This window comes from Scyliorhinus canicula, chromosome 7, assembly GCF_902713615.1.
Source record: "Scyliorhinus canicula chromosome 7, sScyCan1.1, whole genome shotgun sequence".
Taxonomy (NCBI): Eukaryota; Metazoa; Chordata; class Chondrichthyes; order Carcharhiniformes; family Scyliorhinidae; genus Scyliorhinus; species Scyliorhinus canicula.
The window spans coordinates 198,555,633-198,687,462 of NC_052152.1; the positions used below are offsets into that span (position 1 = coordinate 198,555,633).

Below are 131,830 nucleotides of genomic sequence, written 5' to 3' on the forward strand. Positions count from 1 at the left end.
CCTCGGCGTCGTGAGGCAGCAGTACTAACCACTGGGCCACCTGAACACAATTCAGAATCTGTAATTTAAAATGGGATTTTCAAATTTGCACACACACCTTATTAGCCGATCAAATCACAGCCTCCTGTGGTGCCACTTTTCAGTCCCAACCCCCCCCCCCAAAGTCGGAATACCCTGAATCAGTGAAACCACTTACCTTCCCAGGCTGCTCTTCGAAAATCTCCTGCTCAGCTCCCGATGTTTCAGTTTCACTTAACTCCCTGTTTTTACCCAACTCCAAAGCACTCTCATCCAGCCAAGTAGCGCACACAGTGCAGACAAGCAGCACTGATTGGCTTCCCTGTTTATATGCCTCAAATTCCAATGCTCTGGAAACTGGATTAAACCAGTTGCACAATTTACCAGCTAAAGGTGCTACATAAATGCAAGTATTTGTTAATTTGTCATCAAGAACAAGTGGTTTTATGTTTCCTGCTTTGATCTATGCTAGGTATGCAAGGCAATAGGGCTAAATAACTGGGACTACACAAAAAAATGTAAAATATTTTGATAGAAAAGTTCCTACTTAGTTGCATATGAAGAGCCAGCCAGATCTCAACAAGGAGCTTTGTGAGCAAGTACTGACTGATGACCCAGGATAATCTACCACCAAGGGCGGCACGGTGGCACAGTGGTTAGCACTGCCGCATCACAGCTCCAGGCACCCAAGCCTTGGGTGACTATGCAAAGTCTGCACATTCTCCCCGCGTCTGTCTGGGTTTCCTCTGGGTGCTCTGGTTTCCTCCCACAGTCCAAAGATGTGCAGGTTAGGTGGATTGGCCATTCTAAATTGCCCTTAAGTGTCCAAAACGGTTAGGAAGGGTTATTGGGTTATAGGTAGGGGGTGGGGGCCTAGGAAGGGTGCTGTTTTGGAGGGTTAATGCAGACTCGATGGGCCGAATGGCCTCCTTCTGCACTGGAGGGAATCTATGATTCTAACTTTAAAACTGGGGCAAAATAGTATAGGTCAATTCAATCAGGTTTTATGGAACTGGAATGAAAATTTGCACCTCACTAGAATGGGGCCAAAACATTGGCCCTCATAGAACCAGAGAAAGATTAACCAGACCCCAAAACTCTCACAGCATGTTATTTGTTTTAAAGAGAAGCTTTTTATTTTTTTTACAATGTTAACTATTTTTACATAGATAAACAGGATAAGAAGCTTGTGCCAAGAGGCCAGAATTACCTTAGTAGCCTCAACCCATTTCTGGAACAATCAAATTCAGCTTTACAAAAGGATTAAACACGGAAATATTAACATGATTTACAATCCTTAGATATCATACAGTGGAAATTAGACACGATATAGAAAGCCCAAAGTTCTGAGGAGAAATTACCTGGATTTCTTTAAATTATGTTGCAGCTTCAGAAATGACATTCATCAAACTTCCTAAGGAATTTACTTGGAAATATTTCTAATGTTACTTACTTGAAATACCAAACACATTTTATTTTAATTCAAATTAATATCAGTGCTTTTTATATAACATTGGGTTATATGCTTGCAGGGCTCGAGTGAAAATGCTACACAGCTATTATCCAATGGATTTCTGGATACTTAATGCGACATTACAACAGACTACGAAGGTATAATTTTGCAATGGAATTTATTTCCCTGTAACAAGGGTGGACACAAAAGGAAGATTTCAACAATATGCCTAGAGACTAGCAGAATAGCACTCAAACCAAGGGGGCTGGGTTGCTGATTTGTATGGTCTTGGTTTGATTTCGGCTGATATGCCGCCTAACTTTAAGCTGTCTCTCTGAAGATGCAGAGCAGTGGGTAAGTAATTGCGAGGGATGATTGGCAAAGACAAACAAGATTATTTGCCTGCTTCAAAGGGGGGGACGGGACCCAAAGAGTCGGGGCTTGGAGGAAGCTGTGCATGTCTTCCAAACCACAAAGAATTCAAGACTGGAATAAGGAATAGTTTTATTTTTATAAAAAAAAACAGTAGTCTAATTTATCCTGTTATTTTGTATTGATACAAAATGTTTGGTCACAACATACCATGGGTTAATATCAGTAAACATTAGTGCATTCACTGATACCTCTGACAGATGTTGTATTTTACCAAAAGAGATGGAGGAAGAAAGAAAACAGTGCCAGCAACTCGCGCATATGTAAATGCACTGTATCAAGACAGGATCAGAATCTTTCATTAATGCTTGCTGGCTGAAACAAGGACTACACAAATTGGTGCAAAGTTGTGTGCGAGAGAGAAACAGATTTCCAAATTCTTTTGGATTGCTGGCTGAAACAAGGACTACACAAATTGGTGCAAAGTTGTGTGCTAGAGAGAAACAGATTTCCAAATTCTTTTGGATGAGGCTCTAGCCTAACATTTCTGTTTTTTAGTACAGCGGTAATTATACTGAGGGAGCTGAGGAAACTACATTATTCTATTCACACACACTCTGTAAAATGAAAAATTACTGAGTTTCAAAAGTGATAAATTAATATTTTTTAAAAAATGCAAGTCATTACCATTGGATAATTAGCTCGGTTTCATCTTTCTGCTGCCCACAAATCACTTCAAATCGTCAGATATCAAACTATCGCGCAGATAGGATGAAATCTGGTTTCCTCTTAATATCACAGTGGATAAGTTAATTCATAACAAAGTGCAGCTCCCATGGCTTCAGATTCCAGTTATTTCCTGAACAAAGTAGTAGACATTCAGTAGTTTCCCTTCATCTCTCCCCTCGTGAATTGACACAAACACTTACTGTAAACTCCAGATCCAATACATTGCTGTGGTTTCACCCTTCCTCCTCATGAGGATTTTGAGGCCCAGCAAGGTGCAGTTCCAACACACCACCCAACAGGGCATTCTTAGGGACCCAGTCCCCATCGATTTCTACACAAATGCGCTTTCAGCAGGGCTCATTGGGTACACATTCAAGTTTTAGCATCTTGGGGCAATTTTCCTTTTCCCTTGGCCAGGATATGGAGGTCAATTATAGCAACACCTATTACCACCCAGTTAACATCAACAAACTCAGTATATAACCAGGGGTCAAACAGACAACAGTCTGGTGTCTAATAATTTAGTTACGTGCAGCCTTTACCAACTGAGTCATTAAGAGCTGTATCATCGCTTCTCTTTAGACTGCCAGTCAGTTTTATGGGGAAAAAACTGCAATCATATGCATTGATAAGTCATTACCCTGTTAGTGAGATGGTCAAAAGCATGAACAGACACCTTAAATACAATATCATATGCCCATGTAGACCAACTAGTTAAAAAATGGGAAAAAAATATTATGCTTCAGGTGTGCTAGTTGAAAACTGACTACAATTTAATTAGTTCTGATCAACGCTCAAAATGTTTGCCGTGTTTTACTATGCAAGTCCATAAAGTTGAGAGAAACCTGCATCCCCCACTGTAACAAAACTGAAGAACGGCTCCACTTATACCTCCCATGTTCTGAATGAGTCAGATACAGATTAATCAACAAGGAGTGGTAATATTGTAGGGAAGCGATTTTACAGGAGAAAAGCAATTAGCTTCCTGTATTATATCAGTCTTAGCTCCATTCATAAAACATTTGTGGAGTCTGATTAGAAGAATTAAAATGATGCAAATGGATCTGAATCCCCAGTGACAATATAGATCAATTAAAGTACTGCCTCTCACTAATCTGGCATTAAGTTTAAACCAATACATAGCCTAATTCATGATCAGCATTTCAAAAGCAACATGAGCTCACCCTTTTCCGCAATTCAGAAGTATGCAGACAAGCATCAAAGTTTTGAAGCAAATTGGTTGTCGAGTCCAACAGGGTTAACACACATCAACAAACTATCATATGGAAATTAAGGCTTTTTTTTTGTAGTTTCCTGGTTAGGCTAAAAGAGAAAACACCTAGCTATGATCACAGAAAGCAGAGTGTTAAATCTCTTAAAATCTGAATGAAAGCTAGGGGTGCAAGTCCCTGGGGTGTGAGCTATTTGATTGTACCTACTCTCAATTACATTGCTGATAGTTCACATTCAGTTTGTGGCTGAACATTAGAAAGAAAGCATCATAGAAAAGCATGGATGATGCATCATTTTTTCCCAAAGAAAAAGAATGGTGAGGGAGGGTGACAAACATGGGCTGGAACAAAGCCCTTTGTGCCATCTTATTGCTCAGAGGGTTTCAGAGAAACCTGCAGCCAAGACTGTCTACTGTTAAGTGGAGGAAAATGTTTTTGTAACAAGCAGGCGGCAAGGCATAGATAAAAGATAAGGTGGCAAGTGTTGCGTCATACAGCCCTTGCATTCCTGTGATTGTTTATTCACATTTAATGGGATATTGGTTTTTAGTATTAAACTGAATGTTCAGTTGTGTTATCAGTACCCTAGCCTTTGTGATGCGTATTACACAGAATTATAGAGATTAAACATTAGTTAGGACTAAATGGTAACAAAACTGGTCTTTCAAAGGCTGTAACATTTTTTAGTTAATCCAAAGCATTCCACCTTCTAACCTTCGCAATATTCTCTCTACAGGGCTCACATTGAATCAAGTTGGCCAGCATCTCAAAAACAGGTACACCAAAGGTGGAGTGCAAAACAGAATATTTAACACTGTCACTAGACGCCGGTTTCTTTCTGGTCAGTCAGATAGGTGACAGTCATGTACTGAAATCTATGCTCAACAGTCTACAAACCGTGTTGAAAAAATTAATGAGGGACGGTCCTCTTTGCTTGACACAAGAGTTCCCCAAGGGTGAGACAAACCCGAATCAAGATAACTTAGAGATGCAGGTTCGCAAGAGCCAAGACTTGGGGACACCTATTGCAAGACAGTCGCCCTATTCAGTCTAGCCACAGAAGTGAGAGGCCTTTAATTTTTTAGTTTGTTTAAGCGGGCCCCACACAATTTGTATAAGTTTAAAAATAAAAATGGTAACCCAAGGTGCTAACTCACACTGGGGTATAGTTGCACAGGCCTCTTGACAAAGTGGTTATCTTTATATACAAATGAAAACTGTAAATATCTGCAGGTGGAGGCGATTCAGATCTTGTTACCTTCTGAAGGCCACATGTGCATTATCAAGTACAGGATTTTAATGGATTAACAATCCGGAATCCGTATTGAAGTTTCCCTCCTCAGCACAGGGTCAGAGGCCAACCACTTAACTCCACATGGATTAACTAATTGGGACTTTCCAATTCTTGCAGTTCAGACAGGAACATGCACTAATCAACAGACCAACTAAGCTTAAAACTGGAAACTCAGTGATTACTTACAAATGCAAACTGATGTTAAAACTTACAATTGGCAGGTTTTAACAAAAAAAGGTCTGGCCTTGATACCCTATATACATAATTTATAACTATTGATAAAATGAGAAAATATATTACAAATATATTCTGGCTTAAGAACAGGTTTTGTTAAAATAAGACAACTAAGTTTCTTCACTGTCCTCATTCCAATGTCCTCTCACCCTGTCCTGAAAGTAACCACTTTGCTGGAGTAGCTCCACTTGCGCCAGTCTTCACATAAGCAGTTGCATTTCACCATCAGCTTAGACAGTGCAAGTTCAGGGACAATTAAAGCATGGAGTGCTTGAAAATGGGACTCTGGTCCTCAATAGATCTCAACACACACACCTTCCAGCATGATTCACAGAATACTGATCAAGAGCAGGATCCTGGGTGAATTGCCCCTTCCTACCTGAGAGCACTTGGATAATTGCTAAATATAACCATTACCCCTCACTGAGATTAAGAAAATCAGGAGAAACCAATTATTGCAGTCAGCAACTTCCGGTTTGTATGATTCAGTATTAAAACTTTCCATACACCTTTTAAAAAGGTGCGGGAGGGAAGAGAACATTGATCCCACTGAATTGTAGAAAGGGTATACACTATTCTATAGAGTAGATGCTGATGGGAGTAATTTAAATTCTGCATTGAAAGCAGATGCTGGCCCTACATCTAATTAAAAAATGTTTTTTTTAAAGAGTACCCAATTATTTTTTTTCCAATTAAGGGACAATTTAGCGTGGCCAATCCACCTAACTTGCGCATCTTTGGGTTGTGGGGTGAAACCCACACAGACATGGGGAGAACATGCAAACTCCACACGGACAGTGACCCAAGGCCAGGATCGAACCCAGGTCCTCAGCACTGTAGGCAGCAGTGCTCCCCACTGTGCCACCAGCCCTAAATCTCATGTCAGAGAAGTTACAAATAGTTTGAAGTAAACTGCATTCATGTACCTTTCTTATTTTTGTTTTAAATTGGAAAAGGCCAGATCTTCCCAAACTATGAGAGTAGACAAATAAAAATAAAAAATCATTGGGAGTCGTAGCTTTTTAAAATACAAATTGAGAATACCCAATTCCTTTTTTTTCCAATTAAGGGGCAATTTAGCGTGGCCAATCCACCTACCCTGCACCTCTGGGTTGTAGGCGGAGAGACCCAGGCAGAAATGGGAGAATGCGCAAACTCCACATGGACAGTGACCCGGGGCCGGGATCGAACCAGAGTCCTCGGCGCCGTGAGGCAGCAGTGCTAACCGCCTGGGAGTCGCAGTTAACTTCTCAAACCAAAGCCTTCAATAATCTGGGGGGTACGAAACGGATCATCGCCTGCTGCATTCCCTCACACCACTGCCACCTGCAATTCTTATTTCTTCCTCAAACCATCAACATATTCTGGATTACAGTCCCATAGCTGTCAACTGTCCTAACTGACAACCATGGGCCCACAGAGTGTGCATTTGCAGAAATTTCTCCAAGCTAAATTCTCTCCTCACCAAAATGTACATACACACACTTAACAGCAGAATCACCCTAGAGGCCTTTGCTCATACCCTGGCTAGTCTCAACTGAAATGATCTAAAGTTAGATTATAAACAGAATCTCAGAATACAAAAATAATCATCTGCTGGAGGTGATTTTGGGGACATGCTTCCCAGCTGAGAAAAGTTATAACTTGTCCTCTTATACAGAAACTTAAAATCCCTCGAAATGAAATTCACTTAAATCTTTTCGCTTGGGTGTCAACGTGGATTCTAATGGATGAACACTAGATGTTCATAGTTAGGAACAGGGATGAGGGGCTAAAAAGTGACAGGGGAATGCCAAGTGACTCTCCCAAATTATATGGGGCCATTTTCAAACTCATCGTCCATGGATTGTTAGCAAGGCTCTGAGAAAGTAGAAACTCTTTCATAAATGGACACAAAGTGAACATTTATGGGCAAGAGAGAATTATATAAAGATGCTCAAGAGTTACTCCTGGTCATACAGGATTGCTTAGTCACTGAAAAGTTCCTTCTGAATGTGACAATTGCCCTTTCCCATTTCGGAAACTTATGCGCATCTCACTTGCAAAGTGTTCTACACGGTTGACATTTTTCAAATCCATAAACTAAAGATACGAAGTAGAAACAGGAAATTCAATTGCAGAATAATTGCCTCGAGTGCAACTTGCCCAAACTGAATGTGGGAGCCGCATATGGGGAAGTGTCACTTTAAAACATCCTCAGAAGTTATTTGCAAAGTTGCACTGGCAAAAAAGATAGCAAATGGAAAAACACAACCTCTAGCTAAAGATGACATTATTATACAGCAGCCCTTCCTGAATCAGAGGTGTCAGCACACATACCATAAAAATATTTCCCAATCAAGCTCTATAAAACTAGAGCCATGATTGATCTACACATCTCATTCCTTTAAAAATATAGGGCAAAAGCCTCTGTTTACTAGCTACCCTTTATACAGAGGAGGAAGAATATATCTGGATTTTTAAAAATAAATTTAAAGTACCCAATTATTTTTTTCCCAATTAAGGGGCAATTTAGCGTGGCCAATCCACCTAACCTGCACACCTTTGGGTTGTGGGGGTGAAACCCACGCAGACACGGGGAGAATGTGCAAACTCCACACGGACAGTGACCTAGGGCCGGGATTCAAACCCGGGTCCTCAGCGCCGCAGTCCCAGTGCTATCCACTGTGCCACATGCCGCTCTTTATATCTGGGATTATGAGCACTACTGGTACAATGTGTTTTTTAAGAGACTGTTTAAAATAAAAATTAATAAAAGGTGCAATGTTAGAGTAGACATCTGTTCACCAAACAGTAGCCTGCACCTATCTTTCAAGTATCAACAGTGCTGGAGAAAAAAAAACATTTCACTCGGAATTTGTCACATGGTAAGGACTCCCTGAATTCCACTCCACTTACTTAAATTAAATTAAAATTGAAAACATTGACGTGAACTTAAATTAATTTCAAAATGAAATATGAATACATCTTTTGGCAAAGACGGAATGGAGGCGGGTAGCGGGGAAAGAGGAGATTGTTGTAATGGGCCATGAGGACGCAAAGAATGTGATACAAGCGGAAAGCAAGAAAAGGGGAGATAAAGACAGGGGGAGGATATACACAATCTGGGTTGTTTCTTAGTTCATCGGTGGAACATGCATCTGGTTAGTTAACAGGTTTTCCAGCTCTGCTTCAGCGCCAATTATAAGATGCTATTAATTCCAGGAAGCCCTCTCCTGACCATCTCTAAATCATCAACTGTATTCCTATGTGTAAGTGGGGGATCAGCTTGTACAGCTTGTATCCTTCACATACAACACAAATGAACACACTACAGTTTTAAACTATTTATCACAGCACATTAATTCTATTTAAGCATGTACAATTTCCTCATTATATTAGATTCTTCAGCTTGTAAATACAGAGTGACAAAGCCAAGACAAAAGCTTTTCAGCCATTCCCCACAGGGTTTCTAACACAACAGACAGTCTTGACATGTCTGGATAAACAGATGTCTACTGGAAAGTAAAGCATAAGAAATGAAATACATTCCTCCTTTACAGAATCGCTTAAACGACAGCACAATACTCTTTCCTAACAAGATTATACAGTAGTTATTCTTGTCCAAAACCTTCAGTTTCTTCGATTGCAAATAACAGTTTTTCCTTCAGTTGCTCAAAACTCTTGTACGGCGGCAGATCCAGACGATTAAAACTAGAGGGAAAGATGTTTGAAAAAAAATAATCAGAACCACGGTAGTATTACTTGAGATTTAAGTTCAATTACGCATTACTCAATCACAACTCAGATTATTACAAAAGAGCTGGCTTTGTTTTCTACAGAAGAAACCTCTTCTTTTCTCCCCCAAACGTTAGTTTATTCTTGGATCCAACTGCTCTCTGCCATAAGCACCACTCCCTGACTTGTATTCAGCTTTTTCTCAGAGAGAGAAGTATCTCGCTGCTGTCCCATTCAGTCTGACTTACAGAAGAGAGTACACGCGAGAGATCACGGAGGTTTTTCAAGCTCACTCACTATAGGTGGGCTCCCACAGCAGTGTGAGATTGTGTTTTGGGATAGCAAGTGACAGACACAGCTCTTGATGTCAGATGTTGCTCTTTGTGGTCACGATGAACTCTGTTCACCATTAGAAAGCAAAATTCTAAATGGTTTACTTAAGCTGCTGGCAGTTACCAGGCATTCACAGACTGACATTTCTCAGGTGATTTACAATATAGATCGCAGCAACTGCATGAAGAACTGTGCATCTACCATCAACTGCTCTCCTATAGTCTAAAAGCACCTGATCATTGAAGGACACTTGATACTCCTGATATTTGATTGACTGAAAAAAACCAACCTAAAAAGCCATTGGAGGCAAACTGCAGGGAAAAAAACTAAATAGATATATTTCTTCATCCAATATATGAACCACACACCCGCACCAAGTAGCGATAGTCAAAGTAAGTGTGACATAAATGAGATGGAAGGCCAAAATCGATGGGCCGAATGGCCTCCTTCTGCACTGTAAATTCTATAAATTCTATGAAAAAAAAAATTCTATAAAAGAGGTGAAAAGGGCGCAAAACTAAAATTCCAATGGCTGTCTTGTATTTAAGACCCTCATCCCAGGAATGAGACAAGTGAGCCTTCTCTGACTGCTAACACAATTATATCTCTTCAAACAAGGAAAATGGAACCGCATGCAGTATTCCAGATGTAGTCTCACCAAGCCCCTGCAGCAAAACCTCTCTACTTTTATATTCCATTCCCCTTGCAACAGCATCAACATTCCACTTGCCTTGCTAAGATGGTGAAGTGATCACCTAGAGTTCTACAAGATATTAAACAGTATAGAAAGAGTAAATCCAGACAAATGCTTCTGTGATGGTAAGACAAGAGTGTAGATGCTTGGGGGCAAAAACGTCTACGCATACAGAGTGGTGAGCACGTGGAATGGAGTTCCAGCAAGAGAAATGGAGGCAATAAAGTCTGGAATAATGTAAGAAACAATAATAATCTTTATTATTAGTGTTACAAGTAGGCTTACATTAACTGCAATGAAGTTACTGTGAAAATCCCCTAGTTGCCACACTCTGGCGTGTGTTCGGGTATGCAGAGGGAGAATTCAGAATGTTCAATTCACTTAACAGCACGTCTTTCGGGATGTGGGAGGAAACCGGAACACACGGAGGAAACCCACGCAGCCACGGAGAGAATGTGCAGACTCCGCACAGACAGCAATCTAAGTGGGAATCGCACCCAGGGACCTGGAACAGTTCTAACCACTGTGCTACCGTGGGTGCAGTGATTGTGTCCAAGGTCTCTAATCAGTTTGTGAGGCTGTTTTGGGCTGGAATGATTTGGCACTGTTACTCAGGGGTTGTAAAGCTACTGGTGTAGGAGGAAGTGAAACCTTTACTGCCTCCTACGGAGACCATGATTTTAAATGGGTCAGAGTGAAGAGAGAGTTATATTTCGCATTCATGAAAGATTTTTTAAAACCTGAGAAACATATGAAAAAACTTATTTTCCAACACTGAACACAAGTATTTAAAGTTAAGGAGTTGAGGAATGTAAAGAACAGAAATTGTATTTGGACCATCAAAAAATATGGTATTTTCTTAAAATGCTTAACTCACCAGGTGTGGCTCCTTGGCAGCCAGTTTTCCTTCCCTACTTTTTCAACACAGAATTTCTGAGGACCATTGCTCCCTACATCAAAACATAACAGAATTATCAGTTAGCATTTTTCAGTTCAGTGAGACTGTCAAGAACAACTTTCATTTACATAACAAAATGCCCCAAGACGCTTTACAGGCATAATAAAATAAAATCTCGACACAGAATCACATAAGGATACATTAGGCAAGATGACCAAAGGTTTAGTGAGGGGTAGGCTTTAAGAAGTGTCTTAAAGGAACAAAGAGGTAGAGAAATTTAGGGAGAGAATTTACGGTCTTGGAAGTTGAAGGCTGCCAATGGTGGAGCAATTAAAATTAGGAAAGCTCCAGAGAACAGAATAGGCAAAGGGCAGAGATCTGACGAGGCTATAAGGCTGGAGGAGATGGGAAGGCATGGGGAAATACATGGATATAAAACCAGATAAGAATTTTAAAATTGAGACATTGCTTAACTGGAAGCCAATTAAGGTCAGTTGACAGAGGGGAGATGGGTGAGCTGGACAGCATAATTAAGGACAAGGGTATCAGAATTTTGAATATCCTTTAGTTTGCACAGGGTAAACTAGGGTAGCCAGCTCGGAGTGCATTAAAATAGTTAAGTGCAGAGATTGTAGAGAATACTTTGATAGCAGGATGCTAGATTTTAGAGAAAGAAAGCATTAAAAAAAAGTGTGCTCCCAAGACGGTGGTTGTAACGACCATCCTCACTTGAAGGAAGAATGTCTGCCCCTCCAAGTGTCTCAGCTGGTTAAGACTGTACAAAAGACAAATCTTTGATCTCAATATGTCCAAAGGTAACCAGTTTAAGCTAGAGTAGCAATTCAATGCTACAACTGCTTCCAGTATACATACAGTGCGAGCATACATTAAAAAGTGTTTACGATCACTATCCAGCAACCCCGATTTAAAATGGTATCAGGTAAGGTGCCGGTTGTGATCCTGCTGCGGCTCAGAGAAACAAACACTTGGCTTACCGACTGGAGGATATTTGGCACCGGAGGAACTGGCCAATGACAACTGAAATCAACGCCTTGAGAAGGACAGCACCGGAAAACGATAAAATTAGTAGGAAAAGGATGAAAAAAGGAGAACTGTAGGTGGTCCACTTTTCCACCAGTTACAAATCCATGCTCCATTTGTCTGAAACTGCTAACGTAAGCAAAGCTGCCAAAGCTTCTCATCCTGTATTTTCCCCGTGAAAGAAATTGATCGACAAGCTTGTGGAAATTAATCCAGAGGTAGTTACAATGTAATAAACACAGACATGCAAATAAGGAAGGGCATGAAGCCAAAAGTTTAATGGTTGTGTCTGCTTTGGCACAACTTAAGAATAATGTGTGCTATTTAAGAACTAGCACACTGTGAACGCACATTTTACACCACTGCTAGGGCACTTGACTGCCTTTCACATCTGACAAATGTAATGCTCGTTTTTGAATAAGGGATTCAACACTGATCACTCTTCCAAGAAAGTTCATTTTTAAAAGCAAAATATGTTCACACAGTGGTTACGATCTGAGTAAGTCTTGGAAATTAGCTTTATAGTCAGTATTTTTGTGCACAAACGCGTCAAAAAATTATACGTGGGACATGGCTGTCAGTGGCAAGATCAGCAGCTATTACCCATTCCTAATTGCTCACAAGGTGGTGGTGGTGAGTCACATTTGTGAACCCTTGCAGTCCGTGTGGCCAAAGTATTCCCAACAGTGCTGTTTGGGAGGGAGATCCAGGATTTTGACCCAGCAAATTCATCTTTCAGATATCTTTGCCAATTTGCTAGTCTATATGAAGATTGGAGGCCCCCACAGCTATTATGTAACCTTTTTGTCACGAGTTCTAGTAATTTATATTTAGCAAGAAATTGTTGGAGCTTGTAATAATGACATTAAATACTGGGAAGACTGGAGCCATTCTTTTTGGACCCTGCTCCAAAATTCACTCCCTGGATACCAATTCCATCCCTCTCCTTGGCAATAATCTGAGATTATGTCAGTCTGTTTGCAAACCTTGGCGTCACATTTGATTCTGAGATGAACGCCTGACCTCTTATTTGTGGCACCACAAACACCACCTATTTCCAACTCCATATCACCTGATTTCATCCTGGACTTGGCTCATCTGCTGCAGAAACCCTTATTCATACCTTTGTTACCTGTAGACTCAATTATTCCAATGCACACCTAGCTAATCTCCCACATTTTACCCTCTGTACTCTTGAGGTTGTCCAAAGCGTTCCTGCCAATGTCTTATCCTGCATTTTGGAAAAAAGCATGATCCCAGCTCTGGGTGCAGGTGAGGAGGATTTCTGCGCATACGCGCGAGCATCCTGTGCAGCCACTCAATGGCCAGCAGCTGGGCAGCACCCTGATTCACAGGGGGCAGTGGAGAGTTTTTTTGGGTTTGCTGACAGTAAATGGAGTGTGAGGCAGAGGGGGAGAGGTGGAAGCGAAGAGTCACTAATGCTGTGCAAAATGAAACACTCTGGGTATGGTATGGTTCATGTAGAGGGAAAGACAGTGGAGTTATTTTGTGCAAAATGTAGGTTCACTGGGCCGTTTCATGAAAAACCATCCTATTAATACCAGGACACCTGGTCACCATATCCCTGACCACGTGAAAGTGCATTGAAATAAACAGGGTGCATACAAACTTCCACCTAGCTCCAAGTCATACACCACTCTGACTTTGAAGTAAATCACTAGTCCTTCATTGCTGGCTCAAAATCCTGGAACTTTTCACCAAACTGAACTTAGGGAGTACCTTCAACACACAGACTGTAGCGGTTCAGGAAGGTGGATCACCAGCACAGCTAATGAATGGAATTAGAATTCAGTCTTGCATATCACAAGTTTGCTTAGCTTCCATGTTCCATTTGAACTGACCTCTAACTCAGTTTCATTGCAAGTTCATTGCTCGAGTTAACAACTGAAACAGAAAGCCTACTGCAATGCGGCTTGAGTTTCACCTCGACACAATGCCAAATATATATTAAAGTTAGATTCTCCCCAGTAAAGCAAATTGTACTTTTGAATTTGGCACAGCCCGTGTTTCTGAGTTAAGGGCGGCATGGTGGCGTAGTGGTTAGCACTGCCTCGCGGCACCAGGGACCCAGGTTCGATCCCGTGTCGGTCGGGGTCTTACCCTCAGTCCATCTTTGGATAGGTGGATTGGCCACGCTAAATTGTCCCTTTATTGGAAAAAAAAATTAATTGGGTACTTTAAATTTAAAAAAAAAGAAAAAAATGTTTCAGAGTTAAAGACATTAAAAATGTCTTGTTATCAAAAAAAAGAAAGGGCTTGGATCACTCAGAAGTGCAATCAGAAGCAGTAAATCTGGTAGGTTGTCCAACTCTCCAATAGAACTTTAGTTAGGCCACAGTTGGAGTATCGTGTTCAATTCTGGTCGCCACACTACTAGAAGGATCTGGATGCTTTGGAGAGGGTGCAAAGAGATTTACCAGGTTGTTGCCTGGTATGGAGGGCATTAGCTATGAGGAGAGGTTGAATAAACTTGGTTTATTCTCACTGGAACGTCGGAGGTTGAGGAGCGACTTGATATGGGTTTACAAAATTATGAGGGGCATAGACAGAATGGATAGTCGGACGGTTTACCAGAGTAGAGGGGTCAATTACCAGGGGGCAAGGTTTAAGGGAGATGAACGAGGCAAGCTTTTTACACAGTGGGTGCCTGGAAATCGCTGCTGGAGGGGGTGGTGGTGGGGGGTGGGATGATAATGACGTTTAAAAGGCGTCTTGACAAATACATGAATAGGATGGGAATAGAGGGATACGGACCCTGGGAGTGCAGAAGATTTTAGTTTCGACGGGCAGCATGGTCGGCACAGGCTTGGAGGGCTGAAGGGCCTGTTCCTGTGCTGTAATTTTCTTTGTTCTGGGTATTGAAGTTAACTGTAGGGCCTAGCTGGTGCTCCATCTGAAGTCAGCTAAACCATCAAACATATCAATGTGGTGTATTCACTCACTAAACTAGTGGGAGGAACTCTCATCTCCCCATTACACATTTTAAAACCTGATTCTAGGAACATGCCCTAAAATGGACAATGAATGGCTGCAGATTAAACAAGCAATTTGAATGAACAGCTTCCTCATTATGACCTACACCTATTCGATTTTGAACACTACTTACCCATGAGATCAGCAAAACCACCAACCGGTAAACGGCACGTTCCTGTGACAAACTGCAGCAGACGCATTCGCTTCTCGTTGTCCATTTCTTTCACAACCTAAAGGAGTAGTGTCATTGAGTTGAGATAGATAATCACACGACAGAATTTGTGCAGTGCACATATTTCTTTACCAGTTCACTTGCTGCTGCTGTAAAAATACAAGGCCATTGGAAATTTATACAACCACAATAATCTAGCTGGTACTATTTTGAGGGATGTGTAAGAATAGTGTAACCTGGGGCTGCACATTCACAAATTCTCGAATGCGGTGGGCAAACGGAAATAGCAGTTAAGGAAGCGCATGGGATGTTTGGCATCCTAAAGTGTATTGGATACAATTACAAGGAAGCCATGATAAATTTTTACAAGTCACTGGTTAGGCCCAATTGGCATATTGGGCACAATTCTGGCACCATATTTTAGGAAAGGGCTGGCTTAGCAGTGGGCTAAACAGCTGGCTTGTAATGCAGACCAATGCCAGCAGCGCGGGTTCAATTCCCGTACCAGCCTCCCCGAACAGGCGCCGGAATGTGGCGACTAGGGGCGTTTCACAGTAACTTCATTGAAGCCTACTAGTGACAATAAACAATTATTATTAAGATGTTAAGGCCTTAAAGAGGGTACTTCAGAGGTTTATTGATATGATACCAGAAAAGAGGAACTTGAGTTGTGGAGAGATTAGAGAAGCTGGAATTGATCTCCTCAAAAACAGGGAAGGTTAAGGGGAGATTTAATAAAATAAATTCAAAATTGAGGGATTTGATAGAGCAAATAGGGAGAAACTACTTCCTCTCTTAAGCAGGTGGGTAACCAGGGGTCCTGGATTTAAACTAATTGGCAAAAGAATTAGAAGAGAAACTAGGAACACAGAGCTACAATGATCGAGAGAAGGCACTAGCTGACAGGGTGGTGGAATCAGATTACATCCAAAATGCAATTGGACATGCACATGAAGAGGACCAATTTGTAGAGCTAGAGGAAGAAAATTGGCGTGTGCCACCAAATTGAACAGCTCTTTCAAGTTTCCAAGGCACGCAACAGAATGGCCTCTATGTTCTGTCCGGTTGTATAAACATGGAGTATTCATTTCCTACGCTTAGTCACCCAGGTGATATTAAGTCATCTAATGTGGGCTAACGTCACATGTAGGATGCGCCAGACAGAGGCTGGCAGGGTCCCTTTCTTGAAGCACGAGTGAACCAGTGAAGGCACCTCATGGGAGAAACAAGCAAACGAGAGGGGCCATATTGTTGGAGAGGACAGTGTGAAACAGACTGATAAGCTCGAGGAGATACTTGTCAGGAAGGAAGATGCGTTGCGCGTTTTGAAAAACTTGAGGATAGACAAGTCCCCCGGGCCCGACGGGATATATCCAAGGATTCTATGGGAAGCAAGAAATGAAATTGCAGAGCCGTTGGCAATGATTTTTCGTCCTCGCTGTCAACAGGGGTGGTACCAGAGGATTGGAGAGTGGCGAATGTCGTGCCCCTGTTCAAAAAAGGGAATAGGGATAACCCTGGGAATTACAGGCCAGTTAGTCTTACTTCGGTGGTAGGCAAAGTAATGGAAAGGGTACTGAGGGATAGGATTTCTGAGCATCTGGAAAGGCATTGCTTGATTAGGGATAGTCAGCACGGATTTGTAAGGGGTAGGTCTTGCCTTACAAGTCTTATTGAATTCTTTGAGGAGGTGACCAAGCATGTGGATGAAGGTAAAGCAGTGGATGTAGTGTACATGGATTTTAGTAAGGCATTTGATAAGGTTCCCCATTGTAGGCTTGTGCAGAAAGTAAGGAGGCATGGGATAGTGGGAAATTTGGCCAGTTGGATAACAAACTGGCTAATCGATAGAAGACAGAGAGTGGTGGTGGATGGCAAATATTCAGCCTGGAGCCCAGTTATCAGTGGCGTACCGCAGGGATCAGTTCTGGGTCCTCTGCTGTTTGTGATTTTCATTAACGACTTGGATGAGAGAGTTGAAGGGTGGGTGAGTAAATTTGCAGACGATACGAAGATTGGTGGAGCTGTGGATAGTGAGGAGGGCTGTTGTCGGCTTCAAAGAGACATAGATAGGATGCAGAGCTGGGCTGAGAAGTGGCAGATGGAGTTTAACCCTGACAAGTGTGAGGTTGTCCATTTTGGAAGGACAAATATGAATGCGGAATACAGGGTTAACGGTAGGGTTCATGGCAATGTGGAGGAGCAGAGAGATCTTGGGGTCTATGTTCATGGATCTTTGAAAGTTGCCACTCAAGTGGATAGAGCTGTGAAGAAGGCCTATGGTGTGCTAGCGTTCATTAGCAGAGGGATTGAATTTAAGAGCCGTGAGGTGATGATGCAGCTGTATAAAACCTTGGTCAGGCCATATTTGGAGTACTGTGTGCAGTTCTGGTCGCCTCATTTTAGGAAGGATGTGGAAGCTTTGGAAAAGGTGCAAAGGAGATTTACCAGGATGTTGCCTGGAATGGAGAGTAGGTCTGATGATGAAAGGTTGAGGGAGCTAGGCCTTTTCTCATTAGGACGGAGAAGGATGAGGGGCGACTTGATGGAGGTTTATAAGGTGATCAGGGGAATAGATAGAGTAGACAGTCGGAGACTTTTTCCTCAGGTGGAACAAACCATTACAAGGGGACATAAATTTAAGGTGAATGTTGGCAGATATTGGGGGGGGATGTCAGAGGTAGGTTCTTTTCCCAGAGAGTAGTGGGGGCATGGAATGCACTGCCTGTGGAAGTAGTTGAGTCGGAAACGTTAGGGACCTTCAAGCGGCTATTGGATAGGTACATGGATTAGGGTAGAATAATGGAGTGTAGATTAACTTCTTCTTAAGGGCAGCACGGTAGCATTGTGGATAGCACAATTGCTTCACAGCTCCAGGGTCCCAAGTTCGATTTCGACTTGGGTCACTGTCTGAGTGGAGTCTGCACATCCTCCCCATGTGTGCGTGGGTTTCCTCCGGGTACTCCGGTTTCCTCCCACAGTCCAAAGATGTGCAGGTTGGGTGGATTGGCCATGAAAAATTGCTCTTCCAAAATCCTATGATTAACCTAGGACAAAAGTTCGGCACAACATCGTGGGCCGAAGGGCCTGTTCTGTGCTGTATTTCTCTATCTATCATATGTTGGTTAACACAGTAGCAATGATCAAATTTAATAATTTATAACCAAACAGCTAAAGAGCTAGTGCAACATCTCTGTAGCAAGAACACTTGAGTGCAGCATGTGAAGAATACATAGCCCTTTGCATACCTGCCAAAACCAGATCACTTGTTTGCTGTTCCGGGTATAGTTACGATAGATTGCATTTCTCTGCCAATCATTCAAGTCGATCTCTTGCATTCCACAAAGAAGTACCTGTAAACATTTGAGCAAAATCAAGATTTCCTTAACCCAAGTCAAGGAGTGGAATAATACTGGCACTTGACAAAGAATTGACATCATGGTCTGTAAAAAGACCATCTCATTAGAGCAGTCTGCAGAGCTGCTTCAAGCCACTTTCCAACCGTGGGCAAAGGGCTCCCTCCCCAAAGACTGATACGAAACACAACTAGTTCTCCCAAGAATCTTCTTAGCACTGCCAGAAATTACATAGCAGTGATTTGAAAGGCCATGTCTAAAACTGATCGCATGGTGAAGACGTTTAAATGCTGGCATTCGGACTAAATGTCCAGAAATGAAGTTCAGGTGAAGCTGGTTCAGATGTCGGTGTAAAGATAGGGAATGGGTTTTTAAAGAAATAAATATGAAGGAAGAGGAAAGGATACTAACATTCTGAAAAGCAACAAAAATAACACGACACTCTTCTAAAATGCACTAACCATTTGAGAAATAAATACAACTCAGGTAAACAAATAAATAACAACTCTCAAAGAATTCAACTGATCAGAGTTCAATATAGATCGTTAGGCAAAATAGATATTCCAGATCAGATGATTGCCATTAGTGCCAAAGATGGAAAATGACAGCACAGGTTAGAGATGGCGGATGCTGGTTATACATAGCTCATTTACAGTCAATGGCCTTCACTTGACCCATGCTTCAACAGAACATTCCTCTCAAAATCAGGATAGAAAAAAGGTGGATAACCACAGGTAACTGTGTCATTATAGTAAGTTGTCATAGTCCCAGATGACCATAGGCTGCTTGCTCCTTTTGAGAGGGAGAGCTGACTGATTGTGATTTAATCAGAGGATCACCACACCTCAGGCAAGGGGCAAGGTTGAGAAGGCGGGATTTTCCATGAATGGCCTCAGCCGGCACAGGAATTGAACTCGTTCTGTTGCCCTCACTCTGCAGCACAAACCAGCTGTCCAGCCAACATGAGCTAGTCACTATCATCAAGTTAAACACATAAATGAAACTAAAAGCACTCCAACAAATTACAATACCTCCAATTCTTTGGCATCGAATGACTGAAGATAGTGTAGAGGAAGCACTTCATTAAATCCCTCCAAGAACGCCTGCGTCTGTTCTTCAACACCTCGTGATAGTCTCCACTCAGCAACAAGCCTGCACAGTTCAAACCATTTAACTTAATTTTTAAATTATTTCCAGCAAGTTTACAATACATTGTCTTCGTTATGAGTCACCCCAGTCACCGCATTTGAAGTTGTTTCGATTTAATGGGGCAGGTGCATTTAACAATGAGAGTTTTGTTTTGACATTGTGCCGGGTGTGACCGAGATACATCACCACCATTTTGGAGATATATCTCCCACCCCTACATTGCTTTCACAGCCGACCCTCCTGGTCGCCTGCCAACCTGCCCTCTCATGGCTTCTCCAGCTTGCGGCTTACCTCCCTGATTCTCGCTCTGAAGCTGCTTTGCATGCCTTGCACTGATCGTCTCCTGAGGGCTCACCCACAGTGAGAGAGGCGAGGAGAGAAAAGAGGGATTGGGAAGGTTGGCCAATGACTGGGAGTGTTGGGGAGCACCATGTGCAGTGAGTGGCCTGCACACCCGGCAGCAACTGGGAGGGGTGAGAAGTGGGAGAGGCAGAGTGGAAGGATTGGCAAATGTGAGCGGAAACTCGCCAGAGGTCAAGTAAGAAGAGCATGTGTTTTATTTTATTTGTTTATAAATGTAGGAATTTTGCAACATATTGTATTCCAACTTACAAGATATAGACCCGCAACTTCCTCAGACTGGCAATCTCCGTCGGACTACCACTCTCGACGGACCTATCCACGCTGGGATTCCAGTCTCGCCCAACCTTCTACATTTAGGCTGGGTGTGAGGGGAGCAGCGAAGCGCTTCCTCCGGCTGCATCGGCATGGAGCAACTGGGGAGAGGCAAGAAACACTCCCTTTTAAGGAGGTGTTTAAAGGGACAATTAAAAGGTTAAATGGTTCAGACAACGGTGGTGGGGGGGGGGGGGGGGGGGGGGTTGCTTCTGGTTGGGAGGGGGTCGGGTTGGGATTGGTTGGGCTCCTGGGGGTGGTCATGTGTGAGGGAAGGGGTGGGGTGCGTGTCTTTGTGCATGTCCCGTGCAAGGCCGGGTCTGGGTTTTCTAAATAGTTACTCTGGAGTTAGAAGTGATTTCTTTCCTCCAGCTCTTCCAGATCAACGATCAGGGTAAAACTGGCAAAACTAGCTAGTTAGCGATTAAAATTGCTTCTGACAGATGATTCCCAGCACAATTTGTCCAGAGGAAGTTAGCATTTCTGGGCAATTGTCGGGTAAACCCTTATATGTGAACGTCCTGGACGGAGTCCATAGCATATTATTGGGGTACATCCTAAATGTGACACTGGGGGAAACAAAGAAGTTATGAACCAAAAGTTTTTAATCTATTTTTCTGAGAAAGGTCTTCCAGAACCCAACTATAATTTTTACATTGGTTGTATGGGAAAATCTGATTTGCTTATCATCAGTTTGATTTAATAGTTGCACTTCGGAGGACAACTACAACAAGGAATCTCTGTGCAATAATTACAAGAAATCAGTATCTTTTTCTCACAATCTACACTTCACCTGTAGCATTAGTAAATATCATTTAGATGTTTTGTAACGGTAGCATAGCCGACTGGAGTCACTTGGAACGTGACAAAATGAATTGAGGTATGAAATGCTCAACTATAGCTAGCAGTTGAAGACATTCTCATCACCGTACCCGATATATTCCTCTTTGTTTTCCTCAGTCACCAGCAGATTGTTGCCATCAGGTTTCAGTTCATGGGTTTGTATTTCACCTAAAATTTCCTTGTCAACACAGAAATACATTTCCAGACCACATTCTTCGAGGTTGTTCTCCCTAGAAAGACATTTAAAAAAAAAATAACAATTACAAATAAAAACAAATGAGAGTCTGGTCCATTTTCATTGCAAACTGCTTAAAGTGAAACCATTAAACACAAGAGGCTGATTTGAATATTGAGAATGTTCACTGTGAAGGAGGTGGAGAGTACTGGTGGTTTAAAGTTTCTGATCTTGGCTAGAAGAGGGGTACATTACTGTAGGATAACTATGACATTGTAGTAAAATTAATAGATTAATTTATAAAATAAACTCTTCTTTGTTTGTCTTGAGCAGGCCACGCCCAATGCAAGCCTAGAAATCAATACAGCTCTGTGGTCAACAGATGACTGACACACACTTGCAGTGCAAGGACAGAAGGGAGAGAAAACAAGGCTGGTACTGTATTCAGATCCTGCTTCTTTCCTCCCACAAGTATTAAACATTTTAACAAGCACTACCAGCCTTTAATTGGCTGAACATGTTGAGCTGGGCAGTCAGGCTCAAAGAACCATCCAAGCTAATATCCAAGTTTGAAAGGTGCCATATGAATCCATGTATTTTCCAAATGAGGAATGCAAGAGCTGAAAAGAGTATTCTTGTGCTTATAGCAGCCAGAGGTAGCATCTGGTACAACCACGTTACAACTGTTAAGATGCTGCTCTCCTGGTTGATGAACTTACAACTCAGAAAAGCACCACATACTGGACCATTATATCTTTGCTTTGCCTGTTTCTGTACCAACAATTGTACCTCAACATTTCTCTATTCCAACACCATAAAATAGCCCAGCTCTTATTTGTGGCCGATTCCAGGGAACCATAATTGGATTTCTCAACATGAAAGGATACGCCTGGTCCGTTTTTCCTCATCATCCATTAGAATATAGAAGAAAATTTACTAAAGGTAATAATCTGTGCCTAAGTAAACGCTGCCACTGACATGAGACACCATGTATTATGTTGAAATGCCACTCTAAGCACTGTTGCCTCACGACACCGAGGTCCCGGGTTCGATCCCAGCCTCGGGCTCACTGTCCTTGTGGAGTTTGCATATTCTACCTGTGTCTACCTGGGTCTCACCTTCACAACCCAAAGATGTGCAGGGCAGGTGAGCTGGCCACGCAAAATTTCCCCTTAATTAGAAAAAAAAAAGAATTGGGCACTCAATTTATTTTTTAAAAATGGCATTGTACATATAGAAGCATTTTAAGAGCTGCCACTATTTACTTATAAAATTCTAATCAACATACAGGCCAATTTAGAAAACCAACCAAGTTATCCAACAGTTTTGATAATTGGACACCTATTTAAAAAATAAATTTAGAGTACCTAATTATTTTTCCCCAATTAAAGGGCAATTTAGCGTGCCAATCCACCTACCCTGCACATCTTTGGGTTGTGGGGATGAAACCCACGCAGACACGGGGAGAATGTGCAAACTCCACATGGACAGTGAGCCAGGGCCAGGATTGAACCCTGGTGCTCAACACCGTGAGGCATCAGTGCTAACCACTGTGCCACCTGATGATTGGACATCTTAATGAGTGGTCCAAAACTTTCAACCTATAACGGTTGAAATCAGTGAACCATAAATGATCTATGTAACTTAGGCTGCGAGTATGCCCAACATTCCTTTACTTGCATTGGAGAAAAAAATAAATCCAAATTTTGTGCAGAATGTCGGTGTTACCCATAAGCTGCGCACAACCACACAGCAACTCGAAAAGTACCACTCAAGTTCACTCCTTTCAGATAGTACGTACGACCACACAAGAATTGAAAGTACAGCATGCTCAAATCACCAGATGCATGCAGCAAAGAGAATCTAGAGGGGACGAAGGTTCGGGGTATAGGCCCCTGGAAATGTTTGAATTTTTACATTAGAATCATGCACTCTGGTTTATTTTAAGCGCTTAATACTTCACAATTAGAAAGTTTTAAAATCTGAAATAGTAAAAAAATTACATTTGGATTTTCAACAGGCTAATCAAACAATTTCCCCAAAAGCTACTTGAACAATTACTCCCCCACATCACACCCTGCCCCATCTTAGAGGTATTCTATCAGCCCATTGCGCCCTACCCCACTCTTCTCAGTCAAGTTGAAGGAAACACAACACTTCAAGGAAAGGTCAGAATCATCATCAACAGCATAATGAATGCATTAAAACGAGCACCAGTTAGACAAGACCGAGTAGAGTCCAATATGATTGATGATAAACCATCCCCCAAAAGTCCCATGTATTTAAAGACATGTCAACTATATGGCAGTTCAGGTATTGGATTGTAAACTTTTATTGGAAGTGATTCAAAAAGGAATTACACATTTTCCACACGCTGTAGGAATTAAGGTTTAGAAAGGGTGTAACAGCAGCTGACCAAAAGGGGTGGGTATATTTTGTTGGTCAGGTTGAATGGACCAATTGCTGTTTTCCCCTTGAAGCATGTTACTATGCTACATTACTGATTATTTTTATTTATTTGTGGAGTCAGTAATAGTTAAAGGTTGCAATCAATGCTGAAAATATTAAAAAACAAACCTTATCCAAATGAGGGAGTTGTAAAATTCTGGATCAATAGATTCCAAGTCTTTGGTTATGATGGGCTTGCTCAGCATACGTTTGTAAAATGGGAGCGAAAATCCAGTGTCGATGAATTTCCCATGAAACAGAGCCTGTCATGGAAATAAAATTGTACAGTAAAAAGTAGAACTGATTTTTACAAATACACACACATGTTCACTGCTGACAGTTCTCATTACATTGAAAGGTACAGACCACATTTCACATGTCAGTATTCACTGCAGTGAGGTGACAATAAAACAGAAACATAAAATAAGAGCTTGCAAATACAAGTTGGTCTGTAGCTGCAGTGTCACATATTTTAGCTACCACTGGAAAGACCAGGAAAGTCCTGATGCTCATCTCAAGAGTCAGATCATGGTTTTCACAGCATGTATATATCTATAGCACTGAAAATATAAAAAAATGGATCATAGTATAATTTTGTACAATTTAATTTTTAGAGATAAAGCTATCCAATCTCATAAGAGTACACGGTTATAGCCAAGATGCTTGGAGGCACCTGACCAACATGGACATTTGGGGTAGTAGAAAAAGCAAGGGATGTTAGACTTAATGCAGCTGTGCAATGCAAATGCAAGATAAAACATAGTATGTAATTACTTTTCAAAATGGCAGTCTACATCACTTAATGGAAAATTAATGCCCAAAATATGAAATTATAATCAATGTCATTTACAACTCTGAGACTTGAGACAGACCGCAGATAACTGGCTAAAGAGGATGGTTAACCATATCTACATAAAACATAACAGCACAGAAATAAGCTTTTTGCCTCACCAGTTCATAAAACTTAGGTTCTCCTCAAGCCTCCCATCTTTCCTCATCCAACTTACCAGCATAGCCCTCTTCTGTTTCTCCCTTACCTGCTTCTCAAGGCTCCCTTAAGTGCATAAATATTATTCACCTGAATCATTCCTGCAATAATAGCAAGTTGCACAATTTTTCAGTTCTCCAGATCAAGAACTTTCTTCCAAATTCACTATTGATTTTATGGTGATGATCATGTATTTGTGGCCTCTTATGTTTTCTCTTCCCCACAATAGGAAACTATTCTGTTTGTATTACTGTATTAAAACCTTTCACAATTTTAAGGACCAGCCTCCCTGGACAGGCACCGGAATGTGGCGACTAGGGGCTTTTCACAGTAACTTCATTGAAGCCTACTCGTGACAATAAGCGATTTTCATTTCATTTTATTTTCATGGCACCAGAATCATAAACCGTATTCAAAACAGTCTACCAAGCTTCAATAAAGACTTGGCATGCCTATTTTTAATTCCATCCATTTAGAAATCTAAAATTTTGCTTTTTAAAAAAAAAAGGCATTAATCTCCATCGCTACTTTAATGATGTATGCATTTGTACTCGTATCTTTGCTCCTCTACTTCACTTAGATCCCGATTTTCCAAACAATGTGAACTCCCTTAAATTTCTTAGCAAAATGAAATGCCTCATGTTAAGGGTTGAAATTAGTCAATTTTCATTCTGCAAGCATATTGATGTCTTCTTGCAATTTGTTGTATTCCTTCTCAGTAATTTGTTGCAGTCCTTCGCAGTATTGGCTACCTCCAACTTGGTGCCAACAACAAATTTAGAAATTGTGTTGATTCTAAATCGCTAACATCAACCGTGAACAGTGATCCCCGTATTGGTCTTTGTGGTGTCTACCTTCTGCTACTCTGAATTGCCACAGTTCTTGTGCCCTGCTTTGAAGCCAGCTCATGATCCATTCTGCTACTGGTCTTCTGATTCCTGTGATCTGATCGTACTCACTTATTGAAAGCCCTTTGGAATTCTAGGTAGTTACATTTACTGAATTATCCTTGTTTACTCCCTCGGTTACCTCTTCAAAAATTCAATGAGGGTAGTTAAATGAGGACATGTTGGAAAGGCTAGGCTTGTTTCCACTAGAGTTTTAGAAGAGTATGGGGTGACTTGATTGAAATCTAGAAGATCAATGGTATTGACAAAGTGGATGTTGAAAAGATGTTTCCTCTTGTGTTGAGTACAGAACTAGGGGACACTTTTAAAATTAGCGGTTGCCCTTATAGGACAAGATGAGGAGAATCTTTTCTCTCTCGGAAAGCAGTGGAAGCAGGATTACTGAATATTTTAAGGCAGAGGTGGATAGATTCTTGTTGGGGCAAGGGAATTAAAGGTTATTGGGGTAGATGGGGAATGTGGAACTCAACACAAACAGATTTTATTGAATGGCGGAGCAGGCTCAAGGGGCCGAATGGTTTGCTTCTGCTCCTACTTTGTACGCAAGGCATTCACTTGTGAAAGCCTTGCAGATGATTTATTATGCTTCAGATTTCAATATGCTTTCTATTTTTGTCTTTAACAGGGATTCCATTATTTTTCCTACCACAAATGTTAACCTGACTGGTATACAGTTCCCTGGACATTCTAGCACCCTTCTTAAAGATGGGTATCACATCAGCTATCTCCCAGTACATGGCACTACACCATATCTACAAATTATTAAATGTGTTATCATGCCGTTGTTGTCCCTTCCCTGGAATGTTTTAAAATGTGCATATGTGATTCATCCGGATGCAATTTATCCTCCCATTTTGATTAATTTAAAAAATATTTTGAATGCAGTCTAACCTTTCTAATCTCAACTTCTGATATGTCTCCCTGATAAATACAGAAGCAAAGTAATTATTTAATATTTCTGCTTTTTCACCATCACCACCTACAGCAATCTACATACTTGCAACTGCTGTAAAACTTATTACGTAGGCTGTTTTTGGTTACAATTCAAATTCTCAAGTGCCATACACTATACTACACAAAACTAAACTAATGACAGGGTCTAGTTAAATGTAAGGTTTACTTATCATGTAACCAGTTTAAAAACAAACTATACACAGAACTTAAAAAGAGCAGTAATGTTAAGGCTCAAGTAACCCCTGGAACGTACCATAGCTATGAACCGACCTATGAACCGGAAGTACTTCAGATGGTCTGGGTTGATGTAAGATGCTGGATTTATTTGCAAGCAATAATTTTCCTTCCCAGCATACTCAAAGAGGCAATACATGGGGTTCAAAACTTCATGGGAAAGTAGAAAGAACCATTCTCTATTAAAAAAATATGGATATTAGATACACTGGTAGCAGACTTCAGTCATTGGCAACATAACAATCTGACTCATTTTTAAAGCCACACTACTTCCAAGTTCTGTGCTGGACCAAATAGAATTGGCTGACCAAGAGAAGGTAGCAGTCTAGCTTCAATAAATATTCCACAACAGCTGTGAAACATTCACTGCGAGGTTTCCAAACATTGACCAAACATGTCAACTAGAACTGGGATCAGTTTTTTGCAGTCAGAACATTTTCTAGTCATGGTTCATTAGCATCAAGAACTTACAGCTTGGCCAGGATTGGTCTTTCTCTCTCTCTCTCTCCCTCATCCTCCACCACCCCCCCCCCCCCCCCCCAAATCACCAATTTTCTAATATTGTCTACCTGAAAGTGTTGACTCCTTACTGAGGTGGAGGTCCAGGGCCTGCTCTGGTAACCTGTTCAAGTGGCTATTATTCCTCTGTGATACTGGATGATGAAGGCTGACATGCCATTTGGGAGATGTAGATTATCACTGCGGTACCAATTTATGTCCAAAAGTACATTACATGCACTTCTGGCAGGGATTGCAGAACAGCAATGGTATGTGATCTACCCTTTCTGAATTTAGGATCAACTAATCCAGCACAGACCAGCGATTGAACTAGGAGTTTTTCTGGTCTATATGGCTCAGTTACTGATATAGATTGCTGAGCAGGGAGAATTAATCAATTTCATTTTTATGTTTATTTGTGTGTCATAGCTAATGTCCCTCCTGCCAGTATGCCAGCTACTAGATAATCTTGGGTAGCAAAAAAGGTAAACTCAACCATAAGACCCTAGCTGAGATTAGCAACACGACTCTGCAGGTTGGGTAGATCAGGGACCAAAAAAGAATGAGTGGAGACAGAGGGCACGGCTCAGGTACTAAAGGATTACTTTGTGCCTGCATTCACTAAAGAAGAGGATGCTGCCAGACACAATAAAGGAGGAGATAGAAGAGGAATTGCATTGGATAAAAACAGATCAAGGTTGGCAGCACATAAAACAGGAAAGTCATCTTGTTTAAATATGATGCAGCCTAGGTTCCTATGGTTGAAAATTGTTCGGTTCTGGTCACAACCTCCACCCTCCTTAGATATAGGAGTGGTGCCAGAGAATTGTCGAGTGATGCGTTGGGAGGGGGAAAACCCAGCAGCTGTAGGTTAGTTAACTTATTGTTGTGTTGGGAAACTATAATCAAGGCAACTGCATACTCCAATTGTCGACTTGATACCATTGCACTGATATATTAATGGCCAGGACTTGGGTCAAGAGAACGGATGTTCTGCTTCAAACAGAAAAGATGAAGGGAAGATTAGACAGATGTTCAAAATTATGAAGGGTTTCAGGTGGTAGAAGAATCGGTAACTAAAGTTACACAAATTTAAGCTGATTGTAAAAAGAATCAGAGTGGGAAGCCATGAAGAACAAAACCTTTACTCAGCGAATTCTGATAATCTGGAATTCACTGGAGGTGGAAGCACGGTCAATAACAACTTCCAAAAAGGAACAGGATAAACACTTGAAGCTGGAACAGCTGTAGGGATGAGGGGAAAGAGGCGAGGGGGTCTAATTGTGTAACTCGCTCAAAGATCCAGCGCAGGAAACGCATGCTGAATGGCCTCCTTCTATGCTGCACCATTCTAGGATTCTGTATCGAGTTAATGCTTTGCTGTCACTGAGCACCATGATTGCTACTTTGAACCAGCTTGATTGTGTAACGGAGACACTTGCCTTGCCACACCTCCATAATCTAAACCTTCCTCTCCTGGAAAAATAATCCACAATCGTCTTCGCAAATCCTGAGGGTTGAAGCTCATAATCTGTAACAAAGTGGAAGTCAATGTGTGAACGTTTTTAGTTAGCCCGATTTGGAATCACGTATAACTCAGCTAAGGGGTTAACCAGCATGCCACCACATGGCACAGTAGTTAGCACTGCTGCCTCACAACTCATGGGACCCGGGTTCAATTCTGGCCTTGGAAGAGATGCACGTTCCCCTGTGGGGTTTCCTCTGGGTGCTCGGGTTTCCTCCCACAATCCAAAGGTGTACAGGTTAGATGGATTGGCCATGCTAAATTGCCCTCATGTGTCCAAAGATGTGATTAATTGGGGTTACAGGGTGGGCGAGTGGGCCTGGGTAAGGCAGACTCGATGGGCCAAATGATCTCCTTCTGCTCTATAAGGATTCTTTTTTTAAAATGTCATTTAGAGTGCCCAATTATTTTTTTTCCAATTAAGGGGCAATTTTGCGTGGCCAATCCACCTACTTTGCACATCTTTGGGTTGTGGGGGTGAGGCCCATGCAGACACAGGGAGAACGTGCAAACTCCACACGGGCAGTGACCCGGGGCCGGGATCGAAGCTGGGTCCTCGGCGTCATGAGGCAGCAGTGCTAACCACTGCGCCACTGTGCCACCCTTAGGATTCTAATATTTTAACTGCACTTAGCCGCAACCAGGACAGAGTTCTTGCATCCATCATTATTCTTTTGAAACATATTTTTATTGGCATTTTGCACTAAATACCCAAACTTTGCAGAATAAAGAAACAATAATAGTCAACAGAATAACATAAACACAGGTAACACAGGCTGTCCCCGCGTCTGTGTTAATGGTCCCAGCTCTATCTTTTCTCTATTTTATTTACATCAGCGTGTGTCTTGTAGTTTTTTTTTTAAAAAAGAAGTGTTCTTATAGATACTCTTTACATTTAGTGATACGAGACACATACAACTTTACATATAACTTTTGCCAGGACTCTACATCGCTCAAGAGTTTATAATTATAATTCCATTTGTTTTGCTAGGGAGGGAAATCCTGTTACTCTCTCATGTTCTCGGGGGAAGTTATGCAGGTCCGTTCTCCCGGTTTGGTCCTTGTGGGAGGGATCTAGGTCTCCTCCTGCGAATGGGCTCCGTCCCCATTCCTTCTCTGCTATATGCGGCACATCCAGGCGACACATTCATCCGCTAGCGAGAGAGGGAGAGAGCCCCAGCTTTGCAGGTCTCTCTTAACCTCCTCCACCAGGCTGGAGATGTTTCATTTGTGGAGCCTCGTCCAGGTTTGGGCCACTTGGATCCCCAGGTACCCGAACTTGGTTTGGGTCACTCGAAAGGGAATTTCTTCTAGCTCCGCTCCTCCTTCTTGGGGCTTCACCGGGAAGATTTTGCTCTTTCCCAGGTTGAGTTTGTAACCCAAGAAGGCACCGAACTCCCTGAGGAGTCGTGTTATCTTTCCCATGCTGGCCTGGGGGTTCGACACATAGAGCAGGTCATCCTCATAGAGAGACACTATGCGCTCTGCACACTCTCCGAATGCCCACCCACCACTCTGTCGAGTTAAGGGCTGCCAGAGGTTCGATTGCCAGCGGGATAATGGGCACTCCTGCCTCGTTCCCCTGTGCAGCCGAAAGCATTCGAAGCTGGTGTGTTTGTACGCTCGTCATAGGAGAGCTGTACAGGAAGGTCAACCACACTGACCTCTGGTACAAGCCCAAACTGTTCAAGCACCTCCATCCTACTCGATCGAAGGCTTTCTGAGCGTCCAGGGAGACGATCACCTCTGGTGTCCTCTTCCCAAATGGGGTCATTATGACATTCAGCAGGTGTCTGACATTCGCTGTTAAGTGTCTTCCCTTGAAAAACTTGGTCTGATCTTCCGCGATCACTTCTGGCAGGCAGCTTTCCAGGCGCCTAGCCAGTTCTTTTGCTTGGACTTTTGCATCAGTGTTTAAGAAAGAGAGATGGGTCTGAATGCTCCACACTCTATCGGGTCTTTGTCCTTTTTGGGTATCAGTGTGATCGAGGCCTGGGCCAGTGCGGGCCACGGGGCTCCCTTCGACAGTGAGTCATTGAACATCTCCTGCAAGTGCGGGGCCAGTGCTGCTGCAAATTTTGTATAATCCGGTATCGACGTTTTGCCCATCATTATTAACAGGTCAAGAAATGACAAAAACAAACTTTTGCAATCTCTTGGCAAGAAGTTATTCGCAAGCTCAAGTCATGTTTTCCGAATTTAAATTTCAGCAAAATGTATTTGGAAATTTGGGGACACCATAATGAGTTTTGATCTCCATTCCCTCTGCGTCATTTAATGCCCTTCCTGCTATCTAAAACACAAAGATCTCCCTTCTTCAGGTCTCTACTATATGACTGTCCTGTTGAAAGAGGAGATCCCCAAAAATATATGCCAACAATTTTAAGATGTGGAGATGCCGGCTTTGGACTGGGGTGAACACAGTAAGAAGTCTTACAACACCAGGTTAAAGTCCAACAGGTTTGTTTGGAATCACTAGCGTTCAGAGTGCAGCTCCTTCACTCACTTGAGGAAGGAGCAGTGCTCCAAAAGCTAGTGATTCCAAACAAACCTGTTGGACTTTAACCTGGTGTTGTAAGACTTCTTACTGTGAATAGTGCATATCTTGGGGGCTAGATGGAGGGGGGGGGGGGCTTTGGCAGACATCTGGAATTAGATCCTCTGCTTACCTCTCTACTCGCTAACAGTAAATTATTTAATTAAAATTTTCACCCCAACAAAATTACCTGCTGAAATGAGTCCTCAAATAAGGTTTTCCTGGTCACAGTTATTTTGATGTGCTGAGGTGCAGCCAATTGCTAGAAAATAAAATAATTTCATTTTATATAAATCAGTCAAATACTCAATTCTTCCCAAAATACTCTCCTGGCATGTTTGTCGCGGTTTTCCAGACCTAACTCCCGGACAAACCATCCTGTTTATCCAAACTGTCTGCCATTCCTTTGCTGAACATTTTGCAATGGGTTGGGCAAACCTCCCCACCTTCCCCCTATGCTGAATGAAATGTTGCTTACCTGACACCAGAACCTGAAATAAGAAACTTTGGATCTGAAATCACGCACGTAAGCTATGTTTGGACCATTCGATCTGAAAAACATGAGGGCGGGGCGGGTATGGTGGAGAAAGGAGAAAAATAAATTGACCGTAAGGTTCACAGTACAAGATGTTTACTTGGATTTCACAAGAACATTCAAAACCGACTGATGCTTCACCTCCATCTGCCAGTCACCTCTAGCTATCATACAGCAGATTAAGCCACAGAACATCTCCCTTCACCCCCATTCCATGAGATTTTCTCACTCTAAAATTATGGATAATGACTCAGTAGGGAATAGGTTAAACAAATTAAACCAGGGCTCCAAAGTATAAGTTTTGAACAACTAAAATTATACTTAAAATTTGCTCTGCACAAGAAAACTCCATGTCCACTCTGGTCAGATAGATTGAGGAGGAGTGTGTGATGTTAAGAGCAATTAGTCATAAATTGCAATATACAGAAACTGGATCTATTGCTAAATTAGTTCTCCTGCAATACAGCACAAGGCAGAAGTCAGGAATGTGATGGAATGTTCTTCACTTGCCTGGTTGAGTGCAGCTTCAACAACACAAGCAACTCAACAGCATCCAGGACAAAGCAGCCCATTTGTTTGGCACCCTATCCACATATGGGTGTACCTCCAACATATGGACTGCAATGGTACAAGGAGGCAGGTCACCAACATCTGCTCAAGGGCAATTAGAGATGGACAATAAATGCTGGCCTAACCAGCAATAACCACATCCCATGACTTAATTTTTAAAAGCACTAAAAGGGCAGAACGGTGGCTATTGTGGCACACTGGTTTAGCACTGCTACCTCAATGCCAGGGACCTGGGTTCGATTCGGGATTTGAGTGACTGCGTGGAGTTTGTATGCTCTCCCCGTGGGCTTCCTCAGGGTGCTCTGGTTTCCTCCCAGAGTCCAAATACGTGCAGGTTAGGTGGATTGGCCGCAATCGATTCACAGGGTTGTGGGGATAGGGCGTGGGAGTGGACCTCGGTAAAGGGCTCTTTCGGAGGGTTGGTGCAGATACGATGGGCTGAATGGTTTCTTTCCTCATTATAGGGACTCTATGGATTCTCAAGTGTAGGGCCTACAACTCCAAATTCTAGTAGGAAGAAAAGAAGCTGCACTCATTGCCCCCGAGAAAGGAATACATAGCTTTCAATATTAAAATATAAATCGCTCTTATGTAGGAGGCTCAGAGGAGGGAGCAGGAAGGCTGGGTAACTAGGAATCTACAAAAACAGCACACAGAAACCTGGCCAAAATGAATGTCCATCACTTTCCCCATTAGCTCAACCATGCATATAACTGCAGGGAAACTAAAGGATTCAAATAAGCTACTTTTAAAATTATACAGAAATCTTCTTTACACTTTCTGCTCATTACAAAAATGACATTAACAATGTCAGCATTGACAACTCCCAGATGATACACAGATAATCAAGTTCACACTGCAGGATAAAATTCCCTCATCCAAGCCTCTGCACCTGCTATAATCAGGGTCATAGTTTCACTTATCAGTTTATATTTTCTTTTACCCCGAAAGAGCCCAATTAGGAGCACTTCTGCAGTATGGTCTTCCACAAACGAGGAATTATTGCATTTATGCACACCTTATCCCATCAAATTATCTTGCTTCAAGCAAAGTCCTTTATCTTGCAACGAGCTAGGTAAGCTAACTTGGCAGCAATTGTGCACCAAGTGTCCCATAAACAACAATAAGATTAATAACCAACTAATATGACTTTGGGAACATTTATTGTGGGAAAAGTGTTGCCCAGAATAATTATTTGTACTCGCTTTCAAATACAACCTCAAGGCCTTTTAAGCAGTGGAGAGTTGGCTGATAATATTGTTATTTAAAGCCTCATTTGGAAGAGAATTCAGTCGCAATCTGTGCTGAGTTGATAGTATTTTTATTCTATCTGGTCCACCATCACTCATTGCTGCTAATTAGTGTTCAACAGTTGACATTTCTTTCCCATTAAAAAAAACTGCGGCGCCAGGTCCAATTTTCAAACTTGAGAAACTTACAGTGCTGACTTTCCGGTGCGTGGGTCAATGTAAGTAGTTGTCCTCCTGTTGTGATCCACAAAGTATGGAACATCATCAACTGTAAAGCGCATCTCCCATCCATCTGGCAAGGGCTTCTCATTGAGTGCGCTAAATGAATGAGCAAACAAACATGATCTGCTGAAGTCTGCATGGTGGACAATCACACAAAATAACACCGCAGAAGAGGCTTCTTTTTCCCTCCTGTGACACTACATCAAACTTGCACCACAGTGTATCACAAATAGTAAGCTTCCATCTCATCAGACAATGTAGCCACCGGAAAGGATTGTATAGATTAAAAACAAATCAGAAGGTTTTGGCTTGAAACCACAAATGCTGGAATCAAAATTTAAGTTTTGAAAAATGTCACAGTTCACATATTACAGACTGGTATTAATAATATCCTTTTGGTTTTCATTTATTATTTACGACATCTCTCATTGCAGGTTCCAGTTAGTTCTCAACTCATCCTCCCTCTTCTAATTATTGGAATGACTGGTCTATTCAGTTTAACTTCAATGTAAAAGGCACAAGTCCAATTTAATTGCAGCCTACTTGTGACAATAAGCGATTATTATTTAGTTTCTCTTTTCATTTTAAACATTAATTAAGCATTAGTCAAAGTGAGTGGTTTAAGCGAATCAATCATGTAAATAAGTGAAGCATAGTTGTCCCCAACTCCAATTATTGCCTCATGTTATGATACTTCAATGGTTTCAGTCCACAAATTTGACCTATGTGGTTTCTTTTTTCACAAATCAGAAGGAAAGTGAGCAGGCATTAAGGAGACATTACATAACCCTGAAATGTAAAGAAGGCGAAGATACAACCGTAGATTTGCCATTGAAACCCGAACGTTCACAGATAGCAGACCTCTGTGAAAAGTACCTGGCTATGGATTTTATATACTGTATTACCAGCATAGCATCTCAAGACACATCCAACGAATTAAAGGCAACTCATGATCTAACTAATGAGAGCATTTTATTTATGGGCCATTTCTCTCACAGCACAGATGATAAGGGCCACTTCCAACCCATCACCCCACTCATCACCAAGCAGAGATTTGGATTCAAGAATTTATTTGCAGGGTCAAACCTTATGGCACCAGACACCTTTCCTTTTCAAAAAAAGGTGTGGGTATTAAGGGGCCAGTTCCAAGCTGGTCCATTTCAATGTGAACTTGGGAAACTCTCATGTTTTAGCTTTGTCGTTACTTTGCAATTTCCCTGTGGGTCTGCTTAAAATGTCAAGATGCATATATCCAGGATTTCTTAGAAGTTTGTGTATAGAGTTCAGCAGCACTTCTCAGACTTGAGAAATGTCTCCTGCACTGTTAGTGGTGCAATTGGGTGTCATGTTGCACTATCCCCTCTTTTTACATCAAAACAGATTATACACGGCCTCCTTTGAGGTTAGGCAAGTGATTGCTTCTAAGAAGGGTGGATAGACTGCTGATTCTGAAGGGTACACCGGGGATTACTTTCAAAGAAAGTGTCTGCCAGAACTGCAAAAAATCACTGAAATCAAAACAGAAAATATTAGACATATACAGATCAGTCAGTGTCTGTGGTTGAGCCATGCTTTGGAGTTGAAGAGACTGTCCCACTAGTTGATTTGTTTCTTTTGGATGGATGCGGACTGCATTGACTTACATTTTCTGCATGCTTTTGTTGCCACCATATGAGGTGGCCAAGTACACCACACATATGTAGTCTAATTTTTGGCACGATTTCCTATTAGATATTCATTGCTGACTGGCATTGACATGCTCAAGTACAACATCATGCTGTTTTGAACTTTGTTACTCTGCACCCCAACTAAAACTGCTCTTTCAAAATAACAAATGGCACTATGTGACTGCGACAAAGGTAACTTTTCCCTCATTCTTCCCAACCTGCCTACAGACCTCAACATAGTTGGCCACACCATTTTCTTCCAGCATCACTCCATAGTCGTCTGGTTGGATGTGACTGCACTCATCTTGTTCTATTCTTAGCTATAGAATCAGAGCAGAGAATCACTAGCAAAGGCTTCTCTTGCCGATCCCGAGACCATTACCGTTTGTGTCCCCAAGGATCCATTCTTGGCCCCCCTCCCATTTCCTGCCCTTTGGCGCCATCACCCAAAAACATGGCCTTAGTTTTCACATGTACATTAATGACTCCCAGTTCTCGTTCACCACCTCTCTCGACTCCTCCACTGTTGCTAAATCACACTGCATATCTTGCATTCAGTACTGGATGAGCTGAAATTTCCTCTAATCAAATACTGGGAAGACTGAAGCCAGCAGTCCCCATTTCAAACTCAGTTCCCTGGCTACGGACTCCATTCCTCTCCCTGGCAGCAGTCTAGAGATTAAACCTGTCCGTTCTTCACCTTGGTGTCACATTTGATCTCAAGGAGAGCTTCTGACCGTATGTTTGTGCCTCACTAAGGCTGGTCAAATCCATCTCCATATCACCTGGCATCATCCTTCACATCTAATTTGCCACTGAAACCCCCATTCATGCCTTTTGTTACGATTTGTCTATTCTAATGCATTGCCAGTTCACCTTGCACATTCTATCCTCCACATACTTGAGAACATCCAAAACTGTGCTGCCCCCATCTTAACTCGCAACACGGCCGATTCACCCATCACTCCTGGACTTGGCGATTTACACTGGTTCTTAAGTCAAGCAACATCTTGCTTTCAAATGTCTAATCCTGGCTTTCAAATCCCTCCATTACTTTACCCTTCCACATCTCTGCAATCTCCTATAGCCCCACAACACTATATCTGTGCTCCTCCGATTCTGGCCTCTTGTGCATCCCCAATTTTAATCACTCCATCACAGGTGACCACTCCTTTAATTGCCTGGGCCCGAAGCTCAGAATACCCTCCCTCCATCTCTCCGACTCTCTACCACACTTTCCTCCTTAATATGCTCAAAATCTACCTTTTTGATAAAGCTTTTGGTGACTTAATATCTTCCTATGTGGCTTAGTGTCATGTTTTATTTTAAAATGCCCCTGTGAAGTGCTTTAGGATATTTTAATATTTATTTTTATTTTCTTTTTTAATTTAGTGTACCCAATTAATTTTTTTCCAATTAAGGGGCAATTTAGTGTGTTCAATCCACCTAGCCTGCACATCTTTGGGTTGTGGGGGCGAAACCCACGCAAACACGGGGAGAATGTGCAAGGGATATTTTAATATGTTAACGATTCTACATAAACACAAGTTGTTGCCACCATTTGTTACCCTTCCACCCTAAAACTTGAACAAATGTTTTTTTCACATCAGGGCAGACATTTTAAGATAAAATCCAATTTCAGAATTCAGATGATTGCGAATCAACAGCATTCTACACTTGCAAATTGTGAACCACATGGTACTTCGAATTCCAATGTGGCATCCATCATTCTATATTAATTTAATTGCACACTTTAGTTTGTATATATTATATATAATTTAAATGTTTTACTCACCCTTCTGTCCTTGGATCCTCCCACTGAGTGGTACGTGTTAAGTGGTTTACAAAATACATTCTACCATTGCTGTCTGTTCTCTTTTCTACAAGAACATTAAGTTTTTTAATTAGTAAAGGTTGGTAACATAATGTGCTTCATATGAACAGAAATAATCCCCTACAAGCAATAAACCTAACTGAGTCACATGTATCATTATAAATTAATGTTTAAAAGCAATGTGTTTCATTTTGTTTAGGTATGCTTCAACTTTACTTACCCCATCCGGTTGGCATGGGGCCAAGTGGGTCAAATTCAGCTGGCACCACCTGCTCAGGATACTGAAAATGAAAACATTGGCAATCAGGACATTTTGCTTTTAAATGTGGTTCGTGCCACATGCGCCACAAAGTAAAAATGACATATGCAAGCACTATCAAGCGTGTCTTAACAGATCATCAAAAACTAAACATCATCTTGGAGGTTAAGGGGAGACATAGGCAGATTGACAGTCATGCAGGGGGAGAATTCGGAGGATGTCTTTTTGCCTTTCAAAATGCTAAACCAATCTGGCTAGGTTTTAATGAAAATAAGAGTGAAAAAATACATTAGATATGCTGGAAGGAAAAATAACTGGTTATTGGATTGAAGTGGAGACAACGCTTCAGTAGGTGCTAACATCACAATGTTGATTTTCAATTATCTCCTTTAAAGGTCCCAAAGGTAGCTTAGTAAATTAGTTACCGAATAAATAAATCTCTGGTTGAACTGCTGCATGGCTCCCTGAAGCTGATTTCTCTGCGACTGCCACTGCTCAAAATTCCTGACCGACTCTACCGTGGGCCGCTGCCATGTAGTCGTCCTGGTAATGTGGTCAACATAGTAAATCCTGTGCCTCTCGTCAACTCTCCGCTCCCAGCTATCAGGAAAGAATTGGGAAGAGGGATTAATGATTGCAGTTCTGCTGGAATGAGTTTCTAAAATGTTATGAAGAGCAAACCCCACATTTTAAGTTGTGAAATAGGTTTTAATGGAACGAACATTATCATGACCACTGTAATGCTTGACATAGGCATTAGGTACTATGGGAAATGAAATTAGAGCTGGTATATCTGGAGATCCACGCATTTGCAGGGATGAGACATGACTGATTACTTCAGCTAGAGAAGGAGAGATAAGATGAAGAGTTGTTATCTAGGCAGCTGATACAATTTATAGGGAAGGGTTAAAGTCACTCAAGTCACATTGCCCTGGAAGGACAAGCTTCATCTGTGGCCTAATGAAAGGATAATAAGCAAACAGATCACAAAGACGTAAGGGAATGATGTGCAATCTGTGTACTGGCTTTGTTATGAGATTCAATGCAGCAATCTTCACAAAACAGCTTATGGGTTCACGTTTAATGGTTTAGAATTAAAGACTGGAAACTGCGGTTGACAGTGCTACTATGGTTACTTCACTACGCGCCAGCAGTTCAACTTTAAAACACAATCCACAATGCATATCACAAGTAATCAGTGTATGGTATAAACTCGTGCAGCACAGGCACGAAGGTCTGAATGGTCTCCTTCTGCAAAGAATCATTCTGTGAAGGAGCTGGAGAAATCAAAATCATTTGAATAAAGCTACAAAAGAGACAGCCGGACCTTGATCAGCAATCAGGAGAAGTTGCTATTTACATGATTATGACTCAATATTATTGAGTTCAACAATTTCAGATTGTGAACTCTGCCCCCAATTTGATTTTTTTTTGCTGTGCCTGTCTGAATTTTGTTTTTCATGTTTTTGCTTTTGGACAGTTCGCTTTTCTGGCATATGCACTCAATCTGGACAAATACTTGGTTTCTTTACTACAACCATTACTGCCCCCTTTGTTTTTTTGTTCCAAGACATCCTTGTCATTTAATCTTTCCCGTCTACCCAATACCAGACATTCCTTTGGTCTTGTTCCCTCGCTTCCCTTTCAATGACATGAAAGTCATCACATTTCTACCCTCCTTTAGTTCTGAAGAGTCATGCATGGTTGGATTAGTTAGCTTGGTTTCTTTCTCCACAAATGCTGCTAGACCCAGCTGAGTATTTCATGCACTTTCTTGTTTTTAGTACATGATTATGCGGCATTGAATTAGTGAATGACATGAGGGCAGCACGGTAGTAGTGGTTAACAGTTGCTTCACAGCTCCAGGGTCCCAGGTTCAATTCCCGGCTTGGGTCACTGTCTGTGCCGAGTCTGCACGTCTCCCAGTGTCTTTGTGGGTTTCCTCCGGATGCTCCGGTTTCCTCCCACAGTCCAGGTGGGAGGAGGTAGGTGGATTGGCCATGATAAAATTGCCCTAAGTGTCCATAAAAAAGGGTAGGTGGGGTTACTGGGTTATGGGGATAGGGTGGAGGTGTAGGCTTAGGTAGGGTGCTCTTTCCAAAGGCCGGTGCAGGCTCGATGGGTCAAATGGCCTCCTTCTGTACTGTAAATTCTATGATTCTATGATGAGGATTGTTGAGGCTAACTGGGCCAAATATGTAGTAATCATGTAGAGTTAAATATCATCAAGAGAAATAATAGACCTGGCTGTCCTATGGCTCAGAGGTTAAGTACTTTGCCCCTGGACCATACAGCTAAGCAAGAAGCCACATTTAATCCTGGGAATATGTTGAGTTGTCAAGTATCCGCTGGGCTGGCGGAGGCTAGTGCCTAGGGCAAGGTTTCCCAAACTGTAGGTCAGGACTCCCACTGGGGTTGAAGGTGAGATTTTAGGGTAATGAACTCCGAGGCAACAACGGCCGACACAGAACTATGGCTGTTTTTTGACATCTGAGGCCCTTTACCCAGGACTCAGCAAATAAAGTTTCCCCTTGGTCCATGTTCAACAACTGAAGCCTCATTCATTTCTCTCTTCCCCCCCCCCCCCACCCCCCGCCAAACTTTTCTGGGGTCTGAGGCATTAAAATGTGGTCACATTGGGAGAAAGGTTGGGAAGCACAGGCCTAGAGTTTAGGTTGGGAAGCACAGGCCTAGAGTTTAAGTGAGATATAATTTATACTTTCTTTATCATTATATTGGAGGAGAGTTGCAGCTGACAGAAACATTCAGAAAAATAAATGTAATCATTTATCTTAGAAAAATTCATTTTCCATTAAATGTTCTGCAATGAAAATACTACCTAAAAGCGAAACAGGTTGCATTTGAAGCACCCATAATTAGTGGTTCCCAACCTTTTATCTGTCATGGCACACCTTTATAGTATAAAAGATTTTGAGGCACATCTCCTATCTTCTCCGACTAAGCTGCCCTCGAGCAAAATCCTTTTACCTCTAAAACTTCCCGAAAACACATGAAGTCAAAATTTAATACAATTTTCATTAGTTTAAGTTTAGAATGAAAGCCTCATCACCATTTGTATGTTGAATACAATATTTTTTTATTGAAAATGTACACAATTCTAAAAGTGTTTCTCATTAAAGATTTCAATTTTCAAATTTCAGTTTTTTGAAAGTTAGCATTGCTCAATGCGAAAGTTCATAAATGAAGGGAATATTGTGAGCAGCATTTTACCACCATTGTTAATGTGACACCTGGGCCTGTTAACAGAGTCTCTTGATCCAGGGAGGAACTGATGACCGGGAACTCTCAGGTCTTGCTCCACTGACAGGCTTCGTTTATTTTACATAAGCCAGAGTCGAGATCGCCAAATTACACAGGTCCATTGCGGGAAATGGTACGAGTATTGCTATAACGCAATCTGAAATAGATGGATATTCTTTTCCTGCAAGCAACCAAACTGTATCCAGAGGTGTCTCTGCAAACTTTAGTTTCAGTGTATGATCCACCCCGAGCTCTGAAAATTCCTCTTGTACTCCAGTACTCGACTCCCATCTCTTCACACAAAATAGGAAACAGGCGTGATTTCAAAGAACGTGACTTCACAATTCCCGATTTTCACAATTTGGTCTAGCACTGCAGCTAACTCAGATGGCATTATTTTGGCAACAACGGCTTCACATTGCAGGATTGTGGTTGGAATGGATCTCAGGATTCTGTTCCTTCACCTTACTCAGGAATCCTTTTACCTTTTCCATCATGCAAGCTGCGCCATTACTGCAGATGCTATTGCACTTGGTCCAGCAAAGATAATTTCCCTCCAGGTAAGCAGTTGTGACACAAAAAGTTTCCTCTCAGGTTGCATGACTGGCAATTCTTTACAAAAGAAGAAATTCTCTTCGACTGAATCCCCAGCAGCATACCTGACATTGTCTAAGAGCTAGCAGTGATCATTAATATCTGTGGAGAAATCTTCAGGGAAATTTTCCACTCATATTTCTAATTTCTGTTGAAACAGGTGTTCAATATCAACTGACATTTCATCAACATGCTGTTAGATTGTACTATCAGAAAGAGGAACGTTGCCTATGTCTTTGGCAGCATCAGCTCCCAATTTTAATCTCAATACCTTTGCATGCTGATTGAATTAGGGCTTCAGCAAAGGTGTACAGCTTTGTGATTTTGCTCTGGGTTCAGCCACCAGGTAATTTTTCTTCTGCGCATAATTTTAAACACGCTCCATCATACATTGATTTTGTTTTACATTTTGTTCTCTCAGGCATTTGAAGGACTGCTTGCTGGAGAGTGAATGGTGTATTGTATTGAAATTATACTTCAACTTACTTGGTACCATTGCCACGTTCAAGAGCATCTCCCTACAAATTAAGCATTTTGGGGCAGGGCAAGAGGTATCACCAGCCCACAAAAATCCAAAGGTCAAGTAGTTGTCCGTTTTTCTCCTGAGGTGCTGCTCTTTCAGTCACATGTGAATCAGAGTGGGATTTTTCATTTTTCTTCAAGAACTTATTCATGGCAAGCTATGGTCAAACACATCGCACTGCAAATAAATACCCTCAAGCATCAATTTATAAGCACAATTTTGGACCTTCGGCCGTGCAAAGCCGAAAACTACTCATCCAAAAGGTGTATCCTTGCTCCAATGCCACGGAGCATGAAGTTACCAATCTTCAGTTGCGTTCTCGGATCTTCGAGGCTTCTTTTGAGGACTCTTCACCTACTAGAGCTTCTCCTTAGCAGCCCACCTCACCCAAGGTCTTCTCCTTATGGGCTTTTCACTAACTGGAGCTGGTTTATCCGTTTAAATTTATTCCTTCCTGTTTCTTACGCTGGTCTTCCTCCCAACTGGAAAAGTGTCACTTTGCTTCACTCGGTCTTCTCTCTTGTTATTTTTTTCAACCTTCCTCCGTCACCCTTTCTTCTCCCAGGTTTTTTGCGTCCTTTTTCTACTTTCGCTTTTTGTCGAGATGCACAAGGCCTTCGTCGTCTGTTCCATAGTCAGCACCTCCAATTTCCAAAGAACTTGGTATCTCCGTACATGCAGTAGCCGGAAAAGGGCCACACATGCGCAGTTGGGATATTTTTAAAAAAAAACATTGGTGAGGCCCACCTGACCAATGTAGAAAATAAGAAAAATCCGAACTGCATACGTGTGGACCTTTCCCAGCCGGCACATGCACAGTCTGGATTACCAATATAAAAAATACGAACCGCACATGTGCCGCCCCTCGGCCAGCCCATATGTGGAATTCCCGACATTCTTCAGAACGCGGAGGTGTTGACCAACGGAGCTGAAAACGAAGCCGCGGCACACTGGTTGGGAACTTCTGCTGAAGATGTGAACTCATTATTTTTCATCATTGCTCCCGCATTTTATTTTTTATCACCAGATGGAAGGAAAATGGATAGATTTATGAGCTAGTTACTCAAGAATAACCACTTATTGATGAACATTCCAAGTCCACATATTATCCGACTTACCCTGGAGGCAATGGCTGTGGTCTTTCCCACGTTGTTCGTTTTTCAATGTGATCCACAAAATACAATCTGCCGTGCTGATCCACCCTCTGCTCCCAGCTGTGGAAAGTAAATAAGCAAAATATCTGATGTAGAGAGCAGAAGCACATGAACAATTACATATCTCTCCCTGCCCATCCATTCCCCAATATTATGAAAGGGAATTGCTGCCTCCATAATCTCCCTAACAACATTTAGACAGAGTGAAGCAGTGGGAATACATGGGCATGGGGGAGGGAAGTGATTTAAAAAAAAAAAACTGAAAATGCATTCCCTGCATTTTTTTAAGAAGCAATTCTGAAGCGTCAACTCCAGGAATAAGACCGGTTATATCTAGATTTCCGCTTTGGTCACATCCATAGTTGCGTGTAGGAATGAAGAAGTTCATTCCTCAAGAAAAATCAACTGCTACAAGACCCATAAATTTGCATGAGTTACTGACCTGCATTCACATCTTTGAAGCAGAAAGAAATGTATCAATCAGATGACTCTGATCATCACCAGGGTGGCACGGTGGTGCAGTGGTTAGCACTGCTGCCTCACGGCGCCGAGGTCCCAGGTTCCATCCCAGCCCTGGGTCATTTTCTGTGTGGAGTTTGCACATTCTCCCCGTGTCTGTGTGGGTCTCATCCCCACAAACCCAGAAAATGCGCAGGGTAGGTGGATTGGCCATGTTAAATTGCCCCTCAATTGGAAAAAAAATAATTGGGTACTTTAAATTTTTTTTAAATCATCACCGGTAAATTTACATGATCAATCGTTTCTGACTTTTAAAATATTGCATATCCTTTTGTTCAAGCATTCAAAAGAGTGTGGAGAGGAGTGGGCTTGTGCAGTATGGTTCGATTGAAGTATTGATTTTATGTTGATGTTTGCACATTTTTGCCTTTTGTTTTTTTTTGTTGTTATCTGTAATGGTTTACAGTGCCGAAAAATACCTCAATAAAATTGTTTGATAAAAAAAAAGCATTCAGAAGAGTGTGAAGTGATACATTTTGGCAGAAAAGATGAGGGAGGAACAATTTGTAAAGGAGTTGCAAGATCAGTGACACCTGTGGATGTGCATGTACACAAATCTTTGAAGTTGACAGGACAAGTTGAGAAGACAGATTGTAAAGCATATGGGATCCTTGGCTTTATTAATAGAGGCATGAAATACAAAGCAATAATTTATACTAAATCGTTAAAGATCATTGGTTCGGCACCAACTGGAGTATTGTGTCCAAGTCTGGAAGACTGGAGAAATACAATCACAGAAGTGTTACAGTGCAGGAGGCTGCCATTTGGCCCATCATGTCTGCACCGGCTCTCCAAATCTCAATCATGGATTAGTGTCTTACAATATTACTCTTCTGCCACTAGCATCACCAAATTTTTTAATGGGCCAGACTCATCTATGCAATTTTGGCTGAATATAAACCTCCACAACTCAGACCCTTTGCAGAACCTTCAACATGAAATCCAAAATTTCAATTTGCACGGAACTCTTGTGACATGCAAGTGATTTCTGCTTTGCTACTCAGCCAACAATATTTCAGATCCTTGGAAGTGTACAGATATCAGATGTTCAGGATCAGAAAACACTTCCAGATTAAATTTCTCTGCTGTGAGGAGGGATGAATCGATTAATCCATAGACCTTCGAGTCTGTACCAACCCTCTGAAAGAGCACCCTACTTCGGCCCACTCTCCCGCCCTAACCCCGTAGCCCCACCTAATGTGCATAGCTTTGGACACGAAGAGGCAATCTCTTCAGCAAATTAAAATACAAGCATCAATCTGGGTGAGCCTAGAAGAGTAGAACTTGCCCTATTAAATATTGGTACACACTTCTAGATCACTAAATTTAGTTTGTATTAAATATATTTATATCACTAATCAAAAGATTAAGAACCCATTATAATGGTTATCTTGGCTTGTGACAAATATGTATTCAGTACCATCTTAAGAAACACATGTAACAGGAAATTTATTTGTAGCTCAGACGTTTGGACGACATTAGGTTACTGTGAAACTGACCTGGGCTGCCCTGACAAAAGAGAAAGAGCTTCAAATTAAAATATTTTCCACAATTGTACTGAGAGGTTGCCTATTCTTTACATAGAACATCCTTAATAAAGTATTCTTACCCAGGTGGAAGTGGACCTTTGCTAACTGTATTTAACGCCCGGTCACCAGGAGAAATGGATATAGCAGGAGGTGGTGCTGCACCGTTACTGGGTGGTGCGTCCGGTTCACTTTTTGTTACAGCTGCAGGCGCAACGCTGTTTGTAGGTGGAATAGTAGAAGAAGGGCCATTCTCCAAGGGAACTGGACATCCATTTTCACAGGCTGATGGCAAAAAGAAGCGGAGAGACTTAGTAAGATTTGTGTAAGTGACAAAAATATATCACCCAATGCTATACTTAATAGCTAGTCATTTCCCAATGATTAAATTATTTGACAACCCTGAACCTCTTTTCATGATTGAAATTCCAATTTACTCCCGCATTGATTTTTTTTGTTCTAAGCAGGGCGCTAATTCCAAAGGTTGTGGGGACAGAATATTCGGCGATTGCAGTCTCTGATCATGCCCCGCTTTGGGTGGATTTGCGGTTGAGTGAGGAGAGAGGGCAGCGCCCGCTGTGGAGGCTGGATGTGGGGTTGTTAGCGGACAAAGCAGTCTGCAGGCAGGTGAGTAAGTCCATTCAGAATTACTTGGATACAAACAATACGGGTGAGGTATCAGCAGCGGTGGTTTGGGAGGTTCTGAAGGCAGTTGTAAGAGGGAAACTAATTTTGATTTGGTTCCATAGAGATAAGGTGGAACGAGATAGTGGGGAAGATACTTCGAGTGGATAGGAGATATGCAGAGGCCCCGGAGCTCCTGAGGGAGCGTCGGAAACGACACACAGAGTTTGAGTTGTTGACCATGGGGAGGGGTGGGGGGGGGGATGAACAACGTTTTTAAAGAATTTTATAGCAAATTATATGAGTCGGAACCCCCACCTGGTGTAGAAGGGATGAGGCTGTTCCTTGATCAGTTGAGGTTTCCGAGGGTGGAGGAGGACCTGGTCGAGGGGCTGAGGGCCCCGATTGAAGAAGAGGAAATTGTTAAAGGACTGGAGGGCATGCAGCTGGGCAAGGCTCCGGGGCTGGACGGCTACCCGGTAGAATTCTATAAGACGTTCTCAGAGGTGTTGTGCCCACTGCTGACGAGGACCTTTAATGAGGCTAAAGAGGGGGGAATCGAACTATGTCGCAGGCCTCGATTTCACTCATCCTTAAACGAGAGAAGGACCTAGAGCAATGTGGGTCATATAGGCCGATCTCCCTTTTGAACGTAGATGCCAAGCTGCTGGCTAGGATTTTGGCCACTAGGATAGAAGACTGTGTCCCGGGGTGATAGGGAGGACCAAACCGGATTTGTTAAGGGTAGACAGCTCAATGCTAACGTTCGGAGGCTTCTGAATGTAATTATGATGCCCTCAGAAGGAGAGGAGGTGGTTGCGATGGACGCAGAGAAGTCTTTTGATCGGGTGGATTGAGAGTATTTTTGGGAGACGCTGGGAAGGTTTGGGGAGGGCTTCATCAACTGGGTGCGATTGCTCTACCAGGCGCCGGTAGCGAGTGTGCGCACGAACCGGCTGAGGTCGGGGTACTTTAGGCTACACTGAAGGACGAGGCAGGGGTGCCCCCTCTCCCCGTTGCTGTTTGCTCTGGCTATAGAGCCACTGGCCATGGTGCTGAGAGCATTAAGGAGGTGGCGGGGGGGGGGGGTTTGGAGCACCGGGGTTCGCTGTACGCGGACGATCTGCTCTTGTACGTCTCGGACCCGGTGGAGGGGATGGGGGAGGTTATGCAGATATTGGGGGAATTTGACAGGTTCTCAGGGTACAAATTGAACATGGGAAAAATGGAATTGTTTGTGCTCCAGGCAAGGGGGCAGGGGAGGAAACTGAAGAAGCTGCCATTCAGGACGGTAGAGAGGAGCGTTTCGCTACCTGGAAATATGGAAGGCATTACATAGGCTCAACCTCACCCGGCTGGTGGAGCAAATGGAGGGCGACTTTTAAAAGATGGGCTATGCTCCCGTTATCGTTGGCGTGGAGGGTACAGACTGATGAAAATGACGGTCCTCCCCAGATTTTTATTTGTCTTCCAGTGCCTCCCCGCCTTCATCCCCAAGGCCTTTTTTAAGTGGGTAAACAAGATTATTTTGGGCTTTGTGTGGGCGAATAAAACCCCGCGGGTGAAGAAAATGTTGTTGGAGCGCAGTCGGGGTGGGTTGGCGCTGCCGAACTTCTGCAACTACTACTGGGCGGCGAATATAGCGATGATTAGGAAGTTGGTAATGGTGGAGGGGTCGGCATGGGAGCGGATGGAGGCGGCGTCATGCAAAGGCACCAGTTTGGGAGCACTGGTAACAGCACCTCTGCTGTTCTCGCCGGCCCGTTACTCCACTAGCCCGGTGGTGTTGGCGGCGTTGAGGATCTGGGGGCAATGGAGGAGGTATAAGAAGGTGGAGGGTATGTCAGTCTAGACCCTAATTTGCAATAACCACAGGTTCGCACCGAGCAGGATAGATGGCGGGTTCCGAAGTTGGCAGAGAGCAGGAATTAGACGGATGGGAGATCTATTCCTAGACGGGGGTTTTCCCAGTCTGAAGGCGCTGGAGGACAAGTTCAAGCTGACGCAGGGGAATGGTTTTAGAAATTTACAAGTCCGGGATTTGAGGAAACAGGTGTTGGCTTTCCCGCTGATCCCGCCACGGGGGATATAGGACAGAGTAGTGTCCGGTACCTGGGTGGGGGAGGGGAGAAAGTGTTGGATATCAAGTGTTGGATAGTTGTTGCAGGCGGAGGAGACCCCAGTGGAGGAACTGAAGGGCAAGTGGGAGGAGGAGCTCGGTGGGGAGTTAGAGGCGGGTCTGTGGGCGGACGCCCTAAGCAGGGTTAATTCCTCCTCATCATGTGCTTGGCTCAGTCTAACACAGTTTAAGGTGGTCCACCAGGCACACATGACAGCAGTGAGGATGAGCAAGTTTTTCGGGGTAGAAAATAGATGTGCGAGGTGTGCGGGAAGCCCAGCAAACCATGTCCACATGTTTTGGGCATGTCCGAAGCTTGGAGGATTCTGGCAGGGGTTTTCCAAGGCAACGTCCAAGGTGCTAGGTACGCGGGTGGTGCCGAGTCCAGAGATGGCGATCTTCGGAGTGTCGGAAGACCCGGGAGTTCAGGGAGTACAAGAGGCCGATGTCCTGGCCTTTGCCTCCCTGGTAGCCCGGAGATGGATCCTTTTAATGTGGAGGGACTCGAAGCCCCCGAGCGAGAGGTTTGGGTCAGTGACATGGCTGGGTTTATCAAGCTGGAGAAAATAAAGTTTGCCTTGAGGGGGTCAATGCTCAGGTTCTCTCGGAGGTGGCAGCCATTCGTCGACTTTCTCGGCGAAAATTAAAATGTCAGCAGAAGCAGCATTCTGAAGGGTAGGTGCAATATGGTTAAGGGATGTACAGAAGGGGTTGGGTGGGAAATGTCTAGTTTACCATGTTGTTGTTTATGTTATTATTGTTTTGCTTGTTATTGTTATAAAATTTTTGCAAATGCTTTAATAAAAATATTTTAAAAGAAATTCCAAACAGAAGGAATGGTTCTACAATCTATTCTGGTTTTACATTACAGCAGACATCCATTGGCCCTTTGCTTCTTGCTTTCTGCATGTCCTCCCTCTGCTCCAACACCAGTGATACAGCTTTCAGTTGGCTCAAACACTGCATAGCTCCCTTCCTAATCACCTGCCCTGTTACCGCTCCCTCTAATTTCAAAAGGTTTCCTCAAATCCTATATTTTAAATCTATTCAACTCTTCAACGAGAGCTCGGTATTTATTTCTCCTTTGTGAAGAACTCTTTATGACTCGATATAAAAGCAAGCCTGCTCAAACTTAACACAACGACAAATGTTTTAAAAACGGGATTGAACTTTCACGGCAGTTCTCTTAACATGGTTCAAAAAATAAAGGAAGGGCCTTCAATTGCTTTTTTAAATAGTGCCAGAGCAGTAAGTTTTGAAGTGTTTGAAGGGTAGCTGAGACAAAGGAACGATGCAGCCATGTTAATTGAACATTAAAATCCATAATTGCTGGTATGAAACTCCACACAAGAAATCTGAAATACATGAACTACATCAAAAATATTGACTTTGTTTCTTCCATGTGTTGTAAATCAGACATGTTTGAAATGACAATCAGGAACTGAAACACTAATCCTCAGCATTATAAACATTTTTCTTGAAGTCCCTTCATAATATTCAGCTCTTCAGTTAGGTTTTTGATCACTCTCCCCAATATCCCCTCCCACCTCTCCACTATTGCCAGAAGAATGCTTGGGCAAGTGCCTTGGGGGTTTCCACGGTTTCAAAAGCACTATATAAATTCATGTTGCTGCCGCAGATAATTTTCAGCGTGCCCATTCATGAAACTGTCTTGTGGATAAATGAGCTTAACAAAAGCTTAGGGTGAAAATTTAATCGGAATTCAGGAATGCTCATGGTTTTATAAAAAGTGATAAAGGGACAGTTTGATAGACTGCTCAAAATCCTGAACCTAAGTTAGGATTAATCGCAGTGTCAGGAAGATATCAAGTCTGAATTATGCTCTAATGTACTTTCCCCCTTTTTTGGTAAGCAGTACAAAATAAATGAGTATTTAAAATAAGAGTTAGCAATTTAAAAAAATAAAGTTACAAAAAAAAAGTCAACTTGTATGAAGCAATGAAAACTTCAGAATTTTCGTATCAAATGAAGCACCTAGAGGTGATAACCTCTTGTATGTAAAAATGCAGCAAGACTAAAAATTAGCAATGATGTTTACATTCCTTAAGTTGACAGGAAAACGTAGGGAGAGTGGAGGGCTGGCATTACCCAACCTTTCGGGGTATTACTGGGCGGCTAATGTATCGATGGTGCGCAAGTGGATGATGGAAGGGGAGGGGGCAGCTTGGAAACGAATGGAGAGGGCGTCCTGTGGCAACATAAACCTGGGGGCCCTAGTAACGGCGCCATGGCCGCTCCCTCCCACGAGGTATACCACGAGTCCGGTGGTGGCGGCCACCCTCAAGATCTGGGGGCAGTGGAGGCGACGCAGGGGGGAAGTGGGAGGTCTGATGGAGGCACCGTTAAGAGGGAACCATAGATTCATCCCGGGGAACATGGACGGGGATTCCAGAGCTGGTACAGGGTGGGCATCAGGCAGCTGAAGGATCTGTTTGTAGATGGGAGGTTTGCGAGCCTGAGAGAGCTGGAGGAGAAATTCGGGCTCCCCCCGGGAAACGTGTTTCGACATCTGCAGGTGAAGGCATTTGCTAGACGCCAGGTGGAAGGGTTCCCCTTGCTCCCCAGCAGGGGGGCGAGCGATAGGGTGCTCTCGGGGGTCTGGGTCGGAGGGGGGAGGATATCGGACATATACAAAGTAATGCAGGAGGCTGAGGAGGCATCAGTAGAGGAGCTGAAAGCCAAGTGGGAGGGGAGCTGGGAGAGCAGATAGAGGATGGGACATGGGCTGATGCCCTGGAGAGGGTTAATTCTTCCTCCTCGTGTGCGAGGCTTAGCCTCATTCAATTTAAGGTGCTACATAGAGCCCATATGACGGGGACAAGGATGAGTCGGTTCTTTGGGGGCGAGGACAGATGTGTCAGGTGTTCGGGAAGTCCAGCGAACCATGTCCATATGTTTTGGGCATGTCCGGCACTGGAGGAGTTCTGGAAGGGGGTGGCAAGGACGGTGTCGAGGGTGGTGGGATCCAGGGTCAAACCAGGATGGGGACTAGCGATTTTTGGGGTTGGGGTGGAGCCGGGGGTACAGGAGGCGAGAGAGGCCGGAGTACTGGCCTTTGCGTCCCTAGTTGCGCGAAGAAGGATACTGATACAGTGGAAGGACGCGAGGCCTCCAAGCGTGGAAACTTGGATTAATGACATGGCAAGCTTTATCCAGTTGGAAAGGGTCAAATTCGCCCTGAGAGGGTCGGTACAAGGGTTCTTCAGGCGGTGGCAGCCTTTCCTCGACTTTTTGGCTCAAAGATAGGGTGCAGAGGTCGCAGCAGCAGCTGTTTAAGGTTGTAATGCGGACAAATTTGTTCGCAGTTCATGTTTGATGTTAATTGTTGCTTTGTTTGTTTTTTGGGGGGGGGAAGGGGGGGAGGGACAGCGCGCGCGGGGGGGAGGGACAGCGCGCGCGGGGGGACGGGCGGGGGGGGATATTTGTTAAGAGGGAATATTTTGTAATAGTCTATGGGTAGGGGGGGTAAATATTTTCATGTAAAAAATCTCTTCAATAAAAATTATTTAAAAAAAAAGTTGACAGGAAAACAAAGGTTGCGACTCAGTACAACACTATTAATTTTAGAAATAGATCAATTGATCAGCTGGAACACTTCAAAGTGAACGCTGACGTTTACTTGCTGTATTGAAGACTGGTATAATGTAAGCAGTTCACCCCGATACTACTGCAGCAGCACATATAACATAACCAAACGTTGAAATGACAGGAATCAAAATTGGAAAGATTTAAGTAATGACTGATGAAGAACGAAGAATTGAACAGATTGGGTTCAGAATAGTTTCTAGTTGCTTGTGGCTTGATAGCCAAAGTCAGATTCTTAAGAATTAATGGCGTCTTCCAGAGACCAAAGGGCAAAAAACAATGGTATCTATATTACAACAAAACAGTGCAACCCAACAGAACAAAGGCCAAGAAGAAGGACTGCGGGGATATCAGAATGTGACAGCCAAGATTCCCAAATAAAATTTTAAATATAGCTACCCCAGAGGGTCAAAACTGGTGCTGCACCTTTAAATGCTGTAAAATATCCCAAGACCCTTCACAACAGTGGAAGCAAATAAAAATTGAAATAGTCAAAGGAGATAGGTGACCAAAAGCTTGGTTAAAGAAGTAGGGTTTATGCTGCATCTTAAATGTAGGAGTGGTGAAGAGGCAAATAGGTTTGAGTGACTTGAATTCAAAAGTTCCTCAAGTGCTATGGGGCACCCCAAAGTCATGAAATTTATTACATCTTATAAAATGTGTTTTGTCCCAGGAATGGCCCCATGTCTGCAATGGGTTAGTTCATCTGTGACTTACCTGCTGTACTGACAGGTATGGATGGGATGGCAGGTGGAGGTCGCGAAGGTCTTGGAGGTCTCACTGGCTTTGACAATTTTGGAGAAGCTGATGGTGTGCTTCTGCCATTCATACTACACTCGTCAGCAGACCTCGTTTCCATTGAGCCTTCTTGAGAGCTGGCATCACCATTTGTACTAGAAGAGATTATACAGCTCTGATCAGAATTTCTAGCACATCACTGCAATGAAATTGTACCCAACTGACATTTCCAGTTCCAAACCTTCAAGAGTGATTAGATGTAGCAATTAAAGGAAATAAAGGAGGCTTTCCAAACTATCTTCAGAATTAAAAGACATATCAACTGAGGGCCTCATGAGAAGTTCTTCAAAAATGAGCAGGGAATGAGACAAGGATGCTCATTTGTTTTTCAATGCATTAGTTCACATCCTTTGTGAACTATGCAAGATATGATTCCAATAGGGGAACCACTTGCATTCACAATAACGGTTAATCTGATATTTCTCAGCAATTAAAATGGTGGATGCATTTTCCATGTTTGAGAAACAACTTTCACATTAGGTTAAAATTTGGAGGAAATACAGCTTAAACAATTGACAATATGCTGCTCAACAGGAGGAGAAACTATTCTAATGGCAGATCCATTGATGGTTTTAAAGTCCAATATTTATGACCAACCTCCTTTTAATCTATTAAGTTTCCTGTAAATTTTTTCGAGCGCAGAGCGATAATTTGGGTAAATCAAAATGTGCCTACACTTTAATTTATACAACACCACGATTTAACAGAGTGAAGGATTAGAAAAACGGCTGGTTATATGTTGCATAACTGTCCACTAGCAATAAAATGTCCAATTGAAGAGTGCCTTAAGACATTGTTTAGAACTTGCTTTAATATAACCAACCCATTTATACCACTAGGCATCATTAATGCCTTTGATGAAAAATAATGGGCAACACGCGTGTCATGCTCCACACCTGCTGCTAACAACTAAAGGAGCCTTTAAAGCACATGATTGATTTGTATATTCACCAAACATTCTATTTTTGAGCATGGCCTAAGTTATATTAAAAACAGAGCAGCCAGAAACTTAACATTTTATTGGCCAGGATTGGGGGGGGTGGGGATTTATTTTCTTTGAATTGTGAAATACAAATGAGGAACTCCACAGTAAAGGATATTAAAAATAGGTGTAGCTGAATGGCTAACAGCATAACATCCTCATAGTATGATGGGAAAAGTAGCCAATGTTGCACAGGTACGACCTGTGGAACAGCTGTGGGTGCAGTTTAACAAACCAGCCTGTTTAATAAGCAGTGTGTGATAAGACGTAATAGACATGAAACTGCTTCGATTTCAGACACTGCTTGAGGAAGACAGATAAGAACAAGGTAGCAGATGTAACTAGTTTTAACTAGTAATGGGCAAACTGACGACCCCAGGTCTTGGGTGTATATGGCCAAGAATTTTCTCAATGCGGAAAGACTCCGGGGAGACTCAAAAAAAGACAATCCATTGAAAGACAACCTCACCCTGTAACGGCTAGTATTTGATTAATTGTAACAAGTAATCAGTACTTTAGCAAGTAAAATAAAGAGTTCAGTGTTTATCTAGTGTCTTAAACATTAATAAAGATTCAGTTCTTCTGCTTTATCAGTGTCACCCTAATCTGAGAGCAGCATTTTGGTGCCCCTATGTGGGCACAGTTAAGTGATCGCCTGAATGTCACATGTCTGAATCACAGCAAAATGAAAAATGAAATGAAATGAAAATCACTTATTGTCACGAGTTGGCTTCAAATGAAGTTACTGAGAAAAGCCCCTAGTTGCCACATTCCAGCGCTTGTTCGGGGAGGCTGTTACGGGAATTGAACCGTGCTGCTGGCTGCCTTGGTCTGCTTTCAAAGCCAGCGAGCTAAACAGCCCCTAATGGTGAACGCTTGTCCAGATGGGAGAAGGTACGCAGGGAGTAACTAACGTGTAAATGGATCAAGTGGGTCAAATATGCAGAGAAGGTTTTTAAGGGCCCGGAACACATTGGATAGCAGCACAGGGAAGAGGCTAGGAAGGAACAGGCAAAACACCCCTCCAAGCTCAGTAAGTCTCCAGAAATAGCCAATTGTATGAGGGAATTGTGTGAAAGGGAACTAGAAATAGGAATAGGCAGATTAAAAAGTCAACCTGCTGTCAACGGTGCTTTTTTAAAATATATAAATTTTATTCCAAACAGAGCAAAAAGTTTCAAACAAAAAAAACACTCAAATCTTAGTTTGTCATTTTTTTGTTTTTACAAACTAACTACACCCCAGAGCCCCAAGACCCACTAACCGCTTGGACCAAAATTGCTGGCCACAAACAGATCTTTGAAGAAAGCGATGAATGGCTTCCACCTGGAGTAAAACCCTTTCTCCAACCCCCTAATGGCATATTTAAATTTCTTCCAGCCTGAAACATTCTGCCAAATCCAACCATGCCGAGGCGCAAGGTGGCTCCGCTGACCTCCATCCAAACAGGACTCACCGGCGGGCAATCAGAGAGGCAAAGATATCGGCCCCCTTCCCCACAAGCAACAAGTCCAGCACCCTAAAGATGGTCACCAGTGGACACAACTCCAACCTAACGCCCACCATCTCCAACATGGTCTCAAAGAATGAGACCCAGAACTCGGCCAATTTACCGCAGGACCAGAACATGAATGGTTTTGCCGGTCCCCGCAAACACCTATCCTCTACATTGGGAAAGAACTCACTGATGTGTGCTCTAGTCAGGTGTGCCCTGTGGACTGCTTTATATTGTATCAAACTCAGCCTGGCACAAGAGGAAGTAGAATTTACCCTATACAAAATCTCACTCCAAACCCCTCCCTCCAGCCCCAAGCCCAATCCCCTATTCCCACTTCCCCGTTATCTCTTCTAACACAGCCCTCTCCATCTCCAGCAGCCACCCATGTATATGTCGTAGATCTTCCCTTCTCCCAACTAATCACAGGATTACATCCTGTCTTAGTGTAGGTCTTGGTAACTGGGGGAACAAAGAGCTTTTTGCAAAGTCCCACACCATTAGATAGCTGAATTCGCTCCCCCTCAGGAGTTGCTATTTTTCCGTCAACTCCTCCATACTGTCTGCACCCATCTTGAAATACATCTGACAAACAGCACAAGGGCAAGAAGATGGTACAATCAAACTAAGGGTGTATAGGAAGATTTCCCCTGCTGTGAACGAGAGCAGAAAAATTGACCAAGCAAGGTGCCCGAGAGACGGAACCATCACAACCCGCAACAAATGAACACGGAGTAGAAAACAAGACAGAGAGAGAGAGAGAGAGAGAGAGAGAGAGAGAGAGAAAAAAAAAGTTAGGTGACACCTAGTTTTGGTCTCAATAGACAGGCCATAAGGACAGATGCCCAGGCACTAGACAAAGTCATGGTTTTTGGTCACCAGGTAGGTTTTTAAACAAGTAAAATATCCAGTAGTTATATGGTCACCGATACTCGCACAAGCTTTTTATTCCAGAATTATCTTAATTAATTAAATTTAAATTCCCCAGCTCTCAGTGGGGTTGGAACTCATGGCTTCCACTCTTACATTTTAGCAAAGGAAAAGTGAAAGCCGCTGCTGACCTTTGGAATCACAGAATAATTTAAGGTGGGTTTGTGAAGCTGCACCATTCACCATTCCCATATGGAGCCGATTTGAAGATTGGTTTGGATATTTACCACGAAAAAACTGGGCATAATTGCACACGAGCTTCATTGGGATAGATTTCTTACCAGAAGACAAAACTATGATGATGCTCCCTATTAAGGAATGATTCGGATCTCTACAACTTAGTGTTCTACTACACATATCATCATGGTCTCTAAATCAGAATGTGATATTTTCCAACATCGAGAAGGGGATGCATGTTTTGAAGAGAATAAAGAACTCTGATAGCCAGGTTTTACCTTGATGGGTTTAATACGCATGGTTCACTCCCACTCCTGGAACTCTTACTTGGTGAGCTATCTGAAAGAAATCAAAGCATACATTAACGATCTGAAAACTTAATTTGGCAGTGATGTGCGTGGGTTTCCTCCGGGTGCCCCGGTTTCCTCCCACAGTCCAAAGATGTGCGGGTTAGGTGGATTGACCATGATAAAGTGCCCTTAGTGTCCAAAATTGCCCTTAGTGTTGGGTGGGGTTACTGAGTTATGGGGATAGGGTGGAGGTGTTGACCTTGGGTAGGGTGCTCTTTCAAAGAGCCGGTGCAGACTCGATGGGCCGAATGGCCTCCTTCTGCACTGTAAATTCTATGTAAGTCTATGTAATGGTGGGATGGGCATGGGCTCTATTCCACTGTCCATGCCAGCAAACACACAGACACAAGTTATATATCCATTAGGACAGCACCACCACAAAAATAATCTTTGTAAACCTCATACTTAGTTGTCAGTTCACAAAATTACCTGACTTCCTTAATAGACTCAATGCATGTACTGAGGAGATGAGGAAAAAAGGAGGCCTACAACTTAATTTTTTTTTAAAGTACACAGGTAAATGAAATGTGGGGTGGCAGTAGCATAGTGGTATTGTCACTGGACAAATAATCCAGAGATCCTGGGTAACGCTATGGGGACCAGGATTCAAATCCCACCACGGCAGGTGAAATTTGAATTTGATTAAAATGTATAATTAACAAGTCTAACGATGACCATGAAACCATTGTCAGTTGTCGTAAAAACCCATCTGGTTCACTAATGTCCTTCAGGGAAGGAAATAAGAACATAAGAACTAGGAGCAGGAGTTGGCCATCTGGCCCCTCGAGCCTGCTCTGCCATTCAATGAGATCATGGCTGATCTTTTGTGGACTCCGCTCCACTTTCCGGCCCGAACACCATAACCCTTAATCCCTTTATTCTTCAAAAAACTATCTTTACCTTAAAAACATTTAATGAAGGAGCCTCAACTGCTTCACTGGGCAAGGAATTCCATGGATTCACAATCCTTTGGGTGAAGAAGTTCCTCCTAAACTCAGTCCTAAATCTACTTCCCCTTATTTGTCCCCTAGTTCTGCTTTCACCCGCCAGTGGAAACAACCTGCCCGCATCTATCCTATCTATTCCCTTCATAATTTTAAATGTTTCTATAAGATCCCCCCTCATCCTTCTAAATTCCAGCGAGTACAGTCCCAGTCTACTCAACCTCTCCTCATAATCCAACCCCTTCAGCTCTGGGATTTAATCTGCCGCCCTTACCTGGTCTGGTCTGCATGGGACTCCAAACCCGCAGTGGGATTGACTCTCAAAATGTCCTTCAAAATTCGGCCCAGTGCTCAGTTCAAGAGCAATTAGGGATGGGCAATAAATACTGGCCCAGCATGCAACGCCCACATTCTCTGACAAATACATTTTGAAAAAGGAAAGCATTTTCAGCCAGCCAGAATTTTTATTTTTTCATTTGGGAATATCGTGATGAATCGGCCAATTGCAATACATCTGGTCGTTTGTGCCTAGAAGTAGCTCTTATTCTCCAAATTTATTTGGCCAGATATGTGTCCAACTCTCAACAATTTGCCTCCCTCAGCACATTCCATTTTCACCACATTGTATAAAGTTGTTACATTTACGTCTTTCCATCCTTTCATCTACTTAATTTTGCAGAAATAAATCTCAGCAGGATAGCTCCTACATACATCCACATGGTGCTAAACACTCTGACATGGGAAATATCAAAGCAAAAAGGTGCATCAACTCCTATATCTATGTTTTATTTTCAAACTAAAAACTTGCAACACAATGTTGGCAATATTTCCTCCAAGATGCGCGCACATGTGGTCAGGCTGTAGAGCATTGGGCCATGCAGTCAGTTGGTTGGGGAAAATCTTCAGTAGAATACAAGCCCTGACTTTTAAAATGTCAAGTGCTCATTGCTAAAAAATAGCTACCCAGTACCAAGAAAAATTCAGAGGAAACATTGATTTGGGTCTGTGTCACCTTCAGAGTCACTGACTTTAAACGTTTTTCCAGATTTTAAAACGTGTGCATGGGATATTGGCATCGCTGGAAAGACCCAGCATTTATTATCCATTTCTAAGTGCCCTTGAGAAGGAGGTGGTGAGTCACTTACTTGAACATAACGGAGTGGATTGGCAGGACATTTCAGAGGGCTGTTAAAAGTCAACCCTATTACTGTGGGTTAGGATTGGCATGAAGGCCAGGCAGGTTGGAAGAACATTAAAATGTTTGGCAAGGTACACAGTGGTTAGCATCAAATACCTATAATACAATATATAGAACCAAATGTTCCCCACACTTGCGGATTGTACAAAACAGATAACAGTTTGGACATAGCCCTTTTGTTTGCAGAGAACAATAATAAGGCTGAGAGGGGATCTGATTGAGATGTACTAAATTATGAGGGACATAGGGTAGATAGGAAGAAACCTTTCCCCTTAGTAGAGGGGTCAATAATCGGGGGCCTAGATTTAAGCTAAGGGGCAGGAGATTTATAGGGAATTTTTTTTTGTTGAATTTAGTGTGCTCAATTAATTTTTTCCAATTAAGGGGCAATTTAGCGTGGCCAATCCACCTACCCTGCACATCTTTGGGTCGTGGGGGCAAAACCCATGCAAACATGGGAAGAATGTGCAAACTCCACATGGACAGTGACCCAGAGCCAGGATCGAACCTGGGACCTCGGTGCCGTGAGGCAGCAATGCTAACCACTGCGCCACTTTGCTGCCCCAATTTATAGGCGATTTGAGGGGGAAACCTTTTCACCCAGATGGTGGTGGGAATCTGGAACTCACTGCCTTAGGGTGGTAGAGCCAGAAACCCTCAATATTTAAGAAGCATTTAGATGAGCACTTGAAACACCAGAACATAAAAGGCTATGGACTAAGTGCTAGAAAATGGGATTTGGATAGATGCCTGACAGCCAAAATGGGCGAAAAGGCTTCTTTCTATGTTGTAAAATTTTATGACTACGACTCCAGAATAGGCCCGTGTGTGTGAATTTATGTCACCTCTAGCAGCGTAAATGTGACATTTTGTTACAAGTTGTGCAAGCTCAGGCTGGTTGTGTACAGTCTGCACTCTACCCATTACGAACAGCCAGAGGAACATGTTTGATTCAATCAGCCAATTCTTGGGACATATGGTCAATGTACCTGGCATAGCAATGGCGATGAAATTCATACACAATGTTGCTCAATTGTGTGGTAGGCAGAATATTTTTGGACCAACAGCAGTCAATAGATTTACAGCACAGAAAGAGATCCTATGGCCCATCGTGTCTGCGCCAGCCATCAAGCACCTATCAATTCTAATCCCATTTTCCAGCACCTGCTCCGTTGCCCTGTGCTCATCTAAATGCTTCTTAAATGCTGAGCAAAATTCAAGTTTAACGACTTTACTACTAGTTCCCCTCTTCCCGGATATTTTCAATTATTGCTATCGCCTATGCTGCATTGACTTGCCAAATAAAGGAATGGATCTTTTCCAGCACATACTTTGAGCTTTGACAACTTTCAATGATACAAAATGCTTTGCATTTGAATTACTTTTTTCAAATTCAGGAACAATCTATGTATCGTCAGAGAATCACACAATTCCTGGCAACATTTAAAAGAAGTTAATGGAAGTAACAGTTTGGTTGGTCCTAGAGACAAATACTTCATCCAATGAAATGTCTTGATCTTTATTATGGATTTATAGCTGATCTTTTCAGATAGACTGCTTGGAAGCTATCATTTCACCATTCCACAACCACAGGGACTAAATAGTCAAATCCTAGAATGGTTTTAACAGACCAATTGCAATCAAAAGATAATGATTTAATACTTGCATTTATATAGCACCATATCAAAACTCACATACAGAAGTATAGACAACAAGGGAGTTTTAAAGGTTCAATCTTTGATAGTCAATAGTTTCATTTGAACATTATCCACAGCATATTAGGTGGATTTCAATTTTCTTACATACTTGTTGCAGCTGTGCTGTCACCATTAGTTAACACTTCAGGATCCACTGTTAATCCATCCAAGGACACAATAAGTTCACTTGCCCCATCCACAATATCCTTCTCATTTGTGAGTGGCAATTTTATAACCACATCATCAACTAGAAAAAAAGTGAAAAACAAAACTTGTCAGCAATACCATACGATGATTCATTATTTTTTCCCTGCACAAAGCCAACTGCACCAATGCAAGTTATGCAGGCCTGCAGTACCAGTAAAACAGAAATGTATCAAACTGCTTCAATACTATCATGCACAAACACCGTTGATCACGAGATCCTCGAAAAGGTATTACACAAAAAAATAAAAGTTGCAACAAAAAAAATGTGAATTTAAGACCACAGTGAGGCACTGTATTTTAGTTAGTTTCTAAAAGACGTTTCAAGCTTTACTCACATTTAGAAACAGAACTGGAATATTAAACTGTGCTCTTTAAACTTGCTCCACCGTTCAACAAGGTCTTCTATCTCAACTATACCTTCCCGTACTATCCCTATATCCATTAATTCCCTTGGTACTCAAAATCAATCGATCTGTCTTGAATATACTCAATGATGGAGAATCCACAACCCTCTGGGGTAGAGAATTATAGAAATTAACAATGAGTTAAGAAATTATTCATCTCGGTCCCAAACGGGCCATTATTCTGAGACTGGGACCAGATTCTAGATTCTCCAGCCAGGAGAAACATTTTGACTGCTTTCCCAGACAGCTATAATTACTTTATTACAGTAATGTAATTGCAACTTTGGAAGAGGAAGGAGAGGCTCAGAGCCTCTTTATTTTCCAAGTATCTCCCTATTGTATAAAGAACATTTAAATGGACCCCAACATATCACTTGCTTGGCTAGGAATGCAGCAGCAATTAAGTCACTCTGCATCTGGTGATAGAAGAGCAGCCTCACTTACATCCCGGCGCTGCAGTGTACAATGAACTCACATTTCATATTATTAGACTTTAATGTCTCGCAGATATCCAGAGTGGCACAGCCCAGGAGGACATCTGATTTCAGCGTTTGATGGCTCCATACTCTGAAAGTGATCATGCTGAATGGTGTTACAATCCTGTGTGAACAAAAGAAAAAATAATGTGCAAAACAAATATTTTTTTAAAAATTAAGCTTTTAGCTCGCATCTATTTTCTTTTGGGTAGCTCAATTGAATGTGGGAATATAACTCATTTGCAGGTTTCTCCCAGGAGCAGTGTTCAAGGACTGAAAGGGGAAACCACATAATAATAATAATCTTTATTGTCACAAGTAGGCTTACATTAACACTGCAATGAAGTTACTGTGAAAATCCCCGAGTTGCCACATTCCAGCGCCTGTTCGGGTACACAGAGGGAGAGTTCAGAATATCCAATTCACCTAACAAGCACATCTTTCTGGACTTGTGGGAGGAAACCGGAGCTCCCAGAGGAAACCCACGCAGACACGGGGAGAACGTGCAGACTTCACACAGACAGTGACCCAAGCCGGGAATCGAACCTGGGACCCTGGAGCTGTGAAGCAAGCGTGCTAACCACTGTGCTACCGCGCCGCCCAGTTTCCTTGCAGCTCAAAGCGGAAATGTCACAGGCTTTGCTCAGTCCTTCCACAGTTGGGAACTAAACAAAGAACCATGCAGAGCTAGAAGCTCTCTCCACTTTATAGCACCTGGCCATTGTCCATTGTTTTTAATATGGTCAAATGTACCCCAAGGTTTACACAAAACTCTAGGCAAGCAGGAATGGCTCAGTATCACCGCCACACCTCTGAACCAAAGCTCTGGGTTCAAGTGTAACACAGTATTTGTTGGCCATGGAGAGGGCGTTCATAATGCAGTTCAACGGGCTGATAATCAGCTTGGGAATACTTCCACCATTTCCCCAGTATTCCCCAAAGAAAAAAAGTGGGGTGAGTGACGAGCGAGAGTGGGGTGAGTGACGAGCGAGAGTGGGGTGAGTGACGAGCGAGAGTGGGGTGAGTGACGAGCGAGAGTGGGGTGAGTGACGAGCGAGAGTGGGGTGAGTGACGAGCGAGAGTGGGGTGAGTGACGAGCGAGAGTGGGGTGAGTGACGAGCGAGAGTGGGGTGAGTGACGAGCGAGAGTGGGGTGAGTGACGAGCGAGAGTGGGTGAGTGACGAGCGAGAGTGGGTGAGTGACGAGCGAGAGTGGGGTGAGTGACGAGCGAGAGTGGGGTGAGTGACGAGCGAGAGTGGGGGTGAGGGTGACGAGCGAGAGTGGGGTGAGTGACGAGCGAGAGTGGGGTGAGTGACGAGCGAGAGTGGGGTGAGTGACGAGCGAGAGTGGGGTGAGTGACGAGCGAGAGTGGGGTGAGTGACGAGCGAGAGTGGGGTGAGTGACGAGCGAGAGTGGGGTGAGTGACGAGCGAGAGTGGGGTGAGTGACGAGCGAGAGTGGGGTGAGTGACGAGCGAGAGTGGGGTGAGTGACGAGCGAGAGTGGGGTGAGTGACGAGCGAGAGTGGGGTGAGTGACGAGCGAGAGTGGGGTGAGTGACGAGCGAGAGTGGGGTGAGTGACGAGCGAGAGTGGGGTGAGTGACGAGCGAGAGTGGGGTGAGTGACGAGCGAGAGTGGGGTGAGTGACGAGCGAGAGTGGGGTGAGTGACGAGCGAGAGTGGGGTGAGTGACGAGCGAGAGTGGGGTGAGTGACGAGCGAGAGTGGGGTGAGTGACGAGCGAGAGTGGGGTGAGTGACGAGCGAGAGTGGGGTGAGTGACGAGCGAGAGTGGGGTGAGTGACGAGCGAGAGTGGGGTGAGTGACGAGCGAGAGTGGGGTGAGTGACGAGCGAGAGTGGGGTGAGTGACGAGCGAGAGTGGGGTGAGTGACGAGCGAGAGTGGGGTGAGTGACGAGCGAGAGTGGGGTGAGTGACGAGCGAGAGTGGGGTGAGTGACGAGCGAGAGTGGGGTGAGTGACGAGCGAGAGTGGGGTGAGTGACGAGCGAGAGTGGGGTGAGTGACGAGCGAGAGTGGGGTGAGTGACGAGCGAGAGTGGGGTGAGTGACGAGCGAGAGTGGGGTGAGTGACGAGCGAGAGTGGGGTGAGTGACGAGCGAGAGTGGGGTGAGTGACGAGCGAGAGTGGGGTGAGTGACGAGCGAGAGTGGGGTGAGTGACGAGCGAGAGTGGGGTGAGTGACGAGCGAGAGTGGGGTGAGTGACGAGCGAGAGTGGGGTGAGTGACGAGCGAGAGTGGGGTGAGTGACGAGCGAGAGTGGGGTGAGTGACGAGCGAGAGTGGGGTGAGTGACGAGCGAGAGTGGGGTGAGTGACGAGCGAGAGTGGGGTGAGTGACGAGCGAGAGTGGGGTGAGTGACGAGCGAGAGTGGGGTGAGTGACGAGCGAGAGTGGGGTGAGTGACGAGCGAGAGTGGGGTGAGTGACGAGCGAGAGTGGGGTGAGTGACGAGCGAGAGTGGGGTGAGTGACGAGCGAGAGTGGGGTGAGTGAAGAGAGAGAGTGGGGAGGGAAGAGCGAGTGGAGGAGTGAAGAGCGAGTGGAGGAGTGAAGAGCGAGTGGAGGAGTGAAGAGCAAGTGGGGGAGTGAAGAGCGAGTGGAGGAGTGAAGAGCGAGTGGAGGAGTGAAGAGCGAGTGGAGGAGTGAAGAGCGAGTGGAGGAGTGAAGAGCAAGTGGAGGAGTGAAGAGCGAGTGGAGGAGTGAAGAGCGAGTGGAGGAGTGAAGAGCGAGTGGAGGAGTGAAGAGCGAGTGGAGGAGTGAAGAGTGAGTCAAGGAGTGAAGTGTGATTGAGAGGGAGTAAGTGAGAGTGAGTGAGTGAGAAGAGTGAGTAAGTAAGAGTGAGTGAATGAAGAGTGAGTGTTTCCCTAGTCTCCACACTCTGGCGCCTGTTCGAGTACAGAGAGAGAATTCAGAATGTCCAATTCAACTAACAAGCACATTCTGCGGGACTTGTGGGAGGAAACCTACGCAGACACAGGGCGAACATGCAGACTCCGCACAGACAGTGACCCATGCCGGGGATCGAACCCGGGTCCCTGGCGCTAAGGCAACAGTGCTAACTACTGTGCTGCCCATTAAGTCACACTGACTAGAAAGATGCTTGCTTTGAACCCTATACTGACTTTTTTCTTCTTTTAAAAAAAAAAATAGATTTAGAGTACCCAATTTATTTTTTCCAATTAAGGGGCAAGTTAGCATAGCTAATCCACCTACCCTGCACGTTTTTGAGTTTGTGGGCGAAACCCACTCAAAGACGGGGAGAATGTGCAAACTCCACACAGACAGTGACCCAGAGCCAGGATCGAACCTGGGACCTCGGCGCCGTGATGCAGCAGTGCTGACCACTGCACCACCATGCTGAGTTGATCACCATGTGTGGTAATAGAAGCACCACTCAGCTTAGGGCCAAAGCCGAGGTAGGAGAAGCTTTCAACAAAAGGCTACCACTCATTGTCTTGGGTATAGTTGTGTAGTTATAGTTATGGCACCAAAAGTAGCTGCAAGATGGCGATTTAAAATCCCACCATGAAAAGTTGTGAAAGTTAATTATTAAATCTGGCAATCTGCAGACTACCATTCAAAAAATATGCAAATCTGTTGAGTTGTATTAGACATTAAACAAATTCACTGATGCCTCCCAGGGAAGAAAACCATTACTCATACTTTGCCTGTCCTACACACAACCTCAATCCATACAATGTGATTGACTCTATGCCCCTTTAAGTCAGTACCGAAAGCAGTTTTATTCAGGGTATCTAAAAGCAGGCAATAAATAACAGCTCTGCCCATTCGCCAAAGAACAAGATTCTAAAACTTTCAGTATCCTTGCCAAAAAGTGATTAAATGTCATTGATTGAGGCAGTGGTGCAAGCTCAGGTTCAATATTTTCCACATTCAAACAATCTGTCTAAATGCTCAAAAATTAGCCAGCAGCCCCAATAAATCACTGTTTCCAGGTGAGGAAAAGCACAAGCGAATAATGGAAATAGATAGGCATTAAAGAAAATATATCTGGAAGCTCCACGATATTGAGAAGTTTCAAGTAAACACGTCACAGTATTTCTGGTGGTGGCTATGAAGGAGTAAGTCGCACATTTGGTAGCTCCCGCTCGGTTCGGACTTTTGGACTTTGTCCCCTGATTTTCTACCGGACTTGAATTGTAAAACTGATGACAGAGGCAATTGCATACTGAATTCCCACATCGGTGCATGGAGAGAAGGACCAAAAGTGCTCGTAAAGGTAGAAACAGAAAGACAGAGAAAGCTTGGGCTGAAGCATGAGACAGCATGGCGGAGGACCGGACCTCTGGTTTGTCAACCCAGCGGTCTACAGAGCAGCTGATGCAAGTGATTCAGGAAGGCTTTGCTAAGCAGAAATGGGACTGCTTGGACCCTATAAAAGAGTCGATTGAGCGCCTCGAGCTCAGATTGGACACCCAAGATCGGGCGATCCAGAAGGTAGAGAACGTGCTGGCTGAGCAAGAGGAACATCAAACTGCAGTGGAGTTGGAGGTGGGGATGCTGAGACCAGCAGAAGCAGCTCCTGGAAAAGGTGGAGGTCCTAGAGAATAGGTCCCGCCGACAGAACTTGAGAATTGTTGGGCTCCCGGAGGGGCCCAAAGGAGCGGACGCTGGGGCACACATTGCAGATATGTTTGAGAAGCTGCTCGGGGATGGGGCATTCTCCCGGCCCTTGGGAGGTGGAAGGGCTCACAGAGCACTCGCGAGGAAGCCGCAAATGGGAGAGCCCACCCGCGCACCCCCCCCCCCCCCCCCCCGGCCCCCTTGGGCAATGGCGGCGAGATTCCACAGGTACTCTGATAAGGAACACATTCTACAGTGGGCCAAGCAGGCATGGAACTGTAAGTGGGCCAACAGTATCCTGGGGGTTTACCAAGGCCTGAGTGTGGAGGTCGCCAGGAGAAGAACAGGCTTCAACCAGATTAAGTCGATCCTTTTTAAGAAAAAGGTGAAGTTCGGACTGTTGTATGTTGTACCCGGCCAGTCTCTGGGTCACGTACGAGGAACAGCACTTTTATTTTGAGTCGCCTGAGGACGCGCTGGACTTCGCGAAAAGTAAAGGACTGGTGGTGGACTAAGAACTTTTGAACTTTGCTGCAAAGTTCATGGTTTTTTTTGTTCTTTTAAAAAAAAGTTTCTCGTTTTTCATTTTGTGGAAGCTGTTTGTAATGCCTTTTGCATTGATTTGGGACCAGCGGTAGAGCTGAATGAGTTAAGGTTTTCATTTGCACTGTTGGGGGATGGAGGTGTGCTTGTTTAGATCTTGGTGTTTTTCAGTCAGGCAATTGCGTGGGGATTGTTTGATGTTGGAGTATGTTTGTATGAGCGGGTGGTAATAGGTGGGAGACTATCCGGCGACAGGGATGGGGCCACCAAGCTACATGGGCGGGCTAGCTCACGGATGCGCAGTGTGGGAGTGCATATGTTTGGTTTATTAAAGGGGTTGGGTTACAGAGTGTTGTTACTAAGGCGGGGGGTAAATGTTCTGCTGATGAGGGAGGGACTTGGGCTAAGGGAAAGAGAGGAGATGGGGGGGGGGGGGGGGGGGGGGGGGGGGGGGGGGGAGGCTGCCCGGGGGCAGGCCAGTGGAGGCGCGGAGCATGGGCTGGAGGCGGGCCCAAAAAAGAGGATGGCTGATTGGCGAAGGTGGGGGGGGGCGGCGGCAATGAGCCCCCCCCCCCCCCCCCCCCCAACGAGGCTGATCACCTGGAATGTTTGAGGGTTAAATGGACCGGTCAAGAGGGCACATGTGATCGTGCATCTTAGGGGACTGAAGGCGGACGTGGTAATGTTGCAGGAGACGCACCTTAGAGTAACTGACCAGATTAGATTGAGGAAAAGCTGGGTCAGTCAGGTTTTTCACTCGGGACTAGCCTCAAAGACTAGAGGGGTTGCGATCCTGATCAATAAGTGTTTGAGGTGGGTAGAATAGTCTCGGATGTGGGAGGTTGGTACATTATAGTCAGTGGGAAACTGGAGGGGTGCAGGTGGTATTAGTAAATGTGTATGCGCCAAATAGGGATGATGTGGAGTTTATAAAGAGGATGCTGGGAAAGATAGCGGACCTGGATACGCACAGGTTGGTCATGGGAGGGGACTTCAACACAGTCTCCTAACCCTGCCTTGGACCGGTCAAGCTCGAAAACGGGCAGTGTGCCAGCAATGGCACTAAAAAGGTTCATGGAGCAGATGGGGGTGTGTGTGTGTGTGTGGATCCATGGAGATTTGGGCAATCGAGAGTGAAGGAGTTTTCCTTCTACTCACGCGTGCATAAAGTGTACTCCCGGATTGATTTCTTTATTTTGAGCAGGGCCTTACTGGCAGGGCTGGTGGACACGGGGTACTCGGCGATCACAATCTCAGCCCATGCTCCTCACTGGGTTGACCTGCAGGTTAGTAAAGACAGTAACCAGCGCCCGCATTGGATGTTAGATGTGGGACTTTTGGCTGACGAAGGGGTGTGCGAGCGGCTGAGGAAATGTATTCAGAGCTACCTGCAGGTCAATATTACGGGGGATATTTCAGCAGCGATGGTCTGGGAAGCACTGAAGCACTCAGAGGGGAGCTGATCTCGATACGGGCCCATAGGGAGAAGGTGGACAGGGCAGAGACGGACCAACTGGTAAAGGAGATACTACAGATCGATAGGAGGTATGTGGACACCGCAGAGCCAGGGCTTTTAAGGGAACGGCGGAGGCTACAGGCGGAGTTCGGCTTGTTAACCACAGGGAGGGCGGTGGAGCAGCTGAGAAAGGCGAGGGGGGCGATCTAGGAGTACGGAGAGAAGGCCATCAGAATGCTTGCACAGCAGCTTCAAAAGAGGGAGGCAGCCAGGGAAATAGGGAAAGTAAATGATGGAAATGGGAACCTGGTTGGAGATTCAGCAGGGGTGAATAAGGCGTTTAAGGATTTCTACAGTTGGCTGTATAGGTCGGAACCCCCTACGGGGCCAGATGGGATGAGGCACTTCTTGGAGGGGCTGAATTTCCTAACGGTGTACGGGGAACTGGTAGAAGGGCTGGGGGCCCCGATCGGGCTGGAAGAGATAGTGGAGGGTCTGAAGGCCATGCAGGCGGGTAAGGCCCCGGGTCCGGACGGGTACCCAGAAGAGTTTTATAGAAGGTTCTCTGGGATATTGGGGCCGGTGTTGATGAGGATGTTCAATTCACAGGCCACGATTTCGCTGATTCTGAAGCGGGACAAGAACCTGGAGCTGTGTGGGTCCTACAGGCCGATATCCCTATTGAATGTGGATGCCAAATTGCTGGCCAAAATTTTATCCTCCAGGATTAAGGATTGTGTTCCAGATGTTATTGGGGAGGACCAGATGGGGTTTGTTAAGGGTAGGCAGTTGGTGGCCAATGTAAGAAGGTTGTTAAATGTAATGATGATGTCCCCAGAAGGTAGCGAGATGGAGGTAGTGATCACAATAGATGGAGAACAGTCTTTTGATCGGGTAGAATGGGTTATCTGTGGGAGGTACTGGGACGGTCAGATTTGGGCGGGGCTTTATTGACTGGGTCAGGTTGCTGTATCAGGCGCCTGTGGCTAGCGTACGGACGAATAGGACAACATCAGACTATGTTAGACAGCACCAGGGGACGGGACAGGGATGCCCCCTCACCCCACTGTTGTTCGTGGGGGGGAGGAGAAAGAGAGAGAGAGAGAGCGAGCGAGAGCGAGAGAGAGCACAGAGTCTCGATTCATGCAGACGAACTACTTCTGTATGTATCGGACCCAATAGAGGGGATGGAAGAAATCATGAGGATTCTAGGGGAATTTGGCCGGTTTTCGGGTATAGGATAAATATGGGGAAAAGTGAGATGTTGGCGGTCTGGGCGAGGGGACAGGAGAGGCGATTGGGGGAGCTGCCGTTTAGATCAGTAGGGGAAAGCTTTAGTTACCTAGGCATTCAAGTTGCGCGGGAATGGGACCAGCTGCATAAATTAAATCTGGCCCGACTAGTAGACCAAATGAAGGATGATTTTCGGAGGTGGGATGTGCTTCCGTTGTCACTGGCTGGGAGGGTGCAGACGGTGAGGATGACGGTCCTCCCGAGATTCCTGTTCGAGTTTCAATGTCTCCCCGTCTTTATTCCACTGTCCTTTTTTAAACGGATCAACAAAGTGATCACTGGCTTCGTTTGGGCGGGCAAGTCCCTGCGACTAAGGAAGGTAATGCTTGAGCGGAATCGGGGAGAGGGCGGGCTGGCGCTGCCAAATTTTAGTAACTATAACTGGGCAGCGAATAGAGCCATGATCAGGAAGTGGGTGGTGGGGGAGGGGTCAGCATGGGAGCGTATGGAGGCAGCTTCATGCAAGGGCACCAATCTGGGGAGGTTGGTAACTGCACCTCCGCTGTTCCCGACGGCACGGTACTCCACCAGCGACCCTGAGAGTCTGGGGGCAATGGAGGAGACATGTGGGAGCAGAGGTAGCATCGGTCTGGTCTCCAATCTGTAACAATCACCGGTTTGCCCCGTGAAGTATGGATGGGGGGTTCCAGATATGGCGGAGCGCAGGGATTGAGGGAATGGTGGATATGTTTATAGATGGGAGCTTTCAGAGTTTGAGGGCGTTGGAGGAGACGTTTGAGCTGGGGAGGGGAAACAAATTCAGGTATCTGCAGGTGCAGGACTTCCTACGTAAAGATGTGTCAACCTTCCCGCTCCTACCGCTAAGGGGGATGCAGGAACTTATGGGGTCAGAGGAGACGCAGACCGAGGAGCTGAGAGCAAGTGGGAGGAGGAGCTTGGAGAAGAGATAGAGGATGGACTATGGCGGACGCATTGAGTAGAGTCAACGTGTCCGCAACACGTGCCAGGCTCAGCCTGATACAATTTAAGGTCATTCCTTGGGCTCACATGACAATGGCCTGGATGAGTAGATTCTTTGGGATGGAAGATAGGTGTGCAAAATGTGCGGGAGGACCAGCGAACCATGTCCACATGTTCTGGACATGTCCGAAGCTTAGGGGATTTTGGCAGGGGTTTGCAGATATCATGTCCACGGTGTTAAAAACAAGGGTGGCACTGAGTCTAGACGTGGCGATTTTCGGGGTGTCAGAAGACCCGGGAATCCAGGAGAAAGAGGCAGACGTTCTGGCCTTTGTTTCCCTGGTAGCCTGATGACAGATACTATTAGCTTGGAGGGAGGCAAAGCCCCCAAAGTCGTAGACCTGGCTATCGGACATGACTAGCTTTCTGTTTGGAGAAACTCAAGTTCGCCTTGAGAGGGTCACTGTTAGGGTTCGCCCAGAGGTTGCAACCACTCGTCGACTTCTTCGCGGAAAATTAATCGTCAGCAGAAAGGGGGGGGGGGTTAGTTTAGCTTAGAGTAGGGGGTTAATAAAGGTGGGACCTCTAAGGGAGGGAGATGGCTTTTGCACTATGCTTATAGTTTCATGCACATTGTTTATTTTGTTGTTATAACACCAAAAATACCTCAATAAAATGTTTATTAAAAAAAAACATGTCACAGTATCTCACGGTGTGATATCTTGTGTGTTTAGAAAGAAAATAATGATTAAAAGGGGGGTCTGGCTGGGATATGTCCGAGATGCTGAAGGTGAAGCTGGCTCCCAGTCCAGAAGTGGCGATTTTTGAAGTGTCGACCCGGGGTCCAGGGGGCGGGAGAGGCTGACGTTGACGTTTTCACCTTTGCCTCCCTGGTAGCCCGGAGATGGATTTTGTGGAGCGGAAACTCGGGGGGGGGGGGGGGGGGGGGGGGGGGGGGGGGGGGGCCTCGTAGAATTCCTTAGGCTGGAAAAAAATAATCAAGTTTGTCTTGCGGGGGTCAGTGGGGAGGTTATTTTAGTTTTGCTCTGCAGTTCTCAAGACATGCAGAGGCAACAGCTGCATTAAACAGATCTTTCAGTTAAATTCACAATGACAGCATAACAAGTGCCCAACTTCTCAACATACACTGTGACGTGCTGCTTCCACTTGGGGTTGTGTGTGTTGGTAACCTTCTCAGTTTTCTTCGATTGGCCATCGACTGCCACTTCCACATAGGGGCTGGGCCCAAACCAGTTCTTCTTATTTTCTTTTAGCTTTGCACAAATGACTAGCAGGAAATATAGAAAGACAACAAATCTTTAAAAAGGAGTGCTTTTACTGAATTAAAATACAATAACTATTTTACAGAAACATAATTTGACAATTGCGAATTATCACACCATAATCCCTCATGAAATCATCCAAGTAGAAGAGATTAACGATTGCAATGGAATCATGCATCAATTGGATGAAGTGCCCCGGCCAGCGTATGTCACGACAGCTGGTGCCAGCAAAACAACCACATTAGACAACAAGTACATGGAAAGGTTTACAGGGCAGTAATGCCAGAGTGCAGGAGCTTGTAAATAACCACAGTGCTTCACACAAATCTCACATTCAATCAGAGCTCTGCCCTACAGCACAGCTAGGTATGTTTTATTTTCCTTAGATTTCTAATGTAGGCAGAAGTTTTATTGTCTATCAACAGAAGGAAGCTTGGAATTCCTGCCCCTGAAGTCCCAAGCCAGCTTCAAATCTAATTACAATTATAAAATCCTCATTAATCAGGATATTATCCCCATTGACTTGGAGGGACTGCTGCTTGTAGCTACTCCTGCCACGACATCTGCTGTCATGGTGTGCCATGATGCATTTGAAGAAATATACAAATATAAGCCTAGCAATTTAAGTGTATTTACTTTAAAAATGTTATGACTTGCTTGAATAGATGATAGTGGGATCTACAGAAATCAAATGAGTGATCCCATTTTCATTCATTTCGTAGCTCATTTGAGTTCATGGGGAGCCCGAAAAGAGCAAGAAGTCAGAACCAGGATATTTACAGGCTCTGTAGGTTCACTACAGTCACAGCAAACTGCGAGAAGAGATTATTATTCATGCTGTATAATAATCCCCTTTTTGTCATAATTGTCAGGAAGTCCTTAATTGGCTTCTGGAATGCAAGGCAGCATAGCAAGCCAAAGGCACAATTAATAAAGTGAATATTTTGGCTCCTGGATAAATAGAACACCTCATCTGTTTGCAATTAGTGGCTGTTCGGAGTAGTAGTCATTCAAATAGGAGGGTGGGTTCCAGGCTCCTATTCACAAGTAAATGATAGAGGAAAAGTAGCCAATCGATGGAAAATTGATGAACACAAAGCCTGGAATAAGTTTTCAAACCTTCAACTTCTTACAGGTTGAGATTTTAATTGTGGCCACATCTCGGAGGAGAAATAGTAAGTGACAGTCAGAAACTTTAATCTAGCATAGGTAGGGGTACACCTTTGCAATGGTACATCTCTTCACAATGAATAAACAAAAGCTCTTCAAAACACACCTTTTATTCCAAGTTGCGACTTAGTTGCGTGGTTGCTTGCTGAACCAGAATTTGTACCATTTGCGGCCATGGTTCAGACTGCATGAGAAACCGGAAAAAAAATTAGCTCAGTTAAACGTGCATTTTCAAAAAATCATATGTACAATTATAGTGTTAGTCTAGAACAAGTTTGCTCTGTACAATTTGCATCACTGCCTATTGAGACCACTCTCCTTGCATGTATATGAAGGACATTACAGCAGTCAAAGAATAAAGAACAAAGTACAGCACAGGAACAGACCCGTCAGCCATCCAAGCCCGCGCCGACCATGCTGCCCGTCTAAACTAAAATCTTCTGCACTTCCAGGGTCCGTATCCCTCTATTCCCATCCTATTCATGTATTTGTCAAGGGGTCTTTTAAACGTTATTATCGTCCCTGCTTCCACCACCTCCTCCGGCAGCGAGTTCCAGGCACCCACTACCCTCTGTGTAAAAAAAAAAAAACTTGCTTTGTACAGACCAAGGCAGGCCAGCAGCACGGTTCAATTCCCGTACCAGCCTCCCCGAACAGGCGCCGGAATGTGGCGACTAGGGTCTTTTCACAGTAACTTCATTGAAGCCTACTCATGACAATAAGCAATTTTCATTTCATTTCAATTGACCCCTCTACCCTGGGAAAAAGTTTCTGACTATCCCCTCTGTCTCTGCCCCTCATAATTTTGTGGACCTCTATCAGGTCACCCCTCAACCTCCTTCATTCTAGTGAGAACAAACCAAGTTTATTCAACTTCGCCTCATAGCTAATTCCCGCCATACCAGGCAACATCCTGGCAAATCTCTTCTGCACCCTCTCTAAAGCCTCCACATCCTTCTGGTAGTGCAGCAACCAGAATTGAACACTATACTGCAAGTGTGGCCTAACTAAGGTTCTATACAGCTGCAACATGACTTGCCAATTGTTCTATTCAATGCCCCAGCCAACGAAGGCAAGCATGCCGTATGCCTTCTTGACTACCTCTCTTTCAGTGATCTGTAGACCTGTACACCTAGATCTCTCCGACTGTCAATACTCTTGAGGGTTCTACCATTCACTGTATATTCCCTAGCTGTATTAGACCTTGCAAAATGCATTACGTCACATTTGTCCGGCTTAAACTCCATCTGCCAGTTCTCCGCCCAAGTCTCCATGTGATCTAAATCCTGCTGTATCCTCTGACAGTCCTCATCGCTATTATCAATTCCACCAAACTTTGTGTCGTCCGCAAACTTACTAATCAGACCAGTTACATTTTCCTCCAAATCATTGATATATATATATATATACACACACACACAGCCCTGTAATCAGAAAAGCACCCTTCCATTGCTACTCTCTGTCTTCTATGACCTAGCCAGTTCTGTATCCATCTTGGCAGCTCACCCCTGATCCAGTGTGACTTCACCTTTTGTACCAGTCTGCCATGAGGGACCAGTCAACCTAGTTGAGTGGGCTACATGAGTGCCCCTCCTCCCTTCATCTCAGTGGGCCGCAAGATTAAAATTGGGCTTGTTCACTAATCATGACCATATGAGTAGGATTAAATACGTTTAATACACAATGAATATTTCATAACAAGTTACAAAAAATGCAAATACCAATAGAACTAGTCGCCATATTCCGGTGCCTGTTCGGGTATACAAGAGGGAGAATTCAGAATATCCAATTCACCTCACAACACGTATTTCGGGACATGTGGGAAGAAACTGGAGCACCCGGAGGAAACCCACGCAGACACGGGGAGAATGTGCAGACTCCGCATAGATAGTGACCGAAGCTGGGAATCGAACCAGGGACCTTGGCACTTTGAAGCAACAGTGCTAACCACTGTGCTACCGTTCACGATATAGAGTCAACTGTTAACCATTCATATAGTGTATCACAAAAACTAGCCTAAACTTCAGTTTACAAGCAATGCTGCAGGAATTCTGTTCATATAGCCATAAAAAAATTAACAAAATTTCATCAGCTAAAGTTTGCTAAAGTGTGCAAACCCCACCAGACCAGTTTAGGTATTCAAACACCACCACCTAAGGACAAAGACATAGACCTGAACTAGATGATCCATATGAATTGTAACACTTCAATAGGCTACTGCTGAACCCTGACACATCGATAAAAAGGAACTCTAATCTCTTATTTTCTCATGACCAGTTAATCTCCTTATGGTTACTGTAATCAAATACAGAGCACGGCAGTATCAAAAAGCCAAGGACAGTTGCACTGGTGCACAAACTGAAAGCAGACGGTAACTACCGAAGAATTAGTTTTCTCAAAGTGGATTGTGCTGGGAAGAAAATGATTCATAAAGTACTTCTTGCAAGAAGATTTACGAATAACAATGAGTTAGTGGCTTTAAAGCAGGAGGAGGTCAGAATAAATGTGTAGACAATCTTACTTGGACAAAATACCAAAGTGTTGTTATTGCTATTGATGCAACTATATTGGTTCTTCCTGTTGATTCCTTTAGTTCCTATTTCTTTTATTTTGTCTTTATCATTTTTGGCCCATGGATTGTTAATTGAGACACCTTTAAGTTGAGCAGAGGAAGTAAGGAACAGTTGCAAAATAGTACAGAGTTATGAAGTTTTGTATTTTGGGCAGAAGAACTCAGATTTTATGGCACCCAGAAGATAGAGCGATTTGCTTCAATTGGTTGGCTGGTGGCCAATGGATTGGATAGGGACAGTATCCAGCCCAGCAACAGACAGCAATTGGGTCCTGCTTTTGGAAAGAACCCGGCAGAAGCCACTGGACCTTCAAGGTAGAAGCAGCACTCTCTCTCTTTGCTGCTTACTGCTGAAGGTTGAAGCCTCTAGGCTCTGCAAGAAGCTGTTTCTGTCTCTAATGCTACCTGCCTGATATTTCTGTGAGTCTACAGTGAAAACAGTTACAAGCTGAAAGAAAATATAACATCCTCCTGAAAGTCTAGACTGATGAAATAATCTACCTGGAAGATGTCCATCTGAAACAAAGACACAATACTTTTAGATTCATCATTATTTCACACCACTTTTTCCCCTTATCGCTGTGGGTGTGCGTGTGTGGGTAGTGTTAAGGGGGAGTTAGAAATTAGATTTAGAGTACCCAATTATGGTGCAATTTAGCATGGCCAATCCATCTAACCTGTTCATCTTTGGGTTGTGGGGGTGAGACCCACGCAGACATGGGGAGAATGTGCAAACTCCACATGGTCAGTGACCCTGGGATGGCACCGTGAGGCAGCAGTGCTAACCACGGCACCGCCGTGCCGCCTGAGATTAGACAATCAGCTGAATTTGTTGCCTACTTAATTATAACTACTTATAGTTAGTTAATAATAAAAAGTTAGTTGTGTCTAAATTTATAAATCTTGTGACTGTGGTTATTGGGCTGCCAAAGACCTTGTATATTGTTAGTTTCAACCGTGTTGCGACTTCGGGTCTCAAGTGGAGTTGGAATTGACCGTGCACGAGCCCAGAGTGTCATAGGTTACTTTGCATTATTCAGTAACCTCATAGTTGGTCATTGTGTGTTACAGAGACTGTATTAAAGGTGCCATTTTAACCAAGGCCAAGTGTTTAATTTTTGAACTTGAAGTTTAATTTTGCAAGTCTTAATTTTCTAAAATATCAACTAAGCTTTGCGCATTTGAGTTGAACATGGCAATTTTTAGCCACAGTAGATGGGCATTGCTTAGGCTCTAGACACCATGACAGAAATGGAAACAAGCCATTTATCAGCAAATTACATGAGAACCTTGTTATGGCACGGCAGAGAAGTGCCAGGCTGTCCAAATCCCAAAAGGAAATTTGAAACAGCTGCCAGAACGATTTTGCAATTTGTGCATTGAGGTTTGCTGAAATCAAGAAAAATAACTCAGGCCAAAATTGTGATGATTTTATATTAAAGTTAAACATCAAGTAAAAAATACTTAATCCTCTTGTTCGCGATTACACTGGATACCACACCCACCCAGAGGCTTCAACGCTTCTTTAAATCCTTTTCCCCACTTTAATCTTTGCACTCTGTTTTCTACAAGTTTATTTTCCGAGAATTTATCAACCTTTAAGTTTACAGTACTATATTTTATAAGTAAACTTGCATTCTTTTGCTCATCTTTTCACAGTTTTTCAATTGTACATGTTCCCTTTTGAAATACAACAGCCAACTTCAAATCACTTACCAACAACTCCACTACTGATGCCTGACCTCGTTCACAACTCCTCTACTGATGCCTGATCTGTTTTCCAATTCAAGTAAACCAACACCAACTCTCTCCTCTCTCCCCCCCCCCCCCCCCCCCCCCCCACAAGCTTGCTTCCCAATATATGACCACAATATTGCAAAAAGAAATATTAAAGCATTAAAGCTCTCATTTTCCTAACAATCTCATCACTGCCAAGTTTCCCTTCACGTCAAACACCAACTGATGCAGATTGTCTTTTCTTCACTTGCTGTTGGGTTAAACTCCCTATCTAAGAGTCCTGGTGTGCTTTCACTATAGAGATGGATAATACCAGCCTTGCCCGTGATGTACCTATCAATGCCAAATGTTTAAAATAATTAACACAAAGTTATTTGTGCCATAACTTCATGTATTTCGGTCAGGTAAACAAGGTGCCTTAGAAAGGATTTACAAATAGAACAAGTTCACCTTAAATATGGTACACAAGAAAACAAGAGGTTTCACACATTTTGCCTACAGAAATATTATTCACAAATACTTGATCCAAATAGTTCTATCATACATACCTATCTACCAAACGATGCCAAATGACTCAGTCTTTCCTGAACATTTCTCTCTTGGGACAGCTTCCGAGGTGCTGGCTTTGTTTCTCACCCTATAAAAGTCAAACAATGCGGAAGTTCAGTATATCACAAGAACTTATTCACCAGTGGTACTGAAGTGATCTGCAATAACTTACAGGGGAAAAATTATATGCAGCCAAGTTATACTCAATTGAAAATTTTCAACAAGGAAAGAATGGCTAATCAGAGTTGACGTCGGGCCGAAGCAGCTTTCTACTCATCCCTCTGGAATGTGACGTCCTAAACATGCATCGTCAATTAGTCCATTTAATGTAATGTAACTAACACTTAATTCCAAATCAAAACCTTTCTCCAAATCATTACATTTCTGGGTAATTTACAAAGTTGCAAGTGGACAAGATGTGATAATCACTATCATATGCTTTAATAAAATCCAATGACAACACTGTTAAATGAGGAGGAATGAGGCCGATGATTCATACCTGAATTTATAGATGTAGCGGTGTCGTTAATTATTCCACGGTTAACTTAAGGAAGGGTTCCCCAAATTAACTGCCACAATAAAAGTGACATCCTAATTTATTTCAGACTTCAATGCACCCAGTTTTGCTTTCTGATGAAGTGGAACTGCCGAACAGCAGAGCCAAACAAACACTTACAGTAGATCAACTCATTTATTACATGACTACAGGAATGAAAATATGATAGAATCATACAAAAGGGGGCAGTACGGTGGCGCAGTGGTTAGCACCGCTGCCTACAGCGCAGAGGACCCAGGCCACTCCGTGTAGAGTTGCACATTTGCCCTGTGTCTGCGTGGGTTTCACCCCCACAACCCAAAGATGTGCAGGGTAGGTGGATTGGCCACGCTAAATTGCCCCTTATTTGGACAGCATTTTTTAAAAAAATCATACTAAGAACAATACAGCACAAGAGGCCGTGATTTTGATCCATCAAATCTGCCCCTGCATTTTCAAAGAGCAATCCAGTTTGTCCCACTTCCAACTCAACATACAATTTTCTTTCCTTGAAGTGTTAACCAATTTCCTTTTGAAGGTTATAATTCAATCTTTGGGCAGCACCGTAGTGCAGTGGTTAGCACTGCGGCTTCACGGCGCCGAGGTCCGAACCCGGCTCTGGGTCATTGTCCGTGTGGAGTTTGCACATTCTCTCAGTGTCTGCGTGGGTTTCGCCCCCACAAGCCAAAGATGTGCAGGGTAGGTGGATTGGCCACGCTAAACTGCCCCTTAATTGTAAAAAATGAATTGATACTCTAAATTTAAAGAAAAAGTTATAATTCAATCTTTATCCTTCATCCTATCAGGCAATGCATTCCAAATCCTGCTCAATGATGTTCAATTTGGGATCTGCCAGGTGCGCTTGGTTCTAGTCCCCGCATTACAGCCATGGCCCAAACATGGATGAAAGCTGAATTTGAGGCGAGTTTAGTGATTGCCCTTGACATAGAGGCAGCAGTTGACTGAGTGTGGTATCAAGGAGTCCCAAGTAGGACGGCACGGTACCACAATGGTTAGCACTGTTGCTTTACAGAGCCAGGGTCCCGGGTTCGAATTCCCGCTTGAGCCACTATCTGTATGGAGTCTCCCCCTGTCTGCGTGGGTTTTCCTCCGGGTACTCCGGTTTCCTCCCACAAGTCCGGAAAGTTACGCTTGCTTAGGTGAATTTGACATTCTGAATTCTCCCTCTGTGTACCCAAACAGGCGCCGGAAGTGGTGACCAGGGGCTTTTCACAGTAACTTCATTGCAGTGTTAATGTAAACCTACTTGTGACAATAATAACGATTATTATTGTAATAAAGTGAAGACAATGGGAATTGGCCTCACTGGCAATATTCACATCCATGAATGAATTTTAAAATAATACAATTTGTAAACATTTTACAATTTCTCCTATACTGAAACGGTACAGCTGGGGAAAGATAACATATCCAGCTTAGTAGTGTAATTTTTATAAATAACTTTTTTTCATTCTATTTTCCTTTCTCCCTTCCATCTACCACTAGTAGGAAATGACGCTTGCTGAGTTGGGTACTGGTGCTTTCCAGTAACTTCCATCAGTGACTTTTAATGAAGGTGCACAAGGATGTAGCTCTTTTCACTAAGGCACAGTACCATTTGCCTATTTTGCCAATCACACTTTAAATCACCTTCGAAACTGACTCCAAATTGAAGAGCGGGTTCATTAATGAGCCTGGGATCATTTGGCATTAATCATCAGAGGATTTGTGGACTAGGTACAACAGAACCATGGCTGGCAATCTAACAAAAGGCCGGTGGAGAAACCAGGCTAAATTTACACTGTGATTTGGAGTCAATTTACAACAATGCTTTCATACTGATCTCAATACTTGCTTTCATATAATTTTGAAGCTTAACATAAATGCTACATTGACATTTTATGGGTGCCCAGAAATATTGCGTACTTCATCGCATCCGATGCCAGGGGCAGCACGGTGACGCAGTGGTTAGCACTGGGACTATGGCGCTGTGGAGTTTGCACATTCTCCCGTGTCTGCATGGGTTTTAGCCCCACATCCCAAAGATGTGCAGGGTAGGTGGACTGGCTACACTAAATTGCTCCTTAATTGGAAAAAAAAATTGGGTACTTTAAATTTATAAAAACAAAATAGAAACCGAGGCCATTCAGCCCTTGGAGTCTGCACTGACCCTCTGAAAGATTACTTTACCTAGGCCCACCACGCCGCCCTATCCCCATAACCCTACGCATTGATCATGGCCAATCCATCTAATCTGCACATCTTTGGACTGTGGGACGAAACCAGAGCACCCGGTGGAAACCTACTCTAGACATGGGAGAATGTGCAAACTCCACAAAGACAATCACCCACGGCCGGAATCGAACCCGGGTCCTTGATGCTGTGAGGCAGCAGAGTTAACCACTGTGCCACCTTGCCACTCATCTGAATCGGAACTGAAGAATTTATTTTATTAAAACTTTTCGATTCATCATTATTTCACACCACTTTTTCCCTTTATCTGTGTGTGTGCGTCAGTATGTGTGCGTGTGTGTGGGTAGTGTTAAGGGGGGAGTTAGAGATTAGAGAGTTAGAGATTAGATTTAGAGTACCCAATTATGGTGCAATTGAGCATGGCCAATCCATCTACCCTGCACATCTTTTGGGTTGTGGGAGTGAGACCCATGCAGACACGGGGAGAATGTATAAACTCCACAGGGACAGTAACCCACTGTCGAACCCGGGTCCTCAGTGCAATGAGGCAGTGCTAACCACTGTGCCACCGTGCCAACCAGAACTGAAGATTTAAGACCTTTGCATAAAAATTTGCTTACAACATGTATTCAGATCACTGGCTAGCATCCCAGTTTACATGTCAACTTTATCAGTGGCTCTCCTTCAGTAAACACTAAAGCTACCATCAATATATCTTCAGAGAACTATTTAAGCAAGCACTGCCACAGTATGCTTTATGCTTTTCTTGAATGCAATCACTGTTGTTTCCATCATTCACAAACACATTCCAGTGGCCCATTACTGAATATGTTAGTCTCAGTGTATCAGACCAGATTTTTTGAATTTGAAAACTTAGGACAGGCTCTCATTGACCAGATAGGTCTTAAGGCTAAGTCACAAAGGCCTACACAGTGGTTGGAAGAAGAGAGAGAGAGAGAGAGAGAGAGAGAGAGAGAGAAAGAGGAGTGGTTGGTGGCAGAGAGCTACAAAGAACAACAACATTGAGTTTGGGCTCCCAATGTTGATCAAAAACCCGCGACCCCTGTAAGAAAGGTAAACGTGAATAACAATTAAGTCAGGTTCTAATCTTGACAAATCTGTTCATACTTGTTCAAACATATCTAATGGATAATTGGGTAAGGTATTTACCCAATACTACTTGTGTAAAACTAAGCTCCAAATCAGACAAAGCCTTCTTGTAACTAACAGTGTGTGCAATGAGGGCTCCAATGTACTTCTTCCACAGTTAACCTTACATTATGATACTTAATTATTTCAATAGAGTTGTGAAAAATATTTGTTAAGTGCACATAGGTGGGAATCTGAACAGACCTAAGTGCACTTGTACAGTAGCAAGGTCCTAGACATGTCCAGTTCCATGGCATTTTATTATTCAAATATTGTTACATAAAAACTGCAAAGAGGTTACTCATGTGTAATACTGTAAAATGTGTACTTCCTGAAGCCTTGAAAAATTCCTTCCAAAGAGTATAAAATGTGAACCTCAGATGCTGGTGTGGGTGGTCAATTTGAAATGCGAAAATGTATAACATCGGCAATTCAAATTAAACTAGGGTGATAAATTAATTAATTCTACAAAGATATCTTTAACCACAAATCAATATCTTTTAAAGGCTGCCAAATTCACACTATTTGGCATACTACAGAGTTAATCAAATTCATTGAGTCACTTTGGCTACGGCATCGTCCTACGGATCCCACTCTGGATCAGATTTGGTGCTTTCCATTTCAGAATCAGTTCTCCACAACACCTCATCTACCACTCCATCCACTGAGTTAGACATTCTGTATTCTTTTGGAAAATTTGACAGTTTGTGCATTAATAACATCTCTCTGTTTGAAAATAAAAGCAGGAGCAGCACACACAGTTCGAGTCTTTGCAAAAGGTTTTTTCTCCACCAACCATCCACCTATTCCATTCGTGCCAACATCATCACTAAATGGTTTGATAAGGCACATATTCAACGGTTGAACTATGGATTTTAGACTCCTCGGTATAACTACAATTTGGGGTGATTTGTTTGCAGGCGTCTCTTTTCCTGTCAGTTATATAGGATATAAAAATGTTGCACATTAAAAAGTTGTGTTTAAAAAAAAAATTTTTAGAGTGGTCAATTCATTTTTTCCAATTAAGGGGCAATTTAGCGTGGCCAAACCATCTACCCTGCACATCTTTGGGTTGTGGGGGCAAAACCCACGCAATCAGGGGGAGAATGTGCAAACTGCACACGGACAGTGACCCAGAGCTGTGATCGAACCTGGGACCTCGGCGCCCTGAGGCAGGAGTGGTAACCACTGTGCCACCGTGCTGCCCTCCATGTTCTTTTAAGTAGGCCACTGGAACGCAGAGTCCACATTATCAATCCACAACTTCACTCCATTCTCATCCATCCATCGTAGGCTATCATTTTGTTCTGTCAGGCACGCAGGCTTGTGTCACCAGGAATTTTGTCTTTGCATCTTCTGTCATTTGCACTAGAAACGTTTTCGAACCTTTTCACAGTTCAGTTCGGTTTCTGGAATTCATGGGAATTTTATCCATGTTGATGTGACTTCTGGGTACGAGTATGTGTCATTAGACATTCTCATTCCATAATCCAGCTATACAACTAGATGTTGCCCTGAAATATTTGATGGAACTCTGGGTTTTATTTGGTCCAATTAAGTGCGCATATATACATTGCATGTCTTGTGATGTGACCATATCTTCTGCAGGGCAGATGTCTCTTGCACCAGTTTCTCCCTAACACCTGCAGAACAAGTTCGAAAAAGTTAAGACTTTTTGCTTCAAAAAAGACCTCATTCTTTTTGCCGAAGGGCCCTCTCTGTTTATTATTTTCCAACGCAGTCCGCTGTGTGGATGTGTCTAACTCCCACTCATCATCTTTGCAACACGGTCGGTATTATCCGCTTGATCCATTGTCCCGGCTTAGGAGAGGAAAATATGCATTTTAGGTGGACAATTGGACCCGGCTCCTATTGCAAGTATAGCATTTCGGAGCAGACCATGGGAGGGGGCGGGAGAGGGAGAGCGAGAGCGAGAGGGAGAGCAATTCAACTTGTATGCTGAATAAAGGCCTAAACATGATTTTTGGTGCCTGAAAAATGGGATTGTCTTATACGCAGGAATCCACCCGAGAAAGCGAGCCAGGATAATGAACAGAAAATGCAAATAAACTACACTCCACTTTAGCTGATGACTCCCTAGTCTCTGATGAATCCCTAGTCTTGATTCAGCACTGTAACATACTGCTTGATACTGTACTGTTTTATTTCTATTCCGTATCAGATTAACCCAATTGCAGCATTGAAGATTTTTCGTCTTGGAGAATATACTTTGCTTTAGATGTAGATAGCCGAGTACCATGGATTCCATAAATGAATGGCTAAAATGAATGACCAGTTTAAACGCATCATTTCAGGATAACCTCAGTAAATACCAGCTTGGTGTTTGCCCTCAGGGTCCAGAATAAAAATAGAATTTCCATTTCAAAGTTAAGCCATGGCTACTGGAAAAATACCATGCAGGATTTTTGTGATTTGTAAACATCCTGGACTTGCATATTCATATGCATGCCCTTAATAGATGTTTGTATTGAATGTTCCAACATTCTTCTAAAGGCTCTAAAATATGAATTTACACGCTCTTTAAATTGTCCGTTTTTCTTTCAATATGGCATTGCGCTGTCTTACATTAAAGTTGGATATTCACAAGTGCAACATAATTACACGATAGACAAGGATGACCATTTGCCCCACCTTAATTCATTCATCTAGAAAGACCAAAGCTGCACCATCCAATTATTTAAAATGATTCCAGGACATTTATTTTCAGTGCTCTACTATGAAGTCTATGCCACGTGTTAACTCAACATTTTAAATATTTCCCAATTTCAGTTCTAAATTTACCTATTACTTGTTCCCTTGTCCTACTCTTGCAATTTAATTTACTGTTTCTCATTTACCTTTTACACGTCCTTGAAAAGCACCTTTCCAAACTAAAAATCCCAAGTTTCTCCACTTTTATTTCCTAACTCCAAACTTCAGGCAGGAGGGATCAACTCTGCAGGTCTTCTTTGCACTGCTTCCATTGTTTCAATGTCTTACCAGTTTCTCAGGTGACCAGAACCGGACAAAGCCGTTCCGCTCCATGTTGACCATTGTAACATTTAACCACAACCTATACAGATTTATATTTTACCTAGTTAGCTGAACAGTCTATGGTGTTCAACGAACCCGATTTTGAATTGGACTTACCACTTCAAAACATTTTCGATTACAGTAACAGCAGTTTTGAAATCTTATGTAAGAAATGCAATGCTTACACCATACCCGAAACAAGTTTGCATAACAAGTTGGCGTAGAGTTTTCTTCAGGGTAAAAAGCTGTTTACCTGAGATAATGCAAATTCTAATCTTCTGAACAATTATTTTAAAAATGTTGGGCCAAATTTGATACCTGCTCAAATCATGCAAGTTATCCTCAATGGAGGCTTACTTTCTGGAGGATTGCTTATAAAAGTTTCTACTTTCACGAGACATACCAAATAGCTATCCTGGTTAATTTATTTCAAAAAAGGCTTTAAACACAAACTATACTTAGCCGGCTTGCAAGCAGATTGCTCAGTCCACCCAATTTAAATTAATACTCCAAAGTAAACCCATGTATGTGAACTATACTTATCATGTTCCAGTCCTGGAGGAAACATGTCAATGCTATTGATAGAATGGCAGTCAATATATGATAACGGTGGAGTAATTGTCATATTGGACTTTGATCCTGGAGTTTTGCTCTATTTTGAACCTCAACACTCTGATCAGCTAACAAAGTTCAACTGTGTTATTCAGCAGAATCTTTTTTTTTCAAAAAAATGTTTTTAAAAGAGTACCCAATTATTATTTTTTTTCCCAATTAAGGGGCAGTTTTAGCATGGCCAATCCACCTAACCTACACATCTTTGGGTTGTGGGAGTGAAACCCACCAGACACAGGGAGAACTTGCAAATGCTACATGGACAGTGACCCAGGGCCAGGATTCAAACCCGGGTCCTCAGCGCCGCAGGCAGCAATGCTAACCATTGTGCCACGTGCCGCCCCTTATTCAGCAGAATCAATGGCATCATGAAAATACATCTCCTGTTGGATTTTACTCTTGCTTCGTGATGCAGAGCCAAGCCAACAGCGCGGGAGTTAAATACCTGTACCGGCTCAGGTTATTCATGAAGACCCCGCCTTCTCAACCTTGCCACTCGCCTGAGGCGTGCTGATCCTCAGGTTAAACCATCACCAGTCAGCTCTCCATTTCAAAGAGGAAAGCAGACTATGGTCATTTGGGACTATGGAAACTTTACTTTACTGCTGCTCCTCGGACAAGAAAAAAAAAGCATGTTAACTACAAAGTACCAAGACGGTCGGCTCTTCCATTGTCTGTTTATATGATGTGGAGGTGGCAGCGCTGGACTAGGGTGGGCACAGTAAGAGGTCTCACAACACCAGGTTAAAGTCCAACAGGTTTATTTGAAATCACAAGCTTTTGGAGCGTTGCTCCTTCATCAGGTGAGGTGGAGGCAGGTTCACAATCACAGCACATATAGGCAGAGACACAATTGCAAGATAATTAGATTGGAATGTGAAGAATGGTTGGAAGTCTTGCATTTCAACCATTCTTCACACTGCAATCCACAATTATCTTGCAATTGTGTCTCTGCCTATATATGCTTTGTTTGTGAACCTGCCTCCACCTCATTTGAAGGACCAGCACTCCGAAAGCTTGTGATTTCAAATAAACCTGTTGGATTTGGTGTTGTGAGACTTCTTACTGCTTATATATGGAGATGTGAGAACTAAATGCATTCATCTTTTTTCAATGTACCTGTCCCAGTACTTTGTGCACAGCAATGGCAACAAATAAGTATGTTATTTTTACCAAGAAAGGAAATCTGACCATTTAGGCATTGATAGCTCTGCATTATAATCTGGCAGCCCTCCTCACTCAACCTGCTCCAATCGTTCCTCCCAAAGAGAGGGTCTTCTGCAATTCACTACAATAGCAAACTGCAGCCATTGATCCGTAATTCAAAATTAAAATCTTGGTGACTCAATGGGTAAATTCAGGAGTTTGATGCAGACCAGCAGGGTCACCATTTTGATCAAACGTCTGTGTTGCGTTCGCTAACTTCAGTTTCCATGACAACAGAACTGTCAGAAAAAAATTCCATGCCCCTAAGCATGAGCAAAAACAACTGGCGGAGGTTACAACTTTCAACCATCTCTGTCTGGGTGGACATCAGGTTGGAGCATTCGGCAGTCAGATAAGCCTGCCAGTAACTACTGTGTTGATAGACACATTAGATTAAGGGAAACCTTTTGGGCAATGCCCCGGATGCCTGTTTTTCCAGTTAAATAGCAGCCAAATGCCTTCAGGTTAATAAAAGGGAGAAAGAGTCACAGTAACCCAAGGTTCTATTAATTACAGATACAGTTTTTTTTGAGGGCCAAGAAGAATCCAGCGCGGGTTTGTAGAATCAAAAGAAACACTTTATTTACAATTACATATATACAACAGCAGCAATACTCCACCACTGCTCACTCCCTAGCTGGTTCCACACTGGCCAGCTCTAATTATGCAGGGACTCTGCTAATGATTTCTTCACCCCCTCATTGGGGAAGCTCATACTCACTAAGGATTGTAAGAGTGCCATTAGTCCCCAGCCAGTAGTAATTACGCAGGTTAAAACATCACCTCCCCCACCCAAAGTCCAAGGAATCCACCGAAGACCGTGGCAAAGGAGGGCGTCGGACTCGTTTTGCTGCAAACCGGATGCCATTTGCATGAGGCGCTGGATCAAGCGGCGTGTAATGAGAAGGAGAACAACGCTTCCGCAATGAACAGCGTAATGGTTGTACATCCACAGGCGGTGGGACCGAGGACACCCCCTCGGAGGCGTTCTGTCTCCATCTCGGAGTCGGAGTGCACTGCCTCCGTGATATCTCCACGCGGTTCTGCAACACAGGCTTTTGAGTGCGGCACCAGAGGAAGATTGTGAGGATGATCCCCCACTGTGTCTGGTCTCTGTGGCTGTAGAAGTGAGCTCCGGGGGCGGGGAATCTTTTAAAGAGGCAGCCTTCTGGACCAAACATGGTCAACATGCTTGCGCTGGAGACAGCCCTGGGCTTGCACCTGGTAAGAGATAGGGCCCGTTCGGGGCGAAAGGTAACGCCAGGGACCCACTGGGCACCACCAGCAAGATTTCGAATGAACACCGGATCAGCAGCTGCAAACTGCCGAATCGGCCGATGCCGAGAAAGGCCATGCCCCTGCAGTTCTGGAGTGCGACGTACTTTTCGCTAATGTTTGGGAAAGCATGCTGAGACGGGTGCAAAGGCTCTAGCCCATTCGGAGTTCCAGTCACCACATGTGGAGTAGTCCTATACGAAAACAAAAAACGAGCCTGTCTCGTGTCCATAGACCCGGAAAAGTGTTTCTTTAGGCCCCGTTTAATGTCTGTACTGCGCCGGGTGATATGGAGCGGTGCGGATATGGCGTATGCCGTTCATCTTCATGAGCCTTGCAAACTCCTCACTTGTGAAAGGAGTGCCGCTGTCCGTGACGAGCACCTCGGGGAGTTCATGCGTACTGAAAGTCAAGCGCATCATCTCGATCGTTGCGCAGGACGTTGTGCCTACCATCTTATGCACCTCTAGCCATTTAGATTGGGCATCGATTAATAAAAGGAACATGGATCCTTGAAAAGGGCCGGCGAAATCCGCATGCAAGCGCACCCAAGGCCGCCCTGGCCATTCCCAGTGTGTAGGGGCACAGCCAGCGGAAGCTTCTGATGCCCCTCACAAATGGAGCAGTTTTGGGCCACCTTCTCAATGTCGGCGTTGAGGTCTGGCCATCAGACATAACTCTGGGCCAACATCCCGGATGCCCATTGTGTAAGTCCTGTAGTATCAGCTCGTCTTTTTTCCGGGACGACCACAAGAAGACCGTCTTTCACGCTAAATTCTGACAGCTTGGAGGAAAATGCCTGCAACTCGCCTGGGTCTATGCTGCCTACTATGCAAGGATATGTGCCGAACCTTTGACAGGACTGGATTCGTCTGGGTCCACTCATGGATCTGCGATGCCGTGACAGGCAAGGAGTCTATAAAATTTAGGGTCGCAGCCACCTAAATTGGGGGTCGACATGGGATGTGTGGGGGGGGGATGGGATGTGTGTGGGGGGGGGGGGGGATGGGATGTGTGTGGGGGGGGGGATGGGATGTGTGGGGGGATGGGATGTGTGGGGGGGGGGGATGGCAGTCGGCTGAGTGCATCGGCATTCCCTATCTGGATCCTTACTTTATGCTGTAGAGAACACTCGTAGGCAGCAAACAACAAAGCCCAGCGCTGGATCTGTGCAGAAGCAATGGGCAGAATTGGTTTATGCTCTCAGAAAAGTCCAAACAGAGGTTTATGATCAGTTACGATAGTGAAGTGGCAGCCATAAACATACTGGTGGAAGCGTTTCACTGCAAAGACTGCAAAGACCACCGCCAGGCCCTCCTCCTCGATCTGCGTGTACGTCTTTTCCGCTGCAGTCAATGTGCGGGCGGCGAAAGCTATCAGCTGCTCGGTTCCGTTCGCCATCTTGCCATTGGTCCCCAGCCAGTAGTAATTAGGCAGGTTATAAGTTATTCAGACTATGTTGTGGACATCATATAACCTTCCAACTGAGGAACAAAACAGTGTGTTTACCCACCATCATTTATCAGGAATCAAGATTACCCAATCTGACAGCTCAAATTACGAACAGAATTCCCGCACAGATATCAGATTAAGTGCTGGGTAACTTCCGGAGTGATCGAGAGGAAACAATGAAATAAGCTGCAAATTTTCAGCTGCTCTCTCAATACTGCATCTATCTGCATTAAAACAGGAATCTGAAAATTACTCTATCAGTTTTCCCTGAAGCAATCAGATCAGGAAGTGAAGCTGATGGGGCAGTTTTTTGACAAACAGGGGCGCAATGGTTTCCTAAAATGACTTAGCAGAATTACTACACAACAGGAAGAAAATCTGATTGAATCCTTAGTCCTGAGGCACAGCAATACAGTACTGCTGTACTTGGGTGCTCCCATGTGCCTTATCAAAGCAACAGAACATTGGTCATTTCTCACCTCTACTGAGTTCCCTACCGAGATTTATCATGTAAGAAGGGCGAATTAAGTAGAGATCAGAAATTATCTTTCAGCAACAAAGAGAAACATTACACAGCAAGTTACCCCATGCAATTCTCTTCAACCTTCCAGCATTTGGCAAAGTATTTTTGAAACTGGACTGACAACATGCTTTCAATTAGAGAATAATGCCCAAGAGTGAACTTAAAATAACCACACCCCCAAACAGCACAATCACAGTTGTACAAGAGGAAATAAACACCAGTGTCACACCACAAAAAAAACAAGCTTTACATAGTGTCAGAGGTAATTTGTAAAAGACTAAACTATCTGCAAGAGTACGGTACAATGGCATATTTGAATTAATACACATTCATGAGGCTATTAAAACAGTCTTAATCATCACTTGACCACCTCCAGAAATATTGGTCTCGATCACAAACTAATTTCAAATCCTAACATGTTCCAAGTCTTCAGGAATTTGTTTATCATTTAATTCTGCCCATCTCACTGCACCAAAGCTTTTGTGGGGAGACAACAAATGATGCCAAGACCTTGCAGTACATCTCTGACCAGATGTTAACAGAGTGGTGTAGTCCCCATCACTTCCATTGTCCCTATTTATCCCAAATAGCTGCTTACCACCATAGACAACAACATTGCAGGTTAATGGCTGATCCATCTCCGTAGTCACTTTCTTCAGCATCATTCTGAAAGGCAACTGTAGTCCTAATTTCCTGTTCTCTACAATCAACAACATCCTTAGATCTTCATCCCCCAACCTCCATTTGCACTGCCACATACTAGCTCAAGAACTTAATTTTCAAAACGGTCCACAGCCTTGTAGAATTTACTGCTACAATCTTTGCCAAACCCAAATCCTCCCTTCCTGATTCCATATTATAGCTTGCCCAAAGCCAAAGTCTGCTGCTATATTATCTAAAGTAAAGTCACCATAGAGAAAGGTACAACAATAATCATGGGTGATATTAGTATGCATATAGATTGGATTAATCAAATTGGCACGGTTACCCTCGACGGAGAGTTCATTGAATGTATCAGACTGTTTCTTGGAGCAATATGTTGTGGAGCCAACCAGGGAGCAGGCTATTCTGGATTTGGTATTGTGCAATGACTGGGATTAATTAATGACCTCATAGTTAAGGATCGTCTAGGGAAGAGTGATCATAGCATGCTGGAATTTCAAATTCAGTTTGAAAGCGAGAAACTGGTGCCCCACACAAACGTTCTGGAGTTAAACAAAGGTAATTACACAGAAAAAAGGACAGATTTAGCCCTAGTGAACTGGGCAGGAAGACTAAACGGTAGAGCAGATGATGAGCAGTGGCAGTTGTTCAAGGAGATACTCAATTCCTCCCGACGATAATATATTCTGTAGAGGTAGAAAGAATGTAAGAGGAGGGAAACATCCATGACAAAGCAAGGCGGTCAAGGACAACAAAGACAAAAACTAAGGCATAGCATATTGCAACGGCCAGTGGCAGGCTGGAAGTTAGGAAAACTTTAAGATCAACAAAGGGTTACTAAAAATGTAATAAAAAGAGCAAAGATAAATTATGAAATAAACTAGCACGAAATAGAAAAAAGAACAAAAAATTCTGTAAGTATATAAAGGGAAGAGAGTCACTAAAGTGAATTTTGGTCCTTTAGAGGACGAGACCAGGGAGTTAATTGTGGAGAAACCAGAAATAGCGGAGACACGATCTATATTTTGCCTCAGTTTTCAGAGTGGAGGGCACTAGTATCATCCCAATAGTAATAGGTAATGCAGAGGTAATAGAAAGGGGGGGAAATTAGAACAATCAATAGGGAAAATGTACTAAACAAACTACTGGGATAGAAGGCAGTTATGTCCCCAGGGCCTGATGCCTACATCCTAGGGTCTTTAAGGAAATGATGGTGGAGATAGTAAATCCATTGGTTATAATACCCCAAAATTCCCTGGATGTAGGAAAGGTTTCAGTGGATTAGAAAAATGGAACGTAACACCCTATTCAAAAAGGGAGGGAGGCAAAAGGTCAGGAACCATAGACCAGCTAGCTTAATATGCCATTGCAAAATTATTAGAATCCATTATTGAGGAAGTAACAGGACATTTGGAAAGTCAAAACGCAATCCGGCAGAATCAGCATGGTTTTATAAAGGGTAAAATCACCTTTAACTAATTTGCCGGAGTTCTTCGAAGATGTAACAAGCCAAAGATAATGGGCATCCTGTAGATGTCTGGACTTCCAGAAGGCATTTGAGAAGGTGCCACACACGGTAAGATCATACGGGATTCGGGATAATTTATTAGTTTGGATAGAAGACTGGTTAACCAAAAAAAGACAGAGAGAGTCGGAATAAATGCATCTTCAGGTTTGCAACATATAACTAGTGAGGTGCCGCAGTTTCGGTCCTCGGGCACCAACTATTTACAATATACATTAATGACTTTGATGTAGGGATAGAAGGCACTGTAGCCAAATTTTCAGATAGTACTAAAGTAATAAGTTGCAATGAGGAAATAAGACATTTACAAATGGATATAAATACGTTAGGAGAGTAGGAAAAAAATTGGCAGATGGAGTTTAACATGGATAAGCGTGATGTTATCCATTTTGTTGGAAAAATGAAAAGGGTGACTTACCTAAATGGTGTGCTTTGGTGCAGTGTGACCTGGGTGTCCTTTTACACGAATTGTAGAAAACTAGTATGCAGGTACTGCAGGTAATAAGGAAAGCAAATGGAATTTTGAAAGGAGTATAAAAGTAGAGAAGTGTTGCTGCAACTGTACAAGATATTGTTGAGATCGCACCTAATGCGGTGTATTTTTGGTCCCCTTAATTGAGGAGGGATGTAGTTTCATGGGAGGCAGTTCAGAAGAGGTTCACTAGATTGATTCCAGAGATGAGGGGTTTCTTATGAAGAGAGATTGAGCACTTAGGTCTATGCTCTTTTGAGTTTAGAAGAATGAAGGGAGATCTAAATCATACAAGATGGTAAAAGGTATTGACAAAGTAGATGTAGAGTGGATGCTTGCTCTTGTGGGGCAATCCAGAATGAAATGTCATAGTTTTAGGTTAATCAGTGGCAGTTTTAAAATGGAGATAAAGAGAAATTGCTTCTCTCAAGGGGTTTAGAAGCTGTGGAATTCACTATCCCACAGTGTGGTAGATGCCAGGGCACTGAACAAATTTGAGCAGATTGACAGATTTTAAGAGTAATGGGTTGAAGGGTTATGGAGAATGGGCCGCTCTTTCGTTCTGCAAATGAACAATTTAATTCACTTTTGCCTCTCCCAACACTTTGGCTGGTCTCCTCAAATAGTTTACAACCCAGCAATATAAGCAAGGTTGCCCTGATCAAAATCAGCTGCGATGATTTGTGATCGTGCTTACAGCATGTTGCCCCACCTTGAACTCTTTATAGTCAACCATTCTATCCTCTTGCATTGTCTCATGCTGTCTGTACAACAGCTATTCCTATTTGTCTCAATGTAATATACATATGCCAGCACAGGCATCAGTGGAATCTGATGTCTTACTTTGGGCCAGTTTGACTGGTAGATCCCCAGCTCTGTTCCTCCCCTGTTCGGGTTACCGGGAATGCCTTGCTCTTGCCCAGGTTGTATCCTGACAAATTCCCAAACACTTCCAGGAACTTCATGATTACTTTCAGGCTGTTCTGTGGGTCCGAGATGTAGAGGAGCAGGTCATCTACAGAGTGAAACATTGTGCTTTCTGCCTCTCTGATGCCCTTCCAGCCTTTCAGGTCTCGCAGAGCGATCGTCAGTTTGATTGCCAAGGCGAAGAACAGCAAAGACAGCTTGTGCCCCTGAGCAGCTGGAAGCATTCAGAGCTGGTGGTGTTGGTCCGAATGCTTACTTTGGGGGAGTTGTACATGAGTTTCACCCACGAGGTGAACTCAGTTCCAAGCCCAAGCCGCTCCAGTACCTCGATGAGGTACTTCCACTCGACTCTGTCGAAGGCCTTTTCTGCGTCCAGGGAGACGATCACCTCTGGTGTTCTCTCCAATGACACTACATAAATGAAAATTATTGCAACAAATAAAAATCCAGGATCATTATTCATTCAACTTGACACCTTGCTGAAACTTTCAAAGCCTTCAGCATAAACAGAAACTGTAACAAATCATAAAACAATAGTAATTTTTTGCCAAGATTTTTCTTGGTGTATGGGAGGAACTGCATGTGAATTCAAACAATAAACCCTTACTCTAGGTTTGAGTCAAAGCAAAACTACCAAGCAATTTGATTTCCTATAAGTGTCACACTACGGCCAACTAAGCTTCATGCTCTCTGTCAAGCGGAAGGTGATAAATGTTCTGACGTCAACAACTTTTCTCGTAACCCAGATTCTTAATAGGCGAGTCATCAGCTAAGACGTATTACAAAAATACTACCATTATCAGCGACAACCTGTGTTTATATAGCGCCTTTCATTCAATTAAACATCACTCAGGCACATTACCGAGTGTCATAAAGCAGAAATTGACAGCCAGATGGAGACATTTGGGCTTGGTCACAGAGGTTGTTTTTAAAGGAGCTTCCATGGAAGGAGGCAAGAAAAATAGAGAGGTGGTGAGGTTTAGGGAAGAAATTCCTCAGCTAAGGAGGGCCTTGGCAGCTGCATACACTTCATCGCATTTTTATTAATTTTTTTGTTAAAATGCTCCCTTAACACCACACATAAAAATAGAAATAAAAAGGAGCCATGCCTCATGCCCTTTGGGAAAAAGAAAACTGAGGAAGAAAACAAGTTATTGAAATAAAACAACATCTGATTTTAAAAATTAATCACATTTGTATTGTGCTTTTTACAACCTCAAGATTTCTCAAAGTACTCTGGAGCCAATGAAATACTTTTTGGCATTTAATCACTGTCGTAATGAACGAAACACAGCAGCAATTTGCACAGCAGCATTCTACAAACAGCAGTATGATAATGAGCGGATAATCCATTTTAGTAACGTCAGTTCAGAAGTAAATATTGACCACAACATTTTATTAATTTTCAAGCTTTTTCAAGAGTTTGCTTTCCAAAATGACTGGTTTTAAACAGCCATGTTTTATCTGATAATCTTTCCTAACCAGTCAACAGCTGCAGGTTTCAGATTGGTGACCTGTCGTTAGCCCAACAATCATTTATATACTTCAGCTACACTCTCTCGCCCACAGTCACGAGATAAAATATTCCGGGTAAAAATGTTTCTCCATATATGGAGATGAAGTCCACAATGTAAACACATTTTCTGCAGATATTTTCAATAACTGAACCGTCGGGAAATATTGTGTATTCTCAAAACATTGCCATGACAACTCCACAACTTACAACATAAGAGGTAACATTCCTACGTGTGCTAAGTGCATGCAAAAGTCAAACACCAATTTATGCACCAATATCACCTTTTAAATAATACAAGGAACAATCTTTGGTGGTTTCACATTTGCATCACACAAGAGCGATGGCAACACATTTTTAAACCGAATTGTTTTGTAACATTGTAAAACCTGAAACAGATCAATGGGCCACATTTCGCAAAGGTATAATATTTAATGGTACAATGTAGAAGGACAAGCAGCTACAGCATTTTACTGCAGGGAGAATGAAAGATCAGGGAGGAACACAATCACAACCAGTGGCTTGAATGCTTCCTGAAGCAAGCTATTCTGGCACAATCTGCCCACTCTCTCAGCAACAGAGGTCTAGATCATGTCAGCTACAGATGGGAGATAATGTACTTAGAAAAATGCATAAATATTTAATGCAAAGTTTACAAACTCAACATTTGAAATACACACAGGTGAGGTGACTAGCAATAATACAGAAAAAGAGGAAAACGGCAGCATAACACACCCAACAGAAAACAAAAACAGCTGACTCGGGAAGCGAAATGAATTTGGAGCACAGCTATTGAAGCAATTCAACACCCAAAGTCCACAATCAACTCTTCTAAATAATTTACATTAAATAAGATACAAAATAACCTACTGAACAGCTTCAGTTTCAATCTCATTCCAATCACACCCGATGTTGCTACATGCTGTATTTGTGCTGTCGCAGGATTACAAGTTGAATAATGTGAAGCAGGTATTGATTTTCATCCCATGCGTATTAAAATATTCAGATCCTGACCAACTTTCAAAATTAACCGACTTTTAATTTTATAAAATTAAATGATTCTTCAAAATGAATGTAAGCAAGGGCGGCATGGTGGTACAGTGGTTAGCACTGCTGCCTCACGGCGTCGAAGACCCGGATTCGATCCCGGCCCCGGGTCACTGTCCGAGTGGAGTTTGAACATTCTCCCCGTGTCGGTGTGTGTTCCATACCCACAACTCAAAAAGATGTGCAGGGTAGGTGGATTTGCCATGCTAAATTGCCCCTTAATTGGTAAAGGAAGAATTCGATACTCTAAATTTATTTTTGCAAAATATCAGCAAAAGTAATTGTAGCACAAAAAAGTGTCAAATTCCCAAGAGCAGATGGGTTATTTTCAGCATTTTACTGAGAACAGCGTGGATGTACAAACTTTAAACTTCCAAAGTTCTCTCTCTGCACAAACCATTCTCTTGGTTTGGACAATTATGCATTCCACTCCACTGCTTAAGAAACTTAACAGAAGGAGACTAGGGAAGGAGACTAGGGAAGGAGACTAGGGAAGGAGACTAGGGAAGGAGACTAGGGAAGGAGACTAGGGAAGGAGACTAGGGAAGGAGACTAGGGAAGGAGACTAGGGAAGGAGACTAGGGAAGGAGACTAGGGAAGGAGACTAGGGAAGGAGACTAGGGAAGGAGACTAGGGAAGGAGACTAGGGAAGGAGACTAGGGAAGGAGACTAGGGAAGGAGACTAGGGAAGGAGACTAGGGAAGGAGACTAGGGAAGGAGACTAGGGAAGGAGACTAGGGAAGGAGACTAGGGAAGGAGACTAGGGAGGAGACTAGGGAAGGAGACTAGGGAAGGAGACTAGGGAAGGAGACTAGGGAAGGAGACTAGGGAAGGAGACTAGGGAAGGAGACTAGGGAAGGAGACTAGGGAAGGAGACTAGGGAAGGAGACTAGGGAAGGAGACTAGGGAAGGAGAGGCCAGTTAGTCTAATATCTGTTGAACATCTTGAAAATTTTCAACTGAACAGAGAGCAAGAGAGACAGCATTTTAAAGGGTGCATCGTGCCAAATTAACCAGATTCAATTTTTTTGAACTGAAGTGGACAGGACAATGTTTATAGATGTTATTTGTATGAACTTCCAGAAGACAACTGATAAGGTCCCTCTTAAGAGACTGTCAGGGAAGGGTTATTGACCTAGCTAGGAAATTGGCTGAACAGAAGGAGAGGGGGAGGGTTAATGGGCAGATGCTCTAACTGTCTGAAAGTGGCAAATGGTGCCCCACAAGCTTCTGTGTTAGGATCTCAACTATTCACTATTTACTAATGGCACATACAAATCCACATGTACAAATGCTGATGACGTTTGGATAGATGGCATTGTAAACATTGCAGATTCTAGAGAGCCATTGATAGGTTAAATGAAAGACAAAACTGTGGCAACTGGGATTTCATGCAGGCAAATTAGATCACCCACTTATGTCCTGAAAAGGATAGAACAGGGTAATTTCTAGATAGGTAGCGCTAGAAACGCTGATAGTTCAAGGAGGCTTGTGGCTCCAGGTTTTCTCATTGGCTTTATATCGTTGCTAATGATTCACATTTACTGCTTATCTGTTGAGAGTCTTCAGATAAGAGTACAGTCCAATTTGGCAAAAGGGTATAGTCCAGGTATAGATTAAAATGTCATGAACAGGTACAGAAAGGAATCAAAAAGGCAAATTGATATATGTCTAGAAGACTACAATAGAAGTGATAGAAATCATGCTGCAGATATACAAAGCCCTGGTTGGACCATACCCGAAGTACTGTGACCAGCTCTGGGAATCACACCTTGAGAAGAATCACACCGTAGGAAGAAAACACTAACTTTAGAGGAATACAGTATAGATTTAACAGGGTTGAATTATGAGAGATTACAGAAATAGAGTGAGATTTCTGGGAATTTAGAAGTTATAATCCTTGGTCATACTCCCAAGTTGTTGGCAGAATCCAGTTCAGAACCGATAATGTTTTGTTTCAAGTAGAACAGGTTTGAGATTCTAGACAAAGAAAGTCATAAGACTCCATGAGTTGGATTGGATTTGTTTATTGTCACGTATACAGAGGTACAGTGAACATAGAACATAGAACAGTACAGCACAGAACAGGCCCTTCAGCCCTCGATGTTGTGCCGAGCAATGATCACCCTACTCAAACCCACGTATCCACCCTATACCCGTAACCCAACAACCCCCCCTTTAACCTTACTTTTTTAGGACACTACGGGCAATTTGGCATGGCCAATCCACCTAACCCGCACATCTTTGGACTGTGGGAGGAAACCGGAGCACCCGGAGGAAACCCACGCACACACGGGGAGGACGTGCAGACTCCGCACAGACAGTGACCCAGCCGGGAATCGAACCTGGGACCCTGGAGCTGTGAAGCATTTATGCTAACCACCATGCTACCGTGCTGAAAAAACATTTTTCTGCAAGCAGCTCAAACAGATGATTAAGTACATGAAAAGAAAAAGAAAAGCCATAATAGGACAACACAAGGTGCACAATGTGAATACACAGACACTGGCATCAGGTGAAGCATACAGGAGTGCAGTATTAATCAGGTCAGTCTATAAGAGGGTGGTTTAGGAGTTTGGTAACAGCGGGGAAGAAGCTGTTTTTGAATCTGTTTGTGCGTGTTCTCAGACTTTTCTATCTCCTGCCCGATGGAAGAAGTTGGAAGAGTGAGCCGGGTGGGAGGGGGTCTTTGATTCTGCTGCCCGCTTTCCCCGGGCAGCAGGAGGTGTAGATGGAGTCAATGGATGGGAGGCAGGTTTGTGTGATGGACTTGGCTGTGTTAACGACTCTCTGAAGTTTCTTGCGGTCTTGGGCCGAGCAGTTGCCATACCAGGCTGTGATGCAGCCAGACAGGATGCTTTCTATGGTGCATCTGTAAAAGTTGGTAAGAGTTAATGTGGACACGCCAGATTTCCTTAGTTTCCTGAGGAAGTATAGGCGCTGTTGTGCTTTCTTGGTGGTAGCGTCGACGTGGGTAGGCCAGGGCAGATTTTTGGTGATGTGCACCCCAAGGAATTTGAAGCTGTTAACCATCTCCACCTCGGCCCCATTGATGCTGACAGGGGTGTGCACAGTACTTTGCTTCCTGAAGTCAATGACCAACTCTTTAGCTTTGCTGGCATTGAGGGAAAAATTGTTGTCGCTGCACCACTCCATTAGGTTCTCAATCTTCCTCCTGTATTCTGACTCGTCATTGTTCGAGATCCGGCCCACTATGGTCATGTTGTCAGCAAACTTGTAGATGGAGTTAGAATCAAATTTTGCCACGCAGTCGTGCGTGTACAGGGAGTATAGAAGGGGGGTAATTACGCAGCCTTGCGAGGCCCTGTATCGAGGACTATTGTGGAAGAGGTGTTGGTGTTTATGAGCTTTGAACAAACAAAAATACAAGGTCTGAAAGATAACAATTTACAATACCTTTCTTATTCTCTAACATTCAGAGTACATATGAGGTACATTAATTAAAAAGCCAACTGTGGTCAAACGTACCACAGTAGACAAATGATAGACATGGTCAAAATAGATTCCATGGATTTCTCAACAACTGCCTCACCACCATGAGTTCTCATTATAAAACCCCATCTCTCTTACAAGGGTTTCCAGTGTTCACCGTACAATATCTCATCTTGGAATTATCTCCAATGGTCGCACCAACTAGGATGGCTTAGACGATGGCCTACCTCACGGGATTTCAATCTCGCCTTTTGAGATTCTGCTCCCCTGGATCCCAGAGTACACTCAAAAACCAATACACAAGCACAACTTCAGCCTTGCCAAGCAGAACATTACTGTTCCAAAGGAGTACTTTTTCTCCAAAGACTTGCAGTACGTCATCAACTTTCAGCTGTCTTCTCAGCTCTTCAGGGCTTCACCAACCCTTTTCGACTACCAGGGGTTCTGCCAAGCCTGATTTCACTTCTGCTCCCCAGAGCTCTTTCACTAATTTGAAGCCTGTAGTGCTAAACTGGGTACATGGATTTACGTCACAGGTCAGCCATGATCTCACTGAATGGCAGGCTCAAAGGCCTCCTCCTGCTCTTACGACAAATGGTTTTGAGTTTTTCACTCCTAAATTTAAAGCATTTTACTTATACAGAAAACTCCCATGCTTTGGGGACAAACTAACTTGAAACATTAACTCTGTTCCAGCCCTACAAATGCTATAAGACTAGCTAGGTTTTTGTAGCGTTCTGTTTACTTAACTCCAGCATAACTGAAGTTTCCAATAGAAAAAGGGATAAGGCTGGGAATAAGTGATGTGGTTGGCTCCGAATCCAGTTTCAATAATGGTAGGTGTCAGCTGATGACAACCTGCATTCAATACATAAACTACATTAAAATGAATTTTGATACAATTCACAAACTATGTTCATAACTACTTCGCAAGCGCATGTAAATAACCCCTTAAGCTCATAGTTCTCAAACATTAGTGGGTGCCTGGAACTCACTGTCGGAGGTGGTGGTGGAAGCAGGGACAATAAAGGGGCATCTTGACAAATACACGAATAGGATGGGAATCGAGGAATACGGACCCCCATAGTGTAGAAGATTTTAGTTTAGACAGGCAGCATGTTTGATGCAGGCTTGGAGGGCCAAAGGGCCTGTTCCTGTGCTGTATTTTTCTTTGTTCTTTTGTATTACCATCCACAGAACACTGAAGACAGGGCAAAAGTACCATATACAACTTACTGTTCTATCCCAACTGTCATCACTTGCCACCACAAAAAATCTCAAATCATTGGGACGAATGGCAAGGCTTTTTAAAAAATAACTTTAATTACCCAATTCTTTTTTTCTCCCAATTAAGGGGCAATTTAGCATAGCCACCTAGCCTGCACATCTTTGGGTTGTGGGGGTGAGACCCACGCAAACACGGGGAGAATGTGCAAACTCCACACGGACAGTGACCCGAGGCCGGGATCGAACCCGGGTCCTCAGTGCCATGAGCCAGCAGTGCCAACCACTGCACCACCGTGCCGCCCCAAGCTTTTGATGAGACACCAACAAGATGGTGTCTAGTTCCAAACTGGAGAGCTTAGGGCTCCACTTTAATTAGTTCCTCCTCTTTTCTTTCAGCCTAGAGTGTTGAATATTTGATCTTGCAGTTGTATGTTGCAGCAGTAACAGAAAGACTGAGTGTAAAACTACCACTCGTTTCTTACACTTGCGACAACTCACACATACTGTGAAGAATGTAGGAATTTTTTATATATATTGTATTATATATCTGTTGCAGTCATGTTATTAAAAGAACAGGGCAGCACGGTGGCACAATGGTTAGCACTGCTACATCACGATGCCGAGGTCCCAGGTTCTAGCCCAGCTCTAGGTCACTGTCCATGTGGTGTTTGCACATTCTCCCCGCGTTTGCGCGGGTTTTGCCCCATGATGTGCAGGTTAGGTGGATTGGCCACGCTAAATTGCTCCTTAATTGAAAAAAAAAAATGAATTGCGTACTCTAACTTTGTTTTAAATATTAGAAGAACTTAGGTTAAGGTATCCAGATTATATGTCTGATAAAGCTGTGATTACAGGGTTAACAGCTAGGCAGACTGTGTCATTCATGGGAGGGGCTGGATTTTTTTTAGTTTTGTTTTTAGACCTGCCCTCCTGTGTTTGTTGATTTTAGTTTCATTTTTAGAGATGTGATCTGGGTTCTGAGGAAAGGTGGTGCGTTTCTCAGACTGACTTCTGATAGCTTCTCTCCCAAGGACTCTGCACATAAATCTGTAAGCCACTCGAGTGTTAACTGTATTAATAAGTGGCATTTGGCCGGTGTTCGTGGATTTTGTTTATTTTAATGTTTAGAAGTAGATGGGAAAGTAAGCTCAAATACTTTATATTTTAAAGAATTGTTCAACTGTTAATTAAAAGGGTGTTTTTTCTTTGGATGTTAAATGGAGTTAATCCTGTGTTAATAATAAAGTTTGTTTTAATATAAAAGATCCCTGGTTGTCAGTGGAATCACTCCTGGAGCAAAGTATCCCTTTCTCATAGTTCACCAATTGAAAAGTTGTTGGGGTCTTGTCCAGTTTCCCAATATAAATTGGGGTCAGTTCCAGGTACCATAACAAAAATTGAGGGCTCTTGCCGAGATTAAAAAGTATAATTCCTAGTTTGATTTGAGATGACTGAATTTAAAGACAGTGAGTGTGAGGAACTGGTGCTTTCTTTTGGGTATTAAATTCCGTTAGTTTAAACAAGGAATGACTGGTAAAATGGTTCTTTCCATGGGTAAGAATTTTCTGGGTGTGGAAGAGGTTATTCGGAGTGGGTTACAAAGGGTCATTAAAACAAAGCTTTTGGATTTGGTGAACAAGCTTTACCTGGAAAGGCAAGGAAGGCAGACGTAAATACAACAAAACTTGTCAGTCTGAAGCATCTGAATTGGCTCAACGCAATTACAAATGAGACAGCTTGAATTAGAAGAAAAAGAAAGAGAAATGCAATGGCAGAATCCAGTGGGGTTCCAGCGGAAAAGGTGCGCAGCCTGTTCAGAGGTTGATTGATAAGCAGATGCCAGATTTTCAAAAGATTTTATTTGTGATGATAAGGTTAATTCCTGTGTATAAGGTGGAATAAGTAAGGAGGTTAAGCTCTTAAGGAATCACCCCTGGAGCGGAGTAACCTTTCCTCACGGTTTACAAGTTAAAAATTGTTGAGGTTGTCTGGTTTCCTAATATAAATTGGGGTCTGGTCTGGATACCGCAACAGCTCACAGAAGTCAGTCTGGTAGTGTATGGTTATGTTTGTGTGGTGGGGTGAGGGTTAGAACATAGAACAGAACAGTACAACACAGTACAGGCCCTTCAGCCCACGATGTTGTGCCGACCATTTATCCTAATCTAAGATCAACCTAACCTACACCCTTTCAATTTACTGCTGTCCATGTGCCTGTCCAAGAATCGCTTAAATTTCCCTAATGACTGACTCCACCACCTCTGCTGGCAGTGCATTCCACATACCCACCACTCTCTGCTTCAAGAACCTACCTCTGACATCTCCCCGATACCTTCCTCCAATCACCTTAAAATTATGTCCCCTCGTGACAGCCATTTCCACCCTGAGGAAAAGTCTCTGGCTACCCACTCTATCCATGCCTCTCATCACCTTGAACACCTCTATCAAGTCACCTCTCTACCTTCTTCGCTCCAGTGTGAAAAGCCCTAGTTCCCTCAACCTTTCTTCATAAGACATGCCCTCCAGTCCAGGCAGCATCCTGGTAAATCTCCTCTGTATCGTCTCCAAAGCATCAACATCCTTCCTATAATGAGGCGACCAGAACTGGGCACAATATTCCAAGTGTGGTCTAACTTAGGTTTTATAAAGCTGCAGCAAAACCTCATGGCTCTTAAACTCAATCCCCCTGTTAATGAAAGCCAACACACCATATGCCTTCTTAACAACCCTATCAACCTCAGTGGCAACTTTGTGAGATCTATGTGGGATCTATATAAGTAGACCCCAAGATTCCTCTGTTCCTCCACACTCCCAAGAATCCTGCCTTTAACCCTGTATTCGGCACTTTAACCCTGTATTCAGCATTCAAATTTGATCTTCCAAAATGAATCACTTCACATTTATCAAGGTTGAACATCACCTGCCACTTCTCAGCCCAGCTCTGCATCCTGTCAATGTCCTGTTGTAACCTGCAACAACCCTCAACACTATCTACAACTCCCCCAAACTTCGTGTCATCGGCAAACTTATTAACCCACCCTTCCACTTCCTCATCCAAGTCAGTTATAAAAAACCACAAAGAGCAGAGACCCAGAACAGAGCCTTGCGGGACACCACTGGTCACCGACCTCCAGGCGGAATACTTTCCATCCGCTACCACTCGCTGTCTTCTTTCGGCCAGCCAATTCTGTATCCAGACAGCTAAATTTCCCTGTATCCCATGCCCCCTAACTTTCTGAATGAGCATACCATGGGGAACCTTATCAAATGCCTTACTGAAATCCATATGCACCACATCCATTGCCCGACCTTCATCAATGTGTCTCGTCACATCCTCAAATAATTTAATGAGGCTAGCGAGACATGACCTGTCCCTCACAAAGCCATGCTGACTATCTTTAATCAAACTATGTTTTTCTAAATAATCATAAATCCTATCTCTCAGAATCCTTTCCAATATTTTGCTGACCACAGACGCAAGACTGATGGGTCTGTAATTCCCAGGGATTTCCCTATTCCCTTTCTTGAACAGGGGACCAATATTCGCCTCCCTCCAATCATCCAGTACTACTCCACTGGAGAGTGAGGACGCAAAGATCATCGCCAACCTCCTCCCTCACTTCCCGTAGTAACCATGGGTACATCCCGTCAGGCCGAGGGACTTATCTATCCTGATGCTTTGCAAAATTTCCAGTACATCCTCCTTCTTAATATCAACCTGTTCAAGTCTATTAACCTGGTTCACACTGTTTTCATGAGCAACAAGATCCCTCTCTCCAGTGAATACTGAAGCAAAATATTCAGGTTCTAGCCTGGTTCTGTCGTACGGCCACATCCCTGGAGTTGAGCAGTGATTTGCGATTTGAATCAGCTGGTGTACCACTTGGGAGAACCTTTTTGTTACTTTAGCTTAAGGCAGTGGTTCTCAATCAATTATACAAAACATTAATAATGCTTTCTTTCATCTGCCTACTAAAAAGAGTTCACTTTTTGTTTGCATATGGCCCCACAGATGCATTCCTTCTACTAACATTATTCATTTGTGGGGTGCGTCACAACAGGGTTGTTCTCAAACATCCGCACAGGCTCTTGTGGTGGAGAACCCGAAACACCCAACCCAGCTAATGATTGAGGCATTAGAGAGTGTGTAGCATCTACTGTCATTCTGCACAGACTGAGGGCAGCACGATGGAGCAGTGGGTTAGCCCTGTTGCCTCACGACGCCGAGGTCCCAGGTTCGATCCCGGCTCTGGGTCACTGTCCGTGTGGAGTTTGCACATTCTCCCAGTGTTTGCGTGGGTTTCGCCCCCACAACCCAAAGATGTGCAGGGTAGGTGGATTGACCATGCTAAATTGCCCCTTAATTGGAAAAAATTGATTGGGTACTCTAAATTTATTTATTTTTAATTCTGCAGAGACTGGACACCATCAATGGCTTTCCTTTTCTGCATGGCAGAGCTACTCACAGGATAAATATACTGAGTCACCGGGGAGCAGGACAAAATTTAATAATCTCAAACTGTTCCAACAGATGACTACAAAAAAAAGACAACTACAAATTGAAAGATGAGACATTAAAGATCAACAAAGACCATGAGTTCAAATACATAATTCTCTGAAAGTGCAAATTAACTTAGAGCCATAAATATGACTCAGAATGGAGTTCTATAACTGCTGAATAATAATAAAGTCATGTACAGCATTGGTAATCACAACAGAACTGTAGTTCATATCATATGGTTTCACCAAGAGGCTGACTCTCCTCGTTGGCCACGAAGGCAGCTGCAAAACAGAACTGAAATACCCCAGAGCATTGTATCTACATATAACACAAGTGCAATACACAGCGAACGGTGTTCTAACCATTTAATACATTTTGTAATCATAAAACGTACATAACCCTCAGATTTTAAATTTGTATCTTGTGATATTACTGAAACACTTTGGACTTGTTACTCTGCACATAATTTAGCTATTAGAAAAAATATATTACTCTCAAGGTAGCTCAAGATCTCAATGTTCAGATAATGCAGAATTGTTTGAGCTTTGCTCAGTGCGTGGCAATCTGAATGTCTCAAAAGGTAGGTTTTGATTTTAAAGTTAAGCCAATATATTTTAGAGTCCAATATGTTTGAAGAACTGGACTAATCGTATATTGCTTGCAATGCTACGTAGCCCAAACAAAACCAAAGCTTGGATAAGAAAAATCTCTCTTCCCTTGGGCCTGCCCATTAACAAGGTCGGAATGCTTTTGTGCTATTATGACCTGACAGTTTTGCTGGCAGGAGCACAACACAGGGTAGGCCCACGAAAGCCAGATAGGGTGATAGGTAGACGTCAGTCTTAAGGCAGTCCCTGGTACTCCTGGCAGGCTACTGTGTCAAGTCAGCAACCTATCAGCAGGCTACTGTGTCAAGTCAACAGCCTATCAACATAAAAGTATTTTCTCATTACGAATCAAATCCAGAGGCAAAACAAGTCTGCTACAGTGCTGCAAATATAAACATCAACTGGGGAAAACCATCAACTGGGGAGAACCACAATCCGCTAGATCTAAGTACGGTAAAAACTCTGATCAGAATCAAATATTTTGTCCTGGACAGATAACAGTAGAAGAAATATGTCACCTCATGTGTCACAAAGGAGATTATCAAACTAAACTATTGTGGCTGCAATGTTTTTTTTTACAGCTCTGTAGTTAGAAATTAAAAGAAAATTCTATGCACATTTCCTTTCTCACACATACAAACATTTTCACACAAGACATACCGATTATAATAAGTTCTGTTAACAGACAAAAATACTATAGCCAAACCTTAAACAATGGACATCAGCAGAGTTACATGTATATACTGCAGCTTTAAAGGGACACAAGTTATCTCACGGCACATTAATGCAAAGGGTATTTTCTAAATATAACACCATTATGTCTACTTGAATGCACTATTAACTGTTGTGGGCCAGGGTTTAGAGAACCCCAAAGTGTATCATGGAGTTCATCTGACCCACAACTTTTAATAGATTGTTGTATGGGGAGCACACAGCCCACTCTACAGGTGTGGTACAGCAGAAATGGAAAAGTACTTTTTAAAGCAAAACAATGTTTATTCTATGAACTCAAGTTAACCTTTTTAAAAAAATACAGTGGACATCTTAGCAACCATTAATTCAAATACAACTTCCAAAGAATACAACACTAAGTAATCCTTAATGACTTCCCAAACAACATCCAGAAGACAAAATAAACACCATTTAACAGAAGCACATTAGGTTTACATTCACTACGGAAAACATTTATAATTCCGAATTGACCAAATGATCAAGAGATAGTCTTTTCATGGCAGAGAGATCATCAGTACACCTGCTTTGTCTAGCTTCAGCTCCAATGCTGAAAACGAAACGAAAACACACCCTGCAGCAAACAGCCTAAAACAAAAGTAAAAAGCTGAAGACAGCCCAGCTCCACCCACACTGACACCACCGAAACCATTTCTTAAAAGGTACTGTCACATGACATAAATATTTAAACATCACATGATTTAACAACCCCAACAGCTGAATGAGAAAATAGTCTTAGATTTGCCAACTACATTTGCCATAACTACAGATTCAAGAACTAATGGGACCAGAATAAAAGGATAAAATAAAGTCAGTTTGGGGAAACAATATCGATAAAAGTTAAGCATTCTGTCTTTTGGATGAATTGCTAAATTGGCAGCCCTGGTTTACGTGTCTTTTGGGTGAATTGCTAAATTGGCAGCCCTGTTTACGTGATCAGTCGAGCATAAACAATGCCAAGACACTATTTGAAAACAGTTTGCGAACTCTCCCGGTGTCTTAGCCAGCAATCATCCCACCAAAACAAACTACCACATTTACCTACAGACCAGTCAGTGGTTACATTTCAAAAGGCGCTCTTCGGCTATGAAGCATTCTGGGTCATCCTGAGGACGTGGGAGATACTACAACAATATGTTTTCTCTTTCTTATTATAAAACAGGACTAAATTACAAAAGTACAGCTAACATATTGACCTTGAGCTGCTAGCCTAAAGCAGAAATAGCAACCTTGTACAATGCAGATTCAGTCTGCGCAAGGTCAACATATTACTATGGCAATTCTGTATCCAGTAAAGTGTAAATATGCATTAAAAAGTTAACCAAAGCCGTATGACACCATCAGTTCATCACTACAACTTACATTTATGTAATGTCCGTAAAAAGATAAAACTTCACAGCAACTAACAGCAAAATAATCAGATAAACGGATATTAATTAACAGGTTGGAGCATAAAAGTAGGGAAGTCATGCTACAACCACAGGGCATTGGTGACGCAGCACCCAGAGACAGTTTTGGCAAGGAGATATACATGCACGGGAAGCAGTAAGGATAAGGTTTACTAGGTTGATTCCTTCTGATGAAAGTTGCGCACGTCAGGCCTGTATCCACTGGAGTTTAGAAGAACGAAAAGGAATCTTATTGAAATACAAGGTTTTGAGGCAGCTTGGCAGGATGGATGCTGGGAGGATGTTTGTTAAGATAAAGATAGATAGTTTTTTCAAGAATAAAGGGATTAAGGGTTATGGTGGTCAGGCCGGAAGGTGGAGCTGAGTCCACAAAAGATCAGCCATGATCTCATTGAATGGCAGAGCAGGCTCGAGTGGCCATATGGCTTACTCCTGCTCCTAATTCTTATGTTTCCTCTCATAGGGAATCTAGAACTGGGGGGGGGGGGGGGGGGGGCACAGTTTAAAGATGAGGTCTCCATTTTAAACAGGAGTGAAGAAGTTATTGCTAAGAGGTTTGTTAATCTTTGGAATACTCTTACCCAGAGAGTCATTGAATTATTCAAGACCGAGAAGGGCAGTTTTTCAATCACAAGGGAGCTAAGGTTTACCGGGGACAGACATGAAAAATGGAGTTAAGGACACAACTAGATAGGCCATGATCTTTCCAAAGGGCAGAACAGGCTTCTCGTTAACGATAAAAGATGATCCAATAATAATCATCCAAGATCAGTGTGCTTCCAAAAATAGACCACTAAACACAATGGGCAGCACATTGGTTAGCCCTGCTGCCTCACAGCACCAGGGACCCGAGTTTGTTTTTGACCTTGGGTGATGGTCTGTGTGGAGTGCATACAGAACTCCACGTCTGCACAAGTTTCCTCTGAGTGCCCCAGTTTTCTCCCGCAGTCCAAAAATGTGCAGGTTCGGTGGGTTGGCCATGATCAATTGCCCCTCAGGTGTCCAAAGGCTAGATGGGGGGAGTGGGCTTGGATGCGCGTGGGGTGCTCTTTGAGGGTCGGTGAAGACTCAATGGACCAAATGGCCCTCTTCTGCACTGTAGGGATTCTATGAAGCCCCCGAAGCACTGAGCGTTAGACATTAAGCTCTCCAAGAAAACTGGCGAGGACCTGGAGCGCCTGTGTAAATTGTCAGGGAAATGTGATATGGATCAAATGTTCACAAACCCGGACTGGCACCACTAGATTAGAGGCTGAAGAGTTAAAGAGCCCATCTTTCCAAAAGGAAAGGTGGGAGGGGATGACTCCATAAAGTTCTGCTGGTCTGAAACTTTTATTCGCGCGACCATCCGCAACATAATTTCCATTAAACTAAAAGAAAAAGACCAGCCGTCACAAGTTCTATGGCGATTTAAACTCTTTAAATACAGTAATAGGCGAGGCAGGGGCAATCAGCGCAGCCCAAGGCCTGAAGAGGGAGGGAGTCTGACTGACGCCTTCCTTCCCTCCCAGCCCTGCCATTAGGCGACAACCCTCCCTCTCCTCCCCGAGACGGGGGGAGCAGACTGACCACCCGCCCCTATCCTACCCCACCCACCCCCCCACCACCCCACAACCCCACACACACACACACAAACAAATAAACAAACCACACAAATGTTTCATCTATGGCCTCATAAAGAGGGGAGGGGTTGGGGAAATAAAGGATTCTCTTACTGAGGGAGTAAAAGCTCCGAAGCCGCCCACTCCCGCCGCCGACTTGAGCGCAAGGCCCGCCTCAGAGAGACAGCAGCCTCGGACTCTCCTCCTCCGCCGCCGTCGTCGTCGCCGCCGCCATCTTGCCGCGCCTGCTCACGTGACCGCAGCCGCTGGACGTCACGGAAACCGCCTGTCCCGGCGGGCGGCGCGCTGATTGGCCGGCGCGCACGTCAATCAGAGGTGGGAGGGGGCCAAGCGAAGGCGGGCGTGGGCGCGCTCGACGTCACGGAAACCGCCTGGTCCCGGCTGGCGGCGCGCTGATTGGCCGGCGCACACGTCAATCTGAGGTGGGAGGGGCCAAGCGAAGGCGGGCGCGGGCGCGGCGGTTTCTTGGCCGCAGGTGGGTCCGGCCCCGCCCCTCAGTCCAGAGCCGTCCCCTCCCTCAGGCAGGGCTTGAGCCGCTTCCTCACACACCGCTGGGTCAGTCGAAGTCATTCACCCAATTGCTGAGTCAAAGGTCGCTCCGTGGGACCGAACCTGAAAGGAAATGCCTCAGCTCTTTTTAATTCCGCCCTTCAAATCCCAAAGCCACTAATAATGCGCAGCGTGGACTGGGCGAGCTGATGAACGGTCTCCTTGCTTGCAGCCAAAAAAACCCAATTCAAATTGAATCCAATTCATGGTCTCCACAAGAGTGGCGTACAAGATTCAAGCTAACAAGAAAAGGCATTGGACCCCATGTCGGGCTGGACGGCCTTAGCTTTTCGTCCGCACTCATATTGGGGTCCGTTCGGAATACTACTGGCAGTCGGGGGGGGAAAAGAATAATGCATGGGAAAAGTAAGTAAGCCACCATAATCCCAGATGATCACAGACTGCTTTTTTCCCTTTGAAGGGGAAAGAGAACAAAGAACAGTACATCGCGGGAACGGGCCCTCCAAGCCTGCACCGATCATGATGCCAATCTAAGCTAAAACCTTCTGCACGTCCGGGGTCTATTCCTCGATTCCCAACTGTTGCCTTTACTTTGGGGTGAACCACAAGCTGTTTCTTATATCGACCAAATGACCACACAACCAATATGTGAGCTCAAAAACACAGTTTATTAATAACACGAGACTTGTATCGCTACGCAATAACACGCGCTGCTCCGTACTAAACTACACCTAACGACTAAGATGACCTTTCCTTAACTTCAAGTGACCGGCACTGTGCAAGATAAGGCCTTTATCCGGGTCCACGTGGTCGGTTTGGAAGTGGTTGGGTTCGTCTCAGCTGGGCTCGTCCTTCAGGAATGGACGCGGGTTCTTGAACTTGGTTGTTCGTTGGTCGCCCACGGGCCGGACCCAAAAGCGACAGATCTCCAGTGCGCAGGGCTTTTTGTCTTTCGTCTCTTTCGCGCCCTTTTCGGCTGTCCTTACTCCAGGTACAATGGATCGATAGGGTTTTCAATCACCCTCATCAATCTCAGCCAATTAGGGGGCGGATAACTCGATAGCTGAGCGGGTCCTAGCTATCATTGTCCCAGGCATGTAGACCTTTCCAAATAAGGGGGTGTGGCGCTGGTTAGTCTGCTACTGTTGTCACTTCTTGATTCAAACTCTATTGTCCTGGGAGAAATGGTGATCGACTCTTAATGGATACAAGTTTCAGCCAAGTCTGGTTTCTTTGCGCAATTCACAGAGGTGGTGTACCTGTCCGTGTCCCAAACTGACCACAATTCCCATGGTCCTTTGCAGGTTGCCATTTTACATCGCTACATTCCATCCTCTTGATCCTGAAAGCGAAGCATAGTGGATCACAGTCTTGATCCCGTAGTCTACCTTATCAAGCCGGCACTGGTCAGTCAGTTCAGGTCCTACTCTACTCTGTCCTAAATTCATTGTACAATTTTACCGAATTCATTAATATTACATGCATTCATTAAAACAATTCACTACTGATAGCTATTTCATTCCGAAAATCAGATCCATATAAAACATTTTAACTTAAATTAACATATAAAACAGTTGGTTTCTAACTAAACTTTCTAAACTACACTCGTGCTGCTGGTTTTACCTAAAGAACTTAAATGAGTATGCCACCACCAGACTTCATTAGCAAATGTGTGGACGACTGCGTGCCAAAGAAAGCAGTACGTACATTCCCCAACTGGAAACCATGGCTCAATCGCGAGATTGACTCCCTACTGAAGGACAGATCTGAGGCGTTCAAGATAGACGTCCCTGACCTATACAAGAAATCCAGATACGACCTCCACAAAGCCATCCGAGATGCCAAGAGAGAATATCAAACCAAGCTAGAGTCACAGACAGACTCTCGGCGGTTGTGGCAAGGACTAAACAACATAGCGGGCTACAAAGCGAAGCCGAGCAGTATCTCTGGCAGCAGCGCACCCCTCCCCGATGAACTCAATGCATTCTATGCTCGGTTCAAGCAGGTAACCAACAATCCGCTGTCGAGTGCCCCAACAGCCCATAATTCACCCATACCCACCATCACAGCTTCCGAAGTCAGGTCGGCCTTCCTGAAAGTGAAACCTCGGAAGGCGACGGGCCCGGACGGGATGCCTGGTCATGCACTCAGAGCCTGAGCGGACCAGCTGGCAGAGGTATTCGTGTACATCTTTAACCTGTCCCTACTCCATTCCAAGGTCCCAACCTGCTTCAAGAAGACCACTATCATACCGGTACCAAAGAAGAACCAGGCAACGTGCCTCAGTGACCACCGTCCGGTGGCCCTGACTTCAGTCGTAATGAAGTGCTTTGAGAGGTTGATCATGAAGCGCATCACCTCCATACTCCCAGAACGCCTTGATCCACTACAATTCGCATACCGTTGCAACCAGTCCTCATTAGACGCCATTTTCCTGGCCCTACACACATCCCTAGAGCATCTCGAAAACAAGGACTCCTACATCAGACTCCTATTTATTGACTACAGCTCCACCTTCAACACAATAATCCCAGCCAAGCTCATATCAAAGCTCCAAAACCTAGGATTTGGCTCTCCAATCTGCAAATGGATCCTCGATTTTCTGACCAACAGACCACAATCAGTAAGAATGAACAACAACACCTCCTCCACAATAGTCCTCAATACCGGGGCCCCCCAAGGCTGCGTACTTAGCCCCCTACTTTACTCCCTGTACACACACGACTGCGTGGCAGAACTTGGTTCCAACTCCATCTACAAGTTTGCTGAAGATATGACCATAGTGGGCCGGATCTCGAATAACGACGAGTCAGAATACAGGAGGGAGATAGAGAACCAAGTGGAGTGCTGTAGCGACAACAATCTCTCCCTCAATGCCAGCAAAACTAAAGAGCTGGTCATTGACTTCAGGAAGCAAAGTACTGTACACACCCTGTCAGCATCAATGGGGCCCAGGTGGAGATGGTTAGCAGTTTCAAATTCCTCGGGGTGCACATCTCCAAAAATCTGTCCTGGTCCACCCACCTCGACGCTACCACCAAGATAGCACAACAGCGCCTATACTTCCTCAGGAAACTAAGGAAATCCGGTGTGTCCACATTAACTCTTACCAACTTTTACAGATGCACCATAGAAAGCATCCTGTCTGGCTGCATCACAGCCTGGTATGGCAACTGCTCGGCCCAAGACCGCAAGAAACTTCAGAGAGTCGTGATCACCACCCAGTCCATCACACGAACCTACCTCCCATCCATTGACTCCATCTTCACCTCCCGCTGCCTGGGGAAAGTGGGCAGCATAATCAAAGATCCCTCTCACCCGGCTTACTCACTCTTCCAACTTCCATCGGGCAGGAGATACCGAAGTCTGAGAACACGCACGAACAGACTCAAAAACAGCTTCTTCCCCACTGTCACCAGACTCCTAAATGACCCTCTTATGGACTGACCTCATTAACACTACACCCTGAATGCTTCATCCGATGCCAGTGCTTATGTAGTTACACTGTATATCTTATGTTGCCCTATTATGTATTTTCTTTTATTCCCTTTTCTTCCCATGTACTTAATGATCTGTTGAGCTGCCCGCAGAAAAATACTTTTCACTGTACCTCGGTACACGTGACAATAAACAAATCCAATCCAAGAACTTAATCTACAAAACTTAAACAGCAGCACCACATTCTTTCGTCTTATCACATTTCATCGGTACAGAGGTATAAAGGGCCCATTTAGCAGCGGTTATCACAGATTTGTAAATTGTACATTCTTAGTAGAATTCTATTGGATTCCAAACAGGGGGGCTCGAACTGTGTATATAGGGGGCCGGGAGGCTTTTGTTTTCCATTCGCGGAGTTTGAATGTGAGGACTGCACTATAGATTACTGCAATCAGGAGGAGGGTCTCTGTTACGTATGAGAGTGGGTTCCATTTTGCAATGCCTTCCCACCAGGTGGGGGTTTCGGTCTCTATCTCTAACAGTTGTTGTGTGGTATCCTGACTGGAGGTGGGCTGTGGGATGGTGTCGCTCGGGGCTGGCTGAGGTCCTACTCTAATTTTGTGTATTGCCAAATTACCTTTAGTGGGTGTCCCGGGGCAATTTTGGCCGATCGTTATTGTGTTCCCTGCAATTTTATTTAAACATCCAATTTCGGGGCACCCTTCATTAGTAAGTTCCCACCAATCTTCTGTTCCGGTTGTGCTAATGTAACATTCTGATGTGGACCCATTGGGCTTTCTGTAAATTGTCCGTTGGTTATTGCACCCAAATATGACGCTTCTGTTCTTGCGCACCCCTAGGGTGCCACTCTCACATTTCACTGCATCTGGGGTATCGGCACCACAGACCGCCGGGCTGTGGAAAGTCTTGGGTATCTTGTGCTTGGAGTCCCGTAAGTGCGGCAATTGTTCATATGAAAATCATGGGTGCTGGGTTCATCCTGCGGTGTCTGGTTTCAGTGTAATCCTAGGGAATCAAGCATGTCAGTATCGTTGGTCAATATCTGTGTGTGTTAGTCTCTCTCCCGGTTCCAATTTCCCTTTATGATTGTCACCATGTGTGACTTCCCCATTTTGTTTTGAAAAAAAAAATTTGGAAGAGGTACTAATCCAAGTGTCTCAATTCAAGTGTCTCACAGCTTGTGTGGTCGATGCGAGGAGTGAGCGGATGCTTTCTTCGACCATTCTCCATCTTTACTAATAACCAAGGAGGTTGAGGCTTTGCTTAACCAGCCAAATTTCAGGGCAGCAAGTTTTAGTAATTACGACTGCATAACTGAGTGTCGGGCCGACGTAGATTCAAACCATGTGTTGGAGAGATGAGGAGGTTAAAACAAGAAGATGGGCAGGCTCCATCAGAAATTTGGACACCTTAATTCTTAGACAGTGTCCACTTCTCATCGTCTGGACACCTCAAATATTTGCATTCATCAGTTCTGTTCAATCATTTCCCAGAAGGGGCTCATCGCTTAAATCATCATCATCTTATCCTGGTTGCCAGACTCGTGTCTGCAGATTCCAGGCGGTAGCCGCATAGGCCTATGGGTGGTCCGATCCGTCATGTCTTACCAACCTGTAGGAATTGTCACGGTGCCAAAAGGGAGTATTGGGGGTTGTTGTGTGGCGGTGTGTAGCCGAGAACTGGTGTACTGGAAGTGGAAGCAACGTTGTCGGGAGCGGGTGTAGGAAGAGTCGTTGGGCGGAGACGGTCGTGCTAGGTGTCAAGGAAATCCAAGCCATTGTTCCGGGGGCTAGGGGAGCTGATGGAGGTCGATAGGGATGGTAGTCAAATCCAGGAGGCTCTCATCAGAGTCAAGTTCAAGGTTGAGACCTGTGAGTATGGGCGGAGTTGAGGGGAGAGTGTCGTCCTAAGCGGGGGGGGGGGGGGGGGATTGGAGTGGACATCGGGCTGAATCGTCAGTGGGTAGATTGTCATCCTCTCTCATTACCAAGGCTAAGTGGTGGGCGTGGCTACGTTGTGATTCATAGAGTTTGAGTTGTTTTTTTTAATAAATTTAAATACCCAATTCATTTTTTCCAATTAAGGGGCAATTTAGCGTGGCCAATCCACCTACCCTGCACATCTTTGGGTTGTGGGGGCGAAACCCACGCAAACACGGGAAAAATGTGCAAACTCCACACGGACAGTGACCCAGAGCCGGGATCGAACCTGGGACCTTGGCGCTGTGAGGCTGCAGGGATAACCCGCTGCGCCACCGTGCTGCCCTTGAATTTGAGTTGGTTGATGTGGAACCTACCAGTCTTACCATTGGGGTACGCTATCTTGTACACAGAGGTGTTTACTTTGTCAGAGATGGAGGCGGCCCTGCAAATTTAGGGGCTAGGAAGGAATGGTTGCACAAGATCATAACTTGCTGGCCGACTGTTTACTCTATGGGGTGAACCTTTTTGTCAAAGCTGGCTTTAACTGTGTGCAGTTCCGGTCACCTCATTTTAGGAAGGATGTGAAAGCTTTGGAAAAGGTGCAAAGGAGATTTACCAGGATGTTGCCTGGAATGGAGAGTACGTCTGACGATGAAAGGTTGAGGGAGCTAGGCCTTTTCTCATTAGAACGGAGAAGGATGAGGGGCGACTTGATGGAGGTTTATAAGGTGATCAGGGGAATAGATAGAGTAGACAGTCGGAGACTTTTTCCTCGGGTGGAACAAACCATTACAAGGGGACATAAATTTAAGGTGAATGTTGGCAGATATAGGGGGGGGATGTCAGAGGTAGGTTCTTTACCCAGAGAGTAGTGGGGGCATGGAATGCACTGCCTGTGGAAGTAGTTGAGTCGGAAACATTAGGGATCTTCAAGTGGCTATTGGATAGGTACATGGATTACGGTAGAATGATGGGGTGTAGATTGATTTGTTCTTAATCTAGGACAAAAGTTTGGCACAACATTGTGGGCCGAAGGGCCTGTTCTGTGCTGTATTTTCTATGTTCTGTGTCCTACTCTGCTTTTTCCTAGCGCCTAGTTGGACAGCAGCAGCTAGTTGCGCCTCTTTAATGTTTTCTGGACTGCTTTTTCGTGGGTTAGCACGGTTACTGCTGCATTTACCAAATCGAGCCCTCATAAATATTCAAGGACTTTCATGGGTCTCCCTGTCATAAGGGTGGGGGGGTGGGGGGTGAAACCTGTGGAACTAGAAACTGTGTTCCTGATAATCTGGCATAATCAATCATTAATCTGGCTGAAATTATCTGGCATTCATGTGGGGCCCCTACTTATTGTAAATTGTCTACTAAGAACAAGAACGTGTTCGCGCATGCGCGGAACGGCCGGCATATTTCCGCACATGCGCGGTGGCCCCCGGGCAATATGGCAGAGCTCTACAGCGGCCCGGCGCAGAGTAAAGAAGGCCCCCACGAAACCAGCTCGCCCTCTGATCGGTAGGCCCCGATCGCGGGTCAGACCAACTTGGATCCCCCCCCCCCCCCCGGTTGGATTCCCCGCCCCCCTCCAGGACGTCCCCCGCTCACTCATCTTGCAGGTCCCGCCGTGTGGGAGGTGAGTAATCCATGCCGACGGGACTCGTCAGCGACCCGGCCCATCGAGGCCCGGAGAATCACCGGGGGGGGGGGGGGGGGGGGGGGGGAGCGGCCGCTGTCAACGGCCCCTGACCGATGTGGCGGCGATTCTGCCGGCGCCTAAAAAATGGCGCAGGAGAATAGGGAAGCTGCCGCTGGGACAGCGCGCGCGATTTTCAAACCCCCCCATCGGGGATTCTCCGACCTGGAATCCCTGCCAGAGAGTCCATAAAGCAGCAGGAGTTTGGCGAGCGAGAGAATAAAGTAGCAGCAGTTCAGAGAGAGAACCGATAAAGCTGCAGGAGTTTGGCGAGCGAGAGAATAAAGTAGCAGCAGTTCAGAGAGAGCCCATAAAGCTGCAGGAGATTGGAGAGAGAGTGCATAATACAGGAGTTCAGAAAAAGAAAGAGCCCGTTAAGAAGTGAGAGTTCTGAGAGATGGCCCATAATAAATCAGTGGGCTTTCGGAAAGAGAGCGTGCGCATAAGGAGCAGGAGTTTGGAGAGAGAGAAAACCCACAAATCAGTGGAAGTTTGGAGAGAGACAGCCCACAAAGCACTGGGAGCTCAGAATGAGAGAGTCCACAAAGCAGTGGGACTTGGGAGAGCAAGACCCTATAAAGCAGTAGGAGTTCATAGAATGGGAGAAAAAGTCCATAAAGCAACAGGAGTTTGGAGAGCAAGAGTCAATGAATGAACAGGTGTTCAGGGAGAAAACTGGAGGGAAAGAGCCCATTAAGCAATCTGAGTTTGGAGAAAGAAAGCACACAAAACAGTGGGAGTTCAGAAAAAGGGAGCCTGAAACCAAGAATACCTCAATAAAATGTTTACTAAAAAAAAGAGGGAGCCTGTAAAGTAGTGGTTCAGAGAGAACGAGCCCATAAAACTGCAGGAGAGAGGGAAAGAGAGCCCATAAAACAGCAGGAGTTTAGAAATAAATATAGCAGAAATCAACGGAGAGAGGCAGGCGATATCAGATAAAATCTAAATGTGTCATCACAGGAGTCCCGTTAGTTGATTGGTTTTCAAGTATAGGTCTTTCGGGACTTGGCACAGAGGAAATCACTGGTGAGTGACAGGTGAGTTATATATTCTCCTATACTGTAGTAAACACTTGATATACATTTTAAGGTATGTTGGTGCACTTGGGCATTCGGAATCTGCATCCTGTGGGATGTGGGAAGTCATGCAGATACAAAGTGCTCTCAGTTACTACATCTGCAGGAAGTGTAACCAGCTGCAGAAACTGGAGCCCTTAGTTGCAGAACCCAAGTGGTGACTGGAGTCACTGAGATGCATCCTCAAAGCTGAAGATTAAGTAGATAGCACATGTAGAGAGTGGGCACACCGCAAATTAGAAGTACACAGGTAGAGAGGGAATGGGTTACTGTCAGAGTACCTAAGAAAAACAGGCACAAAGTGCAGGAATCCCCTAAGAATTTCTTGCTCTCTGACCATTTTTCAATTTTTGGTTGCTGGTGAATGAGATGATTCCTCAGAACTGATAAGAGCCAGGTTTGTGGCATAATGGGTAACTCAGCTGCACAGGGGAGGAAAAAGATTGGAAGTGCTGAAGTAGTAGAGGATTCTCTAGTTAAGGGAGCAAGCATGTGTTTCTGTGGGCTTATACATTATTGTTGCTTTTCTGGTGCCAGGTTTAAGGATGTCACAGAACAGCTGCAGGACATTCTTTTGGGGGGGGGGGGGGGGGGGGGGGGGGGGGGGGGGGGGGCGGGGGGGGGGGGGGGCGGGTGAACAGTCAGAAGGCGTGATCCACATGGGAACAAATGACAGATAGGCAAAAGGTGTGAGGTCCTGAAAGCAGACTTTAGGGATTTGGGAAGAGAATTAAAAAGCAGGACCTCAAGAGTAGTGTTCTCATGATAATTCTCAATGCCACGTGCTAGTGAACGTAAGAATAGGAAGATCGAACAGTACAACGCATGGCTGAAGAAATGGAGTCGGAGGGAGGGCTGTAGGTTTCTGAGGCATTGGGACTGGTTTGGGGGCAAGTGGCATGTACAAGAAGTACGGTTTACACCTTCACAGGACTGAGATTAGTGGGGAGGGGGGTGGTTGCAGTGCTATTGGGGAGGGTTTAAACTACATTGGTGGGGGGGGGGGCTGGAGTGGAAATTTCGAGTGGAGAGGAGAAAAACTGGCATTAAGAAGTAGTGAAGTATTCACTGATAAGGAGGATATATCAGAGATTGGTATTGAGGTAAATAAAATACTTTGAATGTTTGGTAGAATTAGAGTAGGCAATATATCAGTCATTAGGTCAGAGTAAGAGGAGGGGTAAAAAAGCCGAAATCAGGTTTAATGTGCATGTATGTGAATGCACAGAGCATGGGTCATAAGATTGGTGAACTACAGGCACAGGTTGACAAATGGCAACAGACCTGGCTCAATGAAGGACAGGACCATTTGTTAAATATTCCTGGGTACGAGGTGTTTAGGAGAGACAGGAAAGGAAGAAAAATGGGTGGAATGACAGTACTGATTAAAGATGACATTACAGTATTAGATTGGAAGGGATCCCAGGGGAGATTTTCAAACTTGGAGAACAGAAATCACCCATCATTTCCATCAGTTGGTCACATTCTCCCCATGTCTGTATGGGTCTCACCCCTACAACACAAAGATGAGCAGGGTAGGTGGATTGGCCGTGCTAAATTGCCACGTAATTGGAAAATGAAAAACAAAATCTCCATCAGCTGTTGCTGAAAGACTGGGACAGAGAAGAAATTCCTGCCAACCTCTGGGATGCCATCATCACCCACCATCTCCAATATACGAGACAAAGCAGACTGTGGGAACGACCAAGGAATCTGTCTACTCTCCATCATCAGGAAGATCATCGCCTGAATACTCACTAGCTGCCTTCTCTTAGTCTCTGAAGAAATCTTTCTGGAAAGCCAATGTGGCTTCTGACCAAACTGTGGAACAGTGGACATGATTTTCGTTGCTCAGCAACTTCAAGAGAAATCCCAGGAGCAACATTAACCACTCTTCATCAATCTGTCCAAGGCTTTTGGCTTAGTCAATCAGGAAGTGCTGTGGAAGACCCTGTCAAAGGTCGGCTGTCCAGAGAAATTAATCAATATCCTCCAACTGCTCCATGACAAGATGTCGATGACAGTCCTCACCAACAGAAATATGACAGAAACCTCTGAGGTCAAGACTGGAGTCAAGCAGTGATGTGTCATCATCCCCACCATCATCCTGTAGATGGTCTATTCCACTGGGAGGCTTGAACAAGCTTCCCAGTAGAGTGGATATCATCTACAGGATGGACAGAAACCTTTTCAGCCTCAACCGGTTGAAATCCAAGAGGAAAACAACACTGACATCGCTCGTGGAAGTTCAGTATGCAGATGACATTGCCATCTCCACTCTCTCAGAAGTTATCCATTTAGCAATGAAGGGGTTAAACACTTTGCTATCGCGCTGTCTCACACAAGCCTTTAGTTTAAGTTGTGAGCTGTAAGGAAAACACTCCAAGGACACATCTTACTGGTGGATGGAGCCCCAGGAAAGAGTTGCCACAGATGGTAATTCTCAAAGATCTGCAATGACCAAAGGGGGAGATTAAACCATCCACTTTGGTGCCAGGATGTCTAAAATAGGCATAGGAAGAGACCCTTATCACACTTGAACCAGACAGGCATTAGAGAGATTACAGAGCGTGGTGAATATAACATGGTAAATTCACACTGTATATTGTAAGCGCAGTAGCGTTACCCGACCACTAGGGGGAGTAGCTCTGGGAATGCTCAGGAGCTTGTACAGGGCTTCACCCTTGGTTCCGCCCACGACTCCTCCCCCTAGTGCTGCTGTATAAATACCCTTGTCCAGAGTCAGCCTGCAGTTCACAGAGAGTTCATCAACAGGTAACAGGCTGGCTCTGAAGTAAGTTGATTAAAGCCTAGATTCATATCGGAAACACGTGTATGGTGAATTGATGGTTCCATCACAGAGGAAATTCACTAGAATGACTCCAGGGATAAAGAACTGTAGCTGTGAGGATCAATTGGAGAGGTTGGGACATTTTTGTTTGGAAGAAAGAAGGCTGAGAGGAAACTTGGTGGAGGTAGTCAATATCCTGAGGGGTATGGACAGGGTAGATAGTGAAACACTGTTCCCACTCGAGAGCATCAGTTCTCACTAGAGGGCACAAATTCAAAATAATTGAATGGCCTCCTGCATTGTAAACATTCTGTGATTCTGTGACTCTGAAAATGACAGGGGGGGTGGGAGATGCCTTTCACAACAATCAAGCCAGTAAAGTCGGGAGTATCCGATGTCGGCTTCTGACAGGAAGCAGCCTGCATCCTTTCAAGACACTCCCAAAAATTAGACATCGTAGGAATGGAGTCAGGGATCCTGGAATTGGGATTCTCCCACCATTTTTAAAAGGGCTTTTGAGTCAGCCCAACTCGGTGAAAATCTAGTCTTAGTTCATAATTTGTCTGAACCAGTTATCTGATGGTCACAGGAGAAGGGTAAGCCATTCTAATCAGCTGACAATATGCAGTAACTAAGAAATAGACAGGTAGCGTAGAGCACAATAGAATATTTTTAAGAACTTAGAACTGTTCACGTTACCCATATCAGCTTGCTCTTTTCATACATGTGGGCCATCATTCAATGTAACAACATTACACCAAAGCAACCTTTATTCTTTACCAAACTTTTTAACAAAACTACAAGTTTTGACCTCCTCCTGAGGTCCCCAGCACCAGACTTCGGCCAATTCAATTCACTCCACATATCAAGAAATGCTGGAGGCACTGGATACTGTAAATACTATTGGCCCTGACAATATTCCGGCAACGGCACTGAAAACCTTTGCTCCAGGGAACTTGCCTTGCCCCTAGCCAAATTGTTCCAGTACAGCTACAATACTGGCATCTACTCAACAATGTGGAAAATTGCCCAGGTTAATCCTGTTTACAGAAAGCAGAACAAATCCAACCCAGCCAATCACAGTCCTATCAGTCTACTCTCAATCATCGGTAAAGTGATGGTAGGGGTCATTAACAGTGAAATCAAGCACCAGTTGCTTAGCAATAACCTACTTTCTGATGCTCAATTTGGGTTCCGCCAGGGCCAGCCCCTGACCTCGTTACAGCCTGAGTCCAAACACGGACAAAAGAGTTGTACTCCAGAGACAAGGTGAGAGTGACTGTCTTTGATATAAAGGCAGCATTCGTTAGCTTCTGGCTGTTGTTGAGTAAAGAGTCAAGAGTTCTGCTCCTTTTTGCAAACATCTTTGTTTTCCTTGAACACATGCTATACAAAACTATCACCACATCACATGTCATTGGTCGTATAATCCCCTTTCAGAAAGTAATGGCAGATAATCATATCCAGACATCTTTATTCTAGGTTCAGCCACATATATATATATATTTCCCCTTCTCACTCATTCCTTGGTTGATGCAGAATTTTTTTTTTTCTTCTGGAAAAGTTGTATCTTTCAACCCTTTACATTTGCACAGCAACCATCCTCTGCTACCAGTGTTAGCTTCTGGCTGCTGTTGAGTAAAGAGTCAAGAGTTCTGCTCCTTTTCACAAACATCTTTGTGTTCCTTGAACATACTCTGTACAAAACTCGATCACCACGTCACATGCCCCAAGAGCCACCTGCAACCCCTTTACATATCAGTGTCAATTATTGGATACTTAACGTCAATGAGACATCGAATTGGAATGTCTCTTAACCCATTCCTTAACAGCATTTGACCAAGTGTAGCACCAAAGAACTCTAGCAAATCTGGAGTCAATAGGATTCAGGGGGATAACTCTCTGCTGGTTGGAGTCGTGCTTAACACAAGGAATGTGGTTGTTGGAGGTCAGTTACCTCACGTCCAGGACATACTTGCCGGTGTTCCTCAGGAAATTGTCCGGGACCCAACTATCTTCACCTGTTTCATCAATGATCTTCCTTCCATCATAAGATCAGAAGTTGGGATGTTCGTTGATGATTGCGCAATGTTCAGAACTATTCACAACTCCTCATACTGAAGCAATCCAGGTTCAAGAGCAACAGGATCTGGACAATATCCAGGCTCGGTCTGACAAGTGCCAAGTAAAATGCATGCCACACAAATGCCAGGCAATGACCATCTCCATCTAGAGTGAATCTGACCATCTCCACTTGACATTCAATAGCATTACCATGAAAAAAATGAAATGAAAATCGCTTGTTGTCACGAGTAGGCTTCAATGAAGTTACTGTGAAAAGCCCCTAGACATGTTGGGCTGGATTCTCCGCTCTCTGACGCCAAAATCGCATTCGGCGACTGGGTGGAGAATCCGTTTTGGGACCGAAATCGGGACCGGCGATGGTTTTTCAATCCTTCGCCCCCGAAAATCAGCGTACTCGTGGAATACTCCGCACCGAGTATCCACCGCCTCAGGCCATTGCCTGAGGCCTGCCCCGCAATGCTCCGTTGTCAACCAGCCGAATTCGCAACGGCATGGCTTACGTGTGCTCACACTGTCCGGGATCCTCGCGTGGCGACTGCAGACTCAGTACGGGACCGCCACATTCGGGGGAGGGCTGATTGGCGGGCAGGGGGGCTTCATTCGGGGCTGGGAACAATGTGGGCGGGCAGTTAAGGGCGCGCAAGCGGCCTATGCGGTGTACTATTTTGGTGGTCCAGGTCCGCGGGCTGAGTCCGCAATGGAGCATGGCGCAGCCGCTTCAGGCTACCGTCGTGTGCATGCGCGGTCTCTGACCCGTAAGTGCTGGGGGCCGTATCGGCAGCGAGAGCTGCGAGCTCAACGACGGCTCCCTGCTAGCCCCCAGCAAGAGGGGAATCTGTGGCCTTTTGACGCCAGTTTTCTTGGCATAGAAGACCACAGTTTTCACGACGGCCTGGGACTTAGTCTCCAAAATGGAGAATCCAACCCGTTATCTTAGAACCAACGTAAAGAGGAGGTTTTCAAGAAAGTCAAGGTTATATTAATACATACTTCAGTGTTTGCCCCATTATAGTCCATTGAGTGAAAGTGGCCATATGCCTTCAGCTGATAAGTGTGTTGAGATTCGCTACTTCAAAGGACCAATCAATGCTTGGAGATCTACTTGGAAATCTAAATCTGAAGAGTGAAGGCGTCATATTGATAATGGCCATTTGTTTCCCTCTCACCTCCTTAGCTGATCTACTCTTGGTGTGGTACGATTCCATAATTGCCAGAACATTGATAAATTTGTTCAAGTGTCCCTCCTTCAGGTATGTTCGGAACTGGCTGTTCGCTTGCAAAGAGCATTACAACCAAGATCAATCCCTTCCTCACCAATCACCTCGGAAGGGTTACTTAAATGAATAGCAAATTAATTTAGATCCAAATTGGAGGTCAACTACCAATTTAGTTGACTGTAACTAACGCAGTCCCGCCCAGCTTTCGAACTTCAGCTGCGGGATTCTCCGTCAGCCGGTTCCTCCGCCGCGCCGGCAGCTCACAAATGCCCGCGCGTTTCCCACCAGCACGGGGTGGCCCACAATGGGTAACCCCTTTGACCGGCTGCTGGAATGGAGAATCTAGCTGCCAGCTGGGGCACACTACGCTGGAAAATGGGGCAGGCGGGATGGAGAATCCCACCCCAGATATTTATGTTCAATGTCTGCAGCACAAGGCAGTGCCCCTGTTCACAAGAAGCAATAAGGAGGTTTTTCAATATCTTGCCCTTTAACTGGGTTCTTGACAATTAAATAGAAATAAGTGGCTCTGGAAAAAAGAACAAAATTAAGTTTATTATTGCTTTTATTTTCATTGTATGCGTGTCAATGTTAAGGCTGGAATCCTGGGGCGCAAGCCAATGGCCACGCTGCACAGGAAAAGCAGCTCACTGTGGTTCAGCTTGGCTGATGAAAGCTGGGAGACCCAGCTCCTGGGATCTACCTGATTTGCCACGCCTTGTGAGATCCAATGTGAATGGCCTCCTTCTGCATTGTAGGGATTTTTTGATTCTATGACTTGTGCATGAGGACACCAAAGTCTTGCTGAGTATCCTTTCTCAACTTAGACCCATTGAAATAATAATCTGCCTTCCTATTTTGCTACCAATGTGGATAACCTCACATCTTTCCACATTATACTGCATGTGTCTACTCACTCAGCCTGTCCAAATCCCACTGAAACATCTCTGCATCCTCCTCACAGCTCACCCTCCCACCCAACTTTGTATCATCTGCAAATTTGGAGATCATACATTTAGTTCCCTCGTCTAAATCATTAATGTATAATGTGAACAGTTGGGGCCCTAGCACAGAGTCCTGCGGTACCCCACTTGTCACTGCCTACACATCAGAAAAAGACCCATTTATTCCAACTTCTTGCTTCCTGTCTGCGAACGAGCTTTCTATCACTACCTACAATCCCATGCGCTTTAACTTTACATATTAACCTGCTATGTGAGACCTTATCGAAAACCTTCTGCAAGTCTAAATGAACCACATTCACCAGTTCTCCCTGTTAAACTCTACTAGTTACATCTTCAAAGAATTCTAATAAATTTGTCAAGCATGATTCCCCTTTCATAAATCCATGCTGACTTTGTCTGATTACACCACTGCTTTCCAAATGCTGTGCTATGGAATCCTTGCTAATGGACTCCAGCAACTTCCCTACTACCGACGTTCAGCTCCCTGGTCTATAGTTCCCTGTTTTCTCTCTACCTCCCTTTTTGAAAAGCGGGGTTATATTAGCTAACCTCCAATCTGTAGGAAACATTCCAAACTCCAAATAATTTTGGAAAATGACAACCAATGTATCCAGTAGTTTTAGGGCCACTTCCTTAAATGCTCTGGGATGAAGATTATCAGGCCTTGGAGATTTATCCACCTTCAATCCCATTAATTTCCCCAAATCCATTCCTTTATTAATACTAATTTTCTTCAGCTCCCCACTGACACATGTGTTTCTCAGAACTTCTGGTACATTATTAATATCTTCCTTTATGAAGGCAGAAGCAAAGTACGAACTTAGTTCCTCAGCCATTTCTTTGTTCCTCGTTATGAATTCTCCTCTTTCTAATTGTAAAAACATCAGTTTTTGTCAATCCTTTTCTCTTTACATACCTAGAGAAACTTTTATAGTCAGTTTTTATGTTTCCCGCTAGCTTACTTTAATATTGTATTTTCCCTTCTTAATCAATCCCTCGGTCCACCTTTGCTGACTTTTTCCCAATCCTCAGGTCTATTGCTTTTTCTTGCTAATTTGCATGCCTCTTCTTTGAATCTAATACTATCTCTAATTTCCCTTGGAAGCCATGGTTTGGCCACAGTTCCCTTTCTACTCTTGCGCCAAATAGGAAGAAACATCTTTTGGAGTTCACCAATATGTTCCTGGAATGCTTGCCATTGCCTGTCCGTTGTCCTTCCTTTCACGTTTCCCAGTCCGTCATAGCCAGCATATCATCATAGTCACCTTTATTGAGGTTCAGTATCCTGGTTTCTGAATCACCTACCTCACTATACACCTTGATAAAGAATTCTATCATATTATGGTCACTCACCCCAAGGGTTCTCTCAGAACTAGATTGCCAACTAATCCTTTCTCATTGCACAACAGCCAGTCCAAGATGTCCTGTTCCTTTGTGGATTTCTCAATGTATTAGTCTAGAAAACCATCCGGTATACACCCCCGAAATTCCTCCTCTATTGTACTGTGACTAATTTGAGTCACCCAATCTATATGCAGATTAAATCACCCATAATCACAGATGTTCCTTTGTCACATGCATCTCTTATTTCCTGTCTAATGCTATTCCCAACATTACCATTGCAGTTTAGTGGTCTGTATACCTTTGCATGAATGTTTTTTGCCCCTTGGTGTTTCCTAACTCGATCCATACAGATTCCACATCATCTGTGCTAATATCTTTTCTCAATATTGTATCAAAGAACAAAGAACAATACAACACAACAACAGGCCCTTCGGCCCCCCAAGCGACGCTGATCACGTGTCCTATCTAGATCAACTGCCTGTATCCTATACCCCCTCTGTTCATGCCGATCCGGGTAAGTCTTAAAGGCCGCTAAGGTACCTGGCTCAACCACCTCACTTGGCAGTGCATTCCAGTCTAACACCACCCTCTGTCTAAAAAACTTTCCCTGCACATCTCACTGAACCTGTCCCCCCTCACCTTGAACCTGTGGCCCCTTTTAGCCCTCCTAACTCCCTGCTTGAGCTCTTTTCTCCTTTCCTTGTATTCCTCAAGTGCTTCATCTGTTTTTAGTTGCCTGTACCTCATGTATGCATCTTTTTTCTTTCTGACAAGATTCACAATTTCCCTGGTCACCCATGGTTCCTGAATCCTGCCTTTCCTGTCCTTTTTACCGGCACACGCCTGTCCTGCACGCCCATCAACTATTCCTTAAAAGACTCCCACATGCCAAATGTGGATTTACCCTCAAACAGCCTCTCCCAAACGACAGCCTCCAAATCCTGCCTAATCTGGTTGCAGTTAGCCTTCCCCCAATTTAGCACCTTAACCGAGGACAACACTCACCATTTTCCATGAGTGTCCGAAAGTATCATTATCTTCTTTCATCAACAATGTAACTCCACCATCTTTTCCTTTCTGTTTGTCCTCCTTAAAAACTGAATAGCCCTCGATGTTTAGTTCTCATCCTTGGTCACCTTGGAGCCATGTCTCTGTAATCCCAACTATATAGAACATAGAACATAGAACAGTACAGCACAGAACAGGCCCTTCGGCCCTCAATGTTGTGCCGAGCCATGATCACCCTACTCGAACCCATATATCCACCCTATACCCATAACCCAACAACCCCCCCCTTAACCTTACTTTTATTAGGACACTACGGGCAATTTAGCATGGCCAATCCACCTAACCCGCACATCTTTTGGACTGTGGGAGGAAACCGGAGCACCCGGAGGAAACCCACGCACACACGGGGAGGACGTGCAGACTCCACACAGACAGTGACCCAGCCGGGAATCGAACCTGGGACCCTGGAGCTGTGAAGCATTTATGCTAACCACCATGCTACCCTGCTGCCCCCATATCATACCCCTTTACATCTACCTGCGTACCTAATTCATCCATTTTGTTTTGAATACCCTATGTATTAAGGCTTGACTTTTTAACTTTCCTTGTCCCGTCCCTATTATTTTTTACAGTGTCATTATCTGATCCTGGCCCTTGATTTCTCTGCCTGTCACTTTTCTCATTCTTCTTGCCGTCTTTTTCTCATGTTCTGATTCCACCTGCTCTGAATCCTTAAATAGGTTCCCATCCCCCTGCCATATTAGATAAAACCCTCCCCAACCGCTCAACAAGTCCCCCCCCCCCCCCAATGAAATCAGTCCTGGCCTTGCCCAGGTGTAACCCGTCCAGTTTGTACTGTTCCCACTGCCCCCAGGACCGGTCCCACTGCCCCAGGAATCTGAAACCCTCTCCCTCACACCACCTCTTCAGTCGCATATTAATTTAATATATCCTGCTATTTCTACTCTGACTGACTAGCACGTGGCGCTGGTAGTAATCCTGAGATCACTACCTTTGAAGTCCGACTTCTCAACGTTCTTGCTAACTCCCTATATTCTGTTTTTAGGACCGTATCCTTTTTTTTACCTATGCCATTGGTACCGATGTGTACCACGACCACTGGGTGTTCACCCTCTCCCTCCAGAATGTCGTGTATCCGCTCCAAGACATCCTTGACCCGAGCACCAAGGAGGCAACATACCATCCTGGAGGTTCGTTTGCGTCCACAGAAATACCGATCTATTCCCCTTACAATTGAATCACCAAAACTTGGAGCAATTTAGCGTGGCCAATACACCTACCCTGCGCATCTTTGGGTTGTGGTGTGAGACCCACACATACATGGGGAGAATGTGCAAACTCCACACGGACAGTGACCCGGGGCCGGGATTAAACCTGGATCCTTGGCGGCATGAGGCAGCAGTGCTAACCACTGCATCGCCGTGCCGCCCATTAAATCCCCAATAATTATTGGATTCCCATATTTTTTATTCCTCCCCTCTGCAGCAGACACAACCGTGGTATAACAAATTTGACTGTTGCTGCTTTCCCCTGAGAGGTCATTCTGCTCAACAGTATCCAAAGCGGTATATCTATTTTGGAGGGGAATGGCCACAGGAGATTCCTGCACTGCCAGCCTAGCTCTCTTGCTCTGCCTGGTGGTCATCACATCCTTGAATGTGATAGTGTTTCAAGTGCTCAACCAAGTGCTTTTTTTATAAATTTAGTGTGCCCAATTCGTGTTTTCCAATTAAGGGGCAATTTATCATGGCCAATCCACCAACCCTGCACATCTTTGGGTTGTGGGGGCGAAACTCACGCAAACACGGGGAGAATGTGCAAACGGACAGTGACCCAGAGCCGGGATCGAATCTGGGACCTCGGCGCCGTGAGGCAACAGGGCTAACCCACTGTGCCACCGTGCTGCCCTTTCCAAGTGCTTTTTTAAGGTTGTGAGGTTTCCAGCCTCTGCTACCTTCCCAGGCAATGCATTCTAGATTCTCACCACCCTCTGAGTCAGTTTTGTTTTTCTCAATTCCATCGGAATCTGCTGCCCCTCACAGTAAAACTATGCCCCCTTGTGATTGACCCATCAACCAAGGGGAACAGCTGCTTCTTATTTAAACTGTCCAAACCCCTCATAACCCTATACACCTCAATCATATCTCCTCTCAGTCTTCTGTGCTCTAAAGAAAACAAACCAACGCTATCCAGTCTCTCCTCATTGCTCAGATGCTCCACCCTAACAACATCCTGATGAATCTCCTCTGTACCCCTCCAGTGCAATCACTTACTTCCGATAGTGAGGTGACCAGAACTGCACACAGTACTCCAGCTGTGGCCCAACTAAAGTTCTGTAAAGCTCCAACATAACCTCTTTGCTCTTATATTCTATGCCATGACTGACAAAGGCAAGTGTCCCATATGCCTTCTTAACGACCCTATTCATCTGCTATGCCGCCTTTAGGGATCTGTGAACAAGTATCCCAGAATCCATCTGTTCCTCTGAGCTTCCTAGTGTCCTGCTGTTCATTACATACTCCCTTGTCCTATTTCTTCTTCTAAAGTGCATCACCTCGCTCGTATCAGTATTAAATACCATCTGCCACTGCTCTGCCCGTCTGACCAACCCATCTACATCTTCCTGTTACCTACAGTCCTCTTCTTCACCACCAATCTTGATGTCTTCTGCAAACCCTTCTGCCACCACACTTTGTGTCCTATTGCTAAACAGTTTCGGATCCATCTCGCCAAGTTTCCTTGAGTTCCATGTGCTAGGGGCTTTTCACCCCTAACCCCTTGTGACAATAAGTGATTTTCATTTAATTTCAACCTTTGCAATCAATCTCCCATATGGGACCTTGTCCAAAAGTTCTGATAAATCCATATAAACCACAAGAACTGCACTTCCTTCATCCAAACACTTGGTCACATTATCAAAAATTCTATCAAATTCGTTAGGCACAACCTCCCTCTGACAAAGTCATGCTGACGGTCCCTAATCAACCCACGCCTTTCCAAGTGGAAATTAATTTTCTCCAATAGTTTCCCTACCAATGACATGAGACTCAACGGTCTGTAATTCCCTGGTTTATCTCTATCACTCTTCTTGAAAAGTGGAACAACATTAGCAGTTCTCCAGTCCTGTGACACTTGCCCTGTGCCGAGAGAGGAATTAAAATGTTACACCGGAGCCCCTGCAATTTCCTGCCTTGCCTCCCACAGCACCTGGGGCGCAATTCATCTGGGCCTGGGAATTTGTCTCTTTTTCAGCCTCACAAAGCCTCCAATACCTCCTCACTTACTATGTCAAACTGCTCAAGATCCTCACAGTCCCATTTCCTGACTTCTGTACCTACGTCCTCCTTCTCCTGAGTGAAGACCAATGAGAAATATTCATTCAACACCCCATCAATGTCCTGTGGACACAGATTTCTCCCTTTGTCTGTAATGGGCCCTTCTCTTAACCTGGTGAATCTCTTCCCCTTAATGTATTTATAGACTATGCTAGGGTTCTCCCTAATCTTATTCGCAAGTCGTATTTCATGCCCCCTTTGTGGCGTGAGCAATATATCATCAGGGCCAATTAACTTGATAACACTCCTTAAATATTTATTTAAATAAGGTGGGGCCTCACGGTAGCATGGTGGTTAGCATCAATGCTTCACAGCTCCAAGGTCCCAGGTTCGATTCCCGGCTGGGTCACTGTCTGTGTGGAGTCTGCACGTCCTCCTCGTGTGTGCGTGGGTTTTCTCCGGGTGCTCCGGTTTCCTCCCACAGTCCAAAGATGTGCGGGTTAGGTGGATTGGCCATGCTAAATTGCCCGTAGTGTAAGGTTAATGGGGGGATTGTTGGGTTACAGGTATACGGGTTACGTGGGTTTAAGTAGGGTGATCATTGCTCGGCACAACATTGAGGGCCGAAGGGCCTGTTCTGTGCTGTACTGTTCTATGTTCTATGTGTGCGGCGGACTGCCTACTTTGTTGCCTGACCACCCCCCACACCCCCATCACCTCATTCCGAGGTTGAGTTTGGAGGTGCCCCCTCCCCTTGTGGGAAACACGTCTGCTGGAGGCATGTAATTCTCAGCCCTCTTTGTTTTCTATGTGAAAGTTCAGACAGAGCAGATTCCCATCAGTTTTGTCCCATGATCTTGAGATTTATTTCAATGAAGGAGATTAATCAGAATACGGACGAGAACAAAATGGTACAGCATTATTTTAATTTCTCACTTACTGAAAGACAAGTAATACAGTACAATATCTGTAGAATTGTCACAGATACATGCAAAGACAAATATTGAAGTCAATAGCAATATCCACAATCAATTTGCCATCCCAGAAGTGCACAACAGAAAAGGGCAGGCAGAATCCATCAGAGTGCAAAAAGAACTTGCATTTACATAGCATCTTTCAATACAACAACAACATCAGAATGTTCCAGTGGGCTCCACACCAAATTAAGTACTTTGTGAAGTGCATTTAAGGTACATTGAATTAAATTGTACAAAAAACAAGAACCAATTTTATCTGAAGTTCAGAATGGTAGAACAGTACGGCACATCTGACACTCGCCCTGTT

The 131,830-nt window shown here is 44.0% G+C and overlaps 1 protein-coding gene across 4 annotated transcripts; it reads right to left on the minus strand.

Annotated features, from left to right (window-relative positions):
* Nucleotides 1–1,131: 1,131 nt before the first annotated feature.
* On the minus strand, nt 1,132–109,436 carry LOC119969690 (E3 ubiquitin-protein ligase Itchy-like). Of its 4 annotated transcripts, XM_038803678.1 has the most exons (26): nt 109,277–109,427; nt 93,331–93,485; nt 77,509–77,597; nt 72,758–72,835; nt 71,345–71,486; nt 61,391–61,515; nt 60,414–60,551; nt 56,394–56,454; nt 52,451–52,626; nt 45,468–45,669; nt 43,304–43,399; nt 38,233–38,407; nt 37,769–37,829; nt 37,510–37,594; nt 34,015–34,143; nt 31,949–32,021; nt 31,661–31,732; nt 28,852–28,940; nt 26,931–27,090; nt 23,957–24,090; nt 21,294–21,434; nt 19,569–19,689; nt 18,430–18,534; nt 15,143–15,239; nt 10,954–11,026; nt 1,132–9,025 (listed from the first exon to the last, which is right to left on the minus strand). In XM_038803678.1, exons 4-26 carry the CDS (start codon nt 72,825–72,827, stop codon nt 8,926–8,928), a joined length of 2,625 nt encoding a protein of 874 aa, XP_038659606.1. In that variant the 5' UTR covers nt 72,828–72,835; nt 77,509–77,597; nt 93,331–93,485; nt 109,277–109,427; the 3' UTR covers nt 1,132–8,925. The 4 variants fall into 4 exon arrangements, with proteins under 4 accessions (XP_038659606.1, XP_038659604.1, XP_038659605.1 ...); XM_038803676.1 differs by lacking the exon at nt 93,331–93,485 and having other exon boundaries at nt 109,277–109,436; XM_038803677.1 differs by lacking the exons at nt 93,331–93,485; nt 109,277–109,427 and adding an exon at nt 92,991–93,297.
* Between the last annotated feature and the right edge of the window lie 22,394 nt (nt 109,437–131,830).

Excerpts from the sequence above, each read along its gene's own strand:
- LOC119969690 (XM_038803676.1), bottom strand. The coding sequence starts at position 72,827 with ATGGCCGCAAATGGTACAAATTCTGGTTCAGCAAGCAACCACGCAACT. Across the intron at positions 61,516-71,344 it reads TGGAAGCAGCACGTCACAGT|GATTGTAACACCATTCAGCA; the intron begins GTATGTTGAGAA and ends TTGTTCACACAG. Across the intron at positions 21,435-23,956 it reads AACTCCCTCATTTGGATAAG|GGAGAACAACCTCGAAGAAT; the intron begins GTTTGTTTTTTA and ends ATGTCTTTCTAG.